The sequence below is a fragment of the Canis aureus genome, chromosome 23 (assembly GCF_053574225.1).
Source record: "Canis aureus isolate CA01 chromosome 23, VMU_Caureus_v.1.0, whole genome shotgun sequence".
In the NCBI taxonomy this organism is placed as follows: domain Eukaryota; kingdom Metazoa; phylum Chordata; class Mammalia; order Carnivora; family Canidae; genus Canis; species Canis aureus.
In genome coordinates this window covers 49,161,253-49,305,431 of record NC_135633.1, presented here as the reverse complement: position 1 = coordinate 49,305,431, position 144,179 = coordinate 49,161,253, and the positions used below count along the sequence as shown (strand labels likewise).

At 35.1% G+C, this 144,179-nt stretch overlaps 1 protein-coding gene and 1 long non-coding RNA gene across 5 annotated transcripts in view; both read right to left on the bottom strand.

Moving 5' to 3' along the window:
- CNTN5 (contactin 5) overlaps positions 1 to 59,771 on the bottom strand; it is a 1,290,695-nt gene extending 1,230,924 nt beyond the window's left edge. For all 4 annotated transcript variants that reach the window (XM_077867587.1, XM_077867588.1, XM_077867590.1 and 1 more), the window contains exon 1: positions 59,426 to 59,771. The gene's annotated coding sequence lies outside the window, so the exon portion shown is untranslated. The remainder of the gene's footprint in view (positions 1 to 59,425) is intronic.
- A 3,609-nt stretch (positions 59,772 to 63,380) lies between these two features.
- LOC144295517 (uncharacterized) lies at positions 63,381 to 122,409 on the bottom strand. The gene is made up of 4 exons (XR_013362646.1): positions 122,322 to 122,409; positions 66,061 to 66,176; positions 63,990 to 64,078; positions 63,381 to 63,734 (listed from the first exon to the last, which is right to left on the bottom strand). It is a non-coding gene; the product is annotated as an uncharacterized LOC144295517 (long non-coding RNA).
- Between the last annotated feature and the right edge of the window lie 21,770 nt (positions 122,410 to 144,179).

Sequence of the window (144,179 nt, the reverse complement as noted above, 5' to 3'; positions counted from 1 at the left end):
AACAAAGACAGGAAGGAAAACTTTGATGACACACTCTCCATTTAAAGTTTATACAAAAGAGGCAGCCCCTGGTGGCTCAGTGGCTCAGCACCACCTTCAGCCCAGGGCCTGATCCTGGAGACCTGGGATCAAGTCCCAGGTCAAGCTCCTTGCATGGAGCCTTCTTCTCCCTCTGCCTGTGTCTCTGCCTCTCTTTCATGAATAAATAAATAAAATCTTTAAAAAATTTGAAAAAAATAAAAAAATAAAGTTTATAAAAGAGGAAGAGAAACCTCAAGATAATTCTGATGATATATTTTTTAAAGATTTATTTATTTTAGAGAGAGAGTGCATGAGCCAGGGAGGGACAAAGGGATAGAGAGAGGAGAAGCAGGCTCCCCACTAGGCAGGGATTCCTACACAGGGCTGTCTCAGAACCTTGAGATCATGACCTGGTCCAAAACCAAGAGTCAGACGCTCAACCACCTGAGCCCCCCAGGCACCCTTGGTGATGCTTTAGTAACACAGTGTAACCATGATTGTCTCAGCAAAATTGCAGATAAGAATTTGGTCATTTTCTATCTCCAAAAGAAATCAGAGACATTTTAAATGTGTATCACTGAGGACTATAAAATAATATACAAAGTGTATCTAGAATCCATGGAATAGTATTGAACATGTGGTCACTGTCACAAAATGTAATTATTTGTTTACAGTGATATTAAATATAGTCAGCTCAAAGTGTGGGCAAAGTTCATCAACATTATTATTACATAAATACCCAGCAGCATTGTATTTGCAATTTTTCCCCTGTAACAATATAGCATATAACTTTTAAATTTTATTTGTTAAACTTTAGACTAGTGTTAAGAGTAGTAACACGGGGATCCCTGGTGGCAGAGCGGTTTGGCGCCTGCCTTTGGCCCAGGGCGCGATCCTGGAGACCTGGGATCGAGTCCCACATCGGGCTCCCGGTGCATGGAGCCTGCTTCTCCCTCTGCCTGTGTCTCTGCCTCTTTCTCTCTCTCTCCGTGACTATCATAAATAAATAAAAATTAAAAAAAAAATAAAAAAAAGAGTAGTAACACATCCCAAATGCCTTCCTCTACATATCTGAATTTGAAGCCCAGGTATGCCACAGAAGGCCACATAAACGCAATCCCATCACTTAATTTCATAGAATCAATATGCTAGCACAGCTTGTCCTGTCTCCTGAGTACCAAAGGAAAACAGATTGCACTTGGACCTACAGGAACCATAGTGCTACTGAATTCTAATTGGTAACAAAATGTATGATTGGATCAGTTGTAAGCAGAAAAATAATAAAATAAGCAATCCTTTGGGACAAGGGAAAACTATGGATGATTCAAGGGAACAAAAATACACAATGGGCTACCATTTTCATTATTGAAAAATACAGAGTTATTTTCCTTGAAGCTTTTCCATTAAACTCCTCCTTCTTTTAAACTATATGCCCTGTGAAAAGTTTCATACAAATAGGATTCATTTTTCAAATACCAAAACAAAATAGAACAAAACCCAGAACTAGATTCTGCATTTCCATGGAAAATATCACAGCATCTTTTTCTAAATGATGTTATACTTAAGTAGACTTAAAAGGCCAATTTTTTAAATATTTGTAAACATATTCGTGGGATGGCAAATATTGAAGAAATAGCTTCTCATCTGAAATGACATATAACTTTAAATGCTATCATACATTAATAGAAGAGTTTGTATTGTTGAGATGAAGTTCTTCACCAGTATTGGGGGGAGAGATGAGGAGATATATAAGAGAAAAAATTAAAACTACTTCATGCATGCAACATTAATCCTAATTAGATGAACAAATAATATTGTAGTAATACTACCATAACCCTCTTATATTCCTAAACCAGAGTTTAATTTCGATTATATAGTATTTTATTACAATTCCCTTAACTGCTGTCAGTATGCATTTAATAAAAAGAATATAATAATTCTATTAAATGCATACTATTTATAGGAGAGATAAAACAAGAAAAGTTCCTTTGGTAATGGAAGAGGAATATTACTGCAATTTTTCTTTTATATTTTCATAGCTTTGAGCTAGCCTGAGGATAAAATGTTGCTTCTAATCTTACTTTTGTTTTGATTTGTTTTATCAACATTTATTTCAAAGTTTAGATGATGATCAATCGAACATAAATCTACTTTTACTTAAAACCAATCTAAAATAAAATGAATTATGTTTGCACTATTTGTATTTTCATTATCATTAAATATGTAATTAGAGCCAATCACTAGTCCTTATATTTGCATCTACACTTTTTTAAAGTTCCTGTTTGTTGATATTAAATATAGTGCTTTCTTTAGGATTACATGTCAGAAAAACATACAAACCATATTAACAAAAAGATCCATATTCACATATAAACAGTTGATATGCCAATTTAAAATCATTTTATGACTTATTTGGTTGTACAAGCAAAATATGCTTTTTAGAGTGTTATTGGAGAAAGTTAAGTCTTTGCAGTTTATTGATGTGATATTAGAGACGTTATAAAAAATGAATAACTCATAAAAGTACAGAACCTATAACCAATTCTAAACTTTGTTCTAGTTATTACATGAGTGTCTGGTTCTTCATTTTTATGTATACTTCATGTTGTACACCAAAATGATTACATTGTTTTTGCTATGTTTTTCAATGCCCCATATGTTTTATATTATCACAATTATTTTTGTTCACAGAAACACACATCTATTGGTTGGTATATGTTCTAACTTAAGAGCATTCTGCCTTAAAGCATGTGCTTCATTTTTAGCTTTGAAACCACTGAACCTTTTCTGGGACAGTAGATCCTCAAGATATGTTTGATGGAGTGAATTGCAGTAGCAAACACATTTGAAAATTTGCTATAAAAAGTACCCCAGCCTCTGATAATTGGATTGGGCTTTTCATAAAGCATTACATTACATCATGGAAAGTAGAAATTTAATTCCCATGACATCTAGTTTTAATTTTAAAAGACTCAATAAGCATGTGATTATCAGAACTATGAGATATTCCTTTCCTTTCTGCAAGTATTAACACTTGGTTGATTCAGAAGACAAATATCTAAACAGAAAAACCAGAGAACAATGAAAAATACAGTTAGAGTTGCTATTACAAAATTGCATAACTATTAACTCAATGTAATGTGACTTTTTTAAAAAAAGGTTTTATTCATTTATTCATGAGAGACACAGAGAGGCAGAGACACAGGCAGAGGGAGAAGCAGGCTCCTGTGGGGAGGCCCATGTGGGACTTGATCCCAAGACGCCAGCCAGGGTCAAGTCCTGAGCCAAAGGCAGATCTTCAATAGTTGAGCCACCCAGAGGCCCCTGTAATGTGATTTTTATATCCAAACATGCATTATATCTTTCAAAGTAATAATTCTAGAAAACTACATGCTTAATGCCAATCACATTCTCATAATTCAAAACATTTTTAGTTCCTGTTTTACTATTATTTGATTGAATATACTCAATGATAATTTTTTTTCCCAAATCTGATACCAGTTTATTGATTTACTATGCATATGGTTTAGTTTCAGAACATAGGGGATTTTTCTTCCTATTCACCTTAAAAAATTATGTATGGGAGATATAAAAATTTTTGAGTTCTGGAAATGTGTATACATTTTTAAAATGCACCCCAATCATTTTCTTCACTGAAGAAACTTCCCTCACATCTCCTTCATAGTTATTCTAAGACCCTTACAATTATCGCTCTGATGGCTATCACCATTCTTAGTTTAGCCAGTCTTTCAACTTCATATAAGTAGAATTACATATACATACTCTGGTGTGTCACTTCTTTTTCTCATTTGTTTAATGTGTTCTGACGGAGTCTGTGTGATTATATCATAATTTCCTTAAATTTTTCAAAAAAAAATCAGCATGGATACCATTTTAGCCTAAATTTTTCTTTATGCAAAAGAAATTGAATTTCTTTAATCGATATAAGACTATTCAGATAGCGCATTCCTTTTTTTAAAAAAGATTTTATTTATTTATTTATTCATGAAAGACAGAGAGAGATAGAGAGAGAGAGAGAGGCGGAGATATAGGCAGAGGGAGAAGCAGGCTCCATGCAGGAAGCCCCAAGTGGGACTCGATCCCAGGACTCCAGGATCGGGCCCTGGGCTGAAGGCAGGTGCTAAATCACTGAGCCACCCAAGGTACCAAGATATCCTATTTCTTGTACCAATTTTGATAATCATGCTCTTCAAGGAATTTGTCCATTTTATCTATGCTTCAGATAATTACTACAAATTTAATCTCAAAAGCTGGCTTCTTTCGTAAAGTTAAAAATTGTTTGTAGTGAAATCTGAGTGTATACATAAAGCCAATTATTTAGGTCAGTAATAATTATTTTAGACTTTATAAAGTAAAAATAATAATATAAATTATAATAATTCATAGGGTAAATACTTGACACTTGTGGCTTATATATTGGCTATAAAAGTTCTCTGATAATCAGTTTAAGATTAGGTATTTTCCAGCTTTTCCTAATTGTAATTTTTGCTGTAGCAACTTATTAATCTGCAAAACAAAGCAGAAACACAATATGAAACAAAAATCTCCTTTAAAATATCCTTTAATCCATAAAATATGTGCAAAATTCGACTGATTTGCTCTTTCTATTTAATTGCATATTTTTCTTTTAAGGTAAACTTTCTCCCTAGTTTTATGGACTGTTTGTGGCATTTGAAGTTTATGCATAATTTAATGATATAATAGATTTCTATCCTTATCATTCTCAGCAATCGGCTTTCCAGAATAAAACATTAGTAGAATTTATATAAAGGCAAAAATGTGTCTGTTTAAAGGAACAGGCCTAGAATCAAACATTTATCTGCAGCCAACTAGTGGAGTGAATTAAGGTGCATATTTTGTGCTCTCTGAGCCTCAGTTTTACAATTAAAATGCAGTAGTTACAGGTTGTCATGATGACTCGATGAGATCATGAATATATCACTGAGGAATTAGCCTACCACAGTACCTGACACATTGCACTCTCTAAGGCTTGCTGCCTACAGAGTAGTTCAAGGCTATCAACCTCACCAACTCCTCTGAATCTGCAGAATGTCAGCCCTCATCACAAACCTAATTGAGTCAGCATCGGCATTTTAACAAGTTTTTTTTTTTTTTTTTTTTTTTTAATTTTTATGTATTTATGATAGTCACAGAGAGAGAGAGAGAGAGGCAGAGACATAGGTAGAGGGAGAAGCAGGCTCCATGCAGGGAGTCTGATGTGGGATTCGATCCCGGGTCTCCAGGATCGCGCCCTGGGCCAAAGGCAGGCGCCAAACCGCTGCGCCACCCAGGGATCCCTTTAACAAGTTTTTAGATGACCTGTATGCTCATTCTATTTTCGGGATCAGTTTCTAAAGTATTATTAGTACTGTTAGTATTATTAGTAGTCTTGGTTTATACTTATGTTGCTCTGACCATTTGAGCAGATACTTTTTTGACATTCTCCAGGCTATTTATGTTAATATTGAAATCTGACAACACAATAATATTTGAGTGAAGTCCACTAGGGTAAGTTTTAAAGAAAAAAGTATTATCACAAAACCATTGGTATAATTTGATTTTTATATTCAAAAATATGTTTAATTTTTAAATAATAGTCACCCTATTACAGTGTCTCCTATATATGAGAATATACTTATTTTTACTTACTTAGAATATAAAGATCTTACTTGTTATAGAAGTGTATTTGCTTATCCCTTAGGTTATCTTTTGGTATCTGCATACACATGGAAATATATGGAGGTAGCTCTGTCAAATGTTGGACATAGTTCTATCTGGACAGAGGGGTGATAGAATTCAGGGCATCCTGTCCCAAATGTGCCATTTTAGCATATGGATTATTTTCAGCTGGAGACAATTTAGGCTCAACAGAGTTAAGAGGAGCATTTTAATATCACCCCCCCTCCCCTACTTGAACTGCCTAAAAGAATTTATGTAGATATCTTGTAACAGGAAAACAGCTATTTCTAAAGATAAGTATTTTTAACTTAAAAAAAAAATCTTCTTTGCATCTTCTTTATCCACATTCATTTCCTTTCCCTTTGAAGTCCTAGACTCCTACCCTCTTCTCTTTAGCTTAGAATGACATATAAACCTCAACTGCCTGCCTGCCAGGAAGTCTTTCTTCATGGTGCACCTGTATGTACATAATTAAATTTGTTTTTCTTCTGTTAATCTGTTTTATGTCAATTTAATTATACAGGCCAGCCAAAAAACCTAGAAGGGAAGAACAGAAAAGTTTTCCTTTCCTGCTGAGGCTCAGGGTGTTTTTCTTCACTCTCTTTTTGTTTTTAACCTTTCCATATTGCTTGTGTTTTATTAATAAAAGAAGCCAGGAAAAAAAAAACATTATACTTTAAGTTTTAAAAAAGACAACTAAAATCTTATCTAAAACTCCCTTTGCATGCAAATCTCCTTGGAAAAAGAAAGAGAAAGACCTAGGTAATAAGAGGGAGGACGATGAGAAGATGCACCATTCAGTAAACCAGAATTGTCAGTGATAGAAGATAGATTTAGGAGTTACAACCAGTCTTAAGTTATTAGGGGGAAGATACTGCCCAAAGCACAGCCAGGGCAGCTCTTGACAGACCCTTTTCATGCCAGTGGGGACTAAGTGGTCATCAGGAAGTCAGCTCACCAGAGGTGTGGGAGAGATTTAGCCTAAAGAGAGAAGCCAGTGCTGCTGGCTGACAGCTCAGACCTCATTAGTTGAAGAGGGAGATTTGTCCCCTACACCTGAGGAAGTTAAGTGGCTAATTAAATCTTCTCCTGCTGATGCTAGGAAGCAAGCCTGAGGGCTTGGCTTTAACCTCACTGCACTGCTGCAAGCAGTAACACTGTAGTGAGCAGGGATCTTGAAATGGTGCTGAAAGCAAGGGACACTGGTGAAATTTAAATGTTCAGCAGAGTAATCCTGGAAGACATGTAAAGCTAAAGGACAAGAAACTGATATTCATTTAAAAAAGCAATTTTCAATGTATCTAAATTCTTTTCTAAATAGTAACCAATCAAGTTATGAAGTCTTAAAGCACATATTCACTAAGTGTATCTGATATATGCCAGGTACTGCTGAGAGTCACTGGGTTTAAATACTTAAAAACACACAGTACCTGATCTCTAGTTGTTTATGGTCCAGCAGGAGTGACAGTTGTAAACTAAAAATCACAATGCAATCACGGAAATACTTACAAGAATTGGAGGAATTTGAGCGTACTGTAGTATCAAGGATCCATCAATTTAACCACTCGCTGGCCACTTCTGAGGAAAAAATTAAGTAGAATATATTTCCCTTGATTTATGGAGATTTTCTAATGCCCACTATTTTTTCCTGATCTCCGCTTAAGGGTCACGGGAGATTTACCTACTCCATATACTAAACTTTGTTTACACCTAAGAATGATAAAAATTCTAGTGAAATTTCAGATAGTTTTACATTAGAGAATTACCCAGAAGGAGGGACATATTTATAATTCAAGAGTCAATCTAGAGTGGGAGTGGAAAGAGGCCCTCAGTTTCTAGAGGATCAACTCTGAAAAGCTCAATTTTCTACCAAGTGATTCTGCGCTGATGAGTTTCTACTACACCTGGTAGAGCCCTCATCCATGAGATTTCCTCTTTTATTTACTAAAGGTCACTCTTTCTTAGAGAAATCTGATTTTTTTTTAAATTGTATTCAACTTTTAGGACTCTAAAGCCCTATGCCTTTTTTGCTATCAGTTTTCTACTTATCCAACCAAAATATACTAAATTCTATTGTGTGCTGATTTATTTTACATAAACTTCTAACAGATTTTCCTGTCTTATCTTCATGTACTTCTGATTTACTACATTCAACGTATTCTTTCTAAAGGAGAAAATTGACTGTGTAACTTACTTTAGTAAAATTCTTCTAAGGCTTGGGAGATTCCTGGGGAAGATGTCTTATGTTAGGAAGACCCTGGGCTCACTTTGTCCCACTGATAAAACTAGGTAGCACTCACATCAATGTAAATAACAAAAAATGACCTGAAGACTATAGGAATAAACTCTACAACTAAATGTAGAGAAAAGGCCATATTGTAGGAAGGGCAGAGACGCAGTCAGGAACTAAACAGATTCAAGGCACTGCCAGAGGGAGAAAGGAACCCTGTGGACAAGGAGAGGGGAAAAACAAACAGGGACCCTGGAGAACCCACCTGGGGAAGATGAATCCCATAACATTTGGCTTTGAAAACCCAAGGGGCCAAATTTCATGGTTCTTACAACCAGTGGGACTTAAAACCTGGAAGTAAAAAAAAAAAAAAAAAAAAATCAACTGGCTCCACTCAAGGAGAGCCAAGAGGATGAGAAGAAATGAAGTTCCTGCTCTTAAAGAGACAGCATGGCAAACAGCCCATGAGATACAGCATAGAAGCAGCAATTTGAAAGGCATAAGGAAGAGTTGTTTTCTAATTTCAGAGCATGTCCCAGAGGGACAGAATTTGCTAGGGAACTCCTCCAGGAACAAAAAAACTGCTAATCACGATTTCCTTCCTCCACTCGCTAGTATAAACATATGGCCACTTTCAGGACTTGCTACCTAACTTACTAGCACTACCATTTCTCCCCTCCACACAGCACAACCTAGAATGCTGTGCATCCACCAATGCATACCTCTCGATAGCCTACCTCAGACCCAGTGCTTCAGGGCCCCTCTCAGAGAGGACAAGGGGGTCCAAAAAGCTTGCTAGTACAAATGCCCTGCTACCCTGCCCTCATGCTGTACTTGGGCAGGCCTACTCTCTTCAATAGCCTCTGACCAGAGCCTCTCCAAGGTGATGCCACAGGCATGGCAGTATGCAAGCAGCTCCAATAGTGGCCAGCATCACACCAAAGTGAGACCTACTCTGGATAGAGGGAACCTTAATCACAAACACTAGTCAAATAGAGTCCCCAGCAGTGGGCTGTAGGAAGACAACTGGTCTGACTGCAGGACATGCCTACCCACTAAAAAGCTTCTCAGGAACAATGCAGGGAAAGTGCCCTTCAGTTTGGTGCTACTACATCTCTGGCAAATGCCTCGTCTGATTCTACTCAAGCAAATGGTATCCCCAGTAATACCACAGGGACAAGAATACCACCCACAACAGGCAAAGTGAGCCACTGTATAAGTCTGGATGGAAGTGTCAAGCAGCTCAGCTACAAGAGCATGGTGTACACATTACATATAGGAAGTGCCAGGTTCTGGTGAACAGGGGACACTGCATGGCAGGGCATAACAGAACCTCCTCATCATTAGGCTATTACTTCCAAGTACAACAGATGTAGCTAGCTGTCTTTTCTAACACATAAACAGGCACAGAGAGCAAGACAAAATGAGGAGGCAAAGCAGTATGTCCCAAATGAAAGAATAGAATAAAATCATAGCAAGAGACCTAAGTGAAATTGAGGTAAGTAATATGCCTGATAGGGAATTTAAAGTAATGATGATAAAGATATTCACTGGAAATGAGAAAAGAGTGAAGGACATCAGTGAGACCCTTAAAAAATTAAAAAGAACAATCAATCAAGATGAAAGACACAATAATTGAAATAAAAAATACACTAGATGGAATATAGCAGACTAGAAGAAGAAGAATGAATCTACACACTGGAGGGACAGAGTGATGGAAAGTAATCAAGCTTAGCAAGTGAGAGAAAAAAATATGTTAAACAAGAATAAACAGGAAATTCAGTGGCACCATCAAGTATAATAACATATTATTGGATTCCCAGAAGGAGAAGAGAAAGGAAAGGGGGCAGAAAATTTATTTGGAGAAATAATAGCTGAAAGCTTCCTGAATCTGGGGAAGGAAACAGAAATCCAGATCCAGGAGGCACAGTGATCTTCCAATATAATCAACCCAAGGAGGACCACACCCACACATAATAATCAAGATGGGAAAAAAAATAGTGATAAAGAGAGAATTTTCCAAATGGTGGGGAAAAAGAAAATAGTTACATATGAGGGAAACCCCATAAGGCTATCAGTGGGTTTTTCCAAGAAACTTTGCAGGACAGAAGACACTGGTACGATATATTCAAACTGCTGAAAGGAAAAAAAAAATGTAGCCAAGAATACTCTATTCAGAAAGGCTGTCTTTCAGAATAGGAGAGATAAAGCGTTTCCCAGACAAACAAGAGTTAAAGGAATTCATAACTATTAAACAAGCTTTACAGGAAATGTTAAAGGAAAATTTTTGAGTAGAAAGACCATGTATAAGACTAAGGAAAGTAGAAATCACAAAAACAGTGAAAATAAATATACCTGTAAAAATCAGTCAAGGGATTCAAAAAATAAAAATGTATAAAGTACAACACCATATACCTAAAACATGGGGAGCAGAGGAATAAAGCCTGTATTCAAACTTATGTGGCCATCAACTTAATACAGACTGCTATATACAGATGTTATATATAAATCAAAGTGACCACAAATCAAAAACCAGTGATAGGTGTACAAAGGCTAAAGAGGAAGGAATCCAAGTATGTCACTAAAGAAAGCCAACTAATCATGAGAGAAGAGAGCAAAGAAAGAAAGGGGCAAAACAAGCATAAAACTAGTAACAAAATGGTAACAAATATGTATATATCAATAATTACTTTAAGTGTAAAAGGATCAAACACTCTAATCAAAAGATACAAGGTGACAGAATGGATAAACAAACAAGACCTATCTATATGCCTCCTACAAAACACTAGTTTCAAATGTAAAGTCACCTGTAGATTTAAAGAAAAAGGATGGAGAAGCATTTATCATTCAAGTGGATGTCAAAAGAAAAGTTGGAATAGCAATACTTATAGAACATCTATCCTAAAACAGTAGAAACTTCCTTTTCAAATGCACATGGAACACTCTCCAGAATAGATCACATATTAGGCCATAAAAAAAATCTCAACAAATTCCAAAATATCAGTCGTACCACACATCTTTTGTGATCATAATGCTACAAAACTAGAAATCAACCACAATAAAAATCTAGAAAGAGAATAAATACATGGAGGTTAAATAATATGCTATTAACAATGAATGGATCAAACAAGAAACCAAAGTGGAAATCAAAAAATTCATGGAGATAAATGAAAATGAAAACAAAATGGTCAGAATCTTTGGGATGCAGCAAAAGCTATTCTAAGATGGAAGTTTATAGCAATACAGGCCTACCTCAAGAAGCAAAAAAAACTCAAATAAACACCCTGATCTTGCACCTGGAGGACCTTACAACAAAACCCAAAACCAGTAGAAAGAAGGAAATAATAAAGATTAGAAATTAAAGAAAATTAATAGACACTAAAAAAAAAAAAAAAAACAATAGAACAATTCAATGAAACCAAGAGCTGCTTGGTTTTTTCGTTTGTTTGCTTGTTTGTTTGTTTTTGGTTTTTTTTTTTTTTTTTTGGTTCAAGAGTTGGTTCTTTGACAAGTTCTACAAAACAGATTAAATTAGTCAGATAGAAAGAAAGAAAGAAAGAAAGAAAGAAAGAAAGAAAGAAAGAAGACTTAAGTAAACAAAATCAGAAACCAAAGAAGAGAAAAAACAAGCAACACCAAAGAAATACAAAGGATAGTGAGAGAGTATCATGAAAAACTATATGCCAACAAATTGGACAACCTAAAGAAATAGATTAATCTTTAGAAACATATAAACTCCAAACATTGAATCAGAAAGAAATATAAAATTTGAATAAACAAATTCCTAGTGATGAAATTCAATCAGCTATTGGCAAAACTCTGGATAAACAAAATTTCAGGTCCAGATAGCTTCTTGGATGAATTCTACCAAGCATTTAAAGAAGACTTAATAGCTGTTCTTCTCATAGTATTCCAAAAAATAGAAAAGGAAGGAAAACTTCCAAATCAAGTCTAAAAAGTCAGCTTTACCCTAATATCAAAACCAGTTAAAAACACCACACAAAAAGAGAACTACAGGCCAATATCCATGATGAACAAAATACTGGTTAACAGTACCTAACAATACATTTAAAAATCATTCACCATGATTAAGTGGGATTTGTTCATGGGTTGCAAGGGTGGTTCAATATTTGCAAGTCAGTGTGATGCATCAATAAGTGATAGAATAAGAACCATAGGATCATTTTAACAGATGCAGAAAAAACATCTGACAAAGTGTGACAACCATTCATGAACAAAGTAAAACCCTCAACAAAGTACTTTTAGAGGGAGCATACATCAACATAATAAAAGCCACATATGAAAAACCCACTACTACCCACTCAATGGTGAAAACTGAAAAATTTCCCCATAAGATCAGGAACAAGACAAGGATGTCCACTCTGACAACTTTTATTCAACATAGTACTGGAAGTCCTAGCCACAGCAATCAAGTAAGAACAAAGAATAAAAGACACCCAAATCAGTAAGAAAGGAGTAAACTTTACTATTTACAAATTACGTGATAGTGTATATAGAAAACCCTAAGGACTTCACCAAGAAACTACTAGAATGGATAAATGAATTCAGTAATGTTTCAGGAGGTGAAAGACCTGTACTTTGAAAACTATAAAGCATTAATGAAAGAAATTGAAGATGACACAGAAAAATAGAAATTTCATGTTCATGGATTGGAAGAACTAAAATTGTTAAAATGTCCATATTACCCAAAGCAAACTACAGATTTAATGCAATCCCTGTCAAAATACAAACAGCATTTTTCACAGAACTAGAATAAATAATACTAATGTTTGTATAGAACCACAAAAGTCCAGAACATCCAAAACAATCTTGAAAAAGAAAAAGCTAGAGGTATTATAATTCCAGGTTTCAAGTTACACTACAACTGTAGTAATCAAAAAGTATGGTCCTGGTATAAAAATAGACACATAGATCTATAGAACAGGGTAGAAACCCAGGGAACAAACCCATGATTAGATGGCCAATTAATTTTTGACAAAGGAGGAAAGAATATTCAATGGGAAAAATAAACTCTCTTCAATAAATGGTGTTGTAAAAACTGGACATCAACATGCAAAGAATGAAACCACTTTCTAACACAATACACAAAAATAAACTCAAAATGGATTAAAGACCTACATGTTAGGCCTGTAACCACAAAAATCCTAGAAGAGATTTAAGGGCAGCAATTTAATTTCTCTGACTTAGGATGTTGCAAATTTTTTCTAGATATGTTTCCTTTTTTTTTTTTTTTTTTTTTTTTTTTAGATATGTTTCCTGAGGCAAGGGAAATAAAAGCAAAAATAAACCGTTGGGAATATCAAAACAAAATGCTTTGGCACAGCAAATGAAATAATCAACAAAACTAAAAGATAACCTACAGAATGGGAGAAGATATTTGCAAATGACATATCTGATAAAGGGCTAGTATCCAAAATATCTAAAGAACTTTCACAACTTACCCAGAACTTATACAACTTACCCAGAAAAGAAATAAGCCAATTCAAAAATAAGCAGAAGACATGAATGGACATTTCTCCAAAGAAGACATCTAGATGGCCAACAGACACATGAAAAAATGCTCAACATCACTCATCATTAGGGAAATGCATATCAAGACTACCAGATCATTCACAAATCAGAATGGCTAAAATCAAAAACACAACAAACAAGTGTTGGCAAAGATGTAGAGAAATAGGAACACTTGTGCACTATGGGTGGCAAGGCAAACTGGTGCACCTACTGTGGAAAACAGTATGGAGTTTCCTCAAAAAGTTAAAAATAGAACTACCCTGTGATCTAGTAATCACACTACTGTGTCTTTATCAAAAGACTACAAAAACACTAATTCAAAAGGATACATGCACCCCTATGTTTATTGAAGCATTATTTCCAACAGCCAAATTATGGAAACAGCCCAAATGTCCATCAATAAATGATTAGATAAAGAGGTGGAATATACACACAATGGAATTTATTATTCAGCCATAAGAAAGAATGAAATCTTGCCATATGCAATGGCAGGGAGAGAACTAGAGAGTATAATGCTAGGCAAAATATGTCAGCTAGAGAAAGACAAATATTTTATGGTTTCACTTCTATGTGGAATGTAAGAAACAAAACAAACAAGCACAGCGGCGGGGGAAAGGGAGAGAGACAAACCAAGAAACAGACTCTTAAATACAAAGAATAAATTGATGGTTAGTTACCAGAGGAGAAGTAGGTGGGAAATGGGTGAAATAGGTGATGGCTTTAAAGAGTGTACTTATAAGGAGCACCCAGTGTTATATGGAAGTGTTGAATCACTATATTGTACACCTGAAACTAATATAGCACTGTTTGTTAACTGTATGGGAATGAAAATTTTAAACTATAAAATTTCAAAAATACTCTTCTAAGCCCTCCATAGCTTATAGGTTGAAACCCATTGTTTCCTAGATGTTTTGAGAACTGGCCTGTCCTCTTCCCTACCTCATCGGCTTTGCTCAAGGCATCTATCCTCTAATGTCTCTATATAGATTGTGTCACCTGATGCTCTTGTATCTATAAACAAGCTGTTGTCTAGATGCATATTCCCCCATTCCAGCGCATTTAGGAATTGAACTCATCTAAGCTCCACCCACTCTTATTTTTTTAATCTGGAATATCTTTCCTGATTCTTTTCACATGAATGAATCAAATGCCCTATCCAATATTTCATCACATGCTAAGCATACCTTTTCATACATTTTCACATTATATTGGTTACTTGTCTATCTTGCTTATAAGATAGCTGTAGTTCAGTGCTATCATAAAGTAGATTTACAGCAGACATTGTGTAAATATTTGATAAATTAATGGAGTCACAGAATGTTTTAGTTAGACCTTATATCAAGGAATTAGAGATCATGTAAGATATCCTCATTTAAAAGAAGTACCAGGATTCCTGGGTGGCGCAGCAGTTTAGCGCCTGCCTTTGGCCCAGGGCGCGATCCTGGAAACCCGGGGTCGAATCCCACGTCGGGCTCTCGGTGCATGGAGCCTGCTTCTCCCTCTGCCTGTGTCTCTGCCTCTCTCTCTCTCTCTCTGTGACTATCATAAATAAAAATTTTAAAAAAAATTAAAAAAAAGAAGTACCAATTGAAGTTTTAATATGGTTCTCCAAATGTGATCTTATTAAGTTTTCCTTGAATTCCAAGCATTTTAACTTTCCACTTCTGAGTACTCTAAAATATCTCCTTCTATTGCCACTCTTTCTTCATGTATGTAGCACTCCCCTACATTCCTCTTTATGTTTATTACATATTCCTATATTCAATGACAAAGATGACACTTAAGCCAATCTTCCTGTTCTCAGTCTTGTAAAGATTTCAGCTTTTGTTTATTCCACATTGATTGCCTGCTTCCCTTGCACATCTCTCAATTGGCAGAACTGCCAATATTTATTTTAGGAGAACAATAACTCTTTAAAGACTAGGAAAATAAAAACACGGGGCTGTCTAGAGCTGCATTGGCATCTGGTCACCATGATGATGCCTACTAATCTTAGTATGCTATGAGCATTTCAGAGACTAAAAGAATACTTTAAAAGTATAAAATTTGGGATCCCTGGGTGGCGCAGCGGTTTGGCGCCTGCCTTTGGCCCGGGGTGCGATCCTGCAGACCCCGGATCGAATCCCACATCGGGCTCCCGGTGCATGGAGCCTGCTTCTCCTTCTGCCTGTGTCTCTGCCTCTCTCTCTCTCTCTGTGTGACTATCATAAAAAAAAAAAAATAATAAAAAAAAAATAAAAGTATAAAATTTAAAATCTATAGAAAGACTTCTAAGTAGTTTTCCTCTTGTGAAATTCCAAAGATATCAAAATGTTTGGGTGTTATCTGGGGTCTTTGGTGAAGCAAAGGCTAAGATAGATATGCACATGATTTATTTGGAAAATGCCTAGGACAGAAGATGGAAATGAGGTAGGAAGGTTAAGGGAGTTGGCCAAGTATAATATGGGTCTAATCTCTGTGAAGAAGAAAGTGAAAGAAGTGAATTGGATGGAAGATCTTAAACTGCAGTGGGATGAAAAAGTGGCCGTCGGATGGGAAATCCCTGAGTCACATTCACAGTCAGCAGAACCCCATGCCTGGAAGAAATAGACCTGCCTCAGTATTCCTGCTGCTCTCACTGCTTGGATGGGAGCAGCCAGTGGGGAGTGAAGCATCAGCTTCACTGCAATGATGTATTTCGGAGTGTAAGAGCTAATAAGGCCATCAGCCAACTAGGCTCCCATAGTCTGATTTGTGAGGCACATGTTCTTGGCTGCCACAGTGTGCTACATTGCCTAGGTCACTGGGGAATTTCTTTGATGCAAAACTAACAAATATCTCATTTATATTTGGTAGTTATTTTATCTGTTGAAGATAGGTTTTTTTAAAAAACAGTTGTAGCTAGAAAGAATAGATTTTCACATGAATTCAACGGAGAAAATCTTATTTTGTGCCTTTAAGTCACTAATACCCTCACTAATACCACAGGAACTTAGTACGAGCAAAAATGGTCATTAAAATAAATATTAGTAAAAAAGGGTTTGTGCATATTATATGTGTGAATATTTGTACGTAAAGATTCAAAACAAATCTCCCAAAATGGCCCTTATGCTCTTTTGCATTTTGACTACTTTAGTTGGAAATAATGGAGACCTGCGCGCTCAAGGGAAACATTGCCCCATCCCTTAACTACCTAGAAGAGTTGGAGGTGTTCCCAGAATAAGAATTATTACAAGAAATAATTTTTATCTAAGTGACCCATCTGTGTGGTAAGGCACACATCTAATTACCAAACATTTATTCTTCTTATTGCTCTGTGAATTGCCTTGCCTTCCTCCCCTTTGAAGCCTGGGGGCCCTATCCTACTTCTTAACTCAAGGTGGCATGTATAACTTATTTTACCTTTCTGTCTTTGAACCTCTCTTCTATGTTGGGTTCCTGGATGTACAAAATGACATTTGATTTTCTCCTATTTAATCTGTCTCATGTTGGCTTAATTCTTAGACTTGCCCCCAAAAACCTTTTTTTTAAAGATTTTATTTTGATTTATTCATGAGAGACACAGAGAGAGATGCAGAGACATGTGGGACTCGATCCCAGAACCCCAGGATTACGACTTGAGCCAAAGGCAGATGCTCAACCACTGAGACCCCGCCCCACATGCCCCTGCCCAAAAAAACCTTTGAAGGGTGGAGAAAAATGTTTATTTCTCAACATATTTAATAGTAATATCCATACAACTTCCTTTATCACTTTATGTATGTTAATTTATAAAAACCAATAAAACCATTAATGAGCAAATGAGAATAAAAAACAATGAAAAGCTTGATTGGATTTTAACACATTCAAGATTTTAAAATGATTTTATTGAGGTAGAAACTATGAGTTCAAAATTATATGCCAAACATATATAATATGTGGCTCATATTAACTGTATTCACACTTCAATGCTAAAATATTTAAACTTTTCTCTCCTCCTTTTTGTCAAATGGAGTATGAATCAGCCCTAAGAAGCCCACTGTGTTTTTATATGGGTCCACATGTGGAAGTGGAATGGTTTCAAAGTATACATACTTTTAAAATTTTCTGATAAGACTACTTGTGACTTTATAATCACCTATAAGTCATAGAAGTTACTTGCAAGTAAATACTGCTATTAATTCATCAGAAGACAAAGAGAAGCAATAGTATGAAATGCCTCATTTCCTTTGCAGATAAAGAAGGTAGTCGAAGAGGAGATGTATGTTCTACAGCTAATGTATGGTTTTAAGATTCACTGGTGTTTGCAGATTATCTATCACTAGCCTTAAGACTTCGATGCTTGTATGGTCCTTTCTTAATTGGGAATTGTCTCCGTCATCCTTTTTAAGGATGACTGTCAGTATGATTTACCACTTGAAAATTTGCCTCATTGCCTTTTTGTCTTAAACATCCCTATCCCTAAAGAGAATTGTGTATCTCTAATATGGGCAGATTGGCACATGATCATTGTGAATTTAAAGATCTCCCACTAATCTGTATGTTTCCTATTCTTTTATGTATATCCTTACTTTGCAATGACACTTTCATCTATAAGGGTAAACATAGGCACTAACAGGCTTCAATTGAAATGCTTTTACATTGGTTTCATTCTGCTTTCATTAAAGAAAGCAAATAAAAAAGCAAGCATTTCTTTGCTAGGAAAATTACCCATTCTAAGTCTTAGGTCAAATAGGTTTATAAGTTAGAAAATCGGAACAGGGATCCCTGGGTGGCGCAGCGGTTTGGCGCCTGCCTTTGGCCCAGGGCGCGATCCTGGAGACCCGGGATCGAATCCCACATCGGGCTCCCGGTGCATGGAGCCTGCTTCTCCCTCTGCCTGTGTCTCTGCCATTCTCTCTCTCTGTGACTATCATAAATAAATAAAAAATTAAAAAAAGAAAATCGGAACAGTATTTTTATTCTACATGAAATCTACATTTTTATATCACATTAATATTTATATATGACTTAATTTAAATATAACTTCAGAAACAAAAAACATGATGTGGGGCACCTGGGTATCTCTTTGGTTATGACTTCAGGGCCCTGAGAGTAAGGCCATCGTTGGGCTCCAGGCTTAGTAGGGAGTCTGCCTGAGAGTCTCTCTCCTCTTCTTTTGCCCCTCCCCAGTCTGTACTCTCTCTCTCTCTGTCTCTTTCTAAATAAACCCTTAAAGAAAAAAAGAAAAGAAAGAAGGAAAAAAAAAAAAAACCTTGATGGGATTCAGGCACACTTCCAAAAATATGGCACTGTAGGATATTGAGTATTTTAAGCCAAAGAGTTTCAGAAAATGGCAGAAGCTCAAATACCAATCTGACCTCCTCTGACTCCTTGCTTTTCTTCCCTAAAACAGGCCACAAAATCCTCATGGGAAAGGTGTCCTCGATATACCCTGCCTTCCTTATCTCCGAAGACATCAGGAGGCCGAAAGGCAACAGGCAGTGCTATTTTCTCCAGTCTATCACAATTACCTCATAATCTTCCACAACTGTGCACTCTTTAACAAACCCAGCATAAAAATGCACAGGTTTGTTTCTTTAGGTCTTTATTTTCATATAAAGTCCCCTATGTTATGTAAAACTCATGTTAAAGTTTGTATGCTTTTCTCCTGTTAATCTGTTTTTGTCAGGTCTTAGGCCAGAGACATTATAAACACTTCCCAAAAATTGTAAAGTACGTTTTTAATGAAAATAATAGTCTTCTTCTATGTATTGTGTTTTTTACATGAATTTTTAAGTGTGAATGTGCTGCTTTCTTTTTAGATATCACATAGTTTGCGAAAACTATGAAACTATTTTTGATATATTTGAAATAAAATTTGTTATCAAAAGTTGTGCTAATTTTATGTAAATTTCATTTTGAGACATTTGGATTAAAGATTTGTTCAATACTAGAAAGATTATGAGAGCCTGCACTCATGATTTACTAATGTGAATAAAGAGAGATATTTATATCATTAGTCACTTCTCAATTTTTTAATATAAAAAGTCTCATTTTTCTAGTATTCCATTACTTCTAGACTAACACCTTGTGACTATGCTCTCTGACAAAATCTGTGTTCTTTTCCATTACAAAAAACTTTTAAAATGATCTATACATTTTTCTGTTTTAGGCTATTCTTTCCCAACATGCTGTGTATAAAGGAATCTAAAACTTCAAACCTTTATGTACAGTTAATGTTATCAGCAGAGTTGACAAACCCTGGTACCTCAGCCATGTGGGGAGTAATGGTTCCTGTTAGAGGTTAAGGAGGGAAGATGAAATGGCGGATGAGGACCAGATTGAGAAGGACCTTCGACTTAAGCAGGAAGTGTTGCCTTTATTCTGTCAGCACCAGGCAATCTGAATAATTATGCTGAGAGGTGAGTGACCAGACACAAAGTGCAGGGGCTTAATAACAAGGACTTTGTTGTTATTAACACCAAGCTTAAAGTAACAGCTACCTTTTCAACCTTGCATTTTTGTTGTTCAAAAGATGCCAATACAGTGTGTTTCCCAGTGTGGCTATTCATAGGCACCACACAGTTTTCTTTGTGTTTTAGGATAGTTCGTATTTTATATTGTCCTTTTACTGAATAACACAATGAGGCTAGGGAAAAAGAGCCAAAGATTGTTTTGTTTTGTTTTGTTTCATTTCATTCATTTATTTATTCACTTCACTCATTCATGCAGGAGTCATCTGTTTATGGCTAGGTTTCAAGTGTGTCATGGATAGACTATTTCCTAAATATTAATAAGGGACTTGTGATTCAGTATTTCAAAATAGTTATTTAAAATACAACTACTAAGTATAGACTCTCTCCCTGGAAATTTTAATATGCATAACCTAATGAAGTGGAGGAGAGACAGAAGATGAGAATGGCTTATGAGAAATCTTGAGAAAGGACTATATATAGAGACTTTTCCAGTATATTTCTACAGATGCATATGCTGGCTGGCTTTCAGCATGCTACATCTTGTGGTATTTATCTTTGAATCCCTAGAATGTAGCCCAGGTATGTAGTAGAGGCACACTGGATGTTTGTTGAACTATACTAATAGTAATAGCCTATGTGAATTCAGCTAGCAAGACTGCAAGTTCTTGCTCAGGAGGCCCCCTGCACATGGTAATGCACAAAATGTCCTAAATCAGGGTTCTTCTAACTGAGAGGTAGAAATGTTGCCATAGTAATTGAATATTTGTGAATATTTCATTCTCTTTAGCCTAAAAGCTAAAACGTGTAGTGCTCATGATTTCTAAAATTCATGCTTAACTAAGTATGCTACTAAATAAAAGCCTATTTAATTCCAATGCAAAAAAAAAAAAAAACTTCAATGCCAACAGGGTCATAGGTGTATGCACAGGAAGAATGGGCAAATAATACTCAAGCAGCTTAATGTTATACTGACAAAGTCAAGTGCTCCTTAAGGAGATGAGGCAGAAGAAAAGTCACAAGAACATACTGGCAGAAGAGTTCAAATAGGGCAGCCTGGCTGTGAAGAACTATAAAAGAACATAGGCATATAGACTGACTATCTGAACCAGTGAGGTGATTTATTATTATTATATTATTATTACTATTACTATTATTACTAATATTATTATTACTATTATTACTTAAAGACAGAGAGAGGGATAGGGAGGAGGGGCAGAGGGAGAGGGAGAATTTTGTTTAAAGATTTGAGAGAGAAAGCTGGGGTGGAGCAGAGGGAAAGAGAATCCCAAGCAGACCCCTTGCTGAATGGCAGCTCAAGGCAGGGCTCCATCCCACAATTATGAAATCAGGACCTGAGCTGAAATCAAGAGTTGAACGCTTAACCAACTGAGCCACCCAGGTGCCTGTGAAGTGATTTATTTTAAATGAACAGATTGCCTTTGATGTAGCTGCTGTGAATTTGACTCAGCCACTAGCAACACCCAGCACTACTTAATCAATGTGTTCCAAATAAGTCAATCAGCCAATGGAGACTATTAGCAATTCACACACACACACGACTAATTTATTTGATGTGATAGTCACAAATGTAAAACAAAAAAAGTGTATTTAGTCCCATATATGTAAATATGGACTACAAAATGTTGTCGGATAGTATATTTTTTCAATTTATTCCATTTTTATTGGATTCTAAAGTAGAAATGTCCAACATGAGGAGCCATAAAAAAGAAAAAAGGCATAATTAAGTTTAATAACATATTTTATTTAAACCAATGTGTCCAGAATGTTATTTTCATATGTAATAAATATACAAATATTTGTGTGATATTTTACTTTTCTTAAACTAAGTATTTGATATCTGGTGTACACTTTATATTGCAACAGTTTAATTTGGAGTAGCCACATTGAATCACTGTATTGGACTGCATATGGAAATTTGTATAGAATACAGATTCCTAGAAATTGTATTCTCCACACAGTCTGCATTAACCTGCTGACACAGTTGTCCCTATTTGTTTCTGCAAAACTTGTTCACAAATGTGAACCGCAGCAATTTTTTTTTCTGTCTTTGATAGGTAGGACAGGCACAATTCCAGAGGTGTAAAATTAAGTAGCAAATTTGTTTTTAATAACAAGAACCCTTTGTAAGTTCTTATACTTCTAAAGGAAAACTAATAATTTCATCTTAAATAAGAAAGGCTTGCTTTAGGCTAAGGAGGTATTTTTTTTTCTTTAATTCCAGTATAGTTAGCATATAGTATTATATTAGTTTCAGGTGTACAAATTAGTAATTCGATACTTCCAGAGATCACCTGGTGGTCATCATGACAAGTACACTCCTTAAGCGTCATCACCTATTTCACCCATCACTCTACTCCTTTCCCCTCTGGTATTAGCCATCAGTTTTTAATCTGTAGCTGAGTTTGTTTCTCTTTCCCTTTGCTTGTTTGTTTTGTTTCTTAAATTCCACATTTACGTGAAATCAAATGGTATTTGTCTTTCTCTTATTTCACTTAATATTATACTATCTAGTTCCATCACATCGCTGTGAATGTCAAGATTTCATTCTTTTTTAAGATTTTATTTATTCGGGATCCCTGGGTGGCGCAGCGGTTTGGCGCCTGCCTTTGGCCCAGGGCGCGATCCTGGAGACCCGGGATCGAATCCCACGTCGGGCTCCCGGTGCATGGAGCCTGCTTCTCCCTCTGCCTGTGTCTCTGCCTCTCTCTCTCTCTCTCTATCATAAATAAATAAAAATGTTTAAAAAAAAAAGATTTTATTTATTCACGAGACACAGAGAAAGCACGAGCAAGGGAGAAAGGCAGAGACACAGGCAGAGGGAGAAGCAGGCCCCACGAAGGGAGCCCCACATGGGACTCGATCCCGGGTCTCCGGGATCGCGACCTGAGCTGAAGGCAGGCGCTAAACCGCTGAGCCACCCAGGCTGCCTGATTTCATTCTTTTTGAAGGCTTCTTCATCTATTCACCTACCAATGGACACTTGGGCTGCTTCCACAAATTGGCTACTGTAAATAATGCTGTTTTAAACAAAGGTATTCATATATCCCTTTGAATTACTGTTTTGTATTTGGGGGTTAACGTTCACCTGTGTGATTACTATATCATAGGGTAGCTCTATTTTTAACATTTTGAGGAACCTCCATACTATTTTCCACAGTGGCTGGCTGTACTGATTTGTATTTTAAGGAAGTACTTTCTCAAAGAAGCTAAAAGTGGCAAGAGTAGGAGACAAGGTTGCTTTTGTGTTGGACATACAATAAATTACAATTCCTTTATGTGTATGGTTTCCTAAAAAAGTTTACATACCACACGCATGCATACACACATACATGTATTTATTTATTTAGAATTTGTTAAATACTCTCATTAAATTTCTATTCTTTGTACTTATGTATTTTTGATTAAGTTCTCTTCTTTCATATAATTTCTACCACTCAAAAAATAGCAAACAATATAATTTTGTTCCTTCAACCATAGCTGTGTTTTCTCCCAGTTCTTTGATGGTGTTCCTCGTCTTCTCTTTGGAGTCTTCTGGAATTCTTCTAGTTTACATACGTGCTTAAATCTCTGCCACCCAAAACACAAAGCACATTTTGAAACCAATGATTCCCATACATTTATTATGCTCATTCAATTGTTAAGAAACATTTCCTGAGAGCTTCTTCTACTGTCTATGTGAACTAAGTTTTCATCCCTTAGCTCTGATGCTCTTAACCAATAAAATCTTTAGCAAGTTGCTCAGTATTCCTGGGGCTTGTTTTTCTCATTTGTAAAAAGTACATTAAGTAGAGCATCCCAGCAGCATATAGTTATTGTCCTTAGACAATTTTTATATGTAGTAAATCTCAGTATTTTTTTAAAGATTTTATTTATTTATTCATGAGAGACACAGAGAAAGAGAGAGAGGCAGAGACACAGGCAGAGGGAGAAGCAGGATCCATGCAGGGAGCCTGACATGGGACTCGATTCCGGGACTTCAGAATCACGCCCTGGGTCGAAGGCAGGCACCAAACCGCTGAGCCACCCAGGGATCCTCAAATCTCAATAATTATTAATCATTAATACCATCAGTCATCTTAATTTATCTCCCATTCATCTCCTGGAGTTACAACATAACCTGTTTCTCCCAACAGTCTCTGCTAGACAATTTTTTTGGATCCATCAAAATACAGAGTTGTATACTGGTTGTTAGCTTAGTTTCTTTTCATCCATCATATCTGTGCTTAGCATCTCTGCTTGTTTAAGACCTCCATCAGAATATACCTGTAGGCTATTAACTGAATCATCAAAATATTTGTTACTTTATAAAAATCACATCTTTAGGTCAATAAATGAAAGGCAAAATATGTGTTGGAGCATAAAAATATTTCCAATTCCTAATCCCAGATAGGCTGTTGTTTCTAAAAGACTGATATACATGTTGATTCTCATATGCTAACTAATCACAGTTGTCCCCTTTGGATTTTCTTTCATCAGATCATTTTGTCTGTGTTTCTGTAACGTTTCATCCCTGGGCTGGGTCAGGTTTTCACTTCCACTGCTACTAATATGGCTTCCCTCATAGTGTGCCACCAGACACACACCCTCTCTTTTTCCAGAAGCATATTTCATGCATAACTTTCTTAAAAGAATAAAAGGTTTTATTGCAGTGATATTCAGTTAAGGATGAAAGTATAGATATTCACAGCCTCCACCCACCCCCCACCACCATCAGAGGAGAATTTGTATGTTACGTGTCAAATTGCACACCTTTGCTGTGCAAGTGTAGACTCACTAATTCTCAGAGTATTTGATTTTTATGTACACAAAGCAGCTTAAAGGAAAAAGAAAGATCTCGAAACTTGAGACGGAGAAGAAAGGAGATCCTCAGAGGTTAGAATACGGAGTTTGGACAGAGACCCAAAAGGAGATTAGAATGATAGTGATCCTGAAAAGAGATGAGTGGAGGCACTTTAATGACCATTTTGTGGTAGGACACCCTCACTGCTACTTCTTCAAAAGACTTTAATAAAGACATGCTACTTTGAAGAGATTTTTTTTTTTAATTTTTATTTATTTATGATAGGCACACAGTGAGAGAGAGAGAGAGGCAGAGACACAGGCAGAGGGAGAAGCAGGCTCCATGCACCGGGAGCCCGACGTGGGATTCGATCCCGGGTCTCCAGGACCGCGCCCTGGGCCAAAGGCAGGCGCCAAACCGCTGCGCCACCCAGGGATCCCTGAAGAGATTTTTGAGTCATTTTTTTTCTTTCTTTCAAATATAACACTATTTGAGTATGGTTCTTAAAATGGAAACAAAAAGGTCCAGTTTTATGCTGTGTACTCGTTTTTAACAACAAGATACTAAAATTCATTTAACACAACATGATGTATTGTCTGAGCTCATTTTTTCCTCCCCTATAGATCTATGATTAAATTTCTTGTATTGCTTCTTTCTAATGAAAAAAATCATTTCATGTATCAAGCTCATTTTTCTCCTTCCTGTCTGTGACTAATTGAATCTTCTATTACCACATCATCTTAATACCAATGATCGATCTGGTCAAAACCAGTTAATTATTAATCAGAACATGTCCATGTTTCCAACTATGATAGCTTTAGTGTCATTTGGTTTCCAGTTGTGTGATTTGTGGACTTTCTACTTCCTTTGTAAATCTAGATTTTAAAAATAAATAACTTTCTCAGATAATATACCATTGTGCATGCATATGCTTAAACTGTGCATACTTCTTAATTTAAAATCTTTCTATTTATTTTTATATTTTTCAAAGGTATTGTATTGTTAGTTTCTAACGTTATAGTCAAATATTAGAACTATTTTTGTTGTAATTAATAAAATTAAATTCCTTATTTACCAATCAAGAACTATTCTATAGGCCCATACATACCCATATTTACTGGTGTAAAATTTAAATCAATCTTTTTCTCTCTCTTAGATTTCTGAATTTAACTAACTTTAACCATTCTAGTAGACTATATTCTATGTTAAATTTCAATATTTTAATGGAAATTCAAAGCAGCAAATGGACAATATATACAAAATATGTATCTTACTATGAAATAGCATTTTAATTGTATGGAACCCTTATATTCATATTTTACAAACCAGAAAAATAAGCACATGGGAACTGGTACATATGATATTATTAATGAGAGGATATGAGACTATATATACTAATAGAAATATTAATAGAGAGACTAGAAATTCAGAATGCAGATTGTGAATAGACTATTACAGGAAAGTCAATAATACTTGACAGTAAGGGCTCTTGTAATGCTTTTAATGAGAATGCAAAAAGTGTGTGAATTCCACATGATAATTCTTGAATGGGCTGTAAAGGGGGCTGGAGATGTTTTCTGAATAAAAAAAAAAAACTGGTCATTCAGATACATAAATACTAAACAAAATTACTTATCATATCCTGTGTACATTTAGCTTGGGGAACTATCCTGAAATAAATCATAGTAATTTTAAATTTGTTTTCATGCTGGTAATGGACACAGCCTCTACTAGGAACATCATAGCACATATCAGAGAAACAATGAAGTAAACTTCTCTTTCTACTAAGCAATGGTTTAGGCCCTTTGTAAAATAGTAGTCTATGTCTAGTTTCTGTGATGATGGACAAGAAAGTCTAAGAAAAAAATTCATTAATGAGGATTAACCATTAGTGTAATAATTAGAATTGAACCAATCTTCCTAGTATATGTCCTTAAATTGTTAAATTGCTTGCTTACTTAGCCCAAATGACCACACTAAGCATGTTTCTGAAATAAAAGAAAGCACAAAAGGAGGAAATGAAGGAAGAGGGCAAGGAGGGAAGGTGAATTGGAAAGGAGAGAGACAAGTAAAGGACGGGCTTTTCTCCAAAATACTACCTTAAATTAATGTTAGTTCCAGCCCCAGATTCCTTCATTTAAAGGACTGATGGACTTGTATAAGCATTAATGCTTATCCCCATATTTCAAGTTTGGTTGTTTATGTTTGTATGTGTGTGTGTGTTTGGTAAACTGCATGTAAGAGCAGACGGAAGAACATGTTTGATGTGTATATGCAATTTGTTAATGGCACACTGCATTACAAAAGTATTTATGAAAGAAAAGTACTTGTAAAAGGGCAGAAATTTTCCCTGGCTCCCATCCATTGATAAAGCTCAGTCTTAGAGAGGAAACCTGAAAGTAAAAAGATTCAATTCCCCAAATATAGGATGGGCACATAAGTTTATTTAATCTAGGAATAAAAAGTCATGAGAAAATGTGAGAAGGGTCACCTAATAGAACTCCACATTAAACTGCATTTGGCCCAGGAGTGCAGTTATTTTGAATAAAATAGTGTTAAACTCAAAGAGAGAGAGACAGAGAGAAAGAGAAACTTTTCAGCAAGATTAAATTTGAGTTTATCACAGACCTCACCACTTTCTACTGTATAACCAGGTATCTGTCTGAGCTTTAACATTTATTTTGACTTCTCACTCATGAAGAGTGAAAAATTTGAGTTTGGGAACTTTGCAGATGAAGGAGGATCTAATCTGATGGGTTGAAGGAAAATCTATAAGGGTTTCCTGGAGTTTGGGGCTAAATAAGCAATGAGAGAAATGGATGTGGAGGGGAGAAAAAGAAGTATCATAAAGGAGAGATATTTCTTTATATATCTTTAATGAAGGGGAGAAAAAGAAGTATCATAAAGGAGAGATATTTCTTTATATATCTTTAATGATGCAAAGGTAAATTCTAAAACCCCGAAACAATAATTTATCAACAAATTGCATGGTTTGAGAAACTGACAAGGAGATATGCTGAGTACCTTTTATATGAATGTATGAATTTTATACATCTATGCTTTAACTTCCTCATCGGAAAAAAAAAAAAAAAGCTTCCTCATCTGAATAGGTTTCATGACAATCACATGTTATAATGCATAATGGATTGCTTTGAAAATTTTAAACATTATACAATAATTAGAAGAAGACAGTGAACTGATAAGAAAATGGGGAGTAGTATATTATCTTGCCTTTTTAAAAAAAACGATATGGTGCTAAATGCATAAATTTGTATTATTTCTTTACTTCAGATACTTGAGGTAGGTGCAGTTTTCTGTGATCTCATCAATTTAGAAAGAAATTAGAAAGAAGATCTCATCAATTTAGAAAGAAAAAAAGAACAATAATTGTTTGCATTCCTAAGCAAGAATTTATAACACACACACACACACACACACACACACACACACACACACACCATACCCACCATTGGTATTCTTTTCCCCCATTATCCATTGAATCCTCATCATTTAGAACTATCTAAACAGTCTTAACCTCAGAATTTGTTTGGGCTCTGTGGCACTTTGCCCATTCCTCTTTGCCTTCTTGTCTGCTCAGATCACTGAAAAAGAACAAATCTTTGATTAATAATAATGAAGAAACAGTTTGGGCAGATAAAAAAAGCTCACCCACTGGGAGAAGTCAGTAGAGTGTTGAGGAATTGTGGGAAGAGCGGCTAGCTCAAGGGGATGCTAAGAATGCAGAGCTGTGTAACTGAAGGAGTTGAGTGTTCAGAATCCTGGCACATGACTTCCTACATGTGTGTTTGCAGTCAAGCCATTTAGCTCTAAACTGTAGCTTCCTTACCTCCAAAACTGTGAGGGTTTTTTGTTTGTTCTTGTAATTTAAGAGTTAATCCAGGATACTTTTGTTATGCAGCAACAGCTTATAGTTTGGGTTATTATTTGAATGTGTGTGAGTGTGTGTGTGTGTGTGTGTGCGCCTCAAGTTTACATCTCAGGCCCAGACCTTTTCTCTGTAATTTCAGACTTGTATTTCTCGTCACTTAATTGGAATCTCCTCTTAGCTGTCTCATATCCAAAACAACCAATGTATCAAAATGTGAGTTCCTGATTTTTCCTTTCAAACTTGCTTTTCTCTCCTTGTAAATTATTTTAGTGGAAGGAAATTACATCGCGCCATGTGCCAAAGCTGGGAACTCTGGACTCCTCTTTGATCCTTTCTCTCACAGCCAACATCGTAATTGTAAGCAAATCCTGTATACCCAGAATCTGACGACCTGTATTGGCACCATCTAGTCAAGGTCCTCATTATTCATTCAATTATTCATTGTTTGAATTCTGCAGTAAGCTTCTTAGTATTCTGCATGTTCTTGCCTTTGCCCATTCTCCCCGTAATTTATGCTTCACCTAGGAACTAGAGTTGGGTTATTAAGTGTCCAATAGAATACAACCTTTTCTACTCAAAAACCTCCAGACCTTTCTATCTCAGAGTAAAACCCAGTGTCATTCGAATGACTACGTTTTCTATCTCACTTCATCCTCTCATCTTTCCCTAAATCCCAATACTTACTCTTATTTAACCAAACATGTATTCTTTATGTTCCTAGGGTAAATAAAGGAAATCCCTGCCTAGCATCTCTTGTGCCCTGCTTCCTCTATCTAGAATATCTTACATTCACATGGCTTGCTCCCTTACTGTCTATACTTAAATGTTAACTTCTCTGGCCTTTTTAGCTAAAATTTTAATCATTTCCATTCTAGCTTTCCAATACTGCTAACTCTGTTTCCTACTTTTCCTCCTCAGCATTTGTGACCATATACATAAATATAGTTATATTTATGTTTCACTTACTTAGGATACATGCCTGACAGCCCTCCTAGGATGTAAGCACTACTCTTTTTCACCTTCTTTTTTTGATATTGTACCTCAGCATGGACAATAGTGACTGACACAAAGTAGACACTAAAGTGTTTACTGAATAAAGAAGTAAATCATAATTTAAAATTATATTTACGGCACTTGGCTGGCTTAGTTGGTAGAGCATATAACTTTTGATCTCAGGGTTGTGAGTTCAAGCCCCTCATTGGGTGTAGAGATTATTTAAAAATAAAATCTTAAAATAATAATAAGTAAAAATAAATAAAATCATACTTAAAAATATGTTCAGTGAAATATGTAATCGAATCATGTATGATTGAACCAAATAATCCATTCTCTGGATAGGTTTTAGTCACCTAGAAATGCTTGTAGGTTAAAATGAGTTTCTTTTTTATGTAGAAATATTATCCCGTTACTCAAAGGCACACTTACAAAGGACCAAAAAGAATCAGAAATTCCCCTGCTTGAAATAAGCAAAGGATATTATTTATTCTAAGGCCAACTTTTTAACATATTTGTGGAAAAAATAAATAAGCCTGTATTGCATTGGTTATATATGGACTTTGGAGTAGAAATAGTTCAGAACTATATGAAAGCCAGGAAACTGGAAGAAGAGATAAACGATTTCTACAAAAAACTTCAGGCTAAACATATCAGGATCACTGAAGGCAACAAAAGAATATACAGTAGCATACAGAATTCTAAGCATTTCAAAGGCAACACAACCATTTATCCCCAGAGAAAGCATAATTTATCTCTGACCAGATTAAATTGTGCTTCTTGAGGCTGCTCATGCTTGTCAGTTTAGTGAAAAGCTAAAATCTGATCTACAGGTAGTGTCCATAATTTACCTTATATTCCAAGAGAGTTTGAGAACAAAGAGAAAAATGACGTTGGGCAGCCAGAAAGGAAAAAAAAATAGTTATCAGTCCTACAGAATGAAAAGTTAAATTCAAAAGTAAAAACCTGTTGAAGTTCACATAAGATATTATTATTATTTTTAAGATTTACATATTTATTTTAGAGAGAGAGTACAAGTGGGGTTAGAGGGAGAGCAAGGAAGAAAAGCCGACTCCCACGGAGCACAGACCCACATGGGGCTCCATTTCACAAACCTGATATCATGGCCTGAGCCAAAATCAACAGTCTGATGCTCAACTGACTGACTCACCCAGGCACCCCCATTTAAGGTATTAGTTATTTATGGATAGGAAAATGACCTGGTTAATATTTTTCATTTTTTTACAATCACGTTTTCTTTAATGCAGTATCTGGATTACTTCTGATGTTGGGAGCGGGGTATCATATAAGTCTTGAATGATAGTAGGACCACTTCTACCACTGAGCAAACCAATAAAGGAGGGGCAGACTTAGTACAGCCAGTCTGATGTTCCCAGCTTAGATCCTGGACATGAAGCTGTGATTCCGAGAAAATTGCAATAATTATTTCAATATGATAGTGGTGGCATCCAGCATCTATAAGCATTACTTCTGAGTGTGGCTTTAGTGTCCAGCATCTGCATTAGTTATGCCCTAACCAGGCTCTTCTAATGGCATGTGCATGTCTGTGTTTCCAGCTGTCTAGTTTCCACTGGATTCCTGGACCTTCCTTAGCTGTATTTTTTTTTTTTTGAAGCACAGTTTTCACCTTTGTATTATTTCAGCATGCTACCTGAAAATCTTCTGCTTAAATTAAAACAACTATATATCTTTTAGTTATTACCAATATGTTGACTGGTTAGATACTGTAGGTATGCAAATAATTTCTTCTAGTAGAAAATACATATTTGGTGAGATGGTTGATTGTATGCTACATAGCTTACCACTGAATAAGTCTAAGGCTTGGAATAAGGTATAATATTAAAAAAAAAAAAAACCCTGATAAATAAAAAAGGAGATACTTAAATTTCTATGAGAGAACCTCAGATTAATGAACCAGCAGTCCTCATCTGTGTTATTGAAGCATGAAACAAGAAAATATTGCAATGAGAAAGTGTTTAAAGCCACGAGGCCTTGAAACTCTAGTACAAAAACTGAAAAGGAAAAACCTGAGGGTAAAATGCACACAAGCCTTGAAATTGAAACTGAAGAAGACAACCCAAAGGCAACATTCACTGGAGCCTGGATGATCATTCTGAAGGAACAGAGAGAGCCTAAGGGCAAAAATGCATTCAGGCCCAACAGTGAGCTTGAAAAGATCCCTTTCAAGGCAAGACTCATTCTCATTCTAACAATAAGTTAGTATGGACCCAGTTTAGGGGCAGCATGCTTAATGCCCTGGAATTGAAAAAGCAAGCACTTAACTACGGGTGCCTGCATTTTTTATGAAATGATAAGAGTCTGTTTGGTAAGAACTGGGATTTGGCAAGCATTTAAATGTGCATCTTAGAGCTTATGAGAACATTGGACAATGAAGGCCAAAAAGAGAAAATGGGATTGGCAGGGAGTAGCACTTATTGATAAAACTTGTACTGGGTATAACACTGTGATCCAGAGCCAATGTACAGATCTTTTCAGTCAGTTTATATTAACTCTTAATGACTGATCTATTTTCATATTGTAAAAGATGTCTAAAAAATCACCATGAATTACACTCTGATAATTGATCTCTTTCCGATTTAGAGGAATAACAAAATTAGCATACCTTAAAATTAGTTATGTAGAATGGTAAGATTCCAATATCCTTCTTGTAAGCAATAAACATCTTGAATATTACACACTGAAAAGTATGAGCTATATTAAAACAATTTTATTGGCATTCAGAGTAGTGTTTAGTTTCCCTGAAATGATCACTAGCCATATTAACAGCTTAATATGGTTAATGAGTATGACTACCTTATATTAGTGGTTCTCAAAGTATCCTCATAGATGAGCAATATTGGTTTCAACTACGAACTTAAGCAAAATGTAAATTCTAGCGCCCCAGCTCACGTTTTGAATACTGGGAATGGGGCCCAGCTTATATGTTTTAAAAGGCTTCCAAGTGGGGATCCCTGGGTGGCGCAGCGGTTTGGCGCCTGCCTTTGGCCCAGGGCCCAATCCTGGAGACCCGGGATCGAATCCCACATCGGGCTCCCGGTGCATGGAGCCTGCTTCTCCCTCTGCCTATGTCTCTGCCTCTCTCTCTCTCTCTCTCTGTGACTATCATAAATAAATAAAAAATAAATAAAAAAAATAAAAGGCTTCCAAGTGATTGTGATTTAAGATTAAGTTTTTGAATTATTGGTCTACATTATTCCATGACCACTATTCCAGAAATTTTTTTAGCTCAGAAAATGAATTTGCAAATAACTTTGTTTCAGGAACTTCCTAACACATCCGAACAATGAACTCCACAATAACTCCCTTGTATGAGTTGAATCTTCTAAGAAAAATAGATATGCAACTGCGCTGATCTAAATGACTATTTATTCTTGAGGCTTCCTTCAAAACGATTACAAATACAACAGCCCTTGAACTTTGGTAAGGTGACTGTTATATTGAATTTGAACTTCTACTTTTTTTGCCAAGCTCTCCAAATGTTTCTAGGAATGAAGTGGACTTTCTTTAGAATATATATTTATATATGTATATGTATTATATATATGTATTTTTCCTCCAAATACTTTAAACAGATCCTTTTTGAAAGCTTTTGTCTTAGTGGAAAGAATATGATTTATTTTTCGCAAAATTGCTATTTGCTTCAATGTATTTTCTTCATTTCCCTTAAGTAGAAGTTCATAAGGAAAAAGACAGGTATAGGTCCTTGTAAGTTTGTTCATGGGGCAGCTCCAAAGGGCCAATGAGTTTAAGAGGTCTCACTAAATCAGTCTCTGATAGGCCCAATCTTGTTTTATTTTCCATATCAAAAACACAGATTTTTTCTCAGTCTGTCTTATTTTGACTGTAAAATTCAGTCTCATTTTGGGAGAAATCTCTCCATCTAGTCATCCAGCCATGCAGTCATTGGAAAACAAGAACCAACAATTAGGTTTAGAACTCAAGACAAGATGCACAAGTAAGAATTTGACTTGTGGGCAGCCCAGGTGGCTCTGTGATTTTAGCACCGCCTTCAGCCCAGGGCCTGATCCTGGAGAACGGGGATCGAGACCCGGGATCGAGTCCCACGTCGGGCTCCCTGCATGGAGCCTGCTTCTCCCTCTGCCTGTGTCTCTGCCTCTCTCTCTCTCTCTCTGTGCCTCTCGTGAATAAATAAATAAAATCTTAAAAAAAAAAAAAAAGAATTTGACTTGTTTCAGAACATGATGATGGTTTGCCCCGGTCTAAGTTCTTACACCCTCCCCAATAAACTCCAAATTTTTGTACTTATTTTTTTCTAAATGATATAATTATACCAAAAAAATTAGATTTGCAGTGCTATTGGGGAATTTTAAATATGAACAAAATTATTCACTTAAGAGGCACCTTAAAATGCAAGAAAACAAACATCCAATACTTGTTTGTTTTTTATTGAAATGAAGAAAGTTCCCAAAAGGCTCATGATCCAAGGATCTAAGATTGCTTCTTGGGGATCCCTGGGTGGCGCAGCGGTTTGGCGCCTGCCTTTGGCCCAGGGCGCGATACTGGAGACCCGGGATCAAATCCCACGTCGGGCTCCCGGTGCATGGAGCCTGCTTCTCCCTCTGCCTGTGTCTCTGCCTCATTCTCTCTCTCTCTCTGTGACTATCACAAATAAATAAAAATTAGTAAAAAAATTTAAAAAAGATTGCTTCTTTAAAATATTACTGTCGAAGGCAAACAAAAACATGGGGAAAACTAAAAACTCTCACCTAGATCCTTCTACCTAAACTCACACCTAATGACTTTATTTTACTAGTCTTCTTCCCTCATTCTATATTCCTTATTACCTGGCTGCCCTACTCCTTTTTCTGTCCTGTTCCCCTCTTCTTATGACCAGCTAAAAACAAAGTTCAGTGACATGATAAGGAAAACTCCCTTCAAAATTGGGAAACACCCTTATGGAGAAACTTTCCAAAGTCTAAACAAGACAAAGAAAAATTTAAACAATTATTTAGAATAATTTCAGGAACACATAGTGTAGGGTTCTCACATCTATGTCAATTAGTTCATATGTTAGTGGAAATTGCAGATGCAACAAAGGAAAAAAAATAAAATCGAAAAGTAGAATGAAAAGGTCTTGGGAATGATATAAAAGACCACAAATTGCATATGAACCCAAAAGGGTCTAGAAAAAAAAGTACATGTTTGGCATAGTCTTTTAGCTATTATTCTAAATTGTGTACTATGAAAATAGATTGAATTTGACTTCAGGCTGTAAATGATTAGTTCACAAGAGACTTAAAGAATAGAATTATTGAAAACTTTACACATAGAGCAGTAGATTTGAAGTAGATGTGAATCTAGTTCTTTCCTCACTTTTTGTATTCTGAAAATAGAGGATGTAGCAATACAGAGCAAAATTGTGTTAAATATTTTCTCTTATAAATAGATCATTTTGCTGAATAGCTATATGGAAATGTGAGTAAGTGTGGAGGTAGGGAGATGCTCTCTCTCCCGGGGGGGGGGGGGGGGCGGGAAGAAAAGAGAAAAGGCAATTTGTTAGCTTTTTAATTAAATTAAAACTTCTAACAAGTATCCATTTTACTCAACATACATTTTACTCGACAGAGTCCTCCCACTCAAACTACGCATGTATGCATATGTGCATGTATACGTATGCCTATATAAATGTGTATATATATTTAATACGTAATATATATATACAATACTATAGTCTTATACATATAACCATATATCCCCAGTTTTGTCTGTCTCCTCAATATCATACATTTCTTTCTGCGATGCTAAACTACTCTTTGCAGTTTCACAATTGCCTTAGCATGATTGCTTTTGCAAAACTCTAGGTCTTTCTTTATGGTATTTTCTCTACTGAATTTTACTTTCTCCAATCTCCAACGGTCAAAATCCAATTTATCCTTTAAGACTATTTTCAAGGGCTACTTTCCACTAATATTCCTAGTCATAATAAATTGTTCTTCTATTATTCTGTGGGTAATTATACTATGACTTGTCTGTTCACTGTGAGTTTTGAACAGTAGAAGTTTTTTGTATATCTGTATACCACCAATGCTTAAAACAGATTAAGTACAGAGTAAACTTTAATAAATGAATTAATAAGGAGTAAATGGATGGACTGACTGATAACTATAAACTTTTCCTTCTTTCTTTCATTTGATAATGAGTGATTCTTTGAGCAAATATTTTACTTCCTTTGTAATGACTTCCTCACAATACACAGTGTAAAGCTCTCAACACAGTAGGTAATCAATACCCACTGTTGACTATTGAAGTAAAATAAATTTACAAAAATAAACCAGGCTTGTTTCTAGCAATTCAACTCCCCTTAGTGATTTTTGGCAGGCTAAATGAAATCACCGCAGGAAAGTTTATGAATGATATGCTGAATATTCCAAATGAATGCCATACTTTCAGATATATCACCAGTGACTGAAGTCATAGTCATTATAGATATTGAAAATTAAGTAAGTATCAAAAGGGAAAAAATTTTGGAGGGCATTAATGATTCAGCTATTTGTCCCTTTCCCTCTGGGACCAAGTACTCTGATGGCATTACACTGAATTACATGAACTTGTACAATTAGAAATGCCTTTCTTCAAAATTATAAATAAGAGATTTTTGTTTATCAGTAAGAATAATAAGATGCAGGAATAGGAGTCCTAAAACACTAATATATTTAAAGTCAGGAAATTATTATTTTTGCTATATTTTTAATGGCTGTTTTATTTTATCCTCCCATAATTCTTTTGGCCATGTTAAGTGATATTCTGAGCTTGAGTTATTATATAACTTGAATATTATGTAATATACATATGCATGCATGATACTGATACACATGCAAACACATATGTACACACATGTATGATACATGTGTGTTTATGCAATATTAGCATACATGTGTAGGCTAATAATTGTTACACAATGAGAGTCATTTAAGGGAGCAAGCTATGATTCAAAAGTGTTTTAATGAATATATCACATTCAAAAAGCATTCTTTAATATAAAAATATATTTATTTTTCATTCTAAGATTATTTCTTAAGAATCAAAATTTCAAAACTTTGAGAAACCTCTCCAGTTTACAAATTGCTAAATATATGCAAAGCACTAAAATATTAAACACGCACCCAACACTTAGAAATGTATTGGGTTACCATTAAAAGCCTATTTTTCACTAGAAAAACATATGCATCTTAACATATGTGTGTGTGTGTGTGTGTGTGTGTGTGTTAAGGCATAGTACATTATATATATATATAGGCATAGTCTTTTAGCTGTTATCCTAAATTATAACTATATATATGTAGCATTTTATACTACATGTGGATTTATTCTCTCCACTTAAAAATAAATCTTTATGTCTCAATGTATGGCTTTCTAATTATCATATTTTTCCTATTTGAAATATTAATTCTGATATAGAACTCTTTTAAAACAAATACCAACATTTGAATTAATCTAAATAAAGAATTGAATATTCTCCACCAAATTATTAAACAAAAGCTCATAAATTTCAAATAACAAAAATATCATTTTTATTTTCCATCTTTCTTCTTACTTTCTTAAAATAAAAACAAAATCCATAAATTGCTTTAGTTTGTGTTTCCAATTATATTCTCTAAAATGCGTATCCTTCTCATGTTTTCATTTTCTACTTTTTTTTCTACTGAAGTCAGTACATCCCATAGGGGAAAGTTGACTATTTTGTTTGGCAGTAATTCTCCATACTCAAGAATCATGGAAGTAATCGCATTGTGAAAGACTGTGTTTCTACTAGCTCAACTGCAATGGTCCCCAGATTTCTAATTTACAAGTTTTAAATTAATGGCTATTTACTCGACTATACAACAAAAAGTAGTTATCATAGAAACTAATCATTGCATAATACTCTCACCATCAATTAGATTCACAGCATCACACACTCTTTGGAAATAAAATAAGTAACAAAACAAGCAAGACTTTGTTTCCTTTTGAAAACAGGAAACTGAAAATAGGATCAGAGTCATATAGGGTTCTGACAAGATGAAAATATAAAATCTTTGATTTTTCAGTCTTTTCTATCAGTGTTAAACAATAGATGATATGGCTATTTAGAGACCTGTGTATACATGGAATCATACATACTGAGACTTGGAAGAAAACTGTTATTAATTTGTCTCTGTTCTTTCACTTTCTATTATCTTGAGATTATGTGTGTGGCTGTGTTTTAATGTGTTAAATTAAACACATTAATTTAACTTTTGGAGTAACTGGCTCACAAAGGAATCAGGGTGACCACAGACTAATCAGGAAAGGAGAAGATATCCATATTCCAAAAGGTGGCAAGAGAATTTCTGTGAAAATCTGATACCTCCTATGTTTACTTTTCTATTTTACTTCTCTATCTTGCTGAGGTAAATATGCAAACAAAGTTAAGTCAATTGTGCAAAGCCACCTTCAATTCAGGCCATTACAGATCAGGAAAGTGAGGCAAGGAGAATATAATATATTCAAGTGGAAGCACTGAATTTTGGACCCAGGTGATTCAGCTCGAGTATTACTATTGTTCACCAATATATTCCACTACATAGAGTTGTGATACATGTGATCACCATGTTTCTGAAATTTCTTCCAGAAAGTGAGGGAGGGAAGAAGCAGCAAAATTAAAACTTATCTTGAATGTACATAAAATTAGCATTTTCAAGGATGTTGTTTTCAGCCCAACTTTGTATAATGTAGGACACTAAGGAAGATGCAAGGATGAAGTGCTTCTTGTGAATTTCAGTGGACTGGGAACCATCTTTGCCTAAGATTTAGACTTAGAATATAACTAATGCCATCGTGGCAGTACTGATTTCATTACATTCCTCTTGAATTCCTTTTAAAATTGGGACGCCTGGGTGGCTCAGCAGTTTAGTGCCTGCCTTTGGTCCAAGGGCATGATCCTGGGGTTCTGGGATCGAGTCTCCACATCGAGCTCCCTCCTGGGGCCTGCTTCTCCCTCTACCTATGTCTCTGCCTCTCTCTCTCTCTCTCTCTCTCTCTCAGTGTCTCTCATGAATAAATAAATAAATAAAATCTTTTTTTAAAAAGTGATACAGAATTTTATGATAAGTAACTAGTTTTGCCAAACTGAAGCTGCAGGACAATGTAGTCTATCTAGTAAGAGTTGACAAACCGAAAGCTTCATGTGACAAACTAGAACTTAGGAAACAACAAAACACAAAGTGTAAGCAATTATGAATAATCAATTTGTATCTTGTTTTTTTTGTTTTGTTTTGTTTTGTTTGCTTTTTTGAGAGAAATCACGCACATGCATGCACACATGGGAGAGTGTCAGAGTGAGAGGAAGAGAATCTCAAGCATGGGGCCCCACTCAAGGTCTATCTCAGGATCCTGAGATCAAGACCTAAGCAGAAATCAAGAGTCAGACGCTTAACCAACGAAGCCATCCAGGCACCCCCTCTATCTGTTTCTTACCTGGTAACTTATGCCATCACTGATTAATATGAAAATACTTAAATAAAGATCCTGAGTAAGATTTTTATTTTGTAAACACTTACCAGGAATGATTCCTGAAAAATGAAAAAGAAAACTGGAAAAATGAATCATTTTAATATTAATTTTGTTTAATATTTTGCATATTCTTTTAATTTTGTTTGGAATAACTGATACCCTAACATTGTAACACCAGCACAATTCATGATGTGGCCTTTGAATTAAGATACCCTCAATGCTGCCTTAGGTTGCATAGTAGTTTCTAAAACAGTTTTAGAGCAGATCTTAAAGTCACTCCATTGATACAGTGTTTTCAGTCATCTTCAATGGTATCTGTAAACTGACTTCAGTAGTCTGATTTGCTATCATTTTAAGAGTTTATGCATGGACTGTGAACCTTCTAATGTAAGGAAAAGGGAAAGTCATTCCAAAATGCTTTCAGTAGGGTATCATGATATTATTTTAAGCTTTACAATTGTATATATCTATGAAACAGCCTGTTTTGTTTTCAATAATCTTTAAGAAAAATGAAATATACTGGTTATTTTTCAATAAAAGGCAAGGAAAAAGAATTAACATATTGTATAGTTATATTACATACATTTAACATAACTGCACAAATCATGTACAAGTCCCATAAGCTATACTCTTTCACAAATACAAATAAATTTTCACAAGTATTTAAAATTTAAATAATGGTATGAAAATATATCTAAAAGCTGAAATGTTTTGCAAAGAAGCAATAGAACAGTTTAATTGTGTATAAACTATGAAAATACTCTGTGCCACAGTTTGCGCTGCTGTCAATTAAGGCATCTTTAATTATTAGGGTAAAATCTCACAAAGTCAAAAGCTGAACAGTTGACCTTATTGAGAGCAAGTTATTTTCATTGCTTAGGTGGTTGAATTTCTTGATTAGCTTTTAGTGGATTAATTGTTGGAAAATGATGTACCCATGATCAAAGTAAAAAGAAAAAAAAGGTACGTTTGGAGCTTTGGAGATTTTAGAAAACTGAAATTACCTATTTTATATACAATTTTATAACTTATATTTCACCATTGCAACCTCAATGCCCTTATTTTGAAAGACATAAACCATACACACAAACCCCTTTTTTAATTTTTTTGCCAAGACTGATAAAAATCAGTTTCATGTATTACCATATCTCTACATTGATAATTTTATTACATGTTTGTTTTACTCATGTAGAAAGAACAAATTAGAGTAGAAGACTGGAATAGAACAGGCTATGAAAATATTAAGTCCTTAATAAATATTAGCTGCTATTATTGGTATCAATTAGTTTTTGGTTTCAAGTACACTAAAAAACTCTAAATTCATTCATATTCTTCTTGTTGTGGTTAATCATTTAAAAACACATAATGATTGTAATGTTTAAATTACAATAATCTCTCTCTTAAATTAGACAAATGTTGAAGTGGATGGTTTTAAAATAAAGTATTTCTTACAGGTATATGAATAAACCTTAACATTGAGTGATTTTAAAAATTCTTTCTACTAATCCAGTTCATTTTTTAAAAGGTATTGTTTATTTGAGAGAGAGAGAGAGAGTTCATGAGCAGTGGGGAGCGGCAAAGGGAGAAGGAGAAGCAGACTCCCCACTGGGCAAAGAGCCTGATACCTGGACCCTGGGATCATGATCTGAGCAGAAGGCAGACACTTAACTGACTGAGACACCCAGGTGCCCCAAGTTCAATTTTATTAAGTCATTCCTGAGATAAAATGAAGGACTTAGTCAATTTTATATGAGGCTTGAGGTTAAAAATACAGTTTTTAATTTCTGTCTGGCAAATGTAGTAGTTGTGTTACCTTACTGCATTATTAGAAAGGCATTTGCCTTTTCTTATTTGTAAGATGCAGTATTAATACTCTTCCAGTAGATATCAGACTTTGTGAAAGATGTTTGGTTAAATAATTTTTTTTTATAAAAGTGAGAATGTTTTATCTTTCTAATTTTCAAAGCAACTTTATGAAGTGCTATTACCATCTCATAGATGGGAGTCTGAAGTACACACATATTGGAAAACTTCACCTGTGGAATATTAAGTAGCAAGGCTGTTTTTGCACCCAAGCAGCTAGTTTGTCTGCCATGTCTCTCTTTATTGTAAGAATAACAATAGAGAGATATTTGGATATTTCCCTTGTTTCATTACATTTTCATTATTATCATTCTATCTTGGGCCTAACACTTTGCAGGGAACCCTATTTTACCTTTTCTCCAGCCATACTTCTTTTCTGAAGGAAAGGGTTTGACAATTATGGGAAATTATGTTTGCAAATTTGTATTCACTATCCCCTGCCCTAGATCACACTAGGAACACCTGAAACCTCAGAACTTTCTCTTAACATAAAGCAAAGCCTCTTCCAACAGGCCTCTTATCTGGGCTCGTTTCCTTGGGCAGACAGGTGTCTGTAGATCTGAAGGGCAACCAAGATGTAGGGAAGGTGAAGACAGCTTGGAAACATGGTCTGGAATGCCGACCTGTATGCACAAAGTCCATTGCGGTAGAGTAAATGACCAGGGTGCTGAAGAGGGGCCTGGAGTCAGCTTCCTCAGGATCTATGTTTTGTACTAAGTCTAAGGAGACTAAAAATTCCAAATTCACAACTGACTTTTCAAATATTAATCAAGAACAGAAGATAGAGGTTCGTTAGCTTAGTTTAAAATTTCTAATTATTTACACTTGATATATGGTCAGTATGTGGGTCAGATATTCTTATCTCAGACCCACAAATATTAGGGGAGAGCCTGATTTTAATGCTTGCAATTATATTTTATGTACAATATATCATAATGGGACTTGACTGTTACTTTATATTCTTTACCTACTAAGTATAAGAAAGACTGTATTTTCTCTATAATGAATATTAATATCACTAATGCTTTAAGAGAAAGTATAGTACATAACAGAAACTAACTTATGTTGTTTATTGAATAACTTGGTAGACTACTTTTTAAAAAAAATTTAAATTCTTTTAAAGTAATCTCTACACCCAACATGGGACTTTAGCTCACAACCCCAAGATCAAGAATTACATACTTCACCAGCTGAGCCAGCCAGGTGCCCCTAGTAAACTTCTTTTAGAGACATTAACACAGTTCTCTTACATTTTGCCATTTATCATCAGAACATCAAGACAGCTCAGTCATACTTTATAAATATCTACAATATACACTAAATATAGATAGAAGATAGATGATAGATAGATGATAGATAGATAGATAATAGAATCTCTCTCCATCTGTATGGAGAGGAAGAGACAGAGAGAGAGAGAAAGAGAAAGGGAAAAACAGAGAGAGACGCACAGAGAAAGACAGAGGCTACTCTGGGCAGCACTCTGAATCAATGTCAGAAATTCAGATCTTTAGTTGTTTGTACCTAAATTCTAATATCTTCTGTCTTTCAGCTGATTCAATCTTCATTTTACTATGGGTCAGAGAAGTGGCAGCAGAAAAACATGAATGTGAATAATATTTACATTTACATTAAAGAATTAAATTGAAAAAAATAATTAAATTGTAACTTTACATTAAAGAATTCTTTACACTTTAAAGAATTTACATTAACAAATTAAATTGTAACTTTACATTAAAGAATTAATGCTTTACACTTTACATTAAGGAATTAAATTGTAGCTATACCTACTTTCTAAAATAGCATTCTCCCTGTAGTCTATTTTCATTTACATTTAAATTTATCAAGATCCATAGCTCCCTTTGGTGTCAGGCCCCACAGCATTTCAGCCAGACCCTTTTCTTCATAGAGGTATCTCTTTGAACCCTGAATAATTTTTTTTTCATTTACATCAAATGACCATTCCTTAATATAAGGCATTATACTTTATTATTGTTCTTTAGCTAAATATACCACACCTAATCTTTAGATAGTATACTTCCTAATTATTCTAATATGATAGAGTTAATTCTTGATGGTAAATACCTACTCCGTGAAATATAAGGTGGTGTCTGAAAATTCAAGGCCAAGGAGGGCTCATATCTTATTAAGTTTTGTGTTCTCACTGAATAAACAAGAAATGAGTAGAGTTTTAGATTTGAGAAGAGTAATTCAAGTTAAAACAAAGTTACGTTGTTTTCTCTTCTTAGATTTGGGTCAGTTTCTCTTAAATTGCTATTATTATTATCACAATGTTATATAGAAGGGCATTAATTACATTTTGCAGTTTGTTTTAATTTATAACAAGCTCTCAAATTGTGACTAAAGAAATGTTTACACTAAATACTTCAGATTTGTCATAGCTCTTTTTTTTTTTACCATAAAAGGTAGTTGAATGCATATACGAACGATATCTCTATATATGGATCAACAAAACCATTTAAATAATGGATATTGTGGGGTGCTTGGGTGGTTCAGTCAGTTAAGCATCTGCCTTCAGCTCAGGTCATGATCCCAGGGTCCTGGGATCCAACCCTGTGCTAGGCTCCCTGCTCCCCAAGGAGTCTGCATTTCCCTTCTGCCCCTCCTCTTGCTCCTGCTCTCTCTCTCTCTCTCCCTCACTTGAAAGAAAGAAAGAGAAAGAAGAAAGAAAAAAAAAGAAAGAAAGAAAGAAAGAAAGAAAGAAAGAAAGAAAGAAAGAAAGAAGAAAGAAAAAGAAAGAAAGAAAGAAAGAAAGAAAGAAAGAAAGAAAGAAAGAAAAGAAAGAAAAGAAAGAAAGAAAGAAAGAAAGAAAGAAAGAAAGAAAGAAAGAGAAAGAAGAAACAAAGAAACAAAGAATATTGTGAGCCTTTGATCTATCTTTAGAGTGAAGTTGATATATTACTAATATGTAAAACTATGCTTGTTCCATGCATACGTCAAATTGCCTTGCATTTAATAAATTGCAAATATACCCAGGCTGAAATGAATTGTACTCACTTTTACTTTTACTTTTATTTTTAAATGATCTCTTAATATTTTTTCTTTGAATTTTTAGAGCTTCAGGTTTTTAAAATGTAAGCTATGTGGAAAGAAGTGCAGTTAATTGCTAAATATAAAGCCTAGAATAATGACACTAAATATTATCTAAATATCTAAATATCAGGTTATGCTAATTAATCAGGCAAGTACAATATTTTATATCCAATAAAATGTATATAATTATTTTCATGATAAGCAGGAGTGTTTTCAAAGTCTAGTAATTTCTTCTGCATTCAATTTTTGAGAGTTTTCATAGTCCTTGAAATTTTAAAAAAGCATATAAATATAGAAACAAAATGGTTTTGGTTCTACTTATCAAATTACAGTTTCTTATTTTTCTCTCAAAATATACATATATTTGTGTTGTACCTTCACCTTTTTTTCCAGTAATTTTCCCTAAGTTGTGCCTTAGTAATGGTAGCCCAGCTTCCAAATCCCCATCCTTCTACTGCTGAGCAAATACCTACTAATTTTTTTATCAAATTGGTTTTGTGCCTTTTGAAACTGTGAAACCAAATAGAGGATAAATCCCCCACCCCAGTGCCATCCTAAAAAACGCATTGCCTCAAATTGTTGAACAAATTATAATGAGTACATGAAATGTACTTGAGTTTTTTCCTGATACTCTAAAATGCTACATATGGGTTTAATATAAAAATCTCCTTTTTTCATAGAAGTTTAGGGACGCCATGAAATAAATATTCCTTTTAAATATTTGGTAGAGTACTGCTGATTCCTTCAGGCCATCTATTTCTCACCTCAAGGACCACAGAAGCTAATTTAACAATTGGTTTCTTTTCTGCTTTTGGATTTAGTGTTCAGCAGCGAGTGTATACATTAACCCACCCTTTCTCTTATTGAGCAACTGCCCACCATTCTGTAAAATCTCAGAGATGAGAAGATGGAATTTCCAATTCCATTGGAATTTTTGTGATTCTAGCTAGTGTTTTTGTGTTTTACAGCTGTAAATTCTCTTTTTCCCTAATTACAATAAAGATTTCTTGGTCTTCCATTTGATTTTTACTTTTAGCGTTTTCTGTTGAGGCAGATAGAATATGATGAACAGCAACTTGGCCTTTCTGAGTTTATTTAGTGATGGAAAAAATAAGAATTGAAGCCTTTATGAAGTTCAATAGTATTTCCTATTGGTGACACAAACTTCTTGTTTGGAAGAAAGTTGTCCAGAGAATGGCATCTTAGGATAAAGAATAAAGAAACACAAGGAATAAAGGAGATAATAGCATATCTCGACTTAAATGTAGTTAATGATCTGAAAAGCTTGTAAATGCCTTTAGCTTGTTGGACTTCTTCGGATTTTCTTTCTTTCCTTTTATTCTCCTAAAACCTATTTACTACTCTTTTTTATTACTAATATTTTAACGACCTTATGACATTGAATTTACAAACTAAATTTTTAATCTAGCTACCAAAAAGATATACCAGAATGGGAAAAAAAAATATTTTTAAACTAATATTTTAAGAACATGGTAATTTTATTTTTTTTATTATTTTTTAAGTTTTTGTTTAAGTTCCAGTTACTTAGCACAGAGTGTAATATTAGTTTCAGACAGAGTATAGTGACTTAATATAACACTTCCACAACAGGTGCACACTTTAAACCCCATCACCCTTCATCCATCCCCCATTCATCTCCCCTCTGGTAACCATCAGTTTGTTTTTTGTAGTTAAGAGGCTGTTTCTTGGTTTGCCTCTCTCTCTCTCTTTTGCCTTTATTCATTTGTTTTGTTTCTTACATTCCACATTATTATTTTAAACTAGACCTCAAAAGAGTTATCTAAGACAGTTTAAAATATATATATTGAAAAGATACAGGAAATGTCTTTTCAGCTTTCAATTAATTATTTATTCTTATACCAACTTTGGTATCTGGTTAGAAAACCATGAAATTTTAGCTAGTTATTAATTTGTGGAATTGAGATAGAATTTTATATGATAACTACAACCAAGAATTAAGTTTATAATTGATTTTAGTTATAGATGGGACATTTTACTTAGTCCTATTTGTGATTTGATTCAATGGTGAAATTCAGACATAATGTATGGTACATCATCTTCCATCATAAAGTTTTCCTTTTCATTATCTTAAAATTAGCTGTAAAATAATTAAAAAAAGGAACAAAAACAACAATCTGGAGACGTTCTTATACTGAAAGATGCCCTGAACCACTGCTGGGTAAGATTTAGAATGCTGCTTTGAATATGAGAAGGTTCATTTATCCAGAACTTTTTCTTGCTTGAAGCCTTCTTCTGCTCTACCCAAATAGAACTGTCTTCTCTTTCTCATACCTCCACCTGATCTTTTGCATGTGGTGGAGGAGAGAGGAAACACTGTTATTTACACAAATATCTTTCACTTTTCACAAGGTGCAATTTTATTTCCTAGAAAATTGAGCAATGCCTCAAATCATTTTTTAATTGACTTCTGTTGCCACTTCTTTCTAGGTTTCAGTTAGTGTGTAAAGAGAGTAAGAAAAAAAATTCAACTCAATAGAGTTAAATTGGGGCTAGGTAGTAATTTAAGATTAAGAACTATTTTATAAACATGAGAATATTCCAAATATGGAGTGATAGGCATTCTAAAAACATTGTTGGTGGAAGTGCTAACTAGAACCATCACTGTAGAGAGGAATTTGGCACTAAAACCAAAATTTTAAATGCACATTCTCAATGACCTTCTCAATTTTACTTCTAGATCTACGTATACTTATGTAAAAATCCCTATATAAGGATTTTTTATTTCACATTTTCCTTGCATATAAAAATTAATTGAAAAAAATTAAGGAAAAAATTATTTATATAAATTGCTTTATCATTAAATAGTCTAGTGTTCAAAAAAATTTTTTAAAGATTTTATTTATTTCTTCATGAGAGACACAGAGACAGAGAGAGACAGAGGCAGAGATAGAGGCAGAGGGAGAAGCAGGCTCCATGCATGGAGCTTTATGTGGGACTCAATCCCGGGACTCCAGGATCATGCCATGGACCGAAGGCAGGTGCTAAATCGCTGAGCCACCGAGGGATCCCCTCTAGTATTCAAAATTTATATACATTTTTGAATTATTATGTAGACACCCAAAATTATTTTAAGAAAAAAAGATACATTTTATTTTTTTAAGATTTTGCTTATTTATTCCTAAGAGACATAAGGAGAGGCAGAGACATGGCAGAGAGAAGCAGGCCCCATGCAGGAAGCCTGATGCGGGTTCAATCCTGGATGAGCCTAAGGCAGATGATCAAACTGCTGAGCCACCCAGGCATCCCAAAAGGTAAATTTTCTACAAGGATTCATGTATAAAAGCCTGTTGATGATGGCTACTTGTGAAGGGTAAAACTAGAAGAAATTTTAGGGCAGATAGTCAGCTTTCATTAAGCTATTTTTATACTGCTCATTGTCAAGTCAGTGTCAGGATAAAAAAACAGATGATGACAACAGTATTCATTTGATCAAAACTCTGACTTGTGCTAGCTGTTTTGTCATGCGGTTATCAGGCTGACAAAACTCCAACAGAGCAGATCATTCATAATCTCACAAAAAGTATCTCAGGATTACCTTAAAAGTAATTCTTACCATTTCATTCTTTACCAATCAAGGGTTGGGAAGAAAATTACAATTATCATTTGTTATTAAAGTTATTCCTCTACAAAAAAAAAAATCTTCTTTAAATTACTCCTTAAAACAATGTATTATTTTAACCTAGGAGAAAAAAAAACTAGACAACCATATACATTTGTTATTTGAGTTTTTTTTCTTCATGAGAAAACTTGAATTATCCTAATGTGTTTGAAATAAAAGACCTAAAGAAACTAATAATAAAGTAATTTCTTTATATAAAAAAAGAAATTGAACTCCACCATCTGCCTAAACATTAAAGACAAACACTTAACCAAATAGAGATTAGATTTACAAAAGGTAGTTAATCTGAAAATAAATCAAGATAGTTTTTTATTTATTTATTTATTTATTTTAGATTTTATTTACTTATTTGAGAGACAGAGAGCAAGAGCATGGGTGAGAGGGAAAGGGAGAGAGAATCTGAAGTAGACACTGCACTGAGTACTCTGCAATTCCATCCCACAACAGAGATCATGACCTGAGGTGAAACCAAGAGTCAGACACATAATTGACTGAGCCACCCGGGTGCCTCAAAATAGTTTTCTTAACTTTAAAATATCTATTGAAGTTCTCATATGTAGGAGATATTTCATGCAGGATATCTAAAGAAGAGAAGTAATGAGAATGAAAACACTACCATTTCTCTCTCCTAAATTAATATTTATCAAGGCAACTATATATTTTTGAATAAATGGCATTTCAATATTCAATCTGGCAAAATCAACCATGCATTTATATCTAAAGCCTATTATCTTCTAAGACAAACACATGCAGAAAAGATAAAAAGACATCTTTGTTTCAGATGAAATAGCAACCCTGTTCATTTATTTAAGTATCTCATTTATTTAAGTAAACACTTCCTTATAGAACAGTGTAAAATCCCTTTCTGTCAGCTCCCTCTCCTGTCAGCTTTGTGGCTTTCTCAACCTTCCTTTTTTCCTCAACAACCAGTATAGTCTTATCACATTTGTTTTGAAAAAGACTATTTTTTATGAGACTTGTTTCTTTCAATTTTCTTTACTGTATTAAACTCTCTGCAATAGTAACATAATCAGTAAATATTTGAGGAAGATTTTTTTTAAGATTTTATTTATTTATTCATGAGACACACAGAGAGAGAGGCAGAGACACAGGCAGAGGGAGAAGCAGGCTCCATGCAGGGAGCCTGACGTGCGACTTGATCCCGGGTCTCCAGGATCATGCCCTGGGCTGAAGGCAGTGCTAAACCACTGAGCCACCCCGTCTGCCCATTGAGGAAGATTTTGATTAGCTGTACATATACAAAGCATATATATATATATGCACAAATTATATATATATACATATATATATATATAAATTTTAAGTGGCACATAATTCATATTAATCCGAAAACATCTTTACTTTTATTGTCACAGAAACCAAGCCAAAATATTATATCTAAATATCACTTGTAAAAAAAAGCCTGTAAAATGTTTGTAAACTGAAATGAAATCTTTTTATGTTAGCTGTAAAATCTACTGACAATTCACAATTTAAAAGACTGTAGTTTCTAGTTGTTTTGATGAGTTTGTGTTGTTAGGCATAATATTTGCATCATGAGCCACATTCATAAAATTATTTTTTAAGTAACAAAACATACAATAAAAGTGAAAGGAGAAAATAATCAGAGGAACTTACTATTTTCAAATGAATATATCTGTATCATTTTGAAATCACATGGTATTTAAACAATAGCTGAACATCTCCTGTCCTACCAAAATATAATTAATGTTCTAAATAATTCTGTATAAGGACATCACAGACTTCCTTTGTCAGACAAAGCAAAACACAATATAATAAAAAGATCCAAAACAATAAACCTCTTTAAATATGTGCAAGGAAAATAAGAGCATGAAAAGAAAAGAAAATATCTTATTATCATCAAATACACAAGCTTCTGCCAATAAAATAAGTGATTTTCCCCATATTTGGAAAATTAGACTGATTATACCTATGTGTATTTATAAAAAGTTCAAATGACTTTTCTCTCTTCAAATATTTCTTGAACCTGAGCATTAAAAAAATGTAAATAACTGTACCTAAAGATATGAAGGAAATAATTTTGACTCCTAAATCTACAGTTTTATTTCCTTCTTACAAAAAAAATCTGTAAAATAGTAATTAATATCAATTAATTAGTAATTAATATTACTATTTTACAAGTAAAGAAACAGAAGTTTGGAAAGGGTTTTGGATATACGGGGAAGCTGTTGAGTCAGGATAGAATCTGGGTAGTAGTAACAAGTCCATGCTTTTTCCATGGCCTCCCTAGATGCTATGAATGAGATCTGTCTCATTATCTGTGTTTGGTGGAATCTATGCTAAATTTATCTGTCAACACCAACAATTCTTTTTCTTTCAATTTTTCCCTTTATCAAAATCCCGTAATGCACATGGTCATTGAATTACAGTGTATTAAAACCTCCCGGAAAATCCTTTACATTTATTGATTTTAAGTGTCTTGCTTGAGAGATGAATACACTGAGGCACTGAATTTCCCAGGTCACAGTTAGGGGTAAAACTTGGGCTGACCTTCATCTTAAATGCCATTTAATCTTGAAATGAACTAATTATCATATTGTTTTTGAACAAAATCCCAATCCTTCATCTGTCTCTTAGAATCCTTTACATCTTATTTGATATATTTAAACTTCTCTCTTTGCATTACAAAATGGGTTTTATTTTGCATTAATTAATTTTCATACTTCCTTCTACACATCTATCTTGTTTCTGCCTCTCTTCCCACCAACTGAAAAGATTCTTTGCCAACCCATAATTGAAACTTCCTTCAAGTCTTAGTACTTCTCATTTCGTCTAGGGGAATCAGTTTAATCCGCCCCTACAATGACTATTTCTGTTCCTCCCATGTCTTCAGAATGTGAGACCAAAATATCAATGATTATGGTTCCTAGTACACTTTCTTAAGTTTCTTATCAAGTTGTATCTGGACTGACAATTTTCCAAGTCTCCGTTGTCTGAGTTCAAAGCTCTCACATCGTTTGAATTGCCAAAAGTAAGTGGCACTGTGTATACTAATTTTGTAAGAAATGCCTTTCTAAGTAAATTATTTAATAAATGAGAAGATACACAGAATAATCTTTAAGTGTCCATAGTCTGTACATCTTAATGTTACGGCTTTTCACTGTTAGTACAGCACTGTATCTCATAAAAATATTTTGGTAGACAGATAGCTTAAAGCTTGTATCTTATAATATCTTGCATATTGAAGTTGAAAACAAATTTTCTTCCTAGACTTGTGTTTTTGTTTTTTCTAACACTTTCATTTGCATCATTGAAAAGTAGATTTTTTTTCATATATATTAATATTATCACAACTTCATGACAGTTATTATCCTAGTATTGCATGTAAAGCAAGCTGAAATAACTCTTCTAAAATTAAACATCTAACAAGTTGCAGAGCTATGACTGAACCCTAAAATTCAAACACCAAATCCTCTAATCCATACTGCCCTCTCTATATTAGATATTTTATTGTAGCAAAATATTGTTTAAAAACGTGTTTATTTCTGCTCTGGTGCTATTATTCCTATGTGGAAGGGGCTGTGTAAGTAAAGCTGCATTAGCTTTGCAGTTAACCCAACCCCATAAAATAAGCTTTACAGCACCATCAATATCCTATACTTTACTAACTGAAGGAAATCAAGCTTATTTATAATCACATCTAAGAAAGGTATCTTTTCATAGATTCGAAGCAAACCACATTCATTTTACCTCAGACTTAACTGTATTATCAGAGACACTAGATGGTTCTAAGATGCTAAAGTTAGCACTGTAATGAGATGTAGAAAAACACAGCATTCATTTAAAGTGGTTGGGTGAGTCTTGGAATCAAAGTTACTTCAAAATAACTTATGCAGTAGGAAGTAAATGCAGCAATCAGAGAGCCAAGGCTAGCGTGAAATACTCCAAGCTGGAAAGACTCAGTAGCCAAAAACTAACAGCAGTCTCTAAAAGGAGAACATTTTGAGCATTTGCATCTTAGCTGTATATAACTCCATCACTGCACATTTCACATTGAATTACACTCACCCTATGTGCTTATTTCCTCCACCAGCTTATAAACTATTTATCCCCCTTTAATTTTTACTTAACTACAAATGCACACACTAGACCATTTGAGTGCATGAAATAATGTAGAAATGGCTTTAAATGTAAAGAAATGACTTTTTATTAATGCAACTCATTGAGTTAATATACTAACAAGACTATTTTAAAAATGAAAAACAAATACAGTCATAACTTCTTAAACACAGTTAATCTGGTGTATTTTCATAAAATCAATTCTGGATCATTTAACTTAAATCTTAAATAACCACTCTTTCTTGTTAAAGTTATTGTTTTTTTTAAATACTGGAGAATTCAAAGGTAAAGGTAAGTAAATATCCAAAGAAAGTAAAAATTCAAAGAATATTAAGGACCACTTATTCATTGGACTTAGAGAATATATATTTTCTACTAGTTATTTGCAAATGTTGACTATATGCATAAAGTAAAAAAATTTCAGGTGAGACATTAATCGTTTTAGACAGTCTTTTAGTTCATCTTCACTATACTTGTCACTGTTAGATATTCAGTATTTGAAGGAAACAAGAGTCTTAAAATATGAAGTCAGCTCATATGGACACACACACAAAAATCTGTTGTCATATGTAACAGTGATAGGTTTGAGAGATAATGCTGTATCAGAAACCCAGCAATGTGTAACTGCCTTTCCACTTGAATTGCACTATGCTCATTTCATAGTTTATGTTCAGTTCTACCAGAGAAATTTTTTTAGCTCATGGTCTATATATCAATATTGCTTTCCACAATTAGGACAGCATTGTGCTTTATACAAAAATAGAGTATTTTGGTAGACAGAAAACTTAAAGCTTATATCTTACAGTACATATTGGAGTGAAAACTAAGTTCCTTCCCAGACTTAATTCTCTAAATAATTAAATCACATTATTAAAATTAAGCATGGATGAACTTTGGTTCAGGCACAATGATAAACTACATACTATTACAGACTCAGATTTGTTCTGTATTAACTTCCTTTAGTATTACAATACTAAAACTAGAGTTTTTATAAAAGTTGATATTTGAATTCTAAAACTCAGAAGAATAGTATCTATTTCTAGACTCATTTTTAGCTTTGTATTTTATTAAATTTTCCCAATCATTATTATCTTAAGGAAATCCACGATTTAAATTTTATCCAAATTTGCCAACATAAAGGAACATTTTCTCACACACCTCATTGACTATTTCACCTTGCTGTCCCATCAATCATGTATTACTAAAAAAAGCAAAGATGAAAAACCCCCAAAAAATGCCAGTCCAGGAGAAAAAAAATAACCAAAATAATAATAATAAAAAAAGAACAGTACTGGGGATCCCTGGATGGCTCAGCAGTTTAGTGCCTGCCTTCGGCCCAGGTCGTGATCCTGGAATCCCGGAATCGAGTCCCACATCAGGTTCCCTGCATGGAGCCTGCCTCTCCCTCTGCCTGTGTCTCTCTCTCTCTGTGTCTCTGATGAATGAATAAATAAAATCTTTAAAAAAATAAAAAGGACAGTACTTTATAAATATATAGTGGAAAAATCATTTTCATTTCTTTTTTTAAAGATTTTATTTATTCATTCATGAGAGACACAGAGAGAGAGAGGCAGAGACACAGGCAGAGGGAGAAGCAGGCTCCACGCAGGGAGCCCGATGTGGGACTCGAACCCAGGTCTCCAGGATCAGGCCCTGGGCCGAAGGCAGGCACTAAACTGCTGAGCCACCCAGGTATCCCCCTTCATTTCTTTTCTTACTCGAGTCCTTGGGCTTCCTAACTGAAACTGTCGAAAATCTCCTATTTAACTGTTGAATGCACACTAAGTTCATTATGAAAAAGTTTATATCCGGCAATTATGTTGTCTAGATACTCAGTTCTTGGTTAAGAGACTGTGAGTATAGCTGTCTCCTATGAGTTAACATATTTCAATTTTAAATTTTCTAATCTTAAAAGAAAATGTTTTACAGGTCCTCAACGGTAACAAGGAAATTCTATATATGATGTCCTAATATTGATTTAATAGATATAAAAATAATTAAGATTTCCATAGCAAAAAAAAAATATAAACTAGAAAAGCTCTGACTCAGAAATTTAAGAGGAGGGCTCTAATTCTATCATCTGCATTAAAAGTAATGTTGAACAGGTCACTTCATCTCTTTATATCTCTGTTTATTACTCTCTGTGATAATATGTGAAAATATGAACTCTGTATGGCTCCTTCCAACACTAAATGATATTTTTCTGTCACTTTTTCCTAGTTGTCCTGATAATTTGTATCATCCATGACTCATGAGGTCTGTGGTTATTTTTAATGAGATGGTTATCTTAGCATTAGAAGCTCATTCCCTAACTCAGGTACTGCCAATAGAACACCAGCACTGAATGAGAAAGAGTATTAAATTGAAGTATGAAGCTTAATGTTTCAAATCTGTTACAAATGATATGACTTATGAAGTTCCTGTCATTAAATGTACTAAAAATTAGAAAAAAAATAATGATCACTAACAAATTGTTCTATGAATTTTTGAATACGAGAAATGAGATTAGTCTACATCTTTTAGAAAAGAATATGAAGAGGAAAGCTTCCAAAATAACACAATAAGTCAGAACACAAAAATCTAACAAAATTCAATATGAGAGCTTTTCTAATCTCAGAAACATTTGTGAATCCTTAAATTCATTTAGGTGCACAGGAAACAATTTCATATTAATGACCATGAAATGTTAATTAAATAAAAATGTATTTCTAGAAGACAAGAAGTCATTGTTAAATTCCTACTGTCATTCACCTTTGTTTTCTAATTAGTATTCATCTTATTCACCAGGGATTTCACCTAATTGCCATTTCTGAGACTATAAATTACAACAGTATCTCAGTAAATATAACTGAAAAGTGAATTTTTTATATAAAGTTGAAATGAGAGAACCTAGGAGAATTAAAATATTTATATTTGGTTTATATTATATTTGGTTCAGCTTCAGGAAAGTTCTTTAATGCTTTTAAATAAGGAATTAAACATTTTAGAAAATAAGATGAAATTTTATGTACTTACAAATAAATTTTTCACCAAATAAATAAAACATTTCTCCACTAGTTTTCTCATAAATACAAACTCCTGAAACTAATGAAATCTTTCTGAAAATACATTTTAAAATGTCTATAGCTCCAAACACATTAAAACTGTAATTATCCTGTTATAATACCTCTCTTAGTAAGAACTCCTTAGTTTTTTAGGTTCATAGTGAATGTTTCTGCCAATATTATGATAAGAAGAAAATTTTAATACACCTTTCATCACCTAAGTGATTAACGTAATTTCTCTTGCTAAGCTCCCTATGCTATAGTTGCTATTGATCACAATGGAGGATGAAATCATCTTCATGAGCATTTAACTGCTATAAGAATGATAATAAGAAGCAGATTCCTGTCCCAGCCCCAAACAATGTTTATGTATATAATTATACTTTCCTAGGCAATGGTCAGAAAAGAGAGTTTTGGAACGCTCATAAACAAAATACTTGTATTTCCCTCATTGCCCAGATAGACAATTGTTTAAATTTTGGATAATGAATGTTCAATTTGTTACTTTAATCCTTAAGCATGTCCATATTTTTTTAGAGTAAAGACACAAACTATAAAGGTATGCTTTCAGGATAGCTCATACAACTATATTAGTATTTTATTTTCAATCAGGATCTCAACATTTTTTTCATTTATACAAATAAAGGAAGTACTTAGAACCACAACTGATACAAGAAAAAAAATGTGCAAGTCCTGCTGGATCTTTTAAGAGAAATCCACTTACTAAAAATAAATAAAAGTGGTATCTACAAGGAAGCAAGTTTTTTAGGTCACTAAGGATTTTTAAGGAATCACTGAGAAGACCAGAAAAAAAAAAAAATCAATTTTACACCTGAGTTGTCAAATGCATCCAATGAAGCATTTTTGGAATTATTTAAAAATGATAATGATCACAAGGAATTCCAGCTTAAGAAACTCATGGGAAAAGAACATACTTTCTAAAATTTCTCGAGAATGATGATTTTCACACAATTTTATATTAGATTAAGAAATTGTGGATTCATTGATTTTTTGATGTCCCTAAAAGATAAAACTTTGATTTATTTTCCAGGATTGCTTTATGCCCTATTGCTGGCCTTCCATTTCCCTGAAAAACTAAAAAGAGGAGCTTCCATAATTTTAAGTCTTATGAGCTGATGTTTAAGAAGGCTATAACGTCAAAAATACAATGTCTAATACTCTGGAATGTGAAATTAAAGACCTGTGTCTTAATTTAAAGGATTGATTTGTATGAAAATGCTCTATAGTTGGCTTATACATATATTTGTAATAGATCAAACATAAATGAAGTTAAATATATGGTCTTTTACCAAATTCATGGTGTATGTTTTGATACTGCCAAATGACTTTGATGAAAGAATTTAATTATAAAACCATCTTTCTAAAAAGTAAATATATACAATAAAACAATTTAAAAATTTCTCTCATACACTATATCAATGAGATACTATTAAATGTGTTGTATTCATTCTTAATGAAAATAACTAAAAGATCGTTCAAGTGTCTGGAAAAGATATCAACTGATATTATTCTGTTTATCAGAACCCTTCTAACATTTACACATTTGGATATCAATAAATCATAAAAGGACAAATTAATTGGGTATAGTTAGAGAGATGAGACATACATGGTTCACAATAGTTTTTAAACCTAAATATTATATTAAGGAGTTTTATAGGCTTCATTACTTTTTAAAATGCACCAATCTCTAATGTAGAATTATTGATTACAAATGCTCAGAAAATAGACCTCTGCAAAGATTCTATTGCTTTGGGCTTCCGACCAGCCTCATCCCTGCTATAAGTGCTAAGAAGTTCATGTGACATATTAGCACAGCCTTACAGCACTAATCCAATATCTTGTCAGAAATACACACATCTCTTATTGTATGTAAAAGGAGTTAAATAAATCTGAGATCTTAAAGTCAGAGATTTAAGACACCAATTATATAAATATATGGACCTGTTTAAGATAAATTCCCAACCTCTAAGTAAAATTTTAAGAAAATACGTAGTTTGAAGACTATATAGTTTATCAAAATATGTGTGGTAGCAAATCACATTTTAAACATCTTGGCCTCATTAAATCCTAAATTAATTTTTGATGAATGGGGAATCACTAAATGTTGCTATAAAACTTGTTTTAGTCAGTGGAATTTAAATGTAGTCAAATCATCGCTATACTATTATAGCCATCCAGGAAAGTTTCTTTGTTTTTTGTTTTTTCTAAATTCACAAAAAAAATATACCTTTTGTTTTCTCTAGAAGTAAGAGATTCCAAAATGACTCGGCCAGTACATCATCTCATTACTTTTATCTGGAGAGCCCACTACCCTTTACTGACACTCTCTGGTCCTTATCACTAAATCAGTTTTGAAAGTAAACCATACTCTAACCTCTAACCTAAAGGAGTTAAGTTTTTTTCTAAACTGTTAAATTAAAAAATGCATTTAAAGAAACAGATATTAGCCATTTTAATAAACAGCTTTACTTAATTTGACCCATAAAATTGAAGTAAACGTGTCAAGCAACTAATTTTTACTCATTTTGTTAAATAAACATAGCCTATGTGTAGTAGGTTCATTATTTGATTTTAGTTAATCTTGCTAACCTAATAAAGATTTCAGGCGACCTCATGGTTGAAGGATTGCTTTGGCAGGGAAATATTAAGATATTTCCGCAATCCATTTAACAAATACCACAATTGTACTTTCCCACATCTATTTCTAAATATACTGTGGTGTAACATGTGCCTCACAGTTTATAGACAAAGTCTGGGATTTAGTTAATCTATCAGGGTAAATATTATTCTTCTAACTTTGAGAATTCTAACTTCTTACTCAATTGTATATATAATCAAACAAAAATTAAAATTAGCAGTTTTTCTCATTTCTTACTTTTCAGAAGTTTTAAACTTCAGAACAATTTAAAGTCTTGGCTAACCCCTGCCCCCCCCCCCACAAAAAAAATACTTTTATTGTAAAAATATTTCACTGATTTTCAAATATTTGCATATTTCAAATATGCTTTACTATCATCTCACCACACTCAAGTTATTTTTCAAATTCTCTTTCATTTTTTGTGTCACACTTCCTTAATTTAACTCTGAAGTTTGCATTCTGTGCTTGTGTTTCCTCACTAGACTCAGTTGCTCTTTGTAAGTGATATCTGTATTTTTTTAGTCATTTGCTTCATGTCACATACTCTTACAGTCATATTGTTTTAGAGTTTGTTTGCTTTTCCAGTGGAGTCAGAGGAAATATAGCTGTCAAGTTATATACTGAGACTCAATATACTGGTCCACATTCAACTTACAATAAGCTGAGTACGAAGCAGGAAAATACGCAAAAGCATATTTCTAAGTTGCTTAAAATTGAGTATAGGCCCTTTGAAAAAAATAATGACCTAGTCATTACTAATTCTTTTATGTTTAGGGTCACAATATCAATAATGATGAACTCCTTTAAGCTTGCTATGACAGTTGTATTTCTGTAGCTCTGTTACAGTTCAATAGCAATAAATTATACTTTCATTAGTTTTTAAATTTGATCTACTGTTTATTTATCTGTGGCTTTTTTTAATGCTAGTATCCTAATGAACTCCTACTTTTTTTCACCCTCCTTTCCACAGTTAAAAGTGAGAATCGAGTTGGGAGTATAGTATCTCTAAATTATTTCATCTTTTCAATTAAAAAAAAAAACCCAGATGAATTGAATAAGGTAAGGCATTTTACATATGACAGTTTAAAAGTTTTTGCTTCCCAATCTGCATTTAAAGTACCACGATGTATTGTATTTTTCGTGCTAAAGAGATTATAGGAGTTTAAAATAAAGTAATTCGAAAACACTTAGTGGATCTTTGTTTTCCAAAAATAAAATCATTTAAACAAAAAAATTTGAGATGGTCAGAGTAATTCTCAGCTAATATAATTCACAGCATGTTCCTAGTTATGCAAATCAACAGTCTCTTTCATTTTTCAATAAAAAACTCAATAAGGATGTCTGAACACTTTTATATCCTCTAAACGAAATCTATCACACTCCTACAAAACATTCAGAAAGCATCTCAGCATAATCCAAAATCCTGTTTTTCTCTGGAGTCTGGAAGTTCACGGAGCCCACTCACAGACCACCCCTCCTGCGTCCTGGCGGTTCCCGCGCGCCAGGTGCCCGCTCCGTGGGCTCCCCTCTTCCGGGCCCCTGGTCCGCGCGCCGGGCCCTGCGGGCGCAGGTTGGGCTCTGCGGCGCGGCTCCTCCCCTCACCTGGCCTGCGCCGCCGCGCGTTCGCTCCTGGGGCTCACGTTATGGGACAGACAAATAGCTGAGATGTGCTCTCGCTTCCACTTTTCTGACATAAAATCCCAGCAGAGGAAAAAAAAATGCATGTGACAAAAAAGAAAGAAAAGGGGGGGGGGGGAAGGAAAGAAAAGAAAAGAGGAGATAAAAAAGCTGTACGTTGCAGCCGTTAAATTCTGGCCCCGCGGCTCAGAGGAGACGGCTTTGCGGAAGCGCGTGTGTCGGGGCGGTGAGCGCCCGGGGCGCAGGCAGGGCCCGGGCAGCAGCCGCCGGCCCAGCAGCGCCCGCCGCTTACCGTGGGTCCGGGTGCGGGTCCGGGTGCGGGTCCGGGTCCTGGTCCTGGTCCGGGTCCGGGGTCCGCGCCCGCGCCGCGCCGTCCTGCTCCGCCGCTCGGTGCGCACCCCGCGGTGCCTCGAGCCCGGCTGCGCCTGCGGAGGGCGGGCTGCGGGGCGCCGGCTCCTTCAGGGGCGACCCTCCCGCCTGCCCCGCTGCTCCCCGAACACGCGACCCGGGTGAGTCCTCGGAGCGCCCGAGCTTTACCCGCACTTCGGCCGCCGCCGGCTCGCAGCGAGGCGCGCCCTCTCCGAGGCCGGTTCTGCTGCGAGGCAGGCGCGGCGGCGGCTCGGGCTGCCGCGTGGGGCTCGAGGGTCCTCCCCCTCCTCCCCCCCCTCCCCCCCCCTCCCCCCCTCCTCCTCTCCCTCCCCCTCCGCGGCCGCGCGCCCCGCCCCCCCGCCCCGCCGCCCGCGCCCCGCGCTCACTGCCTCTCGCGAAGGGCCGGTTCAGCACGTCCCCGGGCGGACAGGTCCGGCCGCCCCGCAGGGTTCTCCGCGTCCGCTCGCGTGTCCCCGGCCCTCGGCGCCTCCCTTCGCGCTCGGGTGCGGAGGCTTCCCCTGCCCCCGCCCTTGTGCTCCGCGGCCGCTGCGGGCTCCGCGCTCGGGGGGCACCGGCGGGGCCGCCGGCGGGGCTGCGGGCGGGGGCGGGGGCGGGGGCGGGCCTCGCCCGGGAGGGAGGGAGGGAGGGAGGGAGGGAGCCCCCCGCCCCCGCCCCCGCCCCCCGCAGGTCCGGCCGCGGGGACCGCCGGGACCGCCGGGACCGCCCGCAGCTGCGGCTCCGGCTCCGGCTCCGGCTCCGGCTCCGGCTCCGAGGGCTGCGCGGGCGCCCGGCCGGGTCCGCACGTCCCACCTGCACGGTCTCCCGGGTCCGGGCCGGGAAGCGTTTCTCTTTGTTCATGCACCTGCCGGTGTCCTCCAAGGACCCAGTAGAAGTCTCCTTGGCTCCCCGCCCCCCCCCCCCCCCCCGGTGTCCGCCCTGAAGAGCTAAGGCAGGAGTCAGTCGGCCGAGGCTCAGACCCCAGCTCTTCTGAAATTTTATATCGCAAGAGATGTCACTGGAAAAATGACCCAGGTGTAAACCCGCGGGGTGGCGGCTCTGCGCTGTGGCTCTGGGAGGCCCCGGCACTTCCCTCTCGGGCTCCGAGTCCTTCTCAAATTCTCCTGACTCTTGGACGTGGAGGGTTTGCTGCACAAATTACATGACACTTCTTTTGCAACGTCCCGCCATACACAATGCGACTACCACCTGTATTAAAAGGAAAAGGAAATCCCACACACTTTGCGTCTGTACGTCCGTCTCTGCACCTGTGCGAAAGCCTAGCTCACCCGGGTGAGGGTGGCCGTGCGCTCGGTCCAGCCCGACCCGCCCCGGGGCCCTGCTGCCCCCCTAAGCCTCCGTGGGAGTCGGTAAGGAGAGCACGGGCCATGCAGCCTGTGCCTGCCACCAGCCCTGTGCTGTCTCTCTTGCTGTTCTGGGCATTAAAATCAGTCTTTCCCTGTGTCTTGGCTTCTCCTTCATCACACGTGTTGGAGGCACATCCTATCTCTGCCTTCAAGGGCCGCCCTCAGGATCTAGGCTGATTTCCTGTTCCATGGCAAGGACAAATATGTGTGTGTGTGTGTGTGTGTGTGTGTGTGCACATTGAATGCTTCTCTACTCTTGCATACTTTTTATTTTCTTTCCCCTGCTTTCCAGTAATTAGGTTATTTTCTTTATGTGCTGAGGAGTGGTTCCCGAGATTTGACTTCTCTGGGCTTTTTCTCTGCTTTACTAGCCCCACTCCTGTGTTAGGCTGTTGGTTCACAGAGAGAATCACCAGGACTTCTATAACCTCTTTAAATATATGACAAAATAGATTCAAAGTCTTAGAGCTTAAAGCATTTTTTTTTATTGTGCAATGCGGTTTTTGCCTTTAAAAGTTTGTTATAACTGAGCACATTCAGCATTAATAGATACAGAAGGCGAGCTTGCTTACAGTTTTACTTCCTCAAATACCTTTATATTGCAAGTGATATGATAATTTTGGCATTTGTGTCATTACCTCATATAGTTCATATATTTTCTTTCAACTGTCATTTCAGAGAAGATTTAAGTTGGCTTATTAAAATTTTAAAAAACTAATAAAAAATGTAGGTTAGTCAAATCAAGACATAGGGTAAAGTGATAGATAGTAGGAGAGATAGGAAGCCAGGAGTGGGGGGTAGACAGAAAAATGCATTTATATTTTCTTAAACATGGCCTTACGTTTCCCTTTAAGATAGTAGCCAATGCAAAGAAGAAACACTATTGATCACATGATTCTTTGGACCCTCCCTCAGTTAACACCAGCAAGGAAATTTATGTTTCAAATGATATCGATGGATGGATTATTTTTAAAACAATCATCTAAAGGCCTATGATGTTTTGATTTTGTGTAAAAAGTATTAGCATAACAATTGGACATGAAGATATCTTTGTAACAAATTGATGATGTAGAACACTTTTCCTTTTGAGGTGATCTGATAATTTAGAGGGGAGAAAGGAGAAAGGCAGTTGCATCTGCCAAATTAGGAGTAGCAGGGTCTATTTCTATCAGTTCAAATCTAGAATGCTAATTTCAAGTCATAATGTAGGGGTGACTAGGTGACATGGATATATTATTTCAATAGGACTATGAGTAACTATGTTTATTTTCATTTATTTTATAATTTGAAATTCTTAATTTTATAATATGCAACTAGATATTCTATATTATTATTACATACATTTCATGTTAACATCTATATATGTACTATATAGACAATAGTACATAGATGAATTTGACATCTTTCTGAAAAATTTAGAATTTTGCTATTGTGGAATGTATTTTTTACGAGTGTGATTCAGACTTCTAAATTGGTCTATAAGTCATGTACCTCTGTATCTTGTTACATCCACAGAGTTTAGGTATAAGCACATGAACATTTGAAATTAGAGAGAAAAACAGCAGTGAAGAAAGTAAGAAGCAGGAAAAATTTTTTTGCAGGAGGTCTGCCAAGAAGAAACCAGCTAACTCATGTTTTCCCAGGACCCATCAAATCTATTCACATGCATCATAACTAATCATTTCTTTTATTCTCATGTGAAAATAGGGATTTAAAATATTGCTCTTAGAATTATCCTTTAAAGTTGTAGGTATTCATGCCCCATTATAAAATCTCAATCCTATTTACTTTAAAAAGGTCAGTATTAAAAAAAATCGCTGTTTCTCTTTATTTCAGGATGTTAGTGACATTTTAAAAATAACCAGCTCATTGTCTACCTTGATAAAATATAATTTGAACATTAAATAAACTAAAAATATAGTTTGTAAGTGGGTTAAGTGGTTTAGTGAATCATTTTCTCCATGCTATGGTTACAGTGCCCTGACCTAGCTGTCATGTTGCTTATCTGATCCTGTTGTCTAACCATCTTTGTGTAAATGTCTTAATCTCTTTATCTCCTGGTCCCCAGTGGGCAAGTGAGCAGATGCAGCACATCTGTAGCAGTTGAGTTGCCTCTAAGCTTTTCTCTAATTTGTGTTACAGATCTTTTCTCCCTAAATCATGCCCTCCTTTTCCTCTCCTTTCATTTGCCTCCAACAAGGTTCTAGGTTCTAGGTAAGAGACCATTACTACCATTGTATGTCAACAAATGGTTCCATAGCATGTAGGGAAACAGAAAGCAATACTCAAGTCCAATCAAGTACAATGTTTTCTTGAGTAACCTGCTTTGCTTATTGTAGCCACTTTCAGCATTTGTATTTTTCTGTTTTGATGTTTTAATTCTCTACATTATATGTTTAAAAAAAGTGAACATGAAAGTACTTAGAAATTAATCTTCACTGTCAATATAAACCTGTATTCCCTGTAAATATAGCTAAAACATGAAAATCCAAAAGTAAACTTTTACTTGAACTGGACAACATACGATGATTTTAATTTTATTTTGGGTTTCTTACAACACCAGTTTTAGTACTTACATCACAGCTGTTTTGTGAAAGCAGAAATAAACATATCTTAATCAGACTTGGAAAATATACTGACTTAATTAATTTAACATCTGCTTCTGTAACCAATACTAAAGAACATAGCCTACTTTGTGGATGTCTTGATAACATCTGCAACCAAAGCGTTAAGAGGTCTGAAAGAAGAGCTCTGATTTGACTATTTTGGTGTTTGAGCCAACGTTTGCCTAAGGAAGCCAAGCATATGACTGGCCTCCTCTTGGTGTTCATCCTCTGTGATATCTTGTTCTAACAAAAAGTGTTTTTCCTTAGGAAAGAACAAAAAACACTATTAGTTAAACTAAAATTTTACAAAACAAGAGTAAGAGTTGAAATCTTACTAATTTAAAAGTAAAGTTTATTTATTACTATCCAGTAGCTTGTCAGATAAGCACTTGCATTTTTCCCTGGATATATCGTCAATATAAGGATGCCTATGAGTTTTAATAGACTTACTTTTATAGATATCTAATTTCTATTTTCCATAGTGTCCTCCCACCAAGATCTTCTCATAAATACTTACTTTCTGTAAAGAAACAAAACCTAAGATTCATTTGTTCATGAGCAGGTATGTCTCCAAGTATTCTCTCTTCATACACCAACCTTTTCAACCTGGAATAAAAAATCTCAAATGACTTCTTATGTTTGAATTTGTTATCTTATTTTAAAGGAATTGTATTTTGATCATTTTCCATCTCTTTCTAGTCTTACAGGTACATTAATTTGACCTTTATTTGACTTTTTGCTAAATCAGAATAATCTTTCTTCAAAATAATTTTACTATCCAAAGTAAAATCTTTCTATTTCAGTCCTCCATGGTCTCATTTACAACTGTACTCATTTTTTTCCTAATTCTTATTTATAACCCAGCTTAAGAAGTTTATGTAGGTCTTTATATAGAGAGCTAGACTGTATGCTTCCTGTGGACCAGGAACTAAATTGTCTACAAAGTCTGTTGAAATTCTGTGTTTAAATTTTTTATTGGTTGAGTAGTGTACTTACAGGAAACCTCATTTGCTTATCTGAGATTCATTCCAAGACACTGCGCGGTGGTGAAGCAGACACAGAGTATTTTCACTTTTCTGTTCACAAACAAGCCTGTTGTTAGCAAATGTCACCAGTAGATGGTACTCATGTTCCAATTAGGAATGTCATTTAGGTTCTGTCCCAGGGATTTCCTTTTCTTAGGAACAGAGAGGAACTCCCAAATTAGCGATTGGCGCTCTAAGAAGAGTTGTATATACAATTTAACATAAACATATAATAAACACATCAGCAAGTTGTAAAATGTCAAATGTTTAATAGGTGATCTTGCACTATGAGGCAAAATAAGAGCTATTAACAGTTGTTGAGGATGAAATATACACTAGACATTGAAATGGGTATACTTTAGATGAATTGTTCCATTTTATCCTAATGGTCTAGCTGAAACTCAAATTCAAGAGTTCTGCCTCCAGTGACTGTTCTTAACCAGTTCACTAAACCAATCCCTGTTTTGATTAGAGTAAATCAATCAAATCATTACAAAACAAAGTGTTGGGTACCAGATGCAGAGAACAGATCTCATATACAGAGTCGGAAAATAATTTTAGCACAAGTATACAGCAAGATAAAATACCGTATTCAAGCTATTCATTGACAGTTTATGGCATTTTGTATATTCTCTGGGACATATGATTCATTCAAGTAATATTTATTAAGAAATTACTAGTCTAGCATTGTATGAGATGAGTAAATTTAAATATGAGGTTTTAACAAAACGTTTTTCATATACTTCAAAAAAGTAGAACTATATATTCTCTAATTCTAACATTTTGCCTGGATAATACCAGATTCAAGATGCTAAATGACATATTAACAACCCGTGATTTTGGAGGAAAATACATAGTCTTAACAATAAATGTGTTTTGTTCAGAAGAGGTTATATTTTAAGGTTCATTTTTTTTCTTTTTGCCATTAATCCTATTTTTATCTGGCTTTTTCTCTTCATAAATTAAAAAAAAAAAATTTTAATTTTCCTGTCACCATGTGGGGCTTAGTCTGGCATCCGGAAATGGGGTTGTATTCTTTCTATCTGACCTACCACCATCCATTGCTCTGCCCCTCCTAACTGGTAATAATGAAGGGCTCAGGACTCTGCTGGAAACTGTTATGGTAAGAGAGGAGGCCCCCATTGAAATAGCTACGCTGACTTCGCTGCTGACAATGGTAAACACTTGCTTTGTGTCTCTGAAATTTTAAGATCTAATTTATAAGCTATGCAAGTATAGATACAACAACAATATTTTATGCAAATAGCACCTTTCTGGGCAGCCCGAGTGGCTCAGCTGTTCAGCGCCTGCCTTCAGCCCAGGGCGTAATCCTGGAGACCCAGGATCGAATCCCATATTGGGCTCTCTGCATGGAGCCTGCTTATCCCTCTGCCTGTGTTGTGTCTCTGCCTCTCTCTGTCTCTCTCTCTCTCTGTGTCTCTCATGAATAAATAAATAAATAAACTTTTAAAAAATAGCACCTTTCTCATAAGGCTCCCAGGCTCGCTTAACATGGAAACGTTAATAGGCGTAGAATAGCAACATGTCACCACTTTTGTATACCTTTTCATTATTTCCTGTGCCACATCATTTGCGTACATGCACATACTTTACGTGAAAGGAGAAAATCATACACTGTGTGAAGTTGTTGTCAGTTTTCAATTGGTGAAGAGATCTTCCTAAAGAGGCGAAAATAAATTACTTCAGTTGGCAAACTATAATATAAGGCAACTTTATTATTAAATATTAATTGGTTATTAATTATTAGCTTACAAAGGGCTGACAGTTTTGTAGTAAAGTAAAAGGAGTCTATGTTGGAAAGTTCCAGGGAAAGCTAAAAGGTTGAACAGGGTGGCATCATGTTAGCTGAGGCTTGTGCTAGATGATAGCTGCTGAGTAGGTAGCAAATACTGATAAGAAACCAGCAGCAGAAGAAATCATATAAAAACTCACTGGAAAACAATATGAGACAATACAAAAAAATTGACAGTGTTTGCTGAAAAATGACAGCAGTAGTGCTCTGTACTCATAGCAAGCCTTAGGATAATGCTGACAATAAGGACGAGCCCGGAATGGTAGGGAGTATGGTCATTTTACAGTGGGATCAGCACAATTTGTGTATAAGGAGCTATTAGTATTACTGAAAATTGCATGTTTGACTACAAGTTTAAAAACTTTAATATGTGCAAAGCTTCTTATCTTGATGAAGTCCCAATAGTTCAATTTTGCTTTTGTTTCTTTTGCCTTCGTGGATGTATCTTGTAAGAAGTTACAGTGGCCGGGTTCATAAAGGGTGTTGCCTGTGTTCTCCTCTAGGATTTTGATGGAATCTTGTCTCACATTTAGATCTTTCATCCATTTTGAGTTTATCTTTGTGTCTGGTGCAAGAGAGTGGTCTAGTTTCATTCTTCTGCATGTGGATGTCCCATTTTCCCAGCACCATTTATTGAAGAGACTGTCTTTCTTCCAATGGATAGTCTTTCCTCCTTTATCAAATATTAGTTGACCATAAAGTTCAGGGTCCACTTCTGGGTTCTCTATTCTGTTCCATTGATCTATGTGTCTGTTTTTGTGCCACTACCACAACCACACTGTCTTGATGACCACAGCTTTGTAGTACAACCTGAGATCTGGCATTGTGATGCCCCCAGCTATGGTTTTCTTTTTTAAAATTCCCCTGACTATTCGGGGTCTTTTCTGGTTCCACACAAATCTTAAAATAATTTGTTCTAACTCTGAAGAAAGTCCATGGTATTTTGATAGGGATTGCATTAAACGTGTAAATTGCCCTGGGTAACATTGACATTTTCACAATATTAATTCTGCCAATCCATGAGCATGGAATATTTGTCCATCTCTTTGCGTCTTCCTCAATTTCTTTCAGAAGTGTTCTTTAGTTTTTAGGGTATAGATCCTTTACCTCTTTGGTTAGGTTTATTCCTAGGTATCTTATGCTTTGGGGTGCAATTGTAAATGGGATTGACTCCTTAATTTCTCTTTCTTCAGTCTCATTGTTAGTGTATAGACATGCCACTGACTTCTGGGTATTGATTTTGTATCCTGCCATGCTGCCAAATTGCTGTATGAGTTCTAGCAATCTTGGGGTGGAGGCTTTTGGGTTTTCTATGTAGAGTATCATGTCATCGGTGAAGAGGGAGAGTTTGAGTTCTTCTTTGCCAATTTGAATGCCTTTAATGTCTTTTTGTTGTCTGATTGCTGAGGCTAGGACTTCCAGTACTATGTTGAACAGCAGTGGTGAGAGTGGACATCCCAGTCAACAAAACTAAAAGACAACCTACAGAATGGGAGAAGATAATTGCAAATGACGTATCAGATAAAGGGCTAGTTTCCAAGATCTATAAGGAACTTATTAAACTCAACACCAAAGAAACAAAGAATCCAATCATGAAATGGGCAAAAGACATGAACAGAAATCTCACAAAGGAAGACATAGACATGGCCAACACGCACATGAGAAAATGCTCTGCATCACTTGCCATCTGGGAAATACAAATCAAAACCACAATGAGATCCCACCTCACACCAGTGAGAATGGGAAAATTAAGAAGGCAAGAAACCATAAATGTTGGAGAGGATGCGGAGAAAAGGGAACCCTCTTGCACTGTTGGTGGGAATGTGAACTGGTGCAGCCACTCTGGAAAACTTTGTGGAGGTTCCTCAAAGAGTTAAAAATAGACCTGCCCTACGACCCAGCAATTGCACTGCTGGGGATTTACCCCAAAGATACAGATGCAATGAAACGCCGGGACACCTGCACCCCGATGTTTCTAGCAGCAATGTCCACAATAGCCAAACTGTGGAAGGAGCCTCGGTGTCCATCGAAAGATGAATGGATAAAGAAGATGTGGTTTATGTATACAATGGAATATTACTCAGCCATTAGAAATGACAAATACCCACCAGTTGCTTCGACATGGATGGAACTGGAGGGTATTATGCTGAGTGAAATGAGTCAATTGGAGAAGGACAAACATTATATGTTCTCATTCATTTGGGGAATATAAATAATAGTGAAAGGGAATAGAAGGGAAGGGAGAAGAAATGGGTAGGAAATATCAGAAAGGGAGACAGAACATTAGAGACTCCTGACTCTGGGAAACGAACTAGGGGTGGTGGAAGGGGAGGAGGGCAGGGAGTGGGGGTGAATGTGTGATGGGCACTGAGGGGGGCACTTGACGGATGCGCAATGGGTGTTATTCTGTATGTTGGCAAATTGAACACCAATAAAAATAAGTTTATTATTTAAAAAACTTTAATAGACAAATCATTAAATTAGAACTTTTACAATATTAGATGAATAATGGGAAAAGTCTTGTTTGCTGACCAAAGAATTACTCTCTTAATAAGGGCAAAAAGAATATGATTCCCAGATTTGTGGAGAATTCATTGGGAGGATTGAAACAGTAGAGCGGTTTCCACTCTAGACCACCATGTCTGCTTCCAGGATGGTCTTTGCCCTTAAACATGTTCTCCTGGGAAAGCAGAGGGCACACATGATGGGTCTCTAAGTTGAGCAAGCTGCTGTGTTCTCATCTTCTCCACACCACACGGGATTGCTTATTTCTCCTTCCCTGTTTTACTTTTCTTTACCTGTATTCCCATATGACCTGAATTAGATTTCCAACTCCTCTGATTCTCTTATACTGATTGATATAAACACATATCTTATTCTGATTTGTTCTCATTGTTAGTTACTTCAAAATGAAAATATGCTCTTTGTGACAGAATGGAAATGCATTTTCTTTTTAAAGTCTAAATTATTGACTTTGATATATTCTATATTGAATAAAACACATTTGTACATTTTCTCACTAAATCTTTACTGTAAATTGTGTACACAAGTGTTTTTTTTTTTAAATGAAGCACAAGAAATATTTTTTGAAAACAGTTAACATGCCATACAATATCAGGACACGTTCTTTCTGATACCACAGCTGGGTTTGTCTTTTTAGTGGGGCTACTGTCCTGCTTACTGAGGGTGGAACTGACTCTAGTAGAACGGCCAATTATTTCAAGTTTATGTTTCCCTACATACCTAAATTTGAAGTTTCATTGGTTTGCTCCCATCATAAACCAGTGTTATGATTATTTCCTGTAAAAAAAATCATGCTTCCAAATAAGGATCTTCAGTTCATATGAAGAAGTTCAAACAAACTCAAAACAGGTTATTGTTAAAACCTCAGAGCAATTTGGATTTTTAACAACAATTAAATTTTCACTTATAAAGCCTTCTTAATATGTAACAGACTTATTAGTTAATAGATTAAAAATAAGGGGAAAGAGGAGTGTTCCAAGTGTTGCTTGAATTATACTTTGTATGAGTAAATATTTACTCTTTCTATATCCTTCTTGGGGATTGATTTTTTTTGCGTGTTAAGTATTCTTTAAGGAAAGAGTTCTGAAATGCATTTTTATTTACAGGGTTCCTAATTTGAAGTTGTTTTGTGCTACTGCTACCTATATAAGTGTATTTAAAATTAAATTTCTTTCTCTTCACCTGGTAGATTGATGTGATAATAAATACAAATTGTAATTGTTTTTATTTACGCATTGTTTTAATAAATGTTTTCATTGCTGAGTATGTGACACTGTGTAGTATACCAAGGGGTACCATCTCTACTCCCAAGGAGCCTGTAGTTGCCAAGGAACCTAGGTTACAAATGCAATGTCCATAGTGCTTTAACAGAGATATATCCAGGATTCTGTAGAAAAGCATGAGAGAACATGTCTCTGTGTCTTGATGGGAGTCCTTCACCAAGGACATGCATCTGAAACGGTTGAGAAGAGTGAGTGGGAGAATTGGCCAGAGGTGATTAAAAACATCTATGTCTACAACTATATCTATATCCACATCCACATATTGTGAAGGAGGAAAAATCATTCTCTCTCTACCCTTCTAGGTTTTGGCTGAGACACCGTGTAATAAAAGGACAGATTAAGAGGGGGAAAAAAACAGAAATTTGATAACCTATATATCTCCTGTACACTTTGGAAATACCTAGGAAAACTGAGTAACTCCCCAAAATGGTTGAAGCCATCACATGAAATACCATTTTCTGCTAAAGGCAAAAGAAGGTAACTTATAGGAGGAAAAACACAGTAAACTAGAGTAAAATGGTGAAGCAGATTGAAGTCCATGTCTTCACCATTGATAACAGTTTTCAGAGAATTGGATATCCTCCTCTTCCTGGTGAGAGAGGCACTCTTACAAATAGAGACGTCCCTATAAATGTAAATGTTTTGCAAAAGGGTAACTTCTGCTCAGTTTCCAGAACTTCTGCTGTGTCTACAATTTCTTAAAAATACCCAGGTCAGGATAATCTTTATGCCAAAGATACATATTTTGCATCCAAAATTCTGCTTCCTTTCTTTTTTTCTTTTTTATTTTTTTAATAATAAATTTATTTTTATTGGTGTTCAATTTGCCAACATACAGAATAACACCCAGTGCTCATCCCGTCAAGTGCCCCCTTCAGTGCCCCGTCACCCATTCACCCCCACTCCCTGCCCTCCTCCCCTTCCACCACCCCTAGTTCGTTTCCCAGAGTTAGGAGTCTTTATGTTCTGTCTCCCTTTCTGATATTTCCTACCCATTTCTTCTCCCTTCCCTTCTATTCCTTTTCACTATTATTCATATTCCCCAAATGAATGAGAACATATAATGTTTGTCCTTCTCCAATTGACTCATTTCACTCAGCATAATACCCTCCAGTTCCATCCACGTCGAAGCAACTGGTGGGTATTTGTCATTTCTAATGGCTGAGGAATATTCCATTGTATACAGAGACCACATCTTCTTTATCCATTCATCTTTCGATGGACACCGAGGCTCCTTCCACAGTTTGGCTATTGCGGACATTGCTGCTAGAAACATCGGGGTGCAGGTGTCCCGGCGTTTCACTGCATCTGTATCTTTGGGGTAAATCCCCAACAGTGCAATTGCTGGGTCGTAGGGCAGGTCTATTTTTAACTCTTTGAGGAACCTCCACACAGTTTTCCAGAGTGGCTGCACCAGTTCACATTCCCACCAACAGTGTAAGAGGGTTCCCTTTTCTCCGCATCCTCTCCAACATTTGTGGTTTCCTGCCTTCTTAATTTTCCCATTCTCACTGGTGTGAGGTGGGATCTCATTGTGGTTTTGATTTGTATTTCCCCGATGGCAAGTGATGCGGAGCATTTTCTCATGTGCGTGTCTGCTTCCTTTCAACACCTATATCTATATCTATACACATATCCATATCTTTCAGTATCTGTCTGTATTTATATGACATCTATATTGATATTTATATCAATATCTATACCTGTATAGCCCTGTGACAGCAGCACAGTGTGCTGTTTCATGTTTTGCAGAAATTCATTAAAATTCATGAGTATGGATAGATCCTGCAACCCCTAGAAAGTACAGAGCAGGAGATGTCGGGGTTAGTAGCAGTTCCATTAGGAAAATACTTACATATCATCTTAAGGAACTGGAATCATTGAAAAGGTTTGATCAGGAGAAGATAATTCTGTAGATGAATATTCTTGAATCAGTGAAATCAGTTAGGGAACTATTATGATATTTGTATCCATGAATCATAAAAATAGAGACTAGAAATGTGGCAAGGTACATCCAGAGACTTCTAGGATAAGGAATCAAGAAGATGTTTGTTTTAGTGAAATACAAGCATAGAGAAAGATTTTAAAAAGTTTCACCTGGTATAACTTTCCTTATTTGGCTGAATTTAATTTGAAGACAATAGTCCTAATTTGTTTTTGTTTTAGTTAAGGTTTTTGTTTGTCAATATTATTTTTTTTCCTGCAGAGATATTTCTCATATAATCTTATTCTTTTCTGCTGTAGTTGCTATTGTTGTTAGAAAGAAAATTAGATTTTAGGAATTCAATCACTGGTATCTAATCCGTATATAATTTAGATATAAATATTTTGTATATACCCATATACATGTATAATAACATTTTACTCTTGAATTTTAAGGACAATTTATTCTTATTTTTTAAGATTTTATTTATTTATTTATTAATGATAGACACAGACTGAGAGAACAAGGTAGAGAGGCAGAGACATAGGCAGAGGGAGAAACAGGTGTCTTACAGGGAACCCGTTGTGGGACTCGATCCCGGATCCCGGGATCACAACCTGAGCTGAAGGCAGGCACCCAACCGCTGAGTCACCCAGGTGTCCCAGAACTATTTTATTCTTAAACAAAAAGCACACAATAACATGGAGAGTACTGCAATGTGTGCAATATTTTATAGTAATATAACATATCAATTCCCAATTGAAAAAATGTAAATAGCTTCTATGCTTACGGAATAAATTAAAAGCATTGGAAAACTTGCTCATTTAGATTGGTCCCAATTAAGTGATTCTCCTTAAAAAAAAAAAAAAAAAAAAAAAAAAAAAAAAAAAAACAGTTAAGGGATGCGGGGGTGGCTCAAGGGTTGAGTTGACTGTCTGCCTTCCGCCCAGGGTGTGATCCTAGAGTCCCGGGATGGAGTCCCACATTGGGCCCCCTGCATGGAGCCTGCTTCTCCCTCCTCTGCCTATGTCTCTGCCTCTCTCTCTCTCTCTCTCTCTCTCTGTGTGTGTGTGTGTGTCTCTCATGAATAAATAAATAAAATTTTAAAATTTTCAGTTAAGATTAGTGAATACCTAATATCTTTATTTCTTTATGAATAACACAAATGAAAGTAACTGAAATACATTGTGACATTCATAATTATAAAATAACATCCAGTATATGAACATTGTCACTAATTATGGATTATAATAATAAAGGATAAAAATTCAAGTCACTGTTCCTAGATACACATATGATGTCTTATATAATTCCTCTCTAAGGAATGAACAAAAGAAAAGCAAGAGTTCTCCACTCAGTCTGTACCATTTACTTAGAAATTATTTATTAGAATCTGAAATAGTAAAATACCAACAAAAAAGAAAATGTATTTCAGGTTAATTTTGAGACTTGAAGAACAAATGAAAATGTAGCAGCTGTTTTCAGAAAAAAAGGCAAACAGAAAGTCTTTTTGGGATACATTCCTTTATTCAAAGAATGAACAATGCTTTTCTGAAATCTTAGCAGATTTTTACTAACCAAAGGACTGGTATGATTCTTAACTATTATGATATGAATGCAAATGTATTTTTACAACTTTTGAGCTTGTCATAAATTAATCTGGCATATGCATCTTTTAATTCTCTTGCATTTTCTGAAGATGAATATTTAAATATGGTCTCCAAAATTTGTATTTAATATATAAAAAGCTGAGCAGTATTTTTATTTTGATTTAAGCTTGTAGACATGACTTTTAATTAACTCAGCAACAGCTGATAATAAGATTATTAGCATGTACAAAGTGTGCAGTCAATAAAAGCAGAAATAGAGGCAATTAGTAGAATTGCGTGTTTTTTTCTATCGAGAAACAGTATCCTAAGTACTAATTGTTTATGCCAGTCCAATCACTGCAAATATCACTAATAGCATCATTAAATCAATATAACACTATATTATAAGCACTAAATAAACTTAGTGATTTGGTATCAGATTGGCACAGTGATGAGCTTATTAATATTTTCTGAGTTATGTATACTTTGGGGAAAGTTTGTTTTGCAACATTTCATTTTATACATTTTCAAAGGACAAAAACATGCTTACTCTGCCATAGGTACCATGTCTCTATATCATACTCTTAAAATCACTGTGATTTTTAAGGTTTTTAATTAATTATTTTCATGCATTTATTTTTTATTAATAAAGATCTTGAAAATATCATGAAGTAGAAGTGCTGTGTGCTTTGCAGCCACTATGGAAAACAATATGGAGATTCCTCAAAAAGTTAAAAATAGTATTACCCAATGATCCAATATTCACACTACTAGGTATTTACCCAAAGGATACAAAAACACTAATTCAAAGGGATACATGCGCCCCAATGTTTATTGCAGCATTATTTACAATAACCAAATTATGGAAGCAGCCCAAGTGTCCATCAATAGATGAATGGATAAAGAAGATGTGGTGTATATATACAATGGAATATTGTTTAGCCACTAAGAGATTGAAATCTTGCCATTTGCTGTGACGTGGTTGGAGCTAGACAGTAGAAGTGAAATAAGTCAGTCAGAGAAAGACAAATACCAGATGATTTCATTACAGAGATAATATCTGTAGTGAATAGGGTGGAGAGGTGGAAAGGGTAGAAAATACATATATTTTTTCTTCTCTGTTGTAAAAGCAATTTAAAGAATTCTAAAATATAATATAAAATAAAATAAAAAAACACTATTTCAACTTTACTTCTGTCCCTGAATTCATGGTTGTTATTTCAACTTTTTTATAGAAATATTTTATTTTATTCTAGATTCATAGCTATTCTGAAAGATTGATCAGCGTACAACTGAGATTGCAGATACTTTAAACAGTAACTAAATCTTTCAGCCCCAAGATGCTGTATTTTATGAAGGAGTGGTGAGTAGAGGAGTAGTTTACTATTGACATTATCAAGAAATAACATGACATCTCTATCTCTGTCCCCCCGGGCAGAGTTTATTTTTTAGCTCATACCTCCCTTATAAACTTACTCCTCTCCATACAAAAGAAGATTGGTGGGCATTTCCTTATTTTATGGATTAATGAAACATACAGAATGCAGAGAAAGGACCCTCAGTTTTGAGCTCAGCAGATCAATCTGTAGCCCAGCATATCTGTTTCTAGATTATTATTTAGAAATATGCCAAGAAGCATTAAACAAGCTTAAATGAATTTATAAACAAAGATCAGAAATTTCAGAAAATACAGTAAAACTCTACCATGACAATATAAGCAATGTCTACTGATTCAGTTACATAAAAGATATTATTGCTGGACAGAGTAAGAAACCAGTTTTAATGTATATTTATTCAAATTCACAATATCAAGCAACATAGTAATGAAAGTTCCTTAAAGGTAAACATAATTAATTCAATAAAATGTGAGGGTCTATATATAAAAGGCTAGGGAAGTAATTTTTTTAAAGACATGAAAGTTATAAATCTTAAGATTAATGATGATTTCTATAACATAGGTGTTAATTGATATTAAGAATCAAATGTGACGAGATAAGATCTTTATGACATCCAAAATGACCAAGGGTGGATATCTAAAAAATACTAAGAATATCTAAATTAAATAAAAATAACTAGGAAAACCAAGAGAAGATAACCAATACATATTAATGAGTAGTTAAAAATATAAGCCTGGGTGGCTAATAAGCATTTGAATAGATACTCTTAACTTCTAGAAATTAGAGAAATAAAGATGAAAAACATTTGTGAGATCCTAGTTTCATGTACACAGAAATGTGTGTCATTTCAAGTAAAAGACAAGGATATAGTGAGATGAACTTCAGGCTTTTACTAAGATTATCATATAAGATGACCAACCATTTGTAGACTTCAGTAAAGCAATATTTATCTAAACTATGGATGCTGAAACCTGATATGCTCGATACTCATATTTGGAAATAAATTGTAATCTCCAATCTCTTCTGTATTGTCCCATATATGTTTCCTCCAACAAGAAGCAGTAGCATGAGATTTGGAAGGTAGAAACAGCTATTGTGACAATAGACAATGGTATTGGACTCAGCAGATATGAGGTTTTTCAGCAGATTGAGATGTCCTTCTGTGAGTCACCTACCCATGATCATTAGAGGTAGTTTCAGATCCTCAGCTCTTTTTCTCTCCTCCTCCTCCTCCTCCTCCTCCTCCTCCTCCTCCTCCTCCTTCTCCTTCTCCTTCTCCTCTTCTTCTTTTTCAGATCTTCATTTTCTTGATGCCATGGAAGCCAAGAGAGAATCTGAGAGTAACAGCAGTCTTTCCTTATATCATTACTCAAGACCTTCCAAGAGTTTTGTTAACCTAATTTTCTGTATTAAATTCCATCTTCTAAACCCCTAGAAAGATATCTCACAATATATTGGTGGTGAGAATAAATGAAAAAAAAAACTTACTTGTGTAAAGGCACATCACATCATTACTCTTTATAACAATGAGTAATCACAGATTTCAAAACTGAACATCACATGAAGAATGCTTAAGTAGAATGTGAGTGGAATACTCCTGAGCAGGAAAAAGCAACAACTTAGAAGCATAAAGAATCATGGCTCTATCTTGAAACATTGGTGCTGAGAACAAAAGGGTAATAAAATAATATGATTCATATTTAAGTATCATGTCTGCAAATCAAAACACATTTTACTCAACACCAGTCTATATTTCATACACTTTCATCATATTTTCCATTTACTTAGGCAAGGAGAATAGATCCATGTGGGAATGGAAGAGTACAGAGAAGAAGACCAGAAGAAAAGGGAAATTAAAACGCAATAAAATGAAATGGAACAGTATAAAACTAAGTAAATAAAATACAAAAGGGATAACTTTCAGTGGACATATGAATACAGAGTGCTATGAGCTATGGAATACAAAGGAATAAAATTCTCTACAGCTAAAGATCAGAAAGGAAAGAAGAAATAGGACACACAAAAAAGCTTTAGTCAGGGTTGTTTCACCTAAGTTCATGATATTATCCTCAAATTTATTTTTCATTATACAACTTTGTACTGAAATTTAGATTTTGAAAATTTGGTTCTCAATAAATATGCATCTCTTAGGCATATTTTCTTGAAAATTTTTACCTGTACCTGAATTCATATCTTGCAAATACCTATGAATTCTAAAACAATGATTAAATTAATTTAAGATGCAGAAACTTTTGAAATATTGCTGCTCTTTCAACATCCCTTTACAAATGTTGTGTTTATTAAATTCAGGTTTTTAAAAATATTAACATTTGAACATTTAAATATATCAGAATTGTTAAGGTGTTAACACTTAAAGATAATAGAAGAAGCAATATATAGCAGCAATACTAATTTTTTTAAGTACCAGATTTGCCCTCTTTAATCTACAGAAAGTTTATAGCACAGTAAGTAACACAGATGGGCCTTTGGGACATGTTAGTTAACCTCCCTGTTCCATGCCAATATCATTTCTATTGTAGATAACTAAATGCTTTTCATTTTGTTTGAGAAGTAGGTGTTCAGCGTCAAGGGATACATCATGATTAACCTCAGTCAATCATGGACCTTATGCCTCCACTAGAGATTGGTCAAGGGATGGACAATGACACGTAAATAAAGTCTGCCTCAAAAACTTTAGAGATGCTTTTCTTCCCTAATGCAGACAAGAATGGCAGGAGAATGCTTTTTTTGTTCCTCCTCATGCTTACCCACGCTTTGAACACAGTCAGTGAAAATGTGTTTTCTCTAACTGTAACAGTCATCTCGTGCTTGTCAAATGATAAGGCAGAGAAAGAACTACACCAAACTGCTTAGGATGGCGAAATGCTTAACACGGTGACATGGAAAAATAGGAATATGGAGATAAGAATTCCTCATTGTTTGCTCTCTTTGCTGCTTTATTCAGTTATTTTTTTCATGCAGCCTCTAAAATATTGCTAAAATCTTATCATCAAATAGGATTCCATGAACAAGAAAAGCACATGGATATTGGGTAATTAAAGGAATTAACTTTGAATTTTATTATTCATAAAAATAGAAGGAGCCAATTCTCATATTATCTCCTATATTCATAGATTCTATCTGGAGGGGGGATTCATCTTAAAAAGATTTATAGTTTAAAGCAGATGACTCATAGTTTCAAAATAAAATTTACAAATAATGTAAAGTATAATAGGCTTAATCTAGGAAATTTATTATATGTTATAATTTAGACAATTGTTGCTTGATCATCAAGTTATTACTAATTTCACAATTGGTGTTTTATGTACTTGGGTAGAGAATCCTTTAGGCCATAAGTCATCAATTGAAGATTATTAAATTAGTAACAAGGTCCTAATCAAATAATTTATTTTTGGAAAATAAGCATGATTAAAATTGCTTTAGGGATTTTTCATTACTCCTTTTACATAGTAATGTAAATTTATAATTAGTAATAAAATTTTTATAACTGTTTCAAAACTTTAAGTGTTAAAAATAATATTGCTTTTGTAATAACAACTTATTCTCCATTTTTAAATATCTCCTGTTTACTATAATGCTGACCATTGGCCTCCTCTCCCGCCCTTGTCTAATTTATCCTTTAAGTCATCTCCTGTTTTCTTTACAAACATAAAACTAATATGCCATTTTCCTACTTAAAATACTCACATTGCCTCTTATTGCCTTTGGATATAATCCAGTATAATTTAAAGCCATTTGTGATTTGACCACGACCTCTCTTTTCCAGTCTTCTTTCAACTCCATCCTCTGTTCACACTCAATAAATGGTACCTCTAGAATTCTTATACTTAAAAGTGATTCTTTGTTCCACATTTTTGCTAAACATGGCACTCTTGCTTTAAAAAAACAAGAAGGATCTATCAAATATGAAATAACATCTCACTGCAGAGGAAGCTGATCATGTCTGTCCATTTTTAATTTTTGCCCTTCATAGGCATTCTTTACATTTTCTATATCCAGATTATCTGTCAATTATATGTGCTACAAATATGTGTTCTACTGTTGGCTAGGTGGAGAGTTCTATAAAGGTCTATTTTATTCTATTGGTTGATTGTAATATTGAATTATTCAATAGATTTGCAAATTTTCCATTTGTTTTATCAGTTATTGAGAGAAGAGTCTTGATATCCCCAATTGTAAAAGTATCTATTTCTTCCTTTAGTGCCATCAGCTTTTACTTCATACATTTTGCAGTTGCATTGGTTGGTTCATACATTTTTAGAAGTTCTATGTCTTCTGGCAAGGCTGACCCTTTTAACATTATACAATGTTTTTCTCTATCTCATTATTATTACTTTTTGTAATAAAGTAAATCTTTTTTTTTTGGTATTAAGTAAAGTCTTTTTTTTTTTTGGTATTAATGTAGCCATTCCTACTTTCATTTGATTAATATTTGCATGATATATTTTTCTGTTGTAAACTATGAAGTGCCTATAATTTATCATTGAAATTAGTATTTTGTATAGAGCATATAATTGGGTCATTTGTTTATTTGTTTATTTGTTAAAGATTTTATTTATTTATTTGAGAGACAGAGCATGAGTGCTGGAAGGGGAAAAAGGAGAAGCAGACATCCCAACAAGTAGGGAACAGGACTGGAGCTGGGTCACAGGACCCTGGGATTATGACCTATGAACCACCTAGGTGCTCCAGCTACTAACTGGGTCATTTAAAAAATATTCTACTAATTCCTGTCTATTATTTTTTAAATATTTTATTTATTTATTTATTTATTTATTTATTTATTTATTAGAGGCAGAGAATGAGGCAGAGACACAGGCAGAGAGAGAAGCAGGCTCCTCGCAGGGAGCCTGATGCGGCACTTGATCCTGGGACCCCGGGATGACGCCCTGAGCCAAAGGCAGACGCTCAAATTCCGCAGCCACCCAGGCGTATCGGAACTCCTACCTACCTATTAATTAGTGTAGCTATACTATTTGTATTTAATGCAATTTTTGATATGAAGATTAGGCCCGTCATTTTATATTTTTTCTGATTTTTTACTGTGATTGTTTTCATCTACTTTCATATGTGAACTTTTTTTAGAATTCCATCTTAATTTATCTAACTTCTTTTAGTGTATCTCTTATTATATATATTTAATGGTTATTCTGAATATTTCATTATATACACAAAACTTATCACAGTCTACTAACATCATCACTTTACCAATTTGAGTGAACTATAAAATCCTTACCTTTTTCTACATACTTTTACCTTACCACATTTATAATATAATTTTAAAATATTTCCTCTCTGTATAAAACCACCTCACACAGTGCTGCATTTTTTGCTCCAACTATAAAAATATAAATTCACTATTCAAAAACACAAATTAGGAAATTGAAAAAGAAAACCTATTGTATTTTATCGACAGTTTTGCTTATTGTATTCTTTTTTCTTTCTGGTTTCCCAAAATAAACTGACCTTGCTAAAAGGTAGGCTAAGGAAAATTTTCCAAACAGGAAGTGATAAAAAGTTTTCCTATGTCTGTTTTCCTTCACCTAGAATGTTTTAATTTCTCCTTCACTGATGAAGTATATTTTTTGTAGAAAATAAATCAGTTCTGCTTGACAATTCTTTTCCTTTAGCACTTGAAAGATATTGTGCCACTTCTGAGTTCCATGATCTCTGGTAAGAAATCCACTGTCTTCCAAATTATTTTTCTCCTAAGGTCTCATAGGTCTCTTGTTTTCAGGATGCTTTTTTGTTGTTGTTGTTTAGAAACACACAACACAAACATACACACACATTTGATTATGCTGTTTCTTGGTTTGGGTTTCATAAGGTTTATTCAGATTAGGATTTTCTCAGTTTTTTTTCATTTGTACATTTCTGTCTCGTGATAGTTTTGTCTTTTTTTTTTTTTTTTTAAGCCATCATTTCTTTGAGTATTTTTCACCTTGACATTCTTTCCCTTCATCATTTGGGACTCCAGTGATACAAATATTAGATAATTTTTTATAGTGCCAAAGGTTCCTCAGACTCTGTTAACTTCTTGTTTTGTTTTTTTAATAGGTTTTCTCTTCTTGTTTTATCTTCTTATTGTTTTCTCTACCAGTTCATTAATTATTTTTTCTAGCTTCTATTCTCACAGTGAACTAGACTGACCCATATATTCTTGTTTTTAGCCCCAGTTGGTTCTTCTTTATGTCTTCTATTTTTATCTGAGACTTTCATTTTTTGGTGAGACTTTTGTTGTTATTTTTGTTTCATTTGTTTTAAGCATGTTCATAATGGACTGGTGGAAAATTATTATTGCTGATCCTTTAAAATATTAATTTGATGGTTCTAACATAATCTGTCATCTAAATGTTGACATCTCTTTCTTTTCTTTTTTCATTCAATTTTAGATCTTTTCTGGTTCTTGGTATGATGAATGATTTTTTTTATTGACACTTGGGCATATTCTTCTATGTTATGAGATTCTTGAATCTACTTAAACTTTTTTTTTTTTAAGCTGGCTTTCTCTGACAATAGTCTGTCAAGAGAAAAGGAGGAATCACCCTGTTACTGCCAGATATAAATAGAAGTTCAAGTTCCCCATTCAATTTTTATTGATATCAAAGGTGGAAAGGTCCTCATTGCTGCTGAGAGGAGAAGTCTAGTCTCCTGACGTGGTATCCAGGGACTCCAGTGTAGGTGGAAGGGCTTGTTATCAGCCACAAGGATGAAATTTCCTGCTTCTACCTGACTTTCTCTAACATCACCCACACAGAGGTTGAGTGTCTCTTTATAGCCTTACAAGGGCAAAAGTCTAAGTTCTTCACTTGCTGGGTAAGTGGGAATGGGGCCAGAGATTTTTCTGTGGTAGTTGTCTAAAATTTTTCTGATCTGCCAAGCTCCTTTTGTAACCTGCTCCTTTGGTTAAAGAGAACAGTTCTTTTTGGACAATATTTTCATCTATGCTTGTTGGCATTTCCAGGTAGCAGATATCTTTAACTACAAGTCTGGGATATATGAGACAAAAATAAAACCCAGAGAAGTAATCTGCTTTTTAAAAAATATATATTTATTTATTCACAAGAGACACACAGAGAGAGGCAGAGATGTAGGAAGAGGGAGAAGAAGCAGGGTCCATGCAGTGAGCCCAATATGGGACTTGATCTCAGGACCCTGAGCCAAAGGCAGATGCTCAACCACTGAGCTACCCAGGCATCCCAACCGCTGAGCTACCCAGGCATCCCAGTGATCTGTTTCTTTTCCTCCCATCCCCATGTCTCTAGCATCTATACTTTCTTTTTTCCACCTTTGAAGAATCTTCTTATATTTTTTTTCTTATATAATGTTCAGGACTTTTGGTAGTACTCAGCAGAAGAAATCAGTAAAATTATGCCTATTTAGAAGCTTCATCATTGCTCTTTATAAGCTCTAGGTTACTTCCTTTCATATTTATTTTTTTATTACAAACCCAATCGAGACATCTTTTTCTCCTGAGTTACCACAAGCTCACTTGTGTGGCAACCATTTTCTTTATTCCCTTTAAAATTTACCTCATAACTATGCATCCCTATTGTATCCCACAATTATAAATCTCTATTATTTACTTTTGCCATTAAAAAAAGCTTTATATAATTAGATTCTCATAGTATGTAGTCTTTCTCTGTATTATGGGTTTTTTTCCTCAATATTATGTTTTTAATATTAATCTGAGTTTTTACTTGAAATTATTGCTTATATTTTTGTTTTTCCACAGTAATCTCTTGATGAATAAATGATAATTTGCATATACATTTTACTTTTGATTTATTTTGAACTACTTCTAGTTGTTACCATTGATCAAAATAAAAATGTTATCATACACGTTCTCATACATGACTTATGCAAGTGTGCAGGCTTCTAAAGCTATATATGTTATTGTTGTTGCCATTGTTGTTTTTAACATGAAAAAGTGTTGTATCCACAAATGAAGACATGTTCATCTTGTAAGAATACAATTTGAAGTAGTAAATACATTACTTTTCAGGTTGAATTATTGTGCATGTCCCACTCCAGTTTTGTTTTGATTTATTGGCTTAGATTTTTTGTATACTATAGGAAATGGTAATAGGATACTCTTTGTTCTTAGGTGTCTCTTATTTCATGCACAGCCCTAGATCAGTTGACTATGTCTATTGAATATCCCTATACCAGTGTGCCAAATATTTTTAATCCTTTTGTTTTTCCTTTTGTAGTGGGTCAGCCTTTACAGTTTTCTAGGTTTCTGAGGTTTAGTTCCAGTCTACACTGTAGAAGAGCTATGTATCTGTTTCCCAATCTAGTTTCTTTATTATACACTGATTGATATTATTTATTATATATCAATAGTTTGGTTGTTTGCAACAAACATGTTCCTCTTCATGCTTAGAACCTGAGATTTCTCTTTCTTGTTTCTGTTTTCTCTTGATTCTTATTTTAAACATAGTGTTTGTTATATTTTGTCAATTTCTGTGTGTAAAATGGAGATTTAGAAAACAACTGTCTTGGTCTAACATACTGACCACAATTCTACCAAATAGTCTTTAAAAATTAAGACACAGGGCAGCCCGGGTGGCTCAGCACTTTAGCGCTGCCTTCAGCCCAGGGCATAATCCTGGAGGCCCAGGATCAAGTCCCACGTTGGGCTTCCTGCGTGGAGCCTGCTTCTCCTTCTGCCTGTGTCTCTGCCTCTCTCTCTCTCTCTCTGTTTCTCTCATGAATAAATTTTAAAAAATGAGACACAAATGTGATCTATTATTTCAATAAAACACTATTTTTGTACTATATTAAAAAATCTTCAAGTGCAAATACTATTATTTAGTTTGGTACTACTCTGGAGTCACACATTGTTAAAAGTAGCTGCAATGTAAATCTGAAGAGTAGTTTTCTCACTGACATGAACTTCAACCTGAGTTACCAAATAATCATTAAACAGTAAAAGAGAAACAGAGGTTAAGGAACATAAATTTAGAATATATCTATGTATGATTTTTGGAAAAAAAAAAGACAATGAGCCCTTGAAAATAACACTCTGAATCCCCTAGAAAAATCAATAATGGTTCCACTGAAAAATAACTTTTTCTACTCCAGCTATGAGCATTAATTATTGTCAAGGTTGAAGACAGAAAAAATACATATACTGTTCATTTTACCAAAAATCATGTTTTTAACTTTCAGTGTTCTGTTCCTTAGTAAACAATGTTTTGTTTTGTTTTTTTAACAATAGCATATGCAAAGTGGAAGAGAGTGAAAATACAGTCTTGCAAAATATTTTAAAATTTCAGTTCATCTTAAAATATGTAAAAGTAGTGCAAATGTGTTAATATTGGTTAACTTCTATTCATGAGTGTTTCATTAAGATGGGGATTTAAATAATGCTATCTTCAATCCAACTCCTTTGTTATAATCATTATTTATCTTCTTTAATTGGACTTCCTAAACTTCAAGACTTCACACTTTAGGAGTTCCAAGGCAATAAACTGATACTTTCAGTATTTTAAGTTATGAATACTTAACTATTTGTAACATTTTCCCTTATTTTCTTTATATTTATTAGCTTTAAATTTACCTCTATTTATTATTCTATTGTATCATTATCCATAATAGTTTATTTACCATATACTATAGTCCAAACACTTGCATGCTTTAATCCTCACAATGTTATGAAATAGATGGGACTTGATCATCATTGTGTAATTAACCTCGAGACCTGAGGATTTCAAAAACTGTCCAAAGCTACAGAGTTTCAAGTGTCAGCCACTGAATTGTAAGTCATATCTAAATGGTCTTGAAAATGTTTCTCTTTTAAGTTTCACCCTACTCCCTCCTTTATTTAAATTACAATTAAATAAACAAACTATCACATCATTGTAATATGTCATTTGTAATGCTGGTATTTATTACTTCCATTCATAATTATTTTCCTATCTTTTTCCTTCACTACACTTAAATTGAATTAGATATAATATGCATATTCACTACTTCACTTTATATATTTTGTCCCTTCACAAGTGTGTATAGCATTTCTTCATATAAATAATAATAATAAAATAATAATAATAATAATAGTAAAAACTACTTGCCATTACTTTATAAATTGATTCACAAATTTAAGAATTATGTGGCTTCTACATTTGCTCTTCTCTACATATCCAAACAATTTTATTCCTGTAAAATGTTTAATGTATACTTACTTCACCTTTATTTAAATTAATATTTCCCTTTTTGGTGGCTACTCTCATAATTTAGGTAAGAAGTGAAAGGTAACAAAACAAAAATAAAATGTCAAAAATAGCAAAAGACACAGTATCTAGGAAACTAGGATAATGCTTTGGATATACCAGGACTTCAATAAATTCTTAATACTGGGATCCCTGGGTGGCTCAGTGGTTTAGCACCTGTCTTTGGCCCACAGCGTGATCCTGGAGTCCCAGGATGGAGTCCCGCATCAGGTTCCCTGCATGGAGCCTGCTTCCCCCTCTGCCTGTGTCTCTGTGCCTCTCTCTCTCTCTGTGTGTGTGTGTCTCTCATGAATAAATGAATAAAATCTTTAAAAAAATACTTAATGCTAAATGAGATGTTGTTTGTGTATTTAAGATGTTTTAGATATATGTAAAACTTTAAATATATAAATTGTATAAGTTTATAAATACATAGACATTAATGTACTTTATATACAAAATACAAATTAACATTTTAAGAGGTTTTCAATAAATATTTAAGAACAATATCATTGTTATCACAGTGCTTTATATATAATAAATGCTAAGTACATTTGTTGATTTAAATTCCAAATCAGGGATCCCTGGGTGGCGCAGCGGTTTGGCGCCTGCCTTTGGCCCAGGGCGCAATCCTGGAGACCCAGGATCGAATCCCACGTCGGGCTCCCGGTGCATGGAGCCTGCTTCTCCCTCTGCCTATGTCTCTGCCTCTCTCTCTTTCTCACTCTGTGACTATCATAAATAAATAAAAATTTAAAAAAAAATCCAAATCAATTAACTAATGAAAGAAAAGAATAATATATGGTGTTCTTTTCTGTCATGGTTTCCATGAGGCCAGGAGATTATATTCTGATGTAAATACTTCAGGGTAAATACTTTCATACTCTAAATAGCTTGTTCATTCGCCTTGTATTAATGATGACTAGAAGCAAACGTGAAACGGTTGCATGGATGATGCAGTGGGTTTGTATAAAAATGCCAACTATAGAGTGCAGGTATATGCTTTACAGTTTTTAGTGGTATATTAGAAGATGAAGATGAAGACAAAGAGGAAGATGAAGACGAAGAAGAAGAAGAAAAAGAAGAAGAAAAAGAAGAAGAAAAGAGGAGGAGGAGAGGGAGGAGGAGGAAAAGGAAGAGGAGGAGGAGGAGGAGGAGGAGGAAGAAAGAAGAAGAAGAAGAAGAAGAAGAAGAAGAAGAAGAAGAAGAAGAAGAAGAAGAAGAAGAAGAAGAAGAAGAAACAATGGAATTGGAGTCTCATCAATCATGTTATCATTATCTGCAAAATTAAATTTTAATGTGACTTCCCAAACTGCTACATTAATTTGTAAGTTGTGCTTTTGTCAACAGTGCTGTTTCTTCCTCTTTAACAAACTATATAGTAGTGTTTTTAGTTTGTGAATGAGTATTCAAGGTGTATATTTATGTCCTCAACTCTTCTTTGCAATATTCTGTATTATTTTTGTGTCACTGTAGACTTTCAGGTAAATTTTTTTTCTCATTAGTGTACCTATATTAATAAAGCATTCTGAGAGATTTTTAAATTAAGGGTACACGTGAAGCATAACCTAGATCTCTGGTTTTAGTTCAAAATACATATTGCAGTTCAAAGTGATTCCCCTGTTTTACTCAGCTACTGTACACCTAGACGTTATATTTATATGGATTATTTTTGTTCGTCTCTACCATGGAAAAAACAATTACTTATATAGCATCTATGTTCTTGTTTGCTGTAAAATGAATGATTGTTAAAATGTAATAGCAATGTATTTCACTGTAGAAAATATGATTTTTCTGTCTTCAAACAATGTAGTTTGTTGAGTTATATATTTTTAAAAAGGAAAGAAACTCTGAGAAAGACAACAAATTAATATTGACCATATGTGTCTACTTAACTTTTCATCTTACTAGAGAGATTTTAACCTTGCTTTTATGCCGAAAGAAATTGGTAATCTTTAAAGACACCAATGCTTTGGCTCTACTGCATACAAACGAGGGTAGGCTCCAGGCATTATTTTTTAAGCTTTTCAGATAAATCTAATTCTTTTTTTTTTTTTAATTTTTATTTACTTATGATAGGCACACAGTGAGAGAGAGAGAGGCAGAGACACAGGCAGAGGGAGAAGCAGGCTCCATGCACCAGGAGCCCGACGTGGGATTCGATACTGGGTCTCCAGGATCGCGCCCTGGGCCAAAGGCAGGCGCTAAACCGCTACGCCACCCAGGGATCCCAGCTTTTCAGATAAATCTAATATGTATTTAAGGAATATTACTGCTCTAGACAGTAATTACCTCTGTTGTGCTGTATATTTTAAGAAAAACTATAAAACTGCCCCTTTTGTTGAAAAGCTTTTATGTGTCTGGTTTTTATATATTCCATCACATTCTATAATCTTTACAAATACCATATAAATTCATTATTCTCACTTTTAGATAGGGAAGCAGAGTCAAAGGATAAAGTAATTTTTACAAATTATATAGCATCTAAAAGTTAATGCTGAGATGTGTATTCAGGTCTGTGAACATAATTTTATTATTGCATATAACACATGGTGTTAATAATGATCTACTTCACTTCTAGAGCCCATTTATATCCAATTCCCTTCTCCTTCTGGGAAGAAGGAAGAGTCCACTTCACTGCCTCCTCTTGATTAGTTGGGGTCATATGACAGGTTCTGGAAAATGATGTGAGGGGAAATGATGTGCATCATTCCAAGTGTGGATGCATTATCCTCCACCATGCTGTCAGAGAATGCTTCACGTTTGCAGCCACAGGATGGTGGCATCACTGTCACACAGAGATCTTCAATGTTTACATAAAGCAGAACCCCTGCCTGATTAGCTTTGGCTGTGTAGTTAAGAGAGACATATATTACATTAAGCCATTGAGATCTATGTGTTGTTTGTGTCACAGTATCACGTTACACATACTTTTTAACTTATAATACTTTCACCCTTCCAGTCTGTGCCATATGGGTACCTAAGAAAAATTCCTGGTCAACAAAACATGGATAGATGCTCAATTGATGTTGTGGAAGAGACCATTTTTCTTCTGGTTGAATTTTTAAAAAAGATTTTATTTATTTACTCAGGAGAGACACAGAGAGAGGCAGAGACATAGGCAGAGGGAAAAGCAGGATCCTTGTAGGGAGCCGGATGTGAGACTGGATCCCAGTACCGTGGGATCACGCCCTGAGCCAAAAGCAGATGCTCAACCACTGAGTCCCCCAGGTAAACCCCTCTTCTGGATGAATTTAAAGCAGTGTAGGGGAGGAAAAATATTTTTCCCCTCCCCTTTTCAGTTCTTAACTGAGACTCCTATAATAATAAATAAGAGAAAAACAAACAAAAGTTTATTAACATATATATTTCATGTATACATGGAGATACCCAGAGAACAACAAGTAACTAAAAAGATGGCTTTAAAATTCAGGGTTAAATATTATCTTAATTTGGAAGGTAGAGGGGAAGTGCAGGTATCTTAGGGAAAAGCAAATGATTTTTTTTAGGAAAGATGAATGGATTCTTATAAGAATAAATGGTAGGTTTGATAGTTTGTGACATTTGTCTGGGTGTGGTATAGACCTTTAGACTCCTCATCAATCTTCCCTGGTTGACGAAACTCTGGGAGAGGATATATGACAATTGAATTCCTTTTGGAGGATCTATCTTCAGCCAGATAAAGGGAGTTCAGAGAAAGCCCTTCTCTTCAGTTACTGTTTTTCACATGCCAACAATTCAGAATAACCAATACCAAAGGGACATATTTGGGGTATCATAATCTGTTATCCTTCAGTAATAAATCAGTTTCTATTTGTATTTTATATATGCTTGAAAAATAACTCTAACAAAAGCTATATATTACTTGCTGAATATTGGATTTTAGTTATTTTCTCCAAAGGATGCTTACACATTTTACAGCACATTCATTTAGATGAGAATTTTTTCCATAAATAACCACCAAATATTCTCCATCCTGGATCATCCATTCATCCATCCATCCGTCCATCCATCCATTCATCCATCTATCCATTCATTATTAACTATATATTGAATCTCTGTAATAGGTCTACAACAAGGAACAGCTTCATCACACACCAAAAGAATCAAGGTGCCATTACCTTTGTGGAGCTCCAAATTCACCAAGTTCAGTCATCAGCAGGGAGAGAAAAAAGGCTGGAATACTTATTGAACAATAGATGCTTTCACTGGGAGAAACTGGTCATGATTATAGTAGGACTTTTCTTTCTCTGTCTTCTAACCATAGGGTGGTTTTCAAGGAAAGATTGGAAAGGGATCTTCTAATTTAAACAATACAAAATCCTCTTCCAACTTTGTAGGCTCAAAAACTTAAAGGAGTTCTGTAACAAAGGGATTGATTGGAAGCATTGAACTAGGAGCCAAGTATCTTTGCTTACCCTTGAAGGCTTATACTCAGTGAAACCAGGAAAATTCATGAAAAACAACTCTGAAGTGGTTAGCAACTATGTGAAAGATGCATTGCCCTGAGAAGTCTACCTTATTCCCTGCTTAAAAAAATAATAATAGAAGTATCTCAAATGAGAAATGAATTGTCTTTGCAGTAAGGTTTATTGTAGAAGAATGATAATTAAAATATTATTTTGTGTTTTTAGTTTATTTTGTCTTTTTTCCCTTGTTTCAAGAAGACAGCAAATTATATCATGCTTCTTTGCTATGGGACATCTTTACTTAAAAAGTTAGCCTTCCTGAAGAAGTTTCTTTTTTAATATTTCTTTACCTAACTCCTTATTGGGAAGTTTAAGAAAAAAAATATCTCAGAAAGGAAAGGGAGATGAATAACAATTAGGAAATATCAGAAAGGGAGACAGAACATGAAGACTCCTAACTTTGGGAAACAAACTAGGGGTGGTGGAAGGGGAGGAGGGCGGGGGGGTGGGGGGGAATGGGTGACGGGCACTGAGGGGGGCACTTGACGGGATAAGCACTGGGTGTTATTCTGTATGTTGGCAAATTGAACACCAATAAAAAATAAATTTATTATTAAAAAAACAATTTGAAAATACAAGAAAGTGTGACTGGACTTGGGGAAGAAATACATTCTCTGATCTGGAAAGGATTGGTGGGGATTCACTGGATCCAGAAATAGCTATATCCTACTAATATGAAGGTCCTTAGTGATATGATAGGGTCTCAAATAAGAATGGCTATATGGACAAGGAACCTCTGACTTGGCAAAGACTGACACAGTCAGACAGCTGTAGACATATCTATCTGCCTTTCAGAAATCATGGCAGTATGGACAATGCATGTAACAGTATGATCAATGTGGGTAGAAGGCCAGAGAGATTTAATTGTGGGAGGCTTCTGAGTACCTTTACTGGGCCTAAATATAAGGATGCAATAATTATTGTACTTCTCCTAGCTCCATAGAATATGCCATGGAGTAGGTTACATTTACTATAAATAATTGAATAAGAATCCTATCAGTTCATCTAGAAAACAGGAGAGAGAGGTTAAACTAGCAATTTGTTGGACAGTAGGGAATATTTTAACTATGCTCATGCCGTTTGTAAGCCTTGTAGGTATCACAAGCACACTTGGGAGAGAATGGGAAGTGGAAAGTGAATTATACAACTGTGAATTATCATTGATGAAACATTTTCCCTCTATCTCTCATAAGTGGAATTCATCAAGACATTTTTCCCTAGTTTATTAGATGCTTAGAGATTCTTTACTATTTTTATGTATATGCAGATATTTGAAATGGAACTCATAATTTACTGAATTCATTCCTAATCATCCATAACACACATACACACACACCATGATACCTCTCATAGTCACTCCTCCCTACCTTTTGGCCAATTCTAAGGATGTCTCCCTTCCTACAAGAGCATGCCTACTCATAGAGCTGTGTGAGAGATGTGGAGGTTTGTTTTCAGTCAATTCACATTCTTCCTGAGTCTCCCTCATCAATGGCACATCTAGCACAGTCCTTTATGGTGGTTCTGACATAGTCCCCTAGCTATAAAACTATATTAGTTGGGGAGTTTAGTGGAATATTTAGCTTTACTGGAAGTATAAATAATGAACTTGTAATGGCAATGAAATATCCTCAGAAAGTTTCATCTTCAGTGATTCCTTTTATTTGGTTTTATTTCTATAGCCTGTTACAACCTCTCCTTTCTTGGTAGCCTTGTCTTGCTTCAACATTAGTATTAGCTGGCTATTACACAGGTCTTTGGCTATTTTAGCCTCTTAGAAAAACTTCATAACTTGTAAATTTGTACCTTTGGTTTATAAAGAGTCTTGCCCGTCAATCTTGTTATTTTCCAGCAATTTGACAAGTGAGAAATTCTGGAAGAGCTCCTCAGGATCGTCAGTTTTGTGAAATTCTTCTTTAGCCTACCTGCTCTTTGTTAACCTTCTCCAGTCATGCATATTTTCATAAGCTCAACAATTTTATTTTTCACTAAGTATGTATTATAAAAATAAGTTAATTCACCAGTAAATAACATTTATTCTTAGAGTTTACTTTTATTCTTTTTATCTCACATTATTATGATTTCCTTCTTATTTCAAATATGATTTAAAACAATAATTAATATAGTAATAATGAATTACTTTTATGTTCATGGCATTTCCAAGATTGATATTATTGTATTTGTTTCAGAATGGAAAATTTGGAATATTTATTGCTTTTACATTTTGATTTCAAATATTAGAGTTAATAATCTCTTTCTTTAGTTACTTTTTTATATAAATTTATTTTTTATTGGTGTTCAATTTGCCAACATATAGAATAACACCCGGTGCTCATCCCATCAAGTGCCCCCCTCAATGCCCATCACCCAGTCACCCCCACCCCCCGCCCACCTCCCTTTCCACACCCCTCCCTACTTCCTTTCCCAGAGTTAGGAGTCTCTCAAGTCTGTCTCCCTTTCTGATATTTCCCACTCATTTTTTCTCCTTTCCCCTTTATTCCCTTTAACTATTTTTTATATTCCCCAAATGAATGAGACCATATAGTGTTTGTCCTTCTCCAATTGACTTATTTCATTAGGCATAATACCCTTCAGTTCCATCCTCATTGAAGCAAATGGTCTTTCTTCAGAGAGTTAGAACAAATTATTTTAAGATTTGTGTGGAATCAGAAAAGACCCTGAATAGCCAGGGGAATTTTAAAAAAGAAAACCATAGCTGGGGGCATCACAATGCCAGATTTCAGGTTGTACTACAAAGCTGTGGTCATCAAGACAGTGTGGTACTGGCACAAAAACAGACACATAGATCAATGGAACAGAATAGAGAACCCAGAAGTGGACCCTGAACTTTATGGTCAACTAATATTCGATAAAGGAGGAAAGACTATCCATTGGAAGAAAGACAGTCTCTTCAATAAATGGTGCTGGGAAAATTGGACATCCACATGCAGAAGAATGAAACCAGACCACTCTCTTGCACCAGACACAAAGATAAACTCAAAATGGATGAAAGATCTAAATGTGAGACAAGATTCCATCAAAATCCTAGAGGAGAACACTGGCAACACCCTTTCTGAACTCGACCACAGTAACTTCTTGCAAGATACATCTTTAGTTACTTTTTGTTTCTTTTTAGTCTTGACTTTTGTGTATGAATATGAAATACATTTAAAATGGAAAAATGAAGAAGCACAAGAACAAAGAGGCACTGCAAAATTTCTATAAAAATTTGCATATAGAATTGACAAATGCAGTCTTTCCACTGTGCTCCTGAAATGTCAGTGCACTGAACTTAAACATTTCAAAATATAAATTTTTTCAATGCATATTTTTCGCGAAATATATATCATGTATCCATGGAGTTTATTATATGTGATATGTGTTAGAATTGTTTGGTATATTTGCTTTATTCTTAAATATTGCAGCTTCTATGTACATTTTTATTATTGTACTTAATTCCGGATGGTACATTTCTGAATCGTGGCATAATCCAACACTGAGTATCTGCAAAAATGACATAGATATACTCTGGAACCTAGTATATCAGAGGAGAGTCAGGCATGGCTGGTTTGTCACAGTATGGTGGTTTCACACAGTGGGGAAGCTTTAGAGCACTTTTAGAATGAGTGCTAGCTGGACCAGTAGCTGCTGTGGTTGACCTTATGAAATTGAATGGGCAGCACAGGCCTCTGCAACAGGCCCTGCTAAGGGAAGAGACAAGAAAAAAATAATAGATGGGAAATGAGCTGATGAAGCTTTTGTAAGATGACAAGAACTCCTGGGGACCACAGGATATGACTTGGAGGGATTAATGAGGACAGTATTGCACAGGGCTGGGACTCTTAAAGTACAAGTCGGAGACTTGAGAGTCAGAAAAGTTATTGCTTTTGTAATTTGTATTTTAACCCATCCCTATTTTCTAAATTTGTAAGTCCTGGAGAAATGTTGACTACATCATTAAACTTCCATTTACAGGTGTGTGTGTGTGTGTGTGTGTGTGTGTGTGTGTGAGGATAATATAAAATTATCCTCTATATAAATTTATGCAGAGGCAACGTGTTCCTAAAAAAAATAAAATAAAAAAAATAAAAAAAAAAAGTATAAGCCTTGTCTAATTTGGCTCAGCTTCACCAGAAGCTGTAGTGAATGGAAATCTTGGATATGTGTTATTTTCAGTGGAATGCCTTGGCATGATGTTTAGAACACAGATACCTAGACCACTAATCCATTATGAAGTATACCATTCAAAGAGGATTTATTTTTTAAAAATTCAAAGGATAAGTGTACAGTTCGCTGAATTTTATGCTATTATTATAACATTATTGTATATTATTACAAGTTATAATTTTACAAGTTTTATAAGTTGAACATACTCATGTAATCAGTGGAAAGCTAAATAATAGAATATTATTAATATTACTGAATCCTCATTGTGCTTCCTTCCAGTTACTAATCAACACACCAAGGATAATGATTCCCCCAATTTCCAACACCATAAGTTAGTTCTCTGTGCTATCAAACTTTCTATAAATAGAATCTTATATTTGCATTTTTCAAGTTGGCATTTTCAAGTTTGCGAAGTTTATTAGGTTCATCCACTTTGTCGCATGTATCAGTGGTTCCATTTTCTCGTTTGGATATCTCGTTTTGAAGCCGTTTGTTTTCTCCTTGGTATGTAAATGTTCTTTGTATATTCTGTATATCAATACTTTGTCAAATTTCTGTATTGTGAATGTTATCTTCTATCTGCCTGTTTTAACTTTATATATTTACTCTATTTTCTCCTTTTTTTTTTCCTACTGATTTTGTCAGTTCCATTTCCTGACGATGACCTTTGTACCAAACCTTCATTCTGGAATTAACACAACTTGGTCAGGAAGCATATTCTTTTTTGCATATCACTGTTTTACTTACTAATATTAGGCCTAGAAACTATGCATATATTATAAAGAAAATATTTGCCTGCAAATTCTTTTTTTTATTTTATTGTCCTGTTTGATGTTATATTATCATAAAATTAGTTCAAAAGTATTTTCTCCTTATACATTGGATTTGTAAGAAGAAAAATTATTTTTCTTTTGTCTTTATCTTATTTATTTTAGATTTTACATATAAGTGAAAACATGCAGTATTTGTCCTTCTTTGTCTGACTTAGTTCACTTATAACCCCCACAGGTCCATCCATGTTGTCGCAAATGGCAAGATTTTCTATATTTTTGTGGTTGAGTAGTATTCTTGACTCCTTTTTCTGATATTTCATTATTAATGTATAGGCATCCAATAGATTTTATATATTAATTTTATATCCTGTATCTTTACTGAATAAATGTATTTGTTCCAACAAGGCTTTTTTTTTTTTTGAGTCTTTACAGTTTTCTATAGAGAGTATCATATCATCTGCAAATACTGTTTTACTTTTTCCTTTCCAATTTTGATGACTTCTCTTCCTTTTCTTGCCTAATTGCTGTGTTGAGGATTTTATTTTATTTTTTTCAAAGATTTTATTTATTTATTCATGAGAGGCACACAGAGAGAGAGAGAGGCACAGACACAGGCAGAGGGAGAAGCAGGCTCCATGCAGGGAGCCCAAACATGGGACTTGATTCTGGGTCTCTAGGATCACACCCTGGACCGAAGGTGGTGCTACACCACTGAGCCACCAGGACTGCCCTGTGTTGAGGATTTTAATACTGTGTTGAAAGTACAATAGTGAGGCTCTTTGTTTTATGATCTGATCTCAGAGGGAAAACTTATAGCTTTGGATCACTGATCATCATTTGAGTATGATGTTTGCTGTGGGTTTTATTTTGTTGAGGTACATTCACTTTATGCCTATTTTGCTTAGAGCCTTTATCATAAATGGGTATTGAATTTTGTCAAATGCCTTTTAGGTATATATTGAGATGATCATATAATTTTAATCCTGTATTTTGTTAATGTGTTTCGAATTGCTTGATCATAGATGTTGAAGCATTTTTGCAGCCTTGGAGTAAATCCACTTGATCATGATGTATAATTTCCTTAATGTATTATAGAATTCAGTTTGCTAACATTTTATTAAGTATGTTTGCATTCATGTTCATCAAGGATATTAGCCTGTAATTTTCTTTTTAGGAGATCCTTATCTGCTTTTGGTATCAAGGTAATACTAGCATTATTAAATGAATTCGGAAGAGTTCCTCCCTCTTCTTTTTTGGGGAATAATTTGAGAATTGGTATTAATTCTTTGAATATTTGGTAGAATTCACCAGTGAAGCCATTTGTTCCTCGAATTCTGTTTGTTGGGAGGCTTTTTGTTACTGATTCTATCTTACTGGTAATTACTCTATTCAGATTTTCTATTTCTTCCTGATTTAGTCTTGTAAGAAATCCCTATGTTTCTAGGAATGTATCCATTTCTTCTCAATTTGTGAATTTGTATGTGTATATTTGTAGTAGTTTTTTTATAATCCTTTGTATTTCCATGGTATCAGTTGTAACTTTTCCTTTTTTGTTTATCATTTTGCTTATTGAAACTCTCTTTTTTCCTTGATGAACATGGCTAAAGGTTAGTCAATTTTATCTTTTCAAAGAACCATCTCTTAGTTTCACTGATCTTTTCTATTGTGCTTTTATTCTCTATTTCACTTTTTTCTGCTCTGCTGATCTTTATTATTTCCTTCCTTTGACAAACTTTAAACGCTTCTCTTTTTTTAAGATTTTATTATGAGAGACAAAGAGAGAGAACCAAAGGAAAAAATACAAGCTGAAGGGAGAAGCATAGACAGAAGAAGACTCCACTACCAGGGAGCCTGATGTGGGGCCTGATCTGAAGACCTGGGATCATGACCTGAGGTGAAGGCAGACACTTAACTGACTGAGCCACCCAGGTGCCCCTGAAGTCTCCTTTTTCTTGTTCTCATAGATGTAAAGTTAGATTGTTTATTTGAGATTTCTCTTATTTCTTAAGATAGGCCTCCATTGCTAAGACTTCCCTTTTAATATTGTTTTTGCTGCATCTCAACAATTTTGTTTTTATATTTCTGTTTTCAATTGTCTCTAAGTATTTTAAAATTTCTCCTTATTTAATAAATTTATTTTTTATTGGTGTTCAATTTACCAACATACAGAATAACACCCAGTGCTCATCCCGTCAAGTGCCCCCCTCAGTTCCCGTCACCCATTCACCCCCACCCCCTGCCCTCCTCCCCTTCCACCACCCCTAGTTTGTTTCCCAGTTAGCAGTCTTTATGTTCTGTCCCCTTTCTGATATTTCCCATACATTTCTTCTCCCATCCCTTATATTCCCTTTCACTATTATTTATATTCCCCAAATGAATGAGAACATATAATGTTTGTCCTTCTCCAATTGACTTACTTCACTCAGCATAATACCCTCCAGTTCCATCCACGTGGAAGCAACTGGTGGGTATTTGTCATTTCTAATGGCTGAGGAATATTCCATTGTATACATAGACCACATCTTCTTTATCCATTCATCTTTCGATGGACACCGAGGCTCCTTCCATAGTTTGGCTATTGTGGCCATTGTTGCTATAAACATCAGGGTGCAGGTGTCCCGGCGTTTCATTGCATCTGTATCTTTGGGGTAAATCCCCAACAGTGCAATTGCTGGGTCGTAGGGCAGGTCTATTTTTAACTCTTTGAGGAACCTCCACAAAGTTTTCCAGAGTGGCTGCACCAGTTCACATTCCCACCAACAGTGTAAGAGGGTTCCCTTTTCTCCACATCCTCTCCAACATTTGTGGTTTCCTGCCTTGTTAATTCTCCCCATTCTCACTGGTGTGAGGTGGTATCTCATTGTGGTTTCCCTGATGGCAAGTGATGCGGAGCATTTTCTCATGTGCATGTTGGCCATGTCTATGTCTTCCTCTGTGAGATTTCTCTTCATGTCTTTTGCCCATTTCATGATTGGATTGTTTGTTTCTTTGGTGTTGAGTTTAATAAGTTCTTTATATCTTGGAAACTAGCCCTTTATCTGATAAGTCATTTGCAAATATCTTCTCCCATTCTGTAGGTTGTCTTTTAGTTTTGTTGACTGGAATGTCCGCTCTCCTCTCACCACTGCTGTTCAACATAGTACTGGAAGTCCTAGCCTCGGCAATCAGACAACAAAAAGACATTAAAGGCATTCGACTTGGCAAAGAAGAAGTCAAACTCTCCCTCTTTGCTGATGACATGATACTCTACGTAGAAAACCCAAAAGCCTCCACCCCAAGATTGCTAGAACTCATACAGCAATTTGGCAGCGTGGCAGGATACAAAATCAATGCCCAGAAGTCAGCAGCATTTCTATACACTAACAATGAGACTGAAGAAAGAGAAACTAAGGAGTTAATCCCATTTACAATTGCACCCAAAAGCATAAGATACCTAGGAATAAACCTAACCAAGGAGGTAAAGGATCTATATCCTAAAAACTACAGAACACTTCTGAAAGAAATTGAGGAAGACACAAAGAGATGGAAAAATATTCCACGCTCATGGATTGGCAGAATTAATATTGTGAAAATGTCAATGTTACCCAGGGCAATATACACGTTTAATGCAATCCCTATCAAAATACCATGGACTTTCTTCAGAGAGTTAGAACAAATTATTTTAAGATTTGTGTGGAATCAGAAAAGACCCCGAATAGCCAGGGGAATTTTAAAAAAGAAAACCATAGCTGGGGGCATCACAATGCCAGATTTCAGGTTATACTACAAAGCTGTGGTCATCAAGACAGTGTGGTACTGGCACAAAAACAGACACATAGATCAATGGAACAGAATAGAGAACCCAGAAGTGGACCCTGAACTTTATGGTCAACTAATATTCGATAAAGGAGGAAAGACTCTCCACTGGAAGAAAGACAGTCTCTTCAATAAATGGTGCTGGGAAAATGGGACATCCACATGCAGAAGAATGAAACTAGACCACTCTCTTGCACCAGACACAAAGATAAACTCAAAATGGATGAAAGATCTAAATGTGAGACAAGATTCCATCAAAATCCTAGAGAAGAACACAGGCAACACCCTTTTTGAACTCGGCCACAGTAACTTCTTGCAAGATACATCCACGAAGGCAAAAGAAACACAAGCAAAAATGAACTATTGGGACTTCATCAAGATAAGAAGCTTTTGCACAGCAAAGGAAAGAGCCAACAAAACTAAAAGACACCTACAGAATGGGAGAAGATATTTGCAAATGACGTATCAGATGAAGGGCTAGTTTTAAATTTCCCTTTTGGTTTACTTGATGACCTAGCTGTTATTTAATAGCATTTTAATATCCACAAATTTGTATTTTTTCCAATTTTCTCCTAATTGAGTTCTAGTTTTATACGATTGTTGTAGAGAAGATGCTTGATAAGATTTTAACCTTGTTGACTATATTGAGACTTGTCTTCTGGTCTAACATGTAATTATGTTTCATGTATGCTTGAGAAGAAAGTTTTTTTTTTTTTTTTGCTTCTGGATAGATGATTCTGTGTATATCGACTGTGTACTTCAAGTTTAATGTGTTATCTAAGTTTCTATATAGTTTTTCATCTTCCTTTTTCATTTACATGCATTTTATTTCTTTTTTCTTGCCTAATTGCTGTAGCAATTGTGGATGGAAGGGTCCTATTCCTTCTTGCAAATGAAATGGGAACAGCTCTTTTTATTCAACTAGAACATATGCTCATGGTCCCTTTTCTGCCAAACTTCTCCAGGAACCTCCACTAGCCCCCATCCCAAACCATGGCTCTTATTACAGCAACTGTATTAGCTCATGAAAATGACGGCACAGATGCCCTCAGGCTGAATCTCTAGTACAAGTAAATAGTACTTTTTCAGAGGAAGACTAAGATATGTTTCAGTCTGCTGTCTATGCAGTGATCTCGAGGTGTTGGCTTGCCAGAAACTGTCTTTCTGATCATTATAATTCCATTGAGTTCAGGAATGCCAACACCAACACAAGATAATCTATCCCTTGTTTGGATTGATCCTAGTATGGTTTGTGTGCACCTGCTGGGTTTAGTAGGGCATCTGGAAAGTATAGGAGGTGAGGTGTACTCATTCACTTCAGAGGAGCAGCGAGAAAATGTGTGCATGGGCTTCATCAGTGCTGTAAGGGTCCCATAAAGGCCTTATCTGAATGCCTATTTTGGGCCCAGATTGGATGCATGGTAATACTGTTATCACTCTACCTGCCAGCCCCAGCCAAGGTTTGGGGGAGCATGACAACTACCTGTGCTTGCCACCTTTAGCAAGGGAGCCGTGGAATGCTGCAACTATTTGCACTCAACTGTTGCAGTCAGGGAGCAGAAGATCACAATGCCTATCAATCTCTCTAGTCTCAGCAAGACAGTGGGACAGTTCCAGGACTCTTTCCCCTCCCCATCCAAGTGAAGCAGCAGCATGATGCCTCTTACAAGCATATCTTCCAATGCTAGCAGTATAAGTTGGAGAGCACACTAATGGCATATACAAACACCTCCATCTCCACGGATAGGTCCAGCTGCCCTCTGCTTCTTGAGTATATGCCTCCAGACCAGCAGATTAACGCCTTCACCTATTGTCTAGGTACTTTTCAAATTGGTATTTTCTACTGGGTCCAGGAGTGAGTAACCCCACCTGCTAGACCTTTACACTTGATATTAGCCAAAAGGCCGAGAAGCAATCCTGCTAGATCTTTAAAAGAAAAATCCAATTTCCTATACCACTTTGGGTTCCTTGGATGCTATTCCCATTGGTTTTCTAAGCCAGGCATTTTCTGGAGCTTGTCTCTCCTGTGCAGATCCCAAAGGTTTGAATGTCTGATGTTGGACCCAACCTGTCACTTCGCTAGAAACACCAGATTAGTGAGATCCTTCCTTGTAGTGTGTTGTTGTGTCATAGGGTTTTTTGCCAAGACCAAGACTGTGTCTCTGCTTCTTCCTCTGCTTCTCCTAATTGTATCACGATGGTCCTTTTATTATTATTATTATTATTATTTTTGTGTGTGTGGAAGAGCAGTTCTTCTAGTTTTCGGATATTTTTCAGAGAGAAATGAATCATATGTAGCTATACATTTGGTGAGTTCAAGATCTTCCTACACCACTATCTTAGGCCCCTTCTATCCTTTAATTCACATGCTCTATATGTCCACCAACATTTAAGGTATGTTTCTGGTAAGGAATATATAACCCACTTTTAAGATAATTCTAGTATGAAAATCTTTGCTTTTTGTTTAGTATTTAGTTTTTGGACAATTAATAGTTACAGGTATACATTTATGTATACACACATATATAATGTTAATATCTACCATCTTGCTATTTGTTCTGGTATATACTCCCCCTTTAAGGCCTTCTTTTGAATTAGATTTGAAATTATATCATAAGCTTATTTTATGTACATTGTTTTGTTAGGTGGTTGCAATAGAAATTAAGCATGGATTCTGAGCTTATTTCATCTAATATAAATTATTACTTCAAGCTATGTCAGTGATATTAAAATTTTCCCTTTGTTTCTTTGTGTATTTAATTTTAATGTATTTACTATTTGCATTATGATTATTGTTTTGTTTAGCCATATCAAATATATTTAATCCAAACATTTACCTTTTTGAGTATAATCTTTTCTTCCTGTTTCTGGTGCCTCTATTTAGAATGACTTTCTTTATCCTTCCCAAACCATTCTTTAGTACTTCTGCGTATGATAATGATATGTTCCTTAATTTTAGCATTTCTGAAATAATCTTTATTTTGCCTCAGCTTATAATATTTTTGCTGATTGTAGAACTCTCATAATTTTGTTTTGTCTGTGTTTGGAAATAATTTTTCATGGTTTTCTGTTTTCCAGAGCTCTATAAACAGTCAAGCCATCAATTATACTGTTTCTCCTGCAATGATAATGTGTAGTTTTATCAGCTGTTTTTGTCTTTCTTTTTGGTTTTCATTGATTTTACTGTGATATACCAAGATGTAGATTTCTTTGTATTCATACTTCTTAGAGTACACAGAATTTATTACACCTGTGGTTTGATGTTAGTACTTGGCTTTGGAGAATTCATGGCCTGTATTTCTTAAAATAGTGCTTTTGTTATTCTCTTCTTTTCTTCTGGGTCTCCAGTTAAAAGTAAGCTAGACTTTTAAATTTTATTTCAATATATCATTATAATCTCTTGCTAATTTTTACTCTTTTTTATGTGCTTCAATATGAATGCTTTCTATTACTCTGCCTTTTAGTTTCCTCCAAACATAATTACTTTTTATGCAGTGTCCATTCTACTGTCAGAGCCATTTGTCAGGAAAGGATTTCCATAATATATATTTTCTGTATTTTTAACATATTCTCATTATATCTTGTTTAAAGATGTTCTTATAACTACAATGTCAAGTTTGCCACTAATTCCACTTATACCTTTTATTCTGTTGAATTTTAGTCTTTGTCTCTTTGCATAATGTATTTATATAATAAATTCTGAGCATTCTATGTGAAAAATTATGGAGTTGCCTCATCATATCATTCTCTAGAAACATTTAACCTTTCCTCTGCTCAGGCAGCTAGAGCAAGGTTAGATCACTTTTTTCCATCAAGAAATGAAATGACTTTAAATTCATTTGAAAATAGCAAAAACTTCTGTTTCTGGAGCTACTGTTCCTCCCGGGGTGTAGACTTTTCAGGTACCAACTGTGAATCTGAGATGATCACCAATGAGCTCTCTTCCACTGGTCGTCCTCAAAAATGAATCTTTTTCTCCTAAGAATCACAAGATTGTTGAGACTTGCCTTTATTTTTCAGGGCAATCGTAGTGTCTTAACTAAGACTTAGTGTCTTAACATCCAACACTAGGAAAGTTCAGAGTTTTATTTTTCAGAAGTGAATGCTCTGATGTAAAAACTGATATGGAAGTGAATTCAATACCCCACCCTTCTTTAAAAAATCCTAGAAATCTCTTGTCAGCTATTTACTCTGAAGCCCAGAGAGATGTCATTTCTCTGTTGATTTTTCTGTCTCTTAGTACCAACTGTTGCCTAGGCCCATTCCCAGACCTCCCGTCAACTCTTCGCTGTAGTTGTTTCTTCTTGATTTTGTCTCTGATAGGTTTGGTTGCCTCATATTCTTTCCAATTCTTTAGCTAGTTTTATGGAGTTTTGTTTGTTTGTTTTTGTTTTTTACATTTTCAGCTTTTTTTGCTTTTTTTTTTTTTTAAGTGGGAGTTTTGTTATTCTGTATCCATCATAGCTATAATTGGACCATCATAAATGTAATTAGCTTGTTTTTTTTTTTCATTTTGATTTTCAGTTAGAAAATTGGGATGATATGATTTTAAATACATTTCAAAAAGTATCATGTAATTATTATTTTTACAATTAGAAAATATACATTTACTAAAAATAAAAATGACATTTAGCAATCCACTCTGCTGGGACTAAGCTGTGGAATAACACATTAGAAAATACATTCTTAAGCTAGAAAATTTTTCTTTTATAAACCCTACTTTACCTGATTATTGGAAATGACTAGATTCTTATTCTCCTGAATTAAATAGTTCATGGTGCTAGAAAATGCCCTAAATTTTCAATAATTTCCATACCTGTAGCACTCTTCATCACATGATCCATTATAGAATTCTCTATATGATATATACACTCAGACCCTTACATCAACAGATTTTTTAAATACCTTCTTATGTTCCTCATCACCATAATAATTCTAGTCACCACAAACAATATATTCCAAGTATTTATCAGTTGAGAAGGAATAGGTATTATATCCTTTCTACTCACTGGATGATGATATGGCCTAGCAGACGCAAACACAGATGCCTTACAAGCAATCCTCTATAACCACACTGGAGACATAGAATTCATTATAACCATGGCATGGTTCCTACTAAATCTAAACACATGAGATTTTCAACAGATCTTCATAGCAACTAATAACAATATTAATATACCACTAATATACCACTCAATATACCACTAATTGGCCACAAGTAAGCATTATTTTGTAATCACAAGTATTTAATTTAAAAACTTATTTGGGTATTATGTATAGCTACACACACGAAGTATCACCTTTTCAGTGGCAAGAGATTTTAATTTGCTATTGAAAATTTGGATTTGAAATACAAAAGCCTAATGTGAGTATTTATGTATGGTGATTACTTTTAATTCTGAGACATTTTTTCTATGCAATGTAATTTCTTTTTTACATCTAACTTTTGAATTTAATAATTCATTGCCTATTTATAGATAGCCTACTGTGTATAGCATCTATTTAAATGATACAATATATTTATAGACAAGAAGGTTTTCTTTTGTTCAATTTTTATTTGGTTATAAATTTTAACCATAAAAAAGACATAAGACTGAGTCTGCAATACCAAGTTCTTATCTGAAGTAATGAAATTCAAATGGTTATCTTTCTGAACACTTTCACCACCTTAGATGATAGATTCTAAAGAATATAGCATCTTAAATAGGCCGTCCAAATAATGTGATAAAATATTTCAAATTTTATGCTGCTGACATTTTTACCATCATACTTTTTGTTTTGGTGTAGTCTTCAAAAGTCATTGAAATCTCCTCCTTTGAGAAAATTACAAAGACTATGTTAAAACTAAATATTTTCAGGATATTTTTATACTGTAGTTAATAACATTTATATGCTGATATAAGTTATCTATATACTTATATAAGAATGTCCATGTATAGTTACATAACTTAATATACTTATAGTTAATAATATAACTAATCATTATATTTTATTCATTTCTATACCCCTAGTATCATATATTATCCTGACTCATGAAGTGTTGACTATTTTTAAATTAATAAATACATTAATTTTATCTATTTGAGAGTATACATGTAGAATTTAGATTTTTCAGTTCTAGTTTAAGACACACATTTTACTTAACAACATAATAATAAGAAAAATCTAAAAACAGGGACTCCTTGGTGGCTCAGGGGTTGAGCATCTGCCTTCAGCAAATCGTATGATTCTGGAGTCCCGGGATCGAGTTCCACATCAAGCTCCTTGCGAGGCACCTCCTTCTCCCTCTGCCTGTGTCTCTCATGAATAAATAAATAAATAAATAAATAAATAAATAAATAAATAAATAAATCTTTTTTAAAAAAAGAAAAATCTAAGAACAGTTTACTATAGAAACTTCCATGCTCTACATGATATAACTTCTGACTGTAAGACTGTGGTTAAGGGATCCCTGGGTGGCGCAGCGGTTTGGCGGCTGCCTTTGGCCCAGGGCGCGATCCTGGAGACCCGGGATCGAATCCTACATCAGGCTCCCTGCATGGAGCCTGCTTCTCCCTCTGCCTATGTCTCTGCCTCTCTCTCTCTCTGTGTGTGACTATCATGAATAAATAAATAAAATCTTTAAAAAAAAAAAAAAAAAAAGACTGTGGTTAATCACCATAACTAAAAATGAGGAATTAAATTGCCTAAAACTCTGAAAATAATCTTCTCAAGCAGTATGGCCAAACAGAAGGATGTAGTTCTAGGAGAATAACTGCAAATAGATGTTGTAATGAATTAAGTAAATAAGCAAAATGAAGGAAAGTACAAGTATTTTGCTAATTATTTTTATAAGAAATCTAATTTTTTCTAATTAAAAAAATCTTATGTGCCTAATAAAGTTAACTTAATAATGAAGATATATTAAAAGAGCATCCAGTCTTTTAAAGATTAATAAATATTTATTGATGGACTATTTACATCAGACATTGTTCTACATGCTGGTGATCAAACAGTGAGCAAGAAAGTATACTACAGTGGGCTGAAGATAAGATAAAGAAATTTCCCAAATAAACACACAAATGTTAACAAGATAAGAAGTTTAAGAGAAAGATGGGACATAACTGTAAGATAATAGATCAAAGTCTTCAAAATGTTATGGAATAATAGTTTCCTATCTATAATATATACACTTAAATTATCCAAAAACGATGAGGGCAACATAAAACTATTTCCATATTTGCAAGGACTCAAAGTTTATCCCAACAAAATATTTTTTAGGATCCACTTTGAGGATGTATTTTAGCAAAATGAGTAGTTAAAATAAGAAAAGAAAGTTATTAAATTCAAGTCCAATGCTGGGCAAATTAAATCAAGATCTAAATAAAACTAGCTCCAGACAAAACCTAAATAGTAGATAAGATCTAGACAAAAACTAGAAATTTCATAAAAAGCAAATATAAAAATGGTGATTTCAATACAGGAAAAATAAACCATAATGTCTTATGATTTTGAGCATTTTGTGGAGTGTAGGGAGGAGGAAAAAAGCCATTTAAAACTGAAACCATCACCTTTCATTGGCATAATAGCAACATCTGGAATCCTAGAGAAGGAACCATTATTACAGTACATGAAATGTATTAGTCAAACGGCAAAGTCTGAAGGAACAGTCCTTATAAGATTGCCCTTGTTTCAGACACTAGTCAAAAGCTTGGGAGCTCTGGGGATGCCTGGGTTTCTCAGTGTTTGAGCATCTGCCTTCAGCTCAGGGCGTGATCCCAGAGACCCAGGATTGAGTCCCACATTGGGCTTACTGGATGGAGCCTGCTTCTCCCTCTGCCTGTGTCTCTGCCTCTCTCTCTGTGTGTCTCTCATAAATAAATAAATAAATAAATAAATAAATAAATAAATAAATAAATAAATTCTTTAAAAAAAAGAGAGAAAGTTTGGGAGCCCTGGTACCTTCTTACTTCATACCAGCTGTCTAGAATTTTGGGGTTCTCTACAACCACCCTCAGCTTAAATAGTTTATTAGAGTGACTCATAGAACTCAGGAAAGTGCTATATTTACTATTACTGTTTTTTAGAATAGTGAATGTATACAATTAAAATCTATCAAAGGAAGGGTGAAAAAAGGACAGAGTTAGGGCAGTGCAAACACGGAGCTTCTGACTGCCTTCTGTCTGTGGGGTTAGGGGCAGCATAAACTGTTCCAGGCCATGATGGTGACAGTACCTGTATTACTAAACAGTGAAGCTCACTAGGCCTCTGGAACCTTTGGTTTCTACAGTTTATTAGGACTTCATTACATATTGCTTGTGTGACTGACCTAAAGCTAAAGCTGTTAGCTGGGGTTCAGGCTAATGGCTTTAGTCTTTAGGTTCTTGAGAGGTAGGAATTTATATTACATATCCCAAAGCCTCCATCATATATCACACTGTTAGACTTTGCAGTGGACAAAGCTTCCGGGCAAACCAAGACACTCCTATAAGCATGAGATTATCACCCTGTGGCCAAAGGCAAAGACCAGACCTCTCTCTGAGTAAGGTTACTGTGTATTAACTTCTTATTGAAATAATTAGAGAGTTATGACAATTAGATGTTTTCTACTGGCTTTTTACTTACAAAGAGTAACAACAATAAAACAAAAACCCAAAGAAATAGATAAACAAAAACCACAGACCAATCTTAGAAAACTCAACTATGAATTAAAATATGATGGAAATACAAAACATATTTACAACACTGAGACTGGGGGATGGAAATAAAAAACAGTGCAAGAGAGAAGATGAGGGAAAATTAAGTACTGCTATCTGCATCTGACAAAATGGGAAGTCAAGATATAATACCTTTACGTTTGGAACAGGAATGGAAGGTTTGGTACACTGAAAATGCAGATTTGACAAATGGAAAGAGAGACTGAGAATAATTGTCCCACTGGATTGAGAGACATAAAAAGGGAAGTGGTATTATATAGCAAAGGAGCTAGAGCTATATGTTTATATGAGAGAACGAGAAGATAATGTTTTGATAATAAATCAAAAACTGATTCAACTGTATTACATAGTAAAATAGAGTTGATATTTTAAGAAGTAAAAGAAAAAATAGTATTTGTCTTTAGATATTGGCTTAAGATTGTTTTATTACACCTTCTCTGTACTATTAGATGCTTTTAAGACCATGTATGTAGGTTATTTTGTTAAAATTTTTTAAAGAAACTTAATAGAACTTCTTAAAAACACTACATATGGACAAAGTAGGTTTTTTTTTTTTGACATGAACTGACATAACAGAATAAAATAAAAATATAGTCACCTGAACTTAATGTTACCAGAAAAAAATGATGAAAATTATTTCTTTATAGCCATTATAGTCAATTTTGGATTATTACAGGCAAGTCAATATTATAGTGAGCTACTTATTATTTTTTAACGATTTTATTTATTTATTCATGAGAAACACACACACACAGAAAGAGAGAGAGAGAGGCAGAGACACAGGCAAGGGAGAGCCAGGCTCCATGTAGGGAGCCCAACATGGGACTCGATTCTGGGTCTCCAGGATCACGCCCTGGGCTGAAGGCAGTGCTAAAACGCTGAGCCACCTGGGCTGCCCTATGAGCTATTTATTCTTAAAATGGTCCAAGAAAACTATTCTAGTTCAAAGATACCGGGGACATTTAAGGGGGGAGGGGGATTGGAAGAGACTTTAATATTATGATTTGATATTGTGATTACTCTACAAAATCTTAAGTTAAGACAAAGGGAAATTATTTTTGGAATATTAGAATTATATAATTATAAGAGAAAAATGACAAAATTAAGCAAATAGAAGAAAATTTAATTTCCCAGCTTAGGCAAAATCATCTTAACTACTGAATATATATATATTCAGTATATATATGATGGTTATTAAATTGAAATATGTGATAAAATTTGGAAAATATTTCTGACAGATTGGCATCAAGTTTCCCCTAAGAGCATATTATTAGTTGAATATACTGTATTACATTGTTTCTATATTTATGCAACGAATACATGAATCTAGAAATCTGAAGTAAAATGCAAATGCCATATCAGTTAGCACTATTAAAAACATTTATTTGCCTGACAATGGATTGATTATCTCTCCAAAAGCCTGTGCTATAAAATGCATTTCAAGTCCTTGAGCTAAAGCAGAATTGCCATCCTGTTAAAGAGGGTACACTAAAATGTGTGTATATTTATTTCCAGATTTAGTGTAGAGCTGTATCAGCCTAACCATTCTTTTCAGAGTTCCACATTCTGAGTAGAAAATAAGCATATTCTTGAGCTTCTGTTTGAAATAGAGGCATAAATCCATAAAAGTTCATAGTGCAGTTATAGTTAGTTTCCCTAGGCCCCAAGAAAAGTGTGTTAACTCCTAAAAATAGTTTGTTATTCCTTGAAAATGTTAGGTTTTTAAAAAATTGATTTTTGAAAATTTAGGGAGAAACATAGAAAGTTGGAGAAATACTTCCTTAAGTAAAGAGCATCTGGTTATAAACAGATATGGAATATTGCTGAAGTGAAACATTTTGCTAAATGGAATTTCTTAATCTACTGTTTCTTATTTTATTAAATATTTACTGAGAAACATTTATTTTATCTTATTTTCTAATTACACCTTAAAGGTGTTGAACCTGACCTTTAAAGAAAAAAGAAATTCTTTTGTGTTATACTACTGTTTTTCTATTCTAGAATGGGCTTAAAGTCAGTGAAGTACATACTGGTTACATGGCATCTCTTTGCATTTTCACAGATAACCAAATTCTGTACCACCCTTAGATGTCAATAGTGCATCACTCAATATGCTCTCTTTGAAAGAGGAGAAACAGAGACAGGGTGAGATGAGAGAAGTGAATGAGAGAGAAGAGGAGGAGGAGGTGTGGAAACTTGGGGGAGGAAGAATTAACAACACGGGAGGGGTGCACTGATGCTATAAAGTCATGATTTTGAATATTTGCTTAGCAGCCCAGTTTTCCTCTGACTGCATGTAAATCACTTATTTTTCATCAACTTATTCAATACTTACAAACTCCAGTCTATGTATCAGTCACTGTGTTTGAAGATTATAGTACATAGAGAATTGCTAATCACTATTTCTGCCTTAAACATACAATATACTATCAACATATCAATTTTCTGAGCAAGCTTCTTCATCTTAAAAAGAATAATAAACATATAATTTATCTGTTAATTTTTTCTTTAGTTTTGACCCTGATTCTTTGATAATAATTTCATCTTCATTATGACAGCAATTCAATGAAATGTGATTTATGATGGGGACTTCAGAACACATCATATCAGTTAATGAAATGTATATTTTCATTCCATTTCACAAGATGATAAAATTGAGCTTCTATGTGCTTAATGTGATTTGGAAAATAACGCTGTGAAACAAGCTAAAATCATCTGGGTCCTGGCAGTCCCAAACTGATTCTGATGTTCTCATACTTTGTGTCTGGTGCTAGGATCCATTTATTCAACCTTTAATGCACCTCTATGCATGCCACACAATCCCCTCTCCTACCATTTGAAAGTAACTTTAGTAAGCTTTATCTGTTTTTTTTTTTTTTATAAAAAACTGAAACCCAGAATCATTGGCTATGCTGCCAATTCATCAACAACAATAAGCTAATAGAAAGCATTTATTTCCATACGTGAAATTATGAAATATTAATTTTTTGTGCATAATTAAAGAATATCAGTCATCAGTGAACATATAATAAATTATCTGAGGATTTGGGGGTCTTCTAGTACCCTCAAATATTATCATTTCTTACACACTTGTAAATGTAGATTTAGAGTGAGTATAAAATTGCCAGTAAGGCATGTCTTTAAGTACAATAAACAAAACTCTTATTCATTCCATCCTTAATACCAAATGTAATTACTACATGATTACTTTTTTAGTAATTGCATTCATAACCTCCTTGACAAATAATAGGCACAGAAAATTAGGCTATAGCTTCTCCAAATCCTCTGTAAGCAACTGCCTCATTAGGCTGCACTTGTTTCTGTTCTAGTATCTATGGTGTCTGAAAAAAATAGAACCTTTTATGTATAAAGATGCACCTTTTCACAAGTGTAACTCTGTAAAGGAAAAATCCATATTATGTGCTTACTCATAGACCCATTTTCAGCAACTAACTCTACATCACAAAATGTCTGGCATTAGAAGGAGAATTGCACATAATAATTATTAAGTATTTATAGCAAAACACATTTCTTGGTTCTCTTTACCTTTAGTGTCTTTCTCTACCTTTCTATTTTACCAAAACCAAAATATCAACAGCTTTCACAATACATTTGAGATAATAAAGGAAACTGTCACATTTCATGTCCTAAAGAACATTTTACTTTATTTCATTTGCAGTGTTACTGGTTTATTGTCTATTTGTCCATTGTCATTGCAGTTGATATTGAAATTGCTTTCTGCTTTTTATACTTACTGAATGACTGAAATGTTCTAAGCATCCGAGAGAATCATTCATACAATGCTCAGCTGCTGTCGTTAGAGTGGTGGTAACTTTCTTAGAGAGGAAGTAAATGAACACAGTGGTCTCTAACTATGTAAGTTATGGTGCCTGAACTCCAGGGTCATACTGTTAATTAATATTTCATCCTTATAGTTAATTTCACATAAGTTACTCAATTTATTCATTCAATTTAGCAAACAATGTAATAAGGAAGACAAATAGATAAAAGACAAGCAATAAATACTTGTGAGAGTGTACTTTAGAGAATGGAAAAAAGGAAGGGAATCTAACCCAGGTAGTAAAGCCTCATGATAGTTTTCTTAAAATATTGGAAGGTAGTATCCATAAAAAGGCCAATCAAAGGTAAATATTGGAAGGTAGTATCCATGAAAAGGCCAATCAAAGATTTTTTCAGGCAAAAGAAATAACATATATGAGGGCAATGTGTTTAACAAACATGAATGACAAAAAGGAGGCAGTTTGGATGAGTTTGAATACACACAGTAGATGGTACTGATGAGAGATGAGACTTTTTGGTTTATCATTTAGATTTCATTTTGTATTTCATTTTGTGTAACTAAGAGTGCATACCTTGGGACACCTGGGTGGCTCAGTGGTTGAGCATCTGCCTTTGGCTCAGGGTGTGATCCTGGAGTCTCAGGATCGAGTCCCACATTGGGCTACCTGCATGGAGCCTGTTTCTCTCTCTGCCCCTCTCTCTGTGTCTCTCATGAATAAATAAGTAAAATCTTAAAAAAAAAAAAAGAATGGGCACCTTGAGATTTTTCTCTTACATGTGAAGCGACCAAATAATATAATTTATGTCATTTTTTTTTCAAATTGTTGCTCCCAAAACAGACAACACTGTACAAGTGACTCATAGCTATTTTTTACTAGTGTAGGAAAAAGGAGCCACATGTGAGTCCCTATGTCTGGAGGGTTAATAGCATTTTCTTTAAAAAAAAAAAAAAGATTTATTCATTTGAGAGAGACAGAGAGAGCACAAGCAGGGGGAGAGGCAGAGAGAGAGAGAGGAAGAAGCAGACTCCTCGCTGAGCAGGGAGCCCGACCTGGAGCTTGGCTCCATCCCAGGACTGGAGTTCATGACCTCAGCTGGAGATAGACACTTAACCATCTGAGCCACCCAGGCACCCTGGGTTAATAGCATTTTCTTCATTTGTAACACTGCACAGCATTATATGCCTAGAAACTATCTTCTAATACTTTTGAGTAATTAGATTGCAATAGTAACCTGCTCTAAATTTTAGGTTTTATTCAGAAAGTTGAACCCCTTGTATTTAGAAAGTGGAACCCCTAATGGTAGGAACTATTATAAGAATAGGACTTTATATGATTGTGGGAGCTGGTAAAGAAAACTATGAAAATATACTACTGTGTATCAGCTAATGAGTCTGTAATTGCTTTAAATCAACAGGACCGCTAGTTAAGAAGAAAAGGTTGGTGTGGAGGAGGAGAGAGTGAGGAGGATAAACTGGACATGTGCCAGGGTCCCACTGCCTATGACCTTGACAACGTTAGATGAATGATAGAGAAAGCTAGCAATCTTTCCTGCTGAACTCTACATATACCTGGCCCAAGACTTGGAGAACAAAATGAAGGAAATTCAGTAGAGGAATTTCAGGCCTGAAATCTGCCACGCACCAACAAGTTGAGATAGCCAATCAGTGACGATTAAAATATTTAACACTTTACTTACACCTTATAAATCTTTTGCCATTTTATTTGGGCTCAACATTATCTCAACATCACCAGTGCATGCTGGAACATTTAGTTCCAGCTTGGCTAACAAATTACCAATTTGTTACAAATTGGCTACAAATTACCAATTGGCTAATCAATTACCACCATCAAATCCTCATCAATGTGAAATCCACTTGCAATTGCTTTAACAATATTTAAATTCCAAAGAAAGACAGTAGCAAATTATGCTCCACATTCCCTTCCCTTGAATATGGACTACACTTGATGACTCACTTCTAATGAATAGAATACAATGGAAACAAAGGCATGTCACTCCAAGATTAGGTTATTAAAAAAAAAAATGAGGCTTCCCATCTTGGAGTTTCTCTACCTTTCTCTTATATCTAATCTTTCAATATGGAGAAACTGTGTCATTACTAGCCCTACTGAAAAGCCTGCATAATGAGAGAATGAAACCTCTGGCCATGAAACACACTAATGAACTTGGAAGAAGATCCACCAGTCCTTAAATGCAAAGACTGCTGTCTGCCCTGACAGCTTGATTGCAACTCCATAAAAGACCCTGGAACAGAACCACTCCACTAAGTCCCCACTCCTAGAATATTGACCCTTAGAAGGTGAATGAATAAATGTTTGTTGTTTTAATATGAAAAAGTATGGGATAGAAAAAAAAGAAAAAGAAAAAGTATGGGATAGATTTTAATGCAGCAATATTTGTCTAGTATCAATGTTTGTATCTGGAAGTTGAGCGCTGCCAAAACTACAATCTAAAATGGGAGAATGGTCTTAGAATGGACAATGGGCTTTGAGGAGAGTATAGTGAAAGCTTAGAGTAGCTCAAACATACCACCTGTGGAGGTTTGGACTTTGAGCATGCTGTAGATAAGAACTCTCCAGGTGAAGAATATATTATTGGAAACTGGAGAAAAGGAGATCTTTGTTAGATAGTTGCGGAAGGTTTAACAACTCCGTTGCCTACATCTAAATGGAAAGTGGAAAATATAACTATAAAGTGGATGGTCCAGGTAAGATTTACAACTAGAGAAGTGTCAGCTTTTGCTGTAGTCCTTTTTTCTTCTTGCTCTTTAGAGGGAAATGCAAGAGGACATGTGAAAAACTGTTTAGAAAGAACAAAGGAAAACTGTTACACAAAAAGGGGTCAAAACACAATTTTGAAGTTTCTCAGCCTCTTTAGCAGGCAGATGATACTAAAATTAAGAAATTATCTTTTTTTTAATTTATTTTTTATTTTTTATTTTTTTTTTAGAAATTATCTTAGAGCAAAGATTACATCTAGGGTATGGCAAGACAACTAGGGCTTAAAGATGAAGCTTAGAGTGTAACTACAAAATATTTTATTAAACTTCCAAAAAAAAAATTCAAGATAGTATCTTTGAGTACCTTTCCATAAAACAAAAGCCCCTCTAAGGAAATTAAGGATATACCTCATAAATCCTCTCAATCAAATAATAGTGCCCCTAAGAAGCTCCAGGGTATTCTATCTCAATTGTCACAGTGGTAGCCCAAGGTACAGAAGAGCTGAATCTTGAAGAGAGTTGTGGTTTATCCTTTGTCAAATGAACTAACACCTAAAATGCACTAGAGGATATCCAAAATATTTTTAGAGTTATATTGGAAGCACTGTCATCCTGGTCTGAAATAGAAAATGAATATAACATGAAGTCTATTCCAATGCTGGAACACCTGGGTGGCTCAGTCCATTGAGTGTCTGCCTTTGGCTCAGGTCGTGATCCCAGGCTCCTGAGGTGGAGCCCCTCTCCCTCTGTCTTCCCCTCTCCCTCTGTCTCTCATGAATAAGTCAATAAAAAAAAGAGTCTATTCCAATGCCAAAGCTTTATCAGCAGGAAGCAAACAAAAAACTACTCATTTTTATTGTCAACATGTGATTGTTGCCCTTCATGAAAAAGAAAAGACAGTGGGAGAACCAGGAGAACAGACCGCAAAACAAATGGTAAAATATTTCTATAAAGAAAATTTCCCTTGATCTACTCTTTAATAGTCATTATAACTTATATAGGAAATACAGGATGATGTATCACTCTTTCCCTCTGCTTTCTAAATTTTTAAAACTAATGAGTTTATGCCCAATATGCAACAATTTCTCCATTTTCTTCCCAAGTAGCATCATATGCTTCTGATGCTGCAAGAGTCAATTTCTTTCCATTTTTTCTTCAAGGTAATTAAAATGAAGGTAAAGATCTTTGTTTTAGGAGTGTTTAATTGGGCCTTGATCTACCCTTTGAATGTTTTAATACCATATAGCAAGTCAGAATGTTCAAATCTACTTCATGTTACACTCTTTCTACTCCCTCTCTGCCTTGGTGGAAAGAGAAGAGCCCTTCTTGAGACAGAATCAGAATACTCGGGTGTTAGTAGTGGTTTTGTTATAGCTGTTACTGCTGTGATGTATGTACTTACATGTCAAAGGCAAGACACATTAGCAAATATAGTCTCGTGTTTTTCTCTGATGTCATTTCTGTATTTATAATAAAGGACTCTGTAATAGACTTTCTAAAATTCTGACTCTTTAGTCATAGGACTATTATTTTGAGAACTCTGATACGAATTCTAGTATCTGACTTTCTACCCTTCTTGAATTTATATTTAGCTACAAACCCAAACCCAAACCAAAACCACCCATCGTCAGAAACAGACTGATCCTTTACTTCTAAACTTGCATGCATTTTAAAAAGGCAAAGAATCAAAGAACATTGTGACTAAATATTTCCTTCATTCCATCAAAACTCATTCAAACACTCTAGTAACTTCTCTTACAGACATAGTTCACATACTTTTACCTATTGAGAAATACTCGGAAACTCTTCTGGATCAGGAAGCATCACAAATGACTTTTGTGTTATCTCTAATTGAAGTGCTTCTGAAGAACACCTTCCATACATAGGATTTAGATAATTTAAAACTATTTTTAATATATGTCTTAATTTTTTCTCCTATCACTTTTTATCAACTTTCCTCATTCTATTTGTGGGTTTCACTATCATCCGATAAATTTGGTGGGGTTTTTTTTGTTTCATTTTTCTTTTACTCAATTATCCCTGTGTATTTACTTTGTCTTATTTGCTAGTTATATAGACATAGCATGCAAAAGTATTTGTTATCTTGTTTTTAAATATATGGCCATTAGATAAAACTGATATTGATCTGAATAATTCTGACACAGAAAATTCCGTAATATTCCAGAACCTCATCTTGCTCTGCTTTTCACTATTGATGAATATTTTTATTGTAAGTTCAATAATATCTGTGATATTCCCTTTGCTTAGAGACAAAACAGACATTAAATAAAAGAAGAAGAGATTCTGATTAGCGATACTGACCATCTTTTCATGTGTCTCTTGGTCATCTGCATGTCTTTGAAAAATGTCTAATAAGTCTTCTGCCCATTTTTAATTGTATGTTTGGGTGCTTTTGGTATTGATATGTACAATTTCCTTATTTATTTCACATAGCAACCCTTTATTGAGTATATAATTTTCAAATTCCTCCCCTTCAGTAGGTTGCCTTTTTATTTTGTTAATGGTTTCCTTTGCTGTGCAGAAGCTATCTATTTTGATGTATTTCTTTCAAAAAATTTTATTTATTTATTCATTTGAGAGAGAAAGAGGAATGCCTGGGTGATTCAGCAGTTGCGTGTCTGCCTTCTGCTTGGGACAGGATCCCAGAGTACCAGAATCGAGTCCCACACCAGGCTCCCTGCATGGAGCCTGCTTCTCCCTCTGCCTGTGTCTCTGCCTCTCTCTCTCTGTCTCTCATGAATAAATAAAATAAAATCTTAAAAAGAGAGAGAGTAAGAGAACATAAGCAAGGGCAGCAGCAGAGGAAAGGATGAAAAAGGCTCCCTGCTGAACAGGGACCCTAATGCAGACAGGACTTGATCCCAGGACCTCGGGATCATGACTACACTGAAAGCAGACAATTAACTGACTGAGCCATCCATGCACAACCATTTAGGAATCTATTCCTAATGGATTATTTCTACTTTTGTTTCCTTTCCTTCCTTGGGAGACATATCCAGAAAAATGTTGCTATAGCTAACGTCAAGAAAATTACTGCCTATACTTTCTTCTAGAATTTTTATGGATTCAGGTCTCACATATAGATCTTTAATCAATTTTGAGTTTGTTTTTGTGCATGGTTTAAGAAAGTGGTCCACTTTCTTTCATTTGCATGTTGCCATCCAGTTTTCTCAACACCATTTGTTGAAGATGTTGTTTTTCCCACTGGATATTCCTTCCTGTTTTGTTGAGGATTAACTAACCATATAAATGTGGGTTTGTTTCTGGGCTCTCTATCCTATTCTATTGATCTATTTTTGTACCAGAATCACCCTGTTTTAATTATTATATTTTTGTAGTATATCTTGAAATCTGGAATTGTGATACCTCAAGGTTTTTTGTTGTTTTTGTTTGTATGTTTTTCCTCAAGATTGCTTTGGCTATTCAGTCTTTTCTGGTTCCATACAAACTAGGAATATTTGTTTTAGTTCTGTAAACATTGCTGTTGGTATTTTGATAAGGATTACACTGAATCTGTAGATTGCTTTGGGTAGTATGGACATTTTAACAATATTTGTTCTTGCATTCCATGAACATGGAGTGCCTTTCCATTTGTTTGTGTTGTTTTCAATTTCTTTCATTAACATTTTATTTTTTTTAATTTATTTTTTATTGGTGTTCAATTTACTAACATACAGAATAAACCCCAGTGCCCGTCACCCATTCACTCCCACCCCCCGCCCTCCTCCCCTTCTACCACCCCTAGTTCGTTTCCCAGAGTTAGCAGTCTTTACGTTCTGTCTCCCTTTCTGATATTTCCCACACATTTCTTCTCCCTTCCCTTATATTCCCTTTCACTATTATTCATATTCCCCAAATGAATGAGAACATATAATGTTTGTCCTTCTCCGACTGACATTTTATATTTTTCAGATTATAGGTCTTTCACCTCATTGGTTAAGTATATTCTTAGGTATTTTATTATGTTTAGTGATACTGTAAATGGGTTGTCTTCTTAACTTCTCTTTCTGCTATGTTTTTATTAGTATATACAATGCTACCAATTTCTGAGTATTAGCTTTGTTTCCTGAATTACAAAATTTACTGATTTTATTTATCAATCCTGATAGTTTTTTGGTGTGGCTTGTAGATTTTAATGCCATCTGCAAATAGTGACAATTTAACTTCTTCATTATCAATATGAATACCTCATTTATTTTCCTTGTGTGATTCCTCTAGCTACAACTTCCAGTTGTACTATGTTGAAAAAAGGTTGTAGAATGGAAATCCTAATCTTGTTTCTGATCTTAGGGGAAAATATCTCAGTTTTCCACCATTGAATATTATGTTAGCTTTGGTTTTTTTATGTATATGTTGAGGTATGTTCCTTTGAAATCCACTTTATTAAGAGTCTCTAATCATGAACAGATGTTGAATTATGTCCTGTGCTTTTGCTGAATCTATTGAGATGATTATGATTTTTATCCTTCACTTTTTTAATATGGTAGACACTTGTCAAAGTGGTTAGAATAAAAAAAATAAAAAACAAGAAATAACAAATGTTGGAGAGGATGTGGAGAAAAACAAATCCTTACACATTGCTGGTGGAAATGTAAATTGATATAGCCACTGTGAAAAAAAAGTACGAACAGTCTTCAGAAAATTAAAAATAGAAATATAACATGATCCAACAATACCAGTACTGGGCATTTACCCAAAGAAAGCAAAAACACTGATTTAAAAGGACACATGAACACTTACATTTATTCCAGCATTATTTACAAGAGCCAAGATATGGAAGCAACACAAGTATCCATTGATAGACAAATGGATAAGAAAGGCATGGTATATACACACAATTGGATATTATGCACCTTACAAAAAGATGACACCATGACATTTATGACAAAATGGATTAACCTACAGGGTATTATGTGAACTAAGTCAGACTAAGACAGACAAATGCTTTATGATTTCATTCATATGTGGAATCTAAATAAACAAACAAAGGAAAAGCAGAATCAGAGCTATAAATACAGAGAACAAACTGATGGTTGCCAAAAGTGGGGGAGCATGTGGATGGGCAAAATCGTTGAAGGGGAGCGGGAGATATAGACGTCTAGTTATAGAATGAATAAGTTAAAGGAATAAAAACACAGCATATGGAATATAGTTAATCATATTATAATAGCATTGTATGGTAACAAATGGTAACCACACTTGTGGTGAGCATAGTACATCATATAGAAAAGTTGAATCACCATGTTGTACACTTGAAATTAATGTAACATTGTGTGTCAACTGTATTCAAATTTAAAAAATAAAGCATAAAAAAGATATTCTGAAAGGCAAATATCAAGAAATAATTCTTAGAAATCCATGAATTCTTAATGTCTCATAATAACACCAAGATTTTTTTAATAATAAATTTATTTTTTATTGGTGTTCAATTTGCCAACATACAGAATAACAGCCAGTGCTCATCCCGTCAAGTGCCCTCCTCAGTGCCCGTCACCCAGTCACCCCCACCCCCCGTCCTCCTCCCCTTCCACCACCCCTAGTTCGTTTCCCAGAGTTAGGAGTCTCTCATGTTCTGTCTCCCTTTCTGATATTTCCTACCCATTTCTTCTCCCTTCCCCTCTATTCCCTTTCACTATTATTCATATTCCCCAAATGAATGAGAACATATAATGTTTGTCCTTCACCGACTGACTTACTTCACTCAGCATAATACCCTCCAGTTCCATCCATGTTGAAGCAAATGGCGGGTATTTGTCATTTCTAATGGCTGAGATTCAGAGTGCTATGAAGGGAAGCTACAAACACATTGCCATGGTAGTGAGGGAAGGAGTAAAGGCTCAGACAGATGGCCTTCAACTAAAGACTGTATCAGATGAGGCAAAAATTAACACCTGAGTGTGATAATGGATCATATCTTTTCAACTTAAAAGCATTTCTTGAATTCTAAGGATATGATTTTTTTAAACCTACATATTTCAGATTTTGTGATGGAAAGAACATTCTAAATCTGTAATTAAAATAAACAAATATTTGCTCTTGTAGGATATCCAGAGAACACTTGTTGATCCTACAGATAAAAATTACCACACACAATTTAGTTCAGGACAAGATAGATAAGAAGTTAATCTACTTTCTAATCTCATGAATATTTCCTCAGAACAGGAAATGACTAGGGCATTATCTGATGAATACCTTTGGCTTACATAAATCCATTTTTGATATTACATTTCTAAAATATCTGAAACATTATTCTAATGCTAAAGGATTCATTACAACATATATACCTAATATTTTCAATATACACAAAATGCATTCCTAATATAAGATTTTCAACATATATTTTATCTTTTATTTGTTTTTAAGATTTTATTTATTTATTCATGAGAGACACACAGAGAGAGAGGCAGAGACACAGGCAGAGGGAGAAATAGCCTCCATGCAGGAGCAAATGGTGCATATTCCTCCTTTCTAATGGCTGAGTAATATTCCATTGTATATATAGACACATCTTCTTTATCCAGTCATCTGTCGATGGACACCGAGGCTCTTTCCACAGTTTGGCTATTGTGGACATTGCTGCCATAAACATTGGAGGGCAGGTATCTCAGCTTTTCACTGCATCTGTATCTTTGGAGTAAATCCCCAGCAGTGCAATTGCTGGGTCCTAGGGTAGCTCTATTTTTAACTCTTTGAGGAACCTCCACAAAGTTTTCCAGAGTGGCTGAGCCAGCTCACATTCCCACCAACGGTGCAAGAGGGTTCCCACTTTCTCCACATCCTCTCCAACATTTGTTGTTTCCTGTCTTGTTAATTTTCCCCATTCTCACTGGCGTGAGGTGGTATCTCATTGTGGTTTTGATTTGAATTTCCCTGATGGCAAGTGATGAGGAGCATTTTCTCATGTGCGTGTTGGCCATGTCTATGTCTTCCTCTGTGAGATTTCTGTTCATGTCTTTTTGCCCATTTCATTATTGGATTGTTTGTTTCTTTACTGTTGAGTTTAATAAGTTCTTTATAGATCTTGGATACTAGCCCTTTATCTGATATGTCATTTGCAAATATCGTCTCCCATTCTGTAGGTTGTCTTTGAGTTTTGTTGACTGTATCCTTTGCTGTGCAAAAGCTTCTTATCTTGATGAAGTCCCAATAGTTCATTTTTGCTTTTGTTTCTTTTACCTTCGTGGATGTATCTTGCAAGAAGTTGCTGTGGCCAAGTTCAAAAAGGTTGTTGCCTGTGTTCTCCTCTAGGATTTTTATGGATTCTTGTCTACACTTAGATCTTTCATCCATTTTGAATTTATCTTTGTGTACAATATAAGAGAATTGTCCAGTTGTATTCTTCTGCATGTGGCTGCTTGTTATATTCATTTAACTTGCAGATCTGTTTGTTAAAGTTGTTGGTAAGCCTTATTATCATTCTTAATGAAATAGAAAATATTTTATTTTGTTATTTTTTTGTAGTAATGAACTGAATTAAAAGAACTTTTAGGTTTTATTATTAAACAAAGAAACATGGTTGTCATTGGGTATTACTATTGTAAGAGGAAAATACACTTTGTAAATTTTTTTCATTAACATTGGAAAAACTGATTTATAGATAGGCACTACACTTTTAAAAATAGATCTATTCTCAAGGGATTAATTAAGAATAGATTATGACACATATAACGTATGTCTCCTAAAACATGGAAGTATCTTTTCATTCTGTATAATTGTCTTTAAATAGGGTTAAATAAAAAAAATAAATAGGGTTAAATCAATTAAAGTAAAACTAATATGCAAGGACTTGGAAATCCATACTTGAGATGATGGCTTAAATATGACATTTTAAAATGTTCTATGCATTTTTGAAAGCCATTATTAATACAGAATATCTGTGCCTACATGTACTTTAATATCTGTTTCTTAACCTCTGTGGACATGATTAACACAAATAAACCCATTATTAGTAGCAGACTTTAGAAATAAAACTCTGATATCTTCATATGAATATGCTGCTATTAGCTCATTTTTCACTTGCTGAAAGATACAGACTATTTAATTAAAAATCAACCTATCCAGGCATAGCTGCATTTCTGTCAGACAGAAAGCTGGTGGGAAGATTTGGCAGCTGTATAAATAAGATCTATTCTAGAAGTATTTTTCCCATACAAATTCCTTCCAGAAATATGTATACCTCACTTTTTATTAGTGTATAAGAGAAAAAATCCCTTTGTCTTAGAAAATCCACTGTCACATATATTGGTATTTTTACTACCTTAATAAAATCTAGGGATTTATTTTAAAGAACATCACATTATGGATTTTTCTTTGAGAAAATACAACAGTGAGCTTTGGTTAAACAAAGAATTATGTCTCTTCATTTCAAAGAAATTCAGTTTAAATATAGTATTTGAAATATAAGTTCAGGCAGAATTTTAATTAGCATACAAGCCCTGGGATGTACTTCTCAGGAATGCTGAGTGTTTTGAGTCTCTACCTTCAGACATACTCAGTATTAATTTTAGCATGATAAGCTACCTTGTTTTTCATGCTTCTTAAAGTCAGAGAGATAAGATTGTTGTTTAATCTAGTTATTTTATATTAACTCTCTGTTACCTGGATATTATCAGCTGATCCTGAAGTTCAGAAAGATCCAGGATTACATCTGAAAAACTTCCAAGTTAAAAGGGAATTGGAACATGAAGTTGCTAGGAGATAGTGGTTTCTTGGGCAACACATCTCTGTATCCAGGGAAAAAGCTAAGATATTAAGCATTGCCTTTGTTTAAATGTATACAGTGCATTACAAAGACATGGTGTTAAATAAAGGACAATAGTAGTAGCAGCTCTGTTAATTACATAATATACTAATAGCTACAAACGTTATTGAACATACTTGGTGCTGTGCTAAGCCTATATTTACTTCTTCTTTTAAAGAGAGAGTGCTAGATAGCACAGGAGTGGGTGTGCGGGGAGGGACAGAGAGGAAGGAGAGTATCTTAAGCTGGTCTCATGCCTGGGTCATTAGGACCTGATCTCATGACCTTGAGATAACGACCTGAACTGAAATTAAGAGTGTATTAGCCTACTGAGCTACACAGGCACCCGTATATTTATTTTCTTCTTAAGCATTCACAATTACCTATGTTTTGTACATTTTATAATGAGGAAAATTAGATTGACAATTTTTAAATAATGTACCTAAACACTACTCATCTTGGAAATGACACAGAGAAGATTCTGATGTAGGCCTACTTATGCCTAGAGTTTCAAATATTTAATGTCTTTGTTATACACTAACTGACAGTTATTCTGGTAATTTGACAATACAACTACCACTATTAACTAACACTTATTACACATTTGCCAGACACTCTTCTAAATGAGCCTCATTAATTCTTTTTTTTTAATTTTTATTTATTTATTATAGTCACAGAGAGAGAGAGAGAGAGAGAGAGAGGCAGAGACACAGGCAGAGGGAGAAGCAGGCTTCATGCACCGGGAGCCCGATGTGGGATTCGATCCCGGGTCTCCAGGACCGCGCCCTGGGCCAAAGGCAGGCGCTAAACCGCTGCGCCACCCAGGGATCCCAGAGCCTCATTAATTCTTATATAGACTCTCCTATGCGACAAACTATCAATAGGGTATCTATTTTCTTATCAAATATTTAACCTATGTAATATGCCTAAATGTATGTGTGTATATTTACATATATTATATATACATATATAATATATATCAATATATAGACAATAAACCATTGAACAATAGGTGGGTTGGGGACTTTGAGCCCAGTGCATTTGAGAATAGTGTGTAACTTTTGACTCCTCCAAAACTGAACTACTAATAGCCTACTATTGACTAGAAGCCTTACCAATGATATAGTCAATTAACATACATTTTATGTATTATTTACTTTATTTTTAAAATAAACTAATCTAGAGAAAAGAAAATATTATTAGGAAAATCATAAAAAAGAGAAAGTACATTTATACCATTGTACTGTATTTACTGGAAAAAATTCAACGTGTGAGTGGACTTACACAGTTCAGGTCTGCGTTGTTCAAGGATCAACTGTATACACACATGCACATACAGACTACATGAACACGCTTAAATATGTACTAGAGTGTTTATAATACCCCTATTTGCAATAGCTCAAAACTGAAAACTATCCAAATATTTACCAGTGGTTGAATGGATAAATAAATTATGGTATATTGAAAGGCTGCAATACAGCAACATTATATTAAACCTCAAAAATAAAATGTTAAATGAAAGAAGCAAGACTCAATAAAGTGTGTACTAATCCAATTTTATGAAATATAAATGTAGGCAAACTGATCTATGCAATTAGAAGTCTACGTAATGTTTACTTTTTTGAGGTGGGAAAATTGGTTAGAATGGAACACACAGAGAAGGTAGTGGAATGCTAATGTGGCTCTTTTTTTTGAGTAGTGGTTTTATGAATATGTTCAGCATGTAAGTATTCATAAAACTGTATACACATATACATATATATTTAAAGCACTAACAAAATGTTAAATCATGCTATGATGGGTTTATATTAGTTTGACATTATTGGGCTTCTTTTTTCTGGATTTACTTTCCTAGCATTATCTCCTCATAGCCCACTTATTCTATTCCCTTCTTTCTTTATTGAAGCTAGGTATAATCTTCAGCTTGTCTTCTGTTTCTTAAAGAGATTATGTCTTCTGCTCATGAAAATAACTATAGACTTTGGGAAAACCTTTGTTAGCATAAAATGTTTAAAATATTCCATTTTTAAAATAGATAACATTTTTATTTATATCTGAATATATATATAAACATATATATATATATATATGAACATTATGTCTGAATATTGGTGCTTAAGTTCCTAAACCGAGCTTCAAAAGCATCTTTACATTTTAGTCACTTTCATCAGTTTGCATTTCAAAATTAAAGTTCACTTATTTTCATTCACTCTGTGACCTTTAATTCTTTTAAGGATACCATCAAAATGCAATTTTAACTTTTGGAAATTTATAATAAAGAGAACCTGAGCACCAAAGAAACTTAAAAAACAAATAAGCATTGATACTCATAAACAATAGAAATACTGTAATTATATTTGTAATCTTACCATATTGATAAAATGTTGACAGTACCAATTTGCCTACTGACTGCTATCACTTAAGTACTTTCATCATGAAACCTGACTTTTCTCCAGCTTTTGAAAAATTCTTATTTCAAAATGTTTACTGCCTGCACACTATATAACAGGTCCTCTTCTCATTAGTGGTAATACAACACTGAAAATAAAAGGCAACAGTCACTACCCTCAAAGACCTTGCATACTTGTAAAAGTGGGGGACCATATCCAATAAAATATGGAATAAATGTGAGATATTGATAGTTGGAAATTTGTACTAGTGGGGTAAGAATGAGTTGCAATTTTTAAAGTATTTTTAATTTATTTGAGGGGGGTATGGCAGAAGAGACGTTAGAGGCAGAGGGAGAGAGAGAAGAGGAACACCCCACTGAGCAGGGCACCTGATGCAGGGCTTCATTCTAGACCCTGAGATCACGACCTGAGCTGAAGGCAGACGTTTAGTTGACTGAGCCACCAGGAACACTGTGAGTTGCTCATTTAAATAGAGTGTTCAAGAAAGGCTCTTTTAATAAGGTCCACATCATGACAGAGACCAGATGGAAGTGAAGACTGAGCAAAACAGGTATCTATAGGAAAACCAATCCAGATAGAGGGAAGAACAGGACAAAGGCTTCTTGTTGTGAGTGACAGTAGGGAAGAGTGCTAGCATCTGAGTTCATATACTAAAATAGCCAGATACTCAGATCTTGGATGATTTTGTAGGCCACGATAAGAATTTGTTTTTTATTCTGAAGCAGATAGGAAGCCATTAGAAGGTTTTGAGATGTATGGGGTGATTTTTTATATTTAGTTTTAGAAGTCTTACAACAGTTTCATTGTTAAAAATAAACCCTGTGTGAGTGTGTGTGTGTGTGTGTGTATACACATGTGCACACGCAGGCACATGTGTGTTGGTGATGGTGATGGTAGGAAAAACATTGTAGAGACAAAGCATAGAGATAAATTAAGACATTGACATAATCCAATAGAGAAGAGGTGGCAGTGCCTTAGGCCTGTGTCTTAATGGTGGAAGAGGAGGGAGCAGATTCCAAATGTGTTTTAAAAGCACACCTTAACTCTCTGAAGAAAGTCCATGGTATTTTGATAGGGATTGCATTAAACGTGTAAATTGCCCTGGGTAACATTGACATTTCCACAATATTAATTCTGCCAACACATGAGCATGGAATGTTTTTCCATCTCTTTGCGTCTTCCTCAATTTCTTTCAGAAGTGTTCTGTAGTTTTTAGGGTATAGATCCTTTACCTCTTTGGTTAGGTTTATTCCTAGGTATCTTATGCTTTTGGGTGCAATTGTAAATGGGATTGACTCCTTAATTTCTCTTTCTTCAGTCTCATTGTTAGTGTATAGAAATGCCACTGACTTCTGGGCATTGATTTTGTATCCTGCCACGCTGCCAAATTGCTGTATGAGTTCTAGCAATCTTGGGGTGGAGGCTTTTGGGTTTTCTATGTAGAGTATCATGTCATTGGCGAAGAGGGAGAGTTTGAGTTCTTCTTTGCCAAGTCGAATGCCTTTAATGTCTTTTTGTTGTCTGATTGCTGAGGATAGGACTTCCAGTACTATGTTGAATAGCAGTAGTGAGAGTGGACATCGCTGTCGTGTTCCTGATCTTAGGGGAAAGGCTCCCAGTGCTTCCCCATTGAGAATGATATTTGCTGTGGGCTTTTCGTAGATGGCTTTTAAGATGTTGAGGAATGTTCCCTCTATCCCTACGCTTTGAAGAGTTTTGATCAGGAATGGATGCTGTATTTTGTCCAATGCTTTCTCTGCATCTAATGAGAGGATCATATGGTTCTTGTTTTTTCTCTTGCTGATATGATGAATCACATTGATTGTTTTACGAGTGTTGAACCAGCCTTGCACCCTGGGGATAAATCCTACTTGGTCATGGTGAATAATCTTCTTAATGTACTGTTGGATCCTATTGGTTAGTATCTTGTTGAGAATTTTTGCATCCATGTTCATCAGGGATATTGGTCTATAAATCTCCTTTTTGGTGGGGTCTTTGTCTGGTTTTGGTATTAAGGTGATGCTGGCCTCATAGAACGAATTTGGAAGTACTCCATCTCTTTCTATCTTTCTAAACAGCTTTAGTAGAATAGGTATGGTTTCTTCTTTAAACGTTTGATAAAATTCCCCAGGGAAGCCATCTGGCCCTGGACTCTTGTGTCTTGGGAGGTTTTTGATGACTGCTTCAATTTCCACCCTGGTTATTGGCCTGTTCGGGTTTTCTATTTCTTCCTTTTCCAGTTTTGGTAGTTTGTGGCTTTCCAGGAATGCGTCCATTTCTTCTAGATTGCCTAATTTATTGGCGTATAGCTGCTCATAATATGTTTTTTAAATCGTTTGTATTTCCTGGTGTTGGTGGTGATCTCTCCTTTCTCATTCATGATTTTATTAATTTGAGTCTTCTCTCTCTTCTTTTTTTTAATTTATTTTTTTAATTTTTATTTATTTATGATAGTCTCACAGAGAGAGAGAGGCAGAGACACAGGCAGAGGGAGAAGCAGGCTCCATGCACCGGGAGCCCGACGTGGGATTCGATCCCGGGTCTCCAGGATCGCGCCCTGGGCCAAAGGCAGGCGCCAAACCGCTGCGCTACCCAGGGATCCCTTCTCTCTCTTCTTTTTAATAAGGCTGGCTAATGCTTTATCTAATTAATTCTTTCAAAGAACCAACTCCTGGTTCTGTTGATCTGTTCCACAGTTCTTCTGGTCTCGATTTCATTGAGTTCTGCTTGAATCTTTATTAACTCTCTTGGGAAAATTGGACATCCACATGCAGAAGAATGAAACTAGACCACTCTCTTGCACCAGACACAAAGATAAACTCAAAATGGATGAAAGATCTAAAGGTGAGACAAGAGTCCATCAAAATCCTAGAGGAGAACACAGGCAACACCCTTTTTGAACTTGGTCACAGTAACTTCTTGCAAGATACATCCACGAAGGCAAAAGAAACAAAAGCAAAAATGAACTATTGGAACTTCATCAAGATAAGAGGCTTTTGCACAGCAAAGGACACAGTCAACAAAACTAAAAGACAACCTACAGAATGGGAGAAGATATGTGCAAATGACATATCAGATAAAGGGCTAGTTTCCAAGATCTATAAAGAACTTATTAAACTCAACAGCAAAGAAACAAACAATCCAATCATGAAACAGGCAAAAGACATGAAGAGAAATCTCACAGAGGAAGACATAGACATGGCCAACATGCACATGAGAAAATGCTCTGCATCACTTGCCATCAGGGAAATACAAATCAAAACCACAATGAGATCCCACCTCACACCAGTGAGAATGGGGAAAATTAACAAGGCAGGAAACCACAAATGTTGGAGAGGATGCGGAGAAAAGGGAACCCTCCTGCACTGTTGGTGGGAATGTGAACTGGTGCAGCCACTCTGGAAAACTTTGTGGAGGTTCCTCAAAGAGTTAAAAATAGACCTGCCCTACGACCCAGCAATTGCACTGCTGGGGATTTACCCCAAAGATACAGATGCAATGAAGCGTCGGGACACCTGCACCCCGATGTTTCTAGCAGCAATGTCCACAATAACCAAATAGTGGAAGGAGCCTCAGTGTCCATCAAAAGATGAATGGATAAAGAAGATGTGGTCTATGTATACAATGGAATATTCCTCAGCCATTAGAAACGACAAATACCCACCATTTGTTTCGACGTGGATGGAACTGGAGGGTATTATGCTGAGTGAAGTAAGTCAGTCGGAGAAGGACAAACATTATATGTTCTCATTCATTTGGGGAATATAAATAATAGTGAAAGGAAAGAGAAGGTAGAAGAAATGTGTGGGAAATATCAGAAAGGGAGACAGAACATAAAGACTCCTAACTCTGGGAAACGAACTAGGGGTGGTGGAAGGGGAGGAGGGCGGGGGGTGGGGGTGAATGGGTGACGGGTACTGAGGTGGGCACTTGACGGGATGAGCACTGGGTGTTATTCTGTATGTTGGCAAATTGAACACCAATAAAAAATAAATTTATTATTAAAAAATAATAAAAGCACACCCTGCCAAATATACAATTGTGTGTTGCCAGTATCTTATGAAATATAAACTGAAAATATTTGCTGAATGAAGACCGCAACAGATAATCCTTTTATCTTTAGTTGTCTCTAATTGTTTCTTAAGTCACTGTCAATTGTAGAAATTTCTTTGCCATTACTCTAGGTTAGTTTTTCCTTGTGCATGTCCTCAGCATCCTGTACATACTTCCATCATCATTCTCACCAGTATTTTCTGTGCACCAAAAGCTTGGTTAGAGAATTAGAGCAGTGCTGTCTAATGGAAATTCAATGTAATCCACATAGGCAATTTAACATTTTCTGGAACTAATATTAAAAAAAAAAATAGTGTGATTAGATTTCTGGTATATTTCACTTATCCTGATTTACCCAAATATTTTCATTTCAACATGTAACCAGTATAAAAAAATCAGTGGGTATTGTACAGGCCTTGCTTTTTATATTGTCTTCCAAATCTGATATATATTTTATTCTTATAGAACACTTCAATTCAAATGCTAAATTTTAATAAGAAAAAATAATTTATATTTAATAAAGTATATTGTTGAAAAAGTAGATTTATGTAGTTGAGTTCTGAAGCATACTTAAAAGATTTCAAGTAACTGAATTGAGAATCAATTTTAAAATTCAAATCTAAAGCAATTGAAATTAAATAAGAATTTAAAATATAGCTCCTTCGCCCATCCAGGCATATTTCTAGTGATCAGGTCCCATATGCAGCTCTGGCTATTATATTGGATGGTGCAGGTCTAGAAAATCTGTTTCTCTATTTTAATACAGTTTGTGAATATTTTTCCCAAGCCACATTCAGCTGCACAAATAAAGCCATGAATAGCCAAAAAGGCCTAAGATGGAGATTTTGTCAGGAGAATGAGAAGAAAAGAGAATATAAGAACTTGAGTGCATAAGTAGGCAGTAGTGATAATAATGGACTATAGAATGATGGACAAAAATATACATTCTGAATGTAATGAAACATGAAGCCAGTCAGATTTGAAAGGCATATGGTAAGCCATTTGGTTTATATTCTTCAAAATATAAAGGTCATGGAAAACAAAGATATGCTGAGAAAATGTGCCAGATTGGAAGACATTAAGAAGACACAACATCTTAATGCAATGTAGAATTCTAAGTTGGATTGTGGACTGGGAAAATATAGTGAAATTTGACTTTCCAAGGTGGATTATAGAAGAGTACTTTATAATAAATCTCTGATTTAGACATTGTACTGCAGTTATGAAAGGGAACCTCTTTGTTCTTCAAATACACATTGAAGTGTTTGGAATAAAAGGACAAAATGTTGTCTACAACATATGATCGATAGATTTAGAAAGAATATGGAGAGAGAGAACAAAGGAGAAAAGCAAAAACAGCAAGATTGCAAAACAAATGGGGTGACCCCATTGCTGATCTAGTTAAAGTGTAGATAAGACTTGTACTATTCTCATGACTTTTTTGTACATTTGTAATTCTATTAAATTCACAAAAATATGCTGAATGAGCATTTGTTTATTCACTTATCCATTCAAGATATTTTTTGAGTCAGTTGTGTGCCTAGTTCTGCTATGAACAGTGACATGATAGTGTGTCAGATACATTCCATTTTCTTATAGATTTTATGATTTAGATTTCAACCTCTCTTTTGTACTATTACTTATTAATTTTAATTTTTAATATGAAAGTCATGATGGTCCAATAGGGAAAATATGAAATGTTATAATTGCAAGGTATTTACTTACAAGCAATTTTATAAGAAGAATTAAATTAATATATAGCTGTAAAAATTCATCTATTTTAGATTATGCATTTTTATCCTTTGGATTAATATAGATATCCTCTTTTCTCTATTTTATCTAATGTTCATATAGTGTCTTCATTTCTATTATACACATTACCCAATCAGAAAGCAATAAATAGGGCAAAGCACCTTGGGCTTTCCACATTGTGTATATACATATAATGGAATATTATTTGGTCAGAGATAGAAGTGAAATTCTGATACACGAATGAATTTTGAAAACTTCATGCTGAGTGTCATAAACTAGACACAAAAGGACAAATATTGTATGTTTTCAATTATACGAATTATCTAGAATTTGCAAGTTCATAGAGACAAAGTAAAACAGAGATTACTAGGGCTGGTGGGAAGGAAGGATTGAGACTCTTGTTCAATAATGACAGAGTTTCTGTTTGCAATGATGAAAACAATCTGGAAATAGTGATGATGTTTGTACAACATTGTAAATGTATTGACACCAGTATAAAGTACACTTAAAATGGTTAGAATGGTAAATTAATATTATACTGATTTTACCACAATAAAAAAAGAGGCAGGTGTGTGTGTGTGTGTGTGTGTGTGTGTGTGTGTGTGTGTGTTGGACAAATTAAGCAATACTTTTAGCCTCTATATTCTGGCTTATAAAATAAATGACTATACTTATTTTTGAATTCTATGTAAGGATTCAATAGATTATCTGTATAATCCATCTCGTCTGTCACAGGGTAAATATTTATTTTATGATAGTCCTTGTGTTGTATTATGTGTGGAGAAGAGTAGGAGTTATTGAAATGCATAGCAGAACTAAATATTCCCTAATGCAGTGTTTTCTAAGTGTGTCCTCTGAAACACTAATCCAAAGAAAAATGGTTAAGCAACAAAGACCAGTAGGGAAATCTTCTTTGGGAATTGCTACACATACCACCCATCTATTGGGCATTGATGGTGAAAATTGTCTTGTTAAAGCTTATGAAAACCTGCAATAAATATCCTGTCTAACCTTTCCTGACTCAACAAGTATTTGAGCATCTGGTCATAAAATCTCATAGTGTAGACATACTTTGTAATGCTTCAACGTGGTGTAATTTCACTCTTTTAGTGAAAAGGAGGGCTTTTCTCTTCTACTGATAGCCAAATTTATATTTATTTTGGAAAGTTTGACATATTCCTTCCTTCTGGAAATTATTTCCTGAAATGGAGCAGATTGCCACAGTTTCATTTTCTTTTATTTTAGAAAACCCCTAGGTTGATTTGATGTTACAGGACCCTGCAACAGTAAATTTTTCTTTACCATTGTTAGATCACCTGACCTGTTCTCTATTTATGATCACTCTAACAAAACTCCTTGGACATAGAGAACTTAAATTATAATTTCCACTGTTAAAAATGATTAAAAATGGATGGATGGAGCACAGAACATATTTAGGGCAGTAATTGTATTCTGTGTTATACTATAATGGTAGATACGTGACATAATATATTTATTTGAACGCACAGAAGTGTATAACACAAACAGTTCATCTTAATGTAAACTATACATCTAAATCAGTAATATCACCATAGAGAGATACCTCTCTATGAGATACCATAGAGAGAACCTCATAGAGGTTCATCAATTGTAACAAATATACTATATTAATGTAAGATGTCAATAGGAAAAAATGTATGTGGAGTAGGGGGAGAGGGTCTTCTGAGCAATTTTAAAATAATAAAAGCAAAATTTCTTTAAAAAATAGATTCTAACAAAAATGCATGTTAAAAATATACACGTGTGTATGTATAAATATATATTATATATTTCTTCTGAATGCTTGACATATTTTTATCTTGTCATTGAAGTGAGTGCAATTTAAGGAATCTGAACACTTACTATTTAATGCCAGTATCATGGAAACGTTTTGATTACTTGAGCAATCATATATCTATAGTGAAGCAATCATTGAATCTTGTTTTTACTAAACTTTCTAGGCAACCTTAGTTCCGGCTTGTCCATTGATATTGTTATTAATTAAGAGGGAGAATATTGGGTACCTTGGCTTTCTCTGATTACCAATAAGGCATATATTTACCCTTTTTAACAAATAAAAACTTAAAAATGCTATAAGTCACAAAACAATAAACCATAGACATGAATGAGATATCACTGAACACATACAGATGTTACTAAGTTCCTCACAAGAAAAGCTTGAAACAATAATATAAGCAAGTTGACAAGTTTTTAATAGAGGCAATGACTACTTCCAAATTTCCTTTTAATAGAAATAAATTAAAATAATTTATTTTAATGTGTTGTGAAAATTAAGTTTTTGAATGAGTCATTTAGTATATTAAATATGTTTCATTTTTTATATGTTTCATTTTATATATTTATCGATCTACCCAGGCCATTAGAAACAGATAGGAATGGGTGAATCTCATAATCCAAATCTAAGGTGAATATTTGCATAGCTTTTCAGACTAACCTAAACATGGTAATAGAGATTTCTTCAAAAGCTGTTTCTGAGACAAAGATTCAAGTGCAAACAATTAACTTGGATGGAGAAAGGTAGAGTATAAGGGAGTGAGAAATAAGACAAATGGGATTGAAGGGGGCAATGTTGAGTTCATTATTGAGCTAAGTATTCCTGTGGTGAAGGAATGCTTGTGTAAGACATGCATCTAAGGTCTATCCTGTCTGCACACTGAGAGAGTTGGAGTTTGTATACCAGTTTCCATCAATTGGATGAGGTCTAGTCTCAGATAGCATTGGTTCCCCAATTCCCTGGCCTCGAGAACAGAAGGAAAAACATGTTTCAATGGTAGAAAAAGACGGTAGGGAAAGAAATACATGTCCTTGTGGAAGAATTTTGGGCTATGTGCTTCAAAGTGGTAAAAACAAAGAGATTTATTGGACACTACCATCATCTGCTATACTGATTAAGATCTTACCAACTATAGGGTTAGCAAGTTATCATCATTGCTGTTTTTACTACTACTAACTATTATAGTTTAAATTTTACTATTTTACTTGGGAATATTCATTTTCCCTTAAAGAACAAATTAAAGGTTTAACAAAGTCCACTGTGACACTAAGAAATGAATTGAAACAAAATAGAATAAGAGTACTCTGCCACAGAAACAAATGTACTAGCATTTTCACTTATGCATTGAATGAACGTATTATTCATGTATAACATTTTGGTTTAATGAACAGTTATTCATTTAATTAGTAAAATTCTAGCTCACATCTGTTTCATATCATCTTTCTTATAAATGAGCTATGGTGAAGAAAAAGGGGCACAAAACATACCTCATGGAGATTCCTTTGGCCTCCAAGGAGCATTGAAAGTAATTTAGAGCTTGAAAAGAGACCCAGATTAGGTGGATTACAACCTCTTTTTAAAATTTATTTTTAGTTGTGTGACCTATGTTAAATTACCCTCAGTGTCTCAGTTTCTTTATATGAAAATCAAAATATGTTAATATACCTAATTTAGAAATTTACAATGTGAATTAAATGAGGAAAAACATATAGAATACTTAAGACCATGTCTGGAACATATATTTGTAAGATATTATCAAGGTTCATGTGTGTGTGTAGCCATTTCCATTAACAAATATGTACCTGTTACCTCCCAAACTGAGTTTATACAGTTGGGTTCAGGTAACTTAAAAAGAGTAGGGTCTTGAATGCCATTTTTGAGGGATTTATTTTAATTTGATAGTTTATTGTTTTGTCAGAGAAGAAAGGAAAGAACATTTACAAAGCTATGCAGATAAATGTATTTTGTATTTCAAAAGGCATTTAATCCTTTCTTTTGACTCTTTGATTTATCTCACCTTTAATGTTTATTAGCATGAGTAGTTGTGATAATCACCTTTAATTGGTATACAATAATTTGTTAATAACCTGTCTGTGTCATTACTCTGAGATTTAAGAAAAATAAGAAAACACCATCAAGGAGATTATAATTTACCTGAAAATCATTTCCCACTTATATTTATTTGTGTGGTTTGCTTCATAAGTGCAATCATAAGTCAGATAACTACTTTCTTTGTTACAAGATTATTCAATTATAGAATAAAAATTCCACTCAGAACTTGTAGAGTTTGACAAGTAGAATGGCTATGAACATTCAAAACCATTTAGATATATTTAAATTCATTTTCCCAAAGAGGGTATTTTTGTCAATATATAATATTTTTTTTCAAGAGTGCTTAAGTGAAATTACTATCATTTCTGATTAAGAAGAAATAAAAAAAAGCAAATTGAAAGCCACAACCTAACTCTAAAATGCTTAATTACAGGAAATTATTCAGCACATTGGGCAAAAAAATCAGTTACAAAAATAGCATTAGTTAGACAACATGAATTGAAGAAAACCTCAGAAGTATTTGATTACCTTAGAGAACACAATATAGCTATGTGAATCAAGAGTCAATTGTAAGTTTATAAGTAAATTTTAATTGTAGACTATGTAATATCTTGAAAATTTCATTTATTTTAAAAGAAACTTTAGAAGTATTTTAAAGTTAAACACTTTAACAATTCTGAAAGAATAAAAATATACCTATTTTTATAAAAATAGAGAACCATGCAGTTCAATTTTGACAAAAAAATATAAGCAGAACTACCTTCTTGGTGGATTAGAATGCACCCAATTTTCTGGGGGCCCCTGTCAGCTGTCTGCCTTTGGCTCCGGTCATGATCCCAGGATATTTTTTTTAATTTTATTTTTATTTATTTTTTAATAATAACTTTATTTTTTATTGGTGTTCAATTTGCCAACGTACAAGATAACACCCAGTGCTCATCCCGTCAAGTGCCCCCCTCAGTTCCCGTCACCCACTCACCCCCACCCCCCGCCCTCCTCCCCTTCCACCACCCCTAGTTCGTTTCCCAGAGTTAGGAGTCTTCATGTTCTGTCTCCCTTTCTGATATTTCCCACACATTTCTTCTACCTTCTCTTTCCTTTCACTATTATTTATATTCCCCAAATGAATGAGAACATATAATGTTTGTCCTTCTCCGATTGACTCATTTCACTCAGCATAATACCCTCCAGTTCCATCCACGTTGAAGCACATGGTGGGTATTTGTCATTTCTAATGGCTGAGGAATATTCCATTGTATACATAGACCACATCTTCTTTATCCATTCATCTTTCGATGGACACCGAGGCTCCTTCCACAGTTTGGCTATTGTGGACATTGCTGCTAGAAGCATCGGGGTGCAGGTGTCCCTGGGTGGCGCAGCGGTTTGGCGCCTGCCTTTGGCCCAGGGCCGGATCCGGGAGACCCTGGATCGATTCCCACGTCGGGCTCCCGGTGCATGGAGCCTGCTTCTCTCTGCCTGTGTCTCTGCCTCTCTTTCTCTCTCTGTGACTATCATAAATAAATAAAAATTAAAAAAAAAATTTTTTTTAAACATCGGGGTGCAGGTGTCCCGGCTTTTCACTGCATCTGTATCTTTGGGGTAAATCCCCCACAGTGCAATTGCTGGGTCGTAGGGCAGGTCTATTTTTAACTCTTTGAAGAACCTCCACGCAGTTTTCCAGAGTGGCTGCACCAGTTCACATTCCCACCAACAGTGTAAGAGGGTTCCCTTTTCTCCACATCCTCTCCAACATTTGTGGTTTCCTGCCTTGTTAATTTGCCCCATTCTCACCAGTGTGAGGTGGGATCTCATTGTGGTTTTGATTTGTATTTCCCTGATGCCAAGTGATGCAGAGCATTTTCTCATGTGCATGTTGGCCATGTCTATGTCTTCCTCTGTGAGATTTCTCTTCATGTCTTTTGCCCATTTCATGATTGGATTGTTTGTTTCTTTGGTGTTGAGTTTAAGAAGTTCTTTATAGATCTTGGAAACTAGCCCTTTATCTGATATGTCATTTGCAAATATCTTCTCCCATTCTGTAGGTTGTCTTTGAGTTTTGTTGACTGTATCCTTTGCTGTGCAAAAGCCTCTTATCTTGATGAAGTCCCAATAGTTCATTTTTGCTTTTGTTTCTTTTGCCTTCGTGGATGTATCTTGCAAGAAGTTACTGTGACCAAGTTCAAAAAGGGTGTTGCCTGTGTTCTCCTCTAGGATTTTGATGGACTCTTGTCTCACATTTAGATCTTTCATCCATTTTGAGTTTATCTTTGTGTCTGGTGCAAGAGAGTGGTCTAGTTTCATTCTTCTGCGTGTGGATGTCCAATTTTCCCAGCACCTTTTATTGAAGAGACTGTCTTTCTTCCAGTGGATAGTCTTTCCTGCTTTGTCAAATATTAGTTGACCATAAAGTTGAGGGTCCACTTCTGGATTCTCTATTTTGTTCATTGATCTATGTGTCTGTTTTTGTGCCAGTACCACACTGTCTTGATGACCAGGATCTTGGGTTAGAGCCCTGAGGCAGGCTCCCAGCTCAGTGGGGAGCCCACTTCTAGTCTCCCTCTACCCCTCCCCCTGCTCTTGCTCTCTGTCTCTCTCTCAAATAAATAAAATCTTTAAAAAATATTAATATGTTAGAATGCAGCCACTAACTTATATATTATAGTCCATAGATCTAGGAAATCAACTTGTAACCATTTTCATCCCAATTCCCACTCCAAGGCAAATTTCTTTGGAAATACAAAGATATATACCATATGGTACGGTCTTTGCCTTTTTTAATTGACATATTAAAATAAATTTAATCATGGATATCTTAAATTAATTTGCTTTATTTTCTAAAATAAAACTAAAAGGAAAATGAGATATAAGATTTTTAAGTTTTAGTGGCATAAAGAAAACTGTCAGATCACAAGTGTGTAAGTAAGCATAATTTATTCAGACTTATTCAGGTATACACTACAGGGCAAATAGTAAGGGTGATAGTAAAACCATAACAGCATGATGCCATTCATCTAATTACTTGCCAAATATAGATTAAGCACCAATTTTTATGCTGTACACTGAGTTCGGTACTGGAGATAATATAGTTACATAACCCAGTAGGACAGACCAATCTAATGGCTGTGTAGGAATGAACAAATTAGGACGGAGGATTTTCAAAATAAATTCACTAATTTTGTTGTTTGCCTAAATCTAGTTGAGCTCCACTTACAGTTATATTTATATTGGTATATTTCTCTCAATTATACAAGTTAGTCATAATTAAGCTCTTCATTGATTTTGTATATACTCAATATATTTGATGTTTTAAATTGATGGCTTCATTTTAGCACTTATTCTTATTTGCATATTTTAAAATATTTTACTATCATTAATATGCTTATCTCATATTTTTTTTGCTGTCATAGAAATCATCTGGCCAACAATAATTTCTAATACATCTTCAGGCATTTATTAATTTTGAATATTATTAAATGTTTTCCTTCTATGAATAAAAGTCTTCTTAAAATAGCCACTTAAGATTCTTTACAAAACTTCATCATAATATAGCTCTTTATTACATTAATGAAATAGAAAGGTAAATAAGTACTCCGCATCACTTGCCATCAGGGAAGTACAAATCAAAACCACAATGAGATACCACCTCACACCAGTGAGAATGGGGAAAATTAACAAGACAGGAAACAACAAATGTTGGAGAGGATGTGGAGAAAGTGGGAACACTCTTGAACTGCTGGTGGGAATGTGAGCTGGCTCAGCCACTCTGGAAAACTGTGTGGAAGGTTCCTCAAAGAGTTAAAAATAGAGCTACCCTAGGACCCAGCAATTGCACTGCTGAGGATTTACCCCAAAGATACAGATGCAGTGAATCGCTGTACACCTGCACCCCAATGTTTATAGCAGCAATGTCCACAATAGCTAAACTGTGGAAGGAGCCTCGGTGTCCACTGACAGATGAATGGATAAAGAAGATGTGGTCTATATATACAATGGAATATTACTCAGCCATTAGAAACGACAAATACCATTTGCTTCGATGTGGAAGGAACTGGAGGGTATTATGCTGAATGAAATCAATTGGAGAAGGACTAACATTATATGGTCTCATTCATTTGGGGAATATAAAAAATAGTGAAAGGGAATAAAGGTGAAAGGAGAGAAAATGAGTGGGAGATATCAGTGAGGGTGACAGAACATGAGAGACTCCTAACTCTGGGAAACGAACAAAGGGTGGTGGAAAGGGAGGTGGGCGGGGAGTTGGGGTGATTGGGTGATGGGCACTGAGGGGGGAACTTGACGGGATGAGCACTGGGTGATATGCTATATGTTGGCAAATTAAGAAAAATAATAAAATAATAAAATAAGTAAATAAATAATACTCAAAGAAGATGTTTCTAGAGTTCCTGGGGCTTCCAAAGGACCTGAATTGAAAGTGGCTGTCTCAAAATAATTAATAAATAAAATAAATAAAAATTAGAAATTTAAAATGTTAAAAATAAAAATGTTTCTTTAAAAAGGCAAGTGACTGGGTGATGGGCACTGAGGGGGGCACTTGATGGGATGAGCACTAGATGATATGCTATATGTTGGCAAATTGAACCCCAATAAAAATAAATAAATAAATAAATAAATAAATAAATAAATAAAAAGGTAAATAAGTATTAGATACTCTCAATTACGTAAGTTTGACTTGTGGGAACGTATTTCACTTATGTAATCAATAAATTTATCAGAATTACTAATAGTGATGATTTAATGTCCTAGAAAATCCATCAGTAGTAAAAACCAAAACCATAGTCATGAGCATGGAGCATGGAAAATATTTTTTTTCTTTGAGGGAAAATATTTTTTTTTCTTTGAGGGAAAAATATTTTTTTTCTTTTCTACTGAAGATTTAGGAATTAACACACAATTGGGGCATAGAAAATCCTATTTCCTTTTTTGTTTTCTTTGGATTTTTTTAAAAGGATATTAGAACCCGAATTCTAAAGGTTAAGTACAGTAATAAAGACTGTGAGCAGCAGGGTAATTTCTCTAGGAAGACATGATAAAGATAGGTAGATAGATAGATGATACGATATAATAATATTTATCAGAGCCTCATCAATGGAATTTAATAATCTTTGGGCAGTAGTATCTTTGCAAATTTAATAAAATACATTAACCCATTCCTCAGGATAGTACTGAAATACCCAGAGACATGATTTTACAATTAATTTGTGTTCTGATTTTAAACTTTTGATCTTATTTCTAAGATCCTTTCATTCTTTAATATTTTATATCTTTATAACCAAAGCATAGAGTTCTACCTCAGGCTATGATCCAATTTTCCAAATAACCTGGGCCAAGGAGAGTGAATAGAGTGTTCCAATGGGTAAGTTTAAGGTTAGCCAAAATCAGCATTGTTTATTTGGGGCAGAATGTTAAAGAAGAAAAGTAGATTAAAATTTAAAGATAATTTCAAATATCACAAGTGTATAAGTAAATATGATTTATCATTTCCTAACAAGTAGGTATTTTTAAAAATATCCATTTTAATATATTTTAATAGTATATTTGTAAAGTATATTTCATCCTATGTTAGGAGAGACTTAAAAGAGCAATATATTCTGGGTTCTGGTTAGCTACTCAGAGTATAGAGCTGGAGGGTCTCACAAGACCTAAAAATGTGGACAAACTGCAAATTAATAACTTTTCTTGAATTCATTAGAGAACTAAAGTTGCAAATCAAACTTATAACAGAAATTTGGAAGCAGAAATGTGCCTTCAGGGAGGAAAAAGACCAGAACATTTGATTACCTAAGGAACCCCAGTGGGTGTAGGGGAATGACAGCCATTGATGAAATCTGCCCTGGCTAATTTATATTGTCTCTAAAACAAAAACAAAACAAACAAACAAAAAAGCTTCATAAAGAAAGTCCTCAAGACCTGTAGCTTGTGGGTACTGGCAAATTCCTATTACAACTGGGGTAGGGAATGGAACATAATACCTAAAATCTATGTAGGTCCATCTCTTTTAATTAACAGAAGTCTTCATCTTTGAGGGATGGACTCCAACACTGTTACCTGAGGAAATTGGTGGAAATCCAGTACATTTGGAAGAAGGATTTGGAAAATAAAAACAATCTTCGCCCACAGAGAAAGATCAAGGCCACTATTGTGATTGAAGGAGGGACAGAGATATTTGTGCAGTCCACATCTTCTAACCTGGGCTGAAAATGCCCACCTAAGGGTAAACTCAAGCAGATCAAAGAAATCTTCATCCTCTTCCACCTCCCACCAATGAGCTAATAGATTAAGTCTTTTGAAGAAGGACAACCAAATAATCTCTTATATGCAATCACATTTTGAAGGAATAGATGAGCAAAAAATGCACATAGGACTTGAGGGGTTATGATATTTCATTTTGCCAAATACACTAATGTTCAATCTCATCTTAATGATGTTCCCACATCACGGTGTGGGGCATTGGAGTGCAAGTAAACACTAAAAGTCTTCCTGCTGCTGAGAGAGATTGCAGTTGCATTCCATCAGACTATGATTTCAGAAACACAACCAATAGACGAAAGAGTTATAGAGAAGCACAGAAATCTATATACAGATAGCACTCCATTATTCTTTTAAAGATTTTATTTTTATTTATTCATGAGACACACACACAGAGATAGATAGAGAGAGAGAGAGAGGCAGAGAGAGACACAAGGAGAGGGAGAAGCAGGCTTCCTGCAGGGAGCCGGATGTGGGACTCGATCCCGGACTCCAGGATCACTCCCTTGGCCAAAGGCAGGTACTCAACCACTGAGCCACCCAGGTGTCCTAGTACTCCATTATTTCAGTCCTGAGCTGTATATGTGAAAAGAACAACTTGGAGTTACTCAGTAGAACAGAACAGCTGAGAAGATAAAGTGCTGACTAGAGATTTTAGAAACTAGAGGCAAAGTTGCCATATAAGTGGGGATGAGCTGTTACAGTGTGGGCTTTTAGTTGAAAACCTGTAAGACCACAAACTGAGGAAAAGACATATGTAAAGTTAATTTCCTGTCCCTAGGAATAAGCACTGTGCCTTAAGAGCAGGGGGAAAAACTGAAATAGGCCCATCTGAAAAGCAATCAGTCAACATCAACATGATCAATTATTACTCAATTCCAGAAGAAAGAATAAAGCTTATCTAGCTTTAGAAAACAGATCTACTTAACTTGCTTTAAAGGTTTATAGGGATCCCTGGGTGGCTCAGCGGTTTAGCGCCGCCTTCACCCCAGGGCCTGATCCTGGAGACCCGGGATTGAATCCCACGTCGGGCTCCCAGTGCATGGAGCCTGCTTCTCCCTCTGCCTGTGTCTCTGCCTCTCTCTCTCTCTCTCTCTCTCTCTCTCTGTGGCTATCATAACAATAAATAAAATAATAAAGGTTTATAAAGTCAATGAGTAAGCATTATTTTTCATTATGTGGTTTCTTACCTACTTTATAAAGAATATACTATCTCTATGGCCACAATACTTCATTTGTTTTTCTTTCTTTTTAAGAGGGAGATGAGGAGGGGAAGAGGGAGGAGAAAGAGAATCCCAAGCAGGCTCCACACCCAGCTCAGAGCCCACCCAGCTCTGTCCCACAACCTTGAGATCATGACCTAAGCCAAAATCAAGAGTGAAATTCCATCTTTCCTTTCAAGTGATTTAAGAATCCTACTATATGGGGACACCTATATGGTGGTTGAGCATCTGCCTTCAGCTCAGGGCGTGATCCTGGGTCCTGGGGTAGAGTCCCAGATCCAGGTCCCTGCTTCTCCCTCTGCCTCTGTCTCTGCCTCTCTCTCTGTATCTTTCATGAATAAATAAATAAAAGGAATCCTCCTAACTCTGGGAAACAAACTAGGGGTGGTAGAAGGGGAGGAGGGCGGGGGATGGGGGTGAATGGGTGACGGGCACTGAGGGGGGCACTTGACGGGATGACCACTGGGTGTTATTCTGTATGTTGGTAAATTGAACACCAATAAAAAATAAATCTATTATAAAAAAAAGAACATGTGAATATGTATGTATATATAGCTACCAAAAAGAATAAATCTTGCCATTTGCAATGACATGGATAGAACTAGAGGGTATTATGTTAATTGAAATAAGTCAGTCAGGAAAATAAATTACCATTTGGTTTCACTCTATGTGGAATTGAAGAAGCAAAACATCTGGAAAGGAAAGGAAAAATAAAGAAGATGAAAACAGAGAGGGAGGAAAAAGAGACTCTTAATCATAGGAAACAAACTAGGGTTGCTGGAGGGGAGGGGCTGGGAAGTAGGGTAACTGGGGGATGGGCATGAAAGAGGGCACATGATGTCATGAGCACTGGGTGTTATATCCAACTGGTGAATCACTGAATTCTACCTCTGCAACTAATACTACACTATACGTTAATTGATTGGATTTAAATTTAATTAAAAAAAAAACATGAAAAAAAAGTTAATCCCTTCATGAAATTGAATTGTGACTACCTTGTTTATTTTTTTATTTTTTTAAATTTTTTTTTTATTTATTTATGATAGTGTCACACAGAGAGAAAGAGAGAGAGGCAGAGACACAGGCAGAGGGAGAAGCAGGCTCCATGCACCGGGAGCCCAATGTGGGATTCGATCCTGGGTCTCCAGGATCGCGCCCTGGGCCAAAGGCAGGCACCAAACCGCTGCGCCACCCAGGGATCCCGACTACCTTGTTTAGATGACAGTGCCCTCTTTGGGGGCTGAGGCTCTGAGCCTGGGCATGCAGGGTTAGAAGTAATCCTCTTCCAAGAGGAGGTTCACTTTGGTTTCCTCTCCTAGCCTGCCTTTTAGGGCTAAGTGCTTAGCATTGTAGGAAAAAGTTGGCTGCAACGTTAATGTTGTTCTTCGAGCCAGGGCCCATGGTAGGGACAGAAGTCTTAGGAGAGGATCTGGAGGGACCATGATGCTTATAAGACAATGTGTTCTGAACATCTGCACACCAGCAGGTCCAGATCTACAAAGCCATGGAACTCAGCATTAATCATGGTGTATCAGCAGAGAAGCTCATGAATAAGAAGGCATGGTCCTGATTATCAAGTCAGACAGGCATGGAAATTCCTGCTTGAAAAGTCACCACAGTATCATCTCATTGTTATTGTGCTTCTTGAAGAGAACTACAGTCTGATAATACAAAGTGATAAGGACCAGCCCCTCTCTGAAAAAGGAGATCCTCAGGCTGGGGTCAGGGATTCCAAAGGTCATCAGATCCAGTCAACTGCCTCCAGCTGGACCCCACACCCGTGGACTGGGAAGGACAGGCAAACACAACTCAGGGAGATGAAGTGGGAAGGCTGGAGCTACCATTCCACTCTATTGCATGCTCACCAAGCCCTTTTGTCCAATGAAATAATTTTGGTTATAACTACAGAGATCTGAAAATTAGGGGAAATTTAGAAGTCAGTTCTCTCTGGATTTGTCATTAGAAAACCCACATTTGAGTTAAAGTCCTTCCTTTTACCAGTGGGATATCTTTTATTAAAAACTCAATCTCTAGGGTTCCCTGGGTGGCTCAGCGGTTTAGCGCCTGCCTTTGGCCCAGGGCGCGGTCCTGGGGTCCAGGGATCGAGTCCCGCGTCGGGCTCCCTGCGTGGAGCCTGCATCT